Genomic DNA, 138945 nt, shown 5'->3' with positions numbered 1-138945 from the left:
AATGGTTTGGGTTGGAGGGAGCCTAAATCCCATACAATGCCACCCCTGGGACACCTTCCACTGCCCCAGGTGCTCCCAGCCCCAGTGTCCAAGCTGGCCTTGGGCACTGCCAGGGATCCAGGGGCAGCCACAGCTGTGCCAGGGCCTGCCCACCTTCCCAGGAAACAATTCCTGCCCAATATCTCATCCAGCCCAGCCCTCAGGCAGTTTAAAGCCTTCTCCTTGTCCTGGCACTAAGTGCCCTTGTTAAAGGACCCACAGAGACTCGAGAGGTGAGAACAAATTTCTGAAGAATTTCTCCTCACCAACTCACCAAATAAAGGTCTCTATTTATAAAATAAAGCAGTTCAGTGGAACTGTTTGCACAGCAAGAACGAGCACGTTGAACTCTCAGAAGAACAGAGCACACAACCCAAATTTGGTGCTGCAGAACAGCACAATTCAAAATAAAACTCCACGAGCTCTCAACAGCAGAATGTGACCCCACTAATAAGTTTCATTTTCTCTGTTCCCTAAATGTAAGAAATAACAGAAGGTGTAAACTTTGCAGGACACTGGACTGAGATAGTTCCAAGTTAAAACACCGATAGATTTTTTCAGCCTGGTGCAGCCAAAACAAGGATATCTGGGCTCTCCCTTCCACCCTTCTGCAGAACTGCAGCCCGGTCTGTGAATCCCCCAGATTCACAGGACAAACACTGTCCAGAGGTCACGTACACAGAGATGAGCAGAGCAATCAGTTGGTGAGGGCTCTGGCAGGAGGACGTGTGGTTTGCAGCTCCGCTCCGCGTTCGGGGACGTGGCGCCAGTTACCGCAAACAGGCTCAGAAAAACAGAAACGCTGCGAGCAGCAGGGCCCGGCAGGAAACGAGAGCTGCTCCCAGCACAACAGCTGTGAGACACAGCACGGCTCAGAGCCCAGCTCCCTGCCTGCTGAAACTGCTGAGCTTCTCTCTCTGACTCAACCAGTTCCTCCCTGCACCAGCAACAACCTGGCGGCCCCAGGGGCTTCAAAGGGCCCCCGAGGCACCAGAAGCTTTTGTGCTCAGGGCAAGGCAGGCACTGACACTTCTGGTGACACCAAGGCAGCAGCAGATCTTATCTCCTTGTGCACTCGATGGAAGCTGCAGGGGAAGGACTCTCCCACAGATATGCACAGCTTTGGGTGGGGGCCTGAGTGTTTAAACTCCTGCATGAAACCAAACATCACTTAAAGGATAATGGCTTCAAAAGACCATGGAAATCACAGATTTGGTTAAGTTGGAAAAGCTCCCACAGAGTCCAACCATCCCCAGCAGTGCCAAGGCCACCACTGCCCCATGTCCCCAAGTGCCACCTCCCCAGGGCTGTCAAACCCCTCCAGGGATGGGGCTCCACCAGGCAGCCTGTGCCAGGGCTGGGCACCCAACCAAGAGTGTAATTTGGAAGCGCAGGTACTGAAATAGCAACAGCAGAGCTCAGACAGCAGAGCCAATGTGCTCCCATGGAAAGGCACAGCAGGAGGAAAGGCCAGGGAACACTCCCAGGGGATGTTCATCAGCTGCTCCTCCCAGCACAGCAGCGGGAGCACAGCAGGAACCAGCACTGGGCTGTGCCAGGCCCACAGGAACCTCTGCAGCAGGGCAGGAGCACAAACAACCCCTCTGAGCCTGATCTTATCAGGGCCTCTCAGTTCCAGCCCCAGAGAGGGGCACCAGAGCCAGGGCAGCACGTGAGTTTCAGGTTCTGCTGCATCTGCCCTCTCATCGAGTCATGCTGCTCTCTGTGGTGACCCTGGGCCACGTGGGAGGTGACACCTCACCCTGGGGAAAGATGCTGCAGACATTTCCCTCTCTGCTCAAAGGCTCTGTCCTCAGGGGACAAAAGAACCCAAAAGCAGTGACTTTGCTGCTTTTCCTGGGATTATTTTTTCCAAGGCTGGAGAGACTGTTTTCCCCTGCCTTTACAGTTGGTGACTGGGGTGCTTGCAAGAGCAATCTTCTGGAATTTTCACAGCCAGGGGGGCAGCTTGTGAACCTGAAACAACTGCTGACACACTGGCCTGCATATGTGTGTGTGTGTGTACATGGTACAGCTTGGATGAATGCCTGGCAGGGATATAATAATAATAATAATAGTAATAATAATAATAATAATAATAATGTAACCCCCCCAGCTCTGGATCAGGAAGTCCTTGAGGCAGGGCTGCTGGAGGAGAAGAGGCTGTACCAGAAGTTGTTTGTTCTTCCCAGGCACCCACTCCTGGCCACTCCTGAACACAAGATCCTGGGTCAGGGGGGCCTGGGGTGTAGGCACGGGTAAGTTCTCAAACTCCACAGCAATGAGGATGTTGAACACATGCCCCTCTCCCAAGGATTGCACAGGCACCCTGTTTCCTAATTCCAACCCCAGCCTTTTGCAGGGAAGCACAAACAGAGTATCCTGTGCTTGCTGGGCTCCAGGGGCTCTGAGCTGCTCGGGATGGGGATGTGTTTGGGATGGGGATGTGTTTGGGATGGGGATGTGTTTCGGAGGGGTTGCTTTGTTTGTTTCATTGGTAAATTGGTAGAAGATGCTCCAGGCAAGGGTGGGACTCGATGACCTTTAAGGGTCCTTTCTAACCTAAACTATTGGTGTTTTAGAGGAGCACAAGCACAGCTCTGAGTGGCTGCAGAGCTGCTACACACAGGGACCCTGAAGCTCCCCCAGTGCCACAGGCAGGGACACCGGGACACCTCCCACTGTCCCAGCTGCTCCAGCCTGGCCCCGGGCACTGCCAGGGACCCAGGGCCTGCCCACTCTCCCAGGGAGGAATTCCCTTCCAGCATCCCCCCTATCTCTGCCTTCTGGCAGTGGAAATCCATTCCCCTTGTCCTGTCATTCCAGGCTTTTCCTGAAAATGAATGCTCCCCATCACACCTTCCAAAACCAACTTCCCCAAAGAAACCACTCCTGTGTACACATGACTACAGGAATCAGATTCCCAATTATTACTCATCCCTCAGGAAGGAAGCTCCGGATCACTGCTGCTGCTGAGCACAGCATTGTCACAGCCCTTTGTGTCCCTGGGTCCTGGCAGGGCAGGGCTGGGCTGTCACAGCACCGAGCCTGCCGCCTCACCTGGGAGCAGCTCCTGAGAGCAAACCCTGATCTGTGTCAGGAGGAGCTGCTTTATGGCCAGGACAGCCTGACCTGAGCCAGGTGACAGCTGTTCCCCAAAGTGCAATCTGTTTATTGACAGGAAACAAGAGCAGGGATGGCAGTGATTGCTGCCTCCTCGGCTCAGGGCCTCCCTGCCTTTGTACAGCTCCAAGCCAATTAGCTCCATTTCATATGGAAATGGTGCTGCGAACTGCAGCAAAGAGAAACCCACACAGCACAAGGCAAACGCTTCCAAAAGCTCTTCACAGGAGTTTCATTCGGGGCTCTCTGCCTTGCATTCCTGCTGGAAAGGAATGAAAAGCAGCTCCCAGCCACTCAGAGGGTATAGCCAAGAACCTCCCCCAAACCCAGACACAGGGACTCTCAGCTGGTTTCCCATCTCCCCGTTATCACTAACACATGCCTTATCTCACACGCTGTGGCTCTGTGTGAATTACACGGAAAACTTCTGAAATTTAACTGTTTGATGGGCCAGGGACCTGCAGAATCCCCACACAGCTGCTGCCCTCAGGCTGCGGCTCTGCCCCTCTCTGGCAGGGCCCCAGGCCAGGCTGGACAGGGCTGGAACAGCCTGGCACAGTGGGAGGCGTCCCTGCCAGGGCAGGGGTGGCACTGGCTGGGCTTTCGGGTCTTTTCCAAGCCAAAGCACACTGTGATTCCATGATTCCATCCTGAAATGCCTGCCCCGTGCTCTGTATGATTCTAACACGTCAGGCACATTCTGTCAGCACCGGAGGAGCAGCCGTCCCACACACAGAGGAATGAAGGAAAACCAGTTTCCTGTACATTTTGTTGTGTCCGTGCCTCTCCTTCCCCGTCCCTTCACATGCCCCTGATAACTGCGGTGGAACACTCTGTATTTACAGAGCCATGGAAGCACTGGGGTTGGAAAAGCCCTCCAGGAACACCGAGTCCAGCCCGGCCCAGAGCACGGAGTGCCACGTTCATCATTGCGGGGACACCTCCAGGCATGGGCACTCCAAACCGCCCTGCACAGACCCTTCCTGTGCCTGGCCACCCCACCCAGGAGAAATTCCTGCTGGTGCCCGAGCTGAACCTTCCCAGCACAGCTCGAGTTTCCTCCTGTGCTGTCATTTCCTGGCTTCACCCGAGGGCCGGGGTGAGCACAGGGACACAGCTCCCAGCAGGACCCGTCCCCCTGCAGAGCCACCTGCTCTCCCCACTGCAGCCACCCCACTCTGGCCTCCCTCCCAGCTGCAAGGAGCCATCCCATAAACTCACAGAAATTACGGGAAAAATAAAGAAAAAGGATAGAAATCAAAGCAACAGCAAGAAGCTGCTGTGTCAGGCGAGTTGGGAGCCCTTTGTGCCAAGAGGAAAAGTGGAATTTTCAGCCAAAGCAGGGGGAACTGATGGGTCAGGAACTGCAGAGTTGTTTTAAACAAATCCTGCTGTAATCTCTAATGCTGCTGCTTGTTTTGAAAAGCAATGTGTGCATGATGGGACAGGTGTGTGTGTGTGGGGAAACCTGCTCAGCTCCTCAGCCAAGTATTTCCTCTTAGCAAAGAGCATCTTAAAATATCCCAACGTGGGCATCTCCTGCTGGAAAGCAGCACTTGGCACTGCTCTCTCTTTGCTGAAAGCTGGAACTTCTCCCAGGGCCTCTCCTCACATCCATGAAGAAAACTGAGGGCTTCTAATTACTTTAACCTGCTTGAGTTGATGTTCCCCCATTTGTTTAGATAGCTTGGTATGTGGCTCGACATACTTGGCAGACTCAAGAATACAAAAAACACATAAGTAATTTATGATACTGGTTTGAGGCCAAACTGCAAGAAGCAGCTGAAGGAGTTGCATTACAAAGTAACTAAACAAGGTTTGCCACTCCTCTGAGATCACATTCCCTTAGGTGAGAGGCAACAACTTAATGTGTATTTTACATTACTCATCTCAATAACTTATCTCCATCGTTACTCATCCCAATAATGAAGAGGAAGGAAGGTTTATATAAATAGCTCCTTGAAGAACACCCTAATTTAGAGCTCATTCCCTAATTGAGCTGATGGCCAACACTTTGTGGAGGGGCCCATCTCCCTGGGGGCAGCGGCGGTGCCAGGACCATTGCCATCAGCACAGCCCAGAGCTGTGGGACACGGAGCAGCACAAACAGCAGCCTGGCCGGGCAGGCACAGTGCTGAGCAGGCGTTTCCTCGGGCTGCCAGGGAGCAGACAGGCCTGCAAAGCTCGTCTGACCACGATAGCAGATTAATGGCTTTAACAAATAATGCTGGAACCATGGGACGTGGCGCTGGCGGGGCACGGGCACAGGGACACGGGCTGCCACTGCCGGGGGACACGGCACAGGGACACTGGGCTCAGGGACACTGGGCTCAGGGACACTGGCACCAGCCTGAGTGACCACCAGGGACCTGCGGCTCCGCACACCTTGCCAGGTGCTCCCCACAAGGTGATGTTGCATAAGAAGCAGCTGGTGATGCACACTAAACTATTGTTACCTCCCACCTCAAAACCTGGCTTAAAACCTGGCTTAAAACCTTGGCAAGCCAAAGATGCAAGGAGGATCAGACTCAAAGCTTGGAATCAGAAGCTCTGGTCTTAAATAGAGCTTCACTCCAAAGGTCTCACTGACACATATCCAGCCATGCAGCTCTTCTAAGGTTGGAGGGGATGTTAACCATCAGCTGATGCCAGCCCTGCCATGGCAGGGACACCTTCCACTGTCCCAGCTGCTCCAGCCTGGCCTGGGGCACTGCCCACCCTCCAGGGAGGGATTTCTCCCCAGCAGCCAGTGTGAATGTGCAGTATGGCAGAACCCCTCAGCCAGGCCAGGTCAGCACCCCAGGCTCCGAGGGCAGGGTCCCACCCGGCCGTGGCCAGCCCAGGCTGCTCCTGTCCCCTCCCTCCCGCTCAGGGAACGTCCTGTCCCTGGCACACACCTGTCCACACACCTGTCCCCGCTGGATCAGACAGGCAGAGATCCATGTGCCACCGCCCCAGCAGGCTGGGACCTGCAGAGCCAGGGCAGGGAGATGGCACTGCACAGCAGCCTCCCAGCCCGGGGTGACCAAGCCATGACCAAGCACCGTGTCCTTTCCATTCACCATCCCCAAGTCCATCCTTCAGGACACAGAGCTCACGTGCACTGATGGATTCGCTGACACAACTTCTAAAAGAAAACCATTTGCTCATTTACACAGAATTCAAAGTTAAATCATTAATGGGCTTGTCTCTGGCTGTGCTGTTTTGTTTTCAGAAATAATTTCTAACACTTGGAAAACAGAAGTTCCTCTGTTGTAAAATAGAGCAAATTTTATCTGTCATGCACTTAGAAGATTTTTCAATTTTTATTAAAGACTGGCACATTTCTTCAAGACAATTCTATAAAATGTAGTTGTTCCCTACTACATATCCTACTTCATTTTCATTTTCAGTGTGGGATATCCATATTCTGATATTGCCATCACTAAAAGGGCCCTGGCACAGGGTGCCCAGAGCAGCTGTGGCTGCCCCTGCATCCCTGGCAGTGCCCAGGGATGGACACTGGGCCTGGGAGCCCCTGGGACAGTGGAAAGTGCCCATGGCAGGGGTGGCACTGTGTGATCTTTAAGGTCCCTTCCAACCCAAACCAGTCTATGACAAAGGTTGAATTCAGTGTCTAATCCAACATCAAACTCGGTGAAAATAAAGACTCACACTGACTTTAAGCACTAGATTTGGTCTGGTGCCAAATGAGAAATCTCAGCTTAATAAATGAAAATAAAATATTGAGAAAGCAGGGATATACTTTCTTCAGGAACTGAAAGGAAGAAGAAGCAGTGAACAGAACCCCCACGGATTCAGGTGGCAAAGGCAGTGTGAAGTTCTCACTCCAGAAATGTCACTTTGAACTGGAGTTGTGCCAGCCTGGCAAACTTCTCCTCTCTTATCTGCCCTGCCACAACTGCACCACACATTTCCTCCAAAAAAAAAACCAAACCAAGCCAGTCTGCACCCTGCACTAACTGCACCCTGCAAACACCACTGTTCCCCACTGCTCCTCACACTGGAACCTGCAGGGGAGAAGCTGAAGAAGCTTTAGCTCTCGGGGTGCAGGAGCCCACACAGGTCACACAACCACATCAACAGCTGCTGGCTAATTTTAGAAAATGAGTCAATAAACAAGCTCTGAACAGGGAAAACAATAACTTCAATAACTGCTTTAACAGTGATGATCAGCATTTCCGAGCGTGTGGCTCAGGCTGCTCACAGGGAATGAGCTGGAACATCCCCATTTACTGACAGTGATGTGACCCTGCCCAAGGACCCTGCAGAGCTGCCCCGTGCTTTTCTGCTGGGGATGGAAGGATGCAGGCTGTGCTCACAGTGACACACAGCAACTGCTCTGTCATCCCTGTCCCCAGCGCTGCTAAGGCTTTCATGCTGCCACTTTGTCCAACACAGAGGAAACACTAATTAGGAACGGCAAGAACAAGCACAGCATTCCACAACAGTCTCTGGATTCCTACAGAGCTGAAGTTTTCTTATTTCACACACTCCAAGTCCTCCAGCTTCAAAGAACACATTCCAGATGCTAAATAACAATTTTACAAGTGTACAAAAATTTTTTGTCCAGTTAAACTTGTTGGATATTAATCAAGAAACATCGTGCCAGAGTTTATAACATGCTTGGATGTTTATAACATGCATATAAGTACCAGGGAAAAAAAGGCACATCCTGTTATATTTCTGCACCCTTCCCAGCAAGGGAGTAAATCCAGTTACCTACCGATACTTGACTTTGATCTTGTCATTGTCAGGGTTGCAGTAAAGCCTCTCCAGGTGCTCCTGGGAGTCGTTGGTCACACTTTGCCACCTCTGGGTTGCTGTCCTCCTCACCTGCCAGTGATAGGGCAGCACCGTGTGGTGCTTGGGACAATCACTGCCATAAACACAAGTGCCCTGGAGAAAATCCACACAGATTTCAATCCCGTCCTCCTGGTGGGTGTGATACTGCAGCTGGTTCAACAGCTCAAACACCAGGTCAAGGGAAGCCTCTTCGCTTTTGTCCTGGAATATCCCAGCACTGAATTTATTGCTTGGGGTCAAGTTGTATTGCACTGGACAGCTGTTCTCCTGGAGGAAGCCAGATGTGTAGCTTTCCAGAACCTTGTCAGGGAACAAAGGACAAGCTGCACCATCACCAGCACTTGGGTGCAAAGGATGATCCTGGAATGATTCATTACCATTATCAGCAGCAGTTCCAGGAGTTTCTGGGGAGAAACCTTGCTCTCCTGACTGCACGTCCTGCTCAGGATGCCCGGGGGAAGGACGGGCTCCTGGCAGCTGACCCTGCACATCTGGAGCTGCTGGCATCAGCACAGTCACATTATTTTCTGTCTGAGGGCAAGAGGTACCGAGGTCCAGAGTCTTTTTCACAGCAGGTTCACATAAATCCCCGTGGCCACCCCGCTGGCCTCGGGGCACAAAGACCCTGTCCAAGGCCCCAGCTCCCAGCAGGCTGGTGAAGATGGGCCGCAGAGCCCGCAGAGTTTGTGTGTCCAGTCTCTTCTGCACTTGCTGCTTCTTCTTGAAGCAAGGCTTCACCGGGGGGATCTTCTCAGCCAGCCTCACCTGGGGAGGAAAGTCCTCGGAAGGAGAGCACTTCATGGCTGGGCAGGGAGCCTGGGGCACCACGCACGCCGGCTGCGCCTCGGTGTCCATCGGACACACGCTCTGCTCTCTCCAAATCGCTTCCAAACGTCCCAGAGCCTCCCAGGAACCAACCTAGGGCAGAAAGGAAAACAAGACAGTTAATCTCTCTAATTGCTCATGGTTGACACGAACAAGATCACCCCTGGAGAGGATTTTGAGCCAGCAGCAGCAAACTCCTCCCCTCGCTGTGACTGCGGGTAGCCCTTAGGCACGTAAAGCATGAAAACAGCCAAAGTCAGGCTAATTAATCCCAAACCCACACTGCTCCTCTCCCCGCACATGCAGGCTCTGAGACACTCCGGCACGCACACGCATCCCCCGAGGGTGGGCAGGAGAGAAAGGGGGATGGTCCGACGCCTCCTCCCTGTCAGGATGTTCAACAAACGGGAGCGCCTGGCTTCGCTCTATCCCACAAAGAGAACACGACAGCGCTGATTCCTGTGCCTCCCTCACACGCGGACCTGAGCAGCATGAGACACGTCCCCCCCCGCATTTCAGACATTCCTGCACCACTCCCTCTCCCACCGGAGGAGCAAACCTACACGTTCCCGTTCCGCTGCCATGTGTCCTCCCTCGTGTCACCTCCCACGGCCCGGCGGAACCGAACGGCACCGCTGGCAGCGGAGAGCCACGGCCGGCTTCCCAGGGAGGGCAGCGTGCCACCCTGCCGGGGCTCCCGGGACCGCTGCGGAGAGCCACGGCCGGCTTCCCAGGGAGGGCAGCGTGCCACCCTGCCGGGGCTCCCGGGACCGCTCCCAGCCCGGCCCTGCCGGGGCTCCGGGGATCTCTCCCAGCCCAGCCCTGCCCTGTCCCCGCCCTGTGGCACCCGCCGTGACACACCGGCTCCTCTCGCCACGCCGGGCACCAGGAATTAAAACTGGGCAGGGAAGCAAACAGAAAGGTGATGGTTACTCAGGAACCGAGAAAGGCATTGCTTGCACGCTGCAGAATTGTGTTCTTTTAAAGCACAAATAAGCACTGTGTCTCGCACGTCACCAAAAGCAAGTGCTATGCCTTTTAATCAGGAATCCTGTAATATTTGATTACATTTAATTAAGCCTTCTTCAATCTCGCATGCAGGCTCAATGCTCAGAGTGGAGCACATTAAGGATTACTTCCTGGATAAATGCATTCCGAGCAAAGTTACTCCTCACTTCAAAACAAAATCCAAAACATCAGAGAAAATTTGGCAATAATCTCTTACTACTGATGATTTGCCCTGGAAAATTTCTCATTGAGCCTTCGGTATTTTGGAACATTCATTTATAATGCTTTCCCATTTCCCTGGGAAACAGCAGGTTAGTATTGCCAGGAAAAAGAAAAAAAAAAAAGTGCCTCTCCAGTTTTCCCATTTTTAGATTAAATTTAATGCAACTGGTATATCTGTTTGGCAGTTAACCCCAAAGTCATCGGCGTATCTGTTATTCTTCCACAGACACCAGGCAATTCCTCCAAAGCACCAAAGGCACCTTCAGGTAACTCCAAAGGTTTAAAAATCCTCGACTCCGGAGAGAATGAGACGTTCCCGTAGTTGCAGCCCAGGTCTCCCTGCCCTGGCGAGGAGCGAGAGGATCCCTGCAGCGCCAAGGTGCTGAGCAAGTGACTTCTGATCTCCTCCAGCCATACCTTCGCTGCCATTTCAACATTCATATTCCTCGCTCGACCAGCATTTAAGTTTGGCTGCTATTTTTACAGCAGCGCCTCGGTGAGCAGAGCCGGATCCCCCACCGGCTCTAAAAATAAAGCGGCGGAAGGCCGAGGCTCAGCCCCGCCGCAGCAGCAGCAGAGCGGGAGCGCTCCCGCAGCGATGCTCCCGCCGCAGCCGCCGCTCTCCGGCCGGGGCTCGCTCCCCGAGCGCTCGCCATGGCCCGCGAGCCGCCCCTCAGCACACAGAGCCGCTCCGCCGGTCGGACGCGCTGCAACAACCAACAATGGACGCGGGGCCCAGGCACAGACCCCGAGCGCGGCCGAGCTGCCGGGCAGCCTCAGCTGGGACCTACCGGCGCGGCTCCCTCGGCGCTGCTGCCGCCTCCTGACCCAAATCCACGGTAACTCCAGAGCGAGATCACTTTTCAGGCGCGGGGAGCTGCAGCGAACGCGGCGGGCGGTGCCGGCACACCGTGCCCGCGGCCGGTGCGGGTCAGCACCGCCGTGTCCGCACCGAGGGCCGCGTGTGCCCGCACATCCCGCCCTGCCTCGCCCGGCTCCCCCGGCTCGCTGCGCCGCCCGTTTAAATAGCGCTGCCAAGGAGCCGCGAGGGCAGCGGGCCGGGGCGGAGCGCGGGCGGGCAGGGCCGGTTCCCCGCCCCGGGGCCGGTCCCCCCGCGGCGCCGGCCAGGCTGCAGCACGCCCCGCGCCGGTGTCAGCGGCCAGAACCGAAAGCGCCGCCCGAGGCCGTTCCCGAGAGCGATAGGACGAGAGGCCCCTTCGCGTTTCATTTATCACGCACCGAGCGTTTCGTTTCGGGCCGGCGGGAGGGAGCGATGTCCCCGAGCGCGGCGCTGCGTGCGTGGGGCTCGCACGCGAGCCGGGACGGGCCCGGAACGAGCCGTGTCAGCCCGGGCGCTCCAGTCACGCAGCACGCAGGAACACACCGTGCTCCCTCACGGAAGGCGAGCACGGCACCCTGAGCCTCCCGCGCCGCCGAGCTCCCCAGCCGCGCTAATTAATGAGTAAGAGACAAACAGGGAGCCCGTCCCGGAACAAAGTCACCCTGACTCACTCGGTGCACCCACACGCAGCCCCTGGCACGGCGCTGCCCCGATCGAGGCTGTGCTCTGCCGGTGACACACTCCGGAAAAGCGAGCGTGGAGTGGAACAGGTTTCCCGGAGAGGCTGTGCCTGCCCCAGCCCGGAAAGTGCTCAAGGCCAGGCTGGACGCGGCTTGGAGCAAACAGGTCTGCAGAAGGTGTCCCTGCCCATGGCAGGGAGGTGGAACGAGACCGGTTTTAAGGTCCTTTCCCAGCCCAAGCCGCGCTGTGATAACGCACCGGAGGCAGCTCCTGTTTGTTTACAGAGTGTTTTATAGGTGGGATCGGTGAAGAGCAGCCAGCCTGCCGGTGTCCCAGCCGTGGCCGTGCTGTCCCCGCCTGGCTGTACGTGTGCGGGAGCACGGCCGGTTCAGCTGTCCGTGCCGGCCTGGCATGCTTCCCTGCTGAATCACTGCCTGCTCCCGGAGAAACCCCAGCGGGGCACGGCCAGCGCTCACACGGACACCAGCCACAGCCGATGCGCCCACAGCACTAACAACGGCCAGATAAGATAACTCAGAAAGGAGGCAATAACTTCAGAATGTAACGCTGGTGTTGATGACACGTATTGTATCATCAGCCCTGAGAGTCTCTGACCCCATCCCTGGAAACGTCCGAGGCCAGGTTGGATGGGGCTTGGAGCAACCTGACCTTTGGAAGGTGTCCCTGCCCAGGGCAGGGGCTGGATCGAGATGAGCTTTAAGGTCCTTCCGTCCCAAACCACTCTGGGCTCCCTCCCACAACTCGTGTTCTTGTTTTCTTTCTAAAGCCAGTCTTTCATTCCTTGTGCGCAGTGACTTTATGAAATTAGGCACACAGAAAACAAAGGCAGCTGGAAGGAAACTTGTTTTAAGGTGGCACAAACTGTACAGCACAGTTGGAAAATACTGCACAGCTGCATTTAGAGTGCGGGTAGGATATGCCATTTCCCCAACAAATTACAGAAATGGAGCTCCATAGAATCACAGACTTTCTGGGGTTGGGAATGACCTCAAAGCCCATCCAGTCCCACCCTCCACTGTCCCAGGCTGCTCCAAGCCCGGTCCAACCTGGCTTTGGACTTCCAGGGATGGGGCAGCCACAGCTTCTCCATGCCAGGGCCTCCCCACCCTCAGAGGGGAGAATTTTATCCAATCTAAACCTACTCTTTGTCAGTCTGAAGCCATTCCCCCTTGTCCTGTCCTTCCATGTCCTTGTAAATAGTCCCTCTCCAATGCAGCTGGAGAGAGAATGACTCAAGAGAGGCTGAGTAAAGGTGGCATCTATATCTGCAGGAGCTGAAAACAAATTATCATCTATAAATTAATTGAGCTCTTGAGTGTCTGAAGCATCAGACAGAGCCTCCCAGTCTGTCTGGACTGGAGCGTTCCGAGCAGGGTGCCTGGGATGTGTCACATCCTCGTTCAGGGAGAAGGAGCTGCTCACACACACTTGTATTTATGTGCCACCACCAGAACAGAAATTACCACTTTGGAATAGCTCCCTTCACGCATGAGCTATAAATAAGAGGCACATATGGCTGATCTGCACACTGGGATGGGCACAGCTCCCGCTGCACCGGGGCCGGGAGGATGGAACCAGGCAAAGACAGAGGCTGCAATAACCATCTTTCCCCAAACAAATATGTAATTAAAGGAAACACAGCACACCAGACCCTCGGACACCCATTTCTGAGGCCACCTCACACAAATATAGAAAGAAACTCTGACCACCATGAAAGCATGATCTCATCTTTAAATACATGTTTAAATCTTAAGCAAGAGAAAGAAAGCTTTAATTATTTCTTTCAGATGGTAAACGGCCCCAGCTGAATACAGCAATTTACAACTCTGACTTGCAAATACAGGATAATCAGTATGCACACTTGGATTCGCTGATGAAAAGAGGGGAAACATCTGACTTAAATGTTTGTGATAAAACAACAAAGCACTCAGGCTCCAACACATTTTTTTTTAATGACAGAACTCCTTTTCCACCTCAACTCTTGCACAATGAACATTCTTCACTTCCTAGAACACATCCCAGCACAGGAAAGTTCATTGTCCTTTCTAGCGTTTCACACAAGGCAACAAACAGCACCGTGCTGACAACTAACAAAGGGATCATAGAATGGTTTGGGTGGCAAAGACCTCAAATCTCACCTCATTCCCACCCCAGCCACGGCAGGGACACCTCCCACTGCCCCAGGGTGTCCCAATGTCCAGCCTGGCCTTGGGCACTGCCAGGGATGCAGGGGCAGCCCCAGCTGCTCTGGGAATCCCATCCCAGCCAGGAATCCCCAATTCCCAATGTCCCACCCATCCCTACCCTCTGGCACTGGGAGCCATTCCCTGTGTGCTGTCCCTCCATCCCTGTCCCCAGTCCCTCTGCAGCTCTCCTGGAGCCCCTGCAGGCCCTGCCAGGGCTCTGAGCTCTCCTGGAGCTGCTCCTGTCCAGGTGAGCCCCCCCGGGTGTCCCAGCCTGGCTCCAGAGGGGCTGCAGCCCCCGGGGCATCTCCTTGGCCTCCTCTGGCCTCTCTCCAGCAGCTCCTGATGTTGTTCCCCAGATCTGGGGCAGCTCTGCAGGTGGGGTCTCACCTGAGTGGGGCAGAATTTCCCCTCCCCTGCTGCCCACGCTGGGGCTCAGCCCAGGGCATGGGGCAGGGAAGGTTCTGAGCCAGGTCAGGTCATGTGGAGCTCCCAAATACAAATCCTCAGGGCAGCTCCCAACGCCTGGATTTGTGCTTTTCCATCCCAGTGCTTGATGGCAAATGGTAATCCCCTGCAAACACCACCCCAAGCTCCATCCTTTGCCAGCCAGCCAGGGGAGAAGAGCACCCAGGGAAAGGAAAGGTCAAGGATGCAGACATTAATCCAAAATTAACAGGAGGGACAAGGGAACCTGTGATGTGCTGGCTGTGTCTCTGTGAGGGAAATGATGCCAGCCAGGTTTCTCTGATGGGAAGGAAGGGGCAGGAGGGCAGCAGAGTTCATTCACAGCTGCACTCAGCAAGCCTTGGCTGGACTGACACCTACTGGGCTCCCCCTGCTCTGGTCGGTCCTCAAGACAAGGAAAGCAGAGATGTCACAGTCTAAACATGTCAAGATGAAACCCTCTATTTATTAAATTCATTTATGAATGATTTTCTATTCATTATAATTATTTTCTATTCATTCATTTTGTTCTGTTCATTCATTCTTTTAATCTCCAGACCTTATCTGTTTGTACATGATAATCTAAAGCAGGTCAATGGAAGAAGGTGGTGCTAGTCTTTAAAATAAAAATTTTCTTGCTGGTTACATATTCACTATGTGTTGGGGATTTTTTAGTAAACCTCATATTTTCCTTTTTTACACTGCTCAAAAGAAAAGTCCCAAAACTAGAGTGGTTCCAATAAATCAATGAAACCATCTGAATTCAGACCCAACTTTTACATTTGCAGCTGGCAGTAACGAAAATAATTTCTTTGGTCTCAAATTTTCCCCCTTTTAACATCTTGTACTACTAATTAAAAGTTTTGAAAGCACAGCATGCTGTTTCTCCTACTGAATATCAAGTCTGGTAAAAACAGCATTTATCAGTCATGTATTATACATGAGTATCACCACACCTCTGGTTATTTCACTATCCAATAATCTTATCTCAGGAAGTGATTAGGATAAATGAAATTGGACAGGGAGCACATGCTTCCAAGGTGGGTCCTTTTCCTGCAAATTTGTCAGGAGTTAATCATTCCTGCAGAGGTATTTTAGTGCCCCAGGCAGAGGAATGGACCCTGACCCTTGGCCATGAGCAGACAGCACCTCTGTGCTTTCAGGATGTCAGCACAGCAGCACCAGAGAGCTGGGTCACTCCTGACTGTCTCATGGAACAAGAAATCATTTGGCACAGAGCTTGTCTCTCTTTCTGTTCTATCACTCACACTCAGGTCAGCAGTTTCTCCAGAACTCAGCCTCCTAGATGGAGTTTCCTTCTGCAGCTGGATTAGTCTGAGCGCGAAATTAATGATGCTTCCAAACTAAAACAATAATATTTTAAAAAATATCTACACTTTATTTTTAAAATGCATGTAGCAAGCATTTGCAGGGAATCAGGGATAGACTGAGGCCAGGTAACACTGGACACCAGAAAGTACCAGACTGGAGGGACGCTCTGGGACATTGAACTGATTGCCTGAAGCACCAATGCGATTTGGAAGTTAATGTAAATACACAAATTAATACATTAAATGAGTCAAAATACGGCCACAGTGGGGACAGGCTCATCTGGTTTAGATGGGATTTTGTTGAACTGCTGCACCCTCTCGTGGAAGCCTCTTAAATCCTTGTAAACCCTGGAAATTTATTCAAGGCCAAAGCAACACTTACCAATCCTTAACGAACACAAACTGATTCATAAAACACCACAGAACTTTTGAGTCTTTTTAAGGATAATGATGGTTCTGGACACTTCCCAGGTGGATCTTGTCACCACGTGGGCAGTAAGGTGTGGATGGCAGTGTTTAAGTCCTCCTCCTTTAGGCTAACTCCTTTTCAAACTAAACAAAATGGGAATGTTCCTTTACAATGCAGTGTTGGCCAACCGAAAGCAAAATATTTTCTAAACTCACCAGCTAGTTCTACCTAGCACACAGACAGGTCACTATCTACATTCAAATAAATAATGTAATTAACACTTAGCTCCTAACAGGTAATTTACTATCTACATGCAAATAAAGTTCATTCTTCAACCCAAAATTCCATCAAATTAACAAAAGGATGCCTGGAAGGCAACAGCACTGGCCCGTTTTACATGTGAAAACTAGCTAAGAGCTGCTCCTGGAGAAGTTGAAGGTGTGACTGAAGATCTCTGTAGATATCCCTGGAAAAGGTCAATCGCACAAGAGAAAAGGGAGAGGCTTGTAAATTTGAATTCCTCCCAGGCTCTGCAGGACTCAAACAGCAAGGAGGGAAACAGGTGTGAAAACACCTTAAACTGAGAATAATGTTACCAAATGGACAAAATTAATGCTAAATCCAACAACACATTTTTCTTGTAAGATGCAGGAACTGAAGAACCAAAATGTGAGGCTCAGGGAGCAGCTGGGTGGGCCCAGGCTGCAGAACACCTAAATAGAGCCAGCCCTAGGATGATGCACAAACAGCCAAATGCCTGCTCTGCTCAGCAGCTGTTCTTGGAAACAGCCTGAAGCGCTGAGAGTAGGAGATGCTCTGCTCTGCAAATGGGAATCTGGATTTGGACATTTCTTTCCACAAGAATTCTGTGTGGGAGCACACTAGAAATGCTTTATTCCTGGGATTCATCCATCTGTGTGCTGCTGGATCCAGCATTCCTGAAGGGTACAGCATACTGCCTTGCTGTGTTCATTCTGTTCATGACTTTTTGTCTTTCCCATTTCCTAAAGTTTTTAAAATTAGGAAAAGAACTTGGTAAAATATTTTCAACCCAGGTTCAGGTTGTGCCATGACTGGTCAGCTGGATAACACAAATTTTCTGTGGATGCATGAATCCCCAACTGTTCCAGGAGATGAAGCAGTCAGTAACACCCCCTTCTATTCCCTCAGCCAAACATTCCTCACATGGCACCTCAGCTTTAGCTCATCCTTCTTTCTTTAGGTATTAGCATTTTAGAGCACTCAGCACAGGGTGGTCAGCTCCTCTGACAACACACCACAGGCCAAAATGCTCCTGTGGCTCAGGCCAGGTGCTTGCCAAGCTGGAGGCTGCAGGAGTGGGGAGGGCTGGAGAACACACAGGTGGGAAGTGGCAGCAGCACCCCGAGCCCTGCATCCCACGCTGCTGAGGGATGGAGCACAGCCGTGGGCGGGTGCCAGCATGACACATCCTGCCTCAGAAATGCCATCTGCCTGCTCCCTCCCACTGCCAGGGATCCATCCAGCCTGCTGAGCTGCACCAGGAGCACCCCACTGCACCTCACCTCACCTCACACATCCCCAGTGGGACCAGGGACAGCCACTGTGGGGCTGCTGCTCAGCGACACAAGCTCACTGTCCCCCACGGAAACGACTGCTTGACTGCCTTTATGCTGTGGTTATTTTCCAAACACTGCCTCTGATGCTGCTTTTCAAAAGTGGCCAGTTCCAAACTGTTCCCAGAATAAATGCTGAGCAAGGCTGAATCTATTCCTAGACATGATTTCATTCATGTGGTCCACAGGCACAAGAACCTTAAAAATGCTAAAGAAGGAAACTGGAGCAGATGAGACCATTTCAAGACATCAAAAATGGGTCACATATGCCACACGCTGAGCTGCCTTCACTGACAGCAAATGCCACAGAAATCCAGCAATTCCCAGCTTTTAGAAACGATTGGCACCTCTTTTGGGGGCCACTTTCCAGTGGAAAGTGTCCCTGCCCATGGCAGGGCTTGGAAGGAGACGAGCTTTAAGGTCCCCTCCAACACGAATCATTCTGGGATTCTAAACCACATGGAGGGACTGATTTGTCTGGAAAATAACAGAGCCAGATTATGGCTCCAAATTTAAACCTCAGACACCACAGAATGTTTCAGGGAAAGCACAGCACACAGGAGAGCTGGAAAGCCTCTCACTCACCCAGTTCTCACACACAGGGAGAAGCTGCTCAGCTCATCAGTGTCACGCTCATCCAAAGGAGGTTTTCCTTTGTAGTTACACAGTCCCCCATCAGCTGATCCCAAACTCAGCACACTAATCCCTTCCTGCATCATAAATTGCAGTAATCTGACACAAAGGTGCTTTGAGTCTATGCAGATATCAACATATAAGTGCCAACAATAAAATAAACAAAGCAAATCCTGCCAGGAAATGTCACTGCCCTCATTTAAAATTTTCAGCTTAGTCCACTTTATAAATTTGGAGAAAAAGTGAGAGCAGTGAAGACAATCCACGTATTTCAGAATACTTATCACTGCTGCTGTGCTTCACAAGAAATTTGGTAAGAAACCTAATGGCTAAGTTACAAAGACAACAGCAGTCATTTCCCTATTACCAAGAGAACTTTTGCTTCTGGGTCACGGAGCCATTGCCCCTCTGACCTTGATGCCTCACATTTCCAACAGCTTCTCAATGAGGATGTAGCCAAGATGCAAATTTAGGCACTTAAACAAAACCTGGAATTGTTTTATTTATTGTCAAATAAATAAAGTGGTGGCCCTGTTTATTTTTGGGGAAGCATCTGTGACACCCAGGGTATGAGCTCTCACTGTACACAGAGTTCTGCCTGGAGCCACAGTGTGCCAGTGGCAGGGGCTTTAAAAAAGCAAAGAGCTCATTTGTTTTTTCAAGAAAACTTTTCATCATTCCACTGCTTAAATCAATGTCCTGTTTCATCCTAATGGGGAGACAGATGGTCACTGGGCAGATTTCATTCCAAAATGACAGCATCCTTCCCATGTAAGCCAAACCAAGAACAAAAAGACTTAATTGCATCCCACCACAACACAAAACAAATTTACCCAGATAAGAGGAAGGAAGAAATCTGGGCAAGGGCAGAGATATTGACTAATCTAAATCTCGAAACCATCTTAAAGTTAATTTTCCCTACAGTTTCCAACACTTTATACAACTCTAAGCATGCTCTTTAATAACAAAAATCACATGATTGGCAGCATTGATTAATTACTGATGTTTTCTACTGGAATCACAGAGTGGTCTGGGTTGGGAGGGACCTTAAAGCCCATCCAGTTCCACCCCACAGCCATGGGCAGGGACATTGTGGGTTTAACTGTTTTACACAGAAACCAGCCCCGATCTCCACTCTTGCTGAAGAACAATCCTCAGTTTGGGGATGCCACCACTGCCTTTCCCACCTGTGGATGCAGGAACTGCTGAAAGCACTTCAGGAGAGGCTCATCCATCCCTGGCAGTGTCCAAGGCCAGGCTGGGCAGGGATGGTGGCGAGGCTGGAATCAGCTGAGCTCTAAAGCCCCCTCCAGCCCAGGCCATTCCATGACTCCGCGCTGAGAGGAGGGCTGGGTGCCTGCTGTGGCAGCAGGGGAGCTGCACACCTGCTCTCAGTGCACAGCTGTGGCCACAATGGTACTCACAGGTGCTGCTGCTGCTCCTCAGAGCTCCTGAGCTTCATCTGACGGGCTGGTGCCTCCTCAAACCCAGCCTGGGCATCCCTGCAGCAGACAGATTGCCAAGCCTGGAGGAAGGTCTGGCTAGCAGAGGTGTAACTCCCATAGCTGCTGCAGATAACATGACACCAACAGATCCTGTTAGCACACTGCATCAACACACTGAATCTGAAAATCTGCTCTGCTTGGTCCTGGGAATTTATTGTGAGCTCAAAAAGCAAGAGTCCTACTGCACTCCAGTGTTGTATAAAGCTCTATCATAATGCATTCGTTTTGATCATATTTAACCTCATTTAAATTTAATCTCATTTCCATATAACATTTCCTCATGGCATGCACAGAAAGTGTTTTCTTGGAAGCAGAGAACACTAGTAACTGGAGGGGAATAAATGGGGGAAATTACTTGAATTATATTTTAGAGAAATATATGCTTTGCTAAATGAAGTTGACACCAAAACCTTAAATAGATGAAGAGAATTGGCAGTCCAGGGGACAAGGAGTGCTGCAGCCAGCCCAGGCCATCGGGACAATGCCTGTATCCCACTGGCAAGCGCTCCCCACTGATGCTGGACACTGATGTTCATCCCCAAAACCTCTGCGGGCAGTCTGTCACCACAAACTGCAGAGGGAACGTTAGAAACAGTGAAAACCAGGACACTCTGCACTGCCCCCCAAGCTGGGCTGGAGCTGGACAGAGCAGCAGTGGTACCGAAAGCCTACAACAAGACAGAAACACTGCTGCGGGAGCTGCAGGGCGGGGTGTTTCACAGCGGGGGAAACACGAGAGAAAACAGGGCCCGTTTCCACTGCTTCCAGCAGAGCTGGCACAGCCCGGAGGGATCCCGGCCCCGGGGACTCACCTGCCTCAGCCACGCGGGCAGCGGGGCTACATCGGGACGGGAGCGGGGTGAGGGTGGGATCGGGACGGGATCGGGATGGGATTGGCACTGGGATCGGGACGGGACCGGGCCGGGCTCCGAGCCGGGCTGAGGGAGGGGATCGGAACAGGATGGGGATGGAATCGGGATGGGATTGGCACTGGGATCGGGACGGGATCGGGGCCGGGCTGAGGGAGGGATTGGGACAGGATCGGGCCGGGCTGAGAGAGGGATCGGGGCCGGGCTGAGGGAGGGATTGGGACAGGATCGGGCCGGGCTCGGGGCCAAGCTGAGGGAGGGATCGGAACGGGATCGGGATAGGATCGGGACAGGATCGGGGCCGGGCTGAGGGAGGGGATCGGGACAGGATCGGGCCGGGCTCGGGGCCGGGCTGAGGGAGGGATCGCGCCGCGCTCCGGAAGCGCTCCCGGCCCGCCGGGCCCGCCCCGCCCCGTGGCGCCTGACCCGGAGCCGCTCGGCCGCGCTGACGCTGCCTTGTCCCGCCATGGCTCCCAAGGGCGGCCCCGGCGGCCGGCAGCAGTCCGAGGAGGATCTGCTGCTGCAGGACTTCAGCCGCAACCTCTCGGCCAAGTCCTCCGCGCTCTTCTTCGGCAACGCCTTCATCGTCTCCGCCATCCCTATCTGTGAGCGGGCGAGGGCGGGCGGCAGCCGTGAGGGGCGCTGAGGGGAGAGGGGGATCAGCAGCCATGGGGGGAGCAAAATACCGTGGAAGAGGGGGATCAGCAGCCCTGTGGGAAGCAGAATACAGTGGAAGAGCGGGATCAGCAACCCTCTGGGGATCAGGAGGTTGGGGAGAGGGATCAGGGCTCCCCACCGCCCGTCGCGGGCTCTGTCCCGCTGCCCGCGGCGGATCCCGGGGCTGCTGCTCCGAGCCCCGGCGGATCCTGGCTCCGGGCAGTGCCGGGTCCTGGTTCTGAGCGTGTGGGATCCTGGCTTCGGTCCCCATCGGGTCCCGGTTCCCGCCGTATCGAGTCCCGGTTCCGAGCCTAGTGGAGTCCCGGCCGGCAGGGCAGCATCACTGACGTGTCACCGCAGCAGCGCTGCCCGCAGGCTCGGCCGTGCTCTCACACAGCTCCTTCCAAAGTACTTTCAATGCAGTTGAAAGAATCCCGAGTGATTCTGGAGGAGTTGGCTTTGCTCAGGCAGAGGCTGTGGAATTACAGAGCTCAGATCCTCTATGGGTCTCCAGTATGGGGCGTTTTTCTTGGAGTGAAACTGCTTCAAATATCATTCTTCCTTTTTCTTTTCTTTTTTTTCTTTTTTTTTTTAAGGGCTTTATTGGAGAATATGGCATATGGATCTTGTTCAGTCTGCAGTTCTGTACAGCGTGATGACCCTCATCAGTACTTATCTTGTTGCTTTTGCATATAAAAATGTCAAGTTTGTCCTCAAACACAAGTAAGTTTGATGCCTCTTTAAATTAAATCCACCATCATGCTCCCTGGGTATCACCATAAATTATATTTAAATTATAAATTATTTTAGTTATTGGATGTGAATGATATTACTTTTAATAATTGCTGTTATTAATTCTTACCCTTCACCTTGACAAAACTGTTAAGTATCTTAGCTAAGTTGTATTCCTCACTGTGCACAAAACTTCCTGTAACGCCAGGGCTGGGCTGTGGGGTTTTTCATTCTGAAGTGTGACATGAGTGGTGTTACTTACAGAGTAGCCCAGAAAAGAGAAGATGCAGTTTCCAAGGAGGTGACTCGCAAGCTGTCCGAGGCAGACAACAGGAAGATGTCCCGCAAGGAGAAGGATGAAAGGTGATCTCTGTCCTCCTCCTCCTCTCCCTTGTTGTAGGAGTGTCTTAAATCTCTTCGAGGCTCTGGGTGGGGCAGGAGGGACTGTGCTTGCACTGTTTTTCTGTATTTTGGGAAGCAGCAGCTGCAGGGTAGCTCGTGGTTCAGCTTCAAGCCCTTTTGAGGTGAGTTGTTAAGGGGAGGTCTTGGATGCACTCGGTGTTAGAGGGGATCCCCACTGGGACTGTGCAGGAGGGGAGCTTGGGAGCCAAACTCTGTCTACTGGAGAATCTACTGCACACTTCAGCATGTGGCTGTCCAGGACATCCCCATCCCTGGGATATCCCCATCCAGGAGGGGAGCTTGGGAGCCAAATCTGTCTCCTGGAGAAACTACTGCACACTTCAGCATGTGGCTGTCCAGGATATCCCCATCCCTGGGATATCCCCATCCAGGAGGGGAGCTTGGGAGCCAAATCTGTCTCCTGGAGAAACTACTGCACACTTCAGCATGTGGCTGTCCAGGATATCCCCATGCCTGGCAGTGCCCAAGGCCAGGCTGGACAGGCCTGGAGCAGCCTGGGACAGTGGGAGGTGTCCCTGCCATGGCAGGGCTGGGGTGGGATGAGCTTTAAGGCCCTTCCCCACCCAAACCATTCCAGGATTCTCTTACATCCATTAATTTAAATGTATTTTAAGTTCTATCTTTACTTGTTCCTAGGATTCTGTGGAAGAAAAATGAAGTTGCAGACTATGAAGCAACAACTTTTTCCATCTTCTACAACAACACCCTCTTTCTGGTGCTGGTTATCATCGCTTCCTTTTTCGTGCTGAAGAACTTCAACCCCACTGTGTATCCTTTATCCCCACCCTGAAACCCCCACAGCCCCACTCCTGTTAGCTGTCATCCCTGGCCGTGGCTGTCCTGTGGGCTGTGGCATTCCTCTCTTGGTACCTGCAGCTCATGGTGAGTACAGCAGCTTAGAATGTTGAAACAAAAATAAGAAAAAAAAAGTCTCCCAATTGAAGTCCCTCAAAACAGGAGGTGTTTTAAGATATTGCTTGGACAGTATACAGGAATTCTCCTGGCTTTGCCATTTGCATTGTGATTTTGGAGTGAGGACACAGCTCAGTTTCCTGCAGACACTGTGTCAGTGTTGGTTGCCAGGAGCTCTTCCCTGGCAGGACGCTTCAGCTCCAGTAGCTCACAAGTAAAATGTTTTGTTCCTGTAGGATATTAGCATTGACAACAGGGCAGTTAATTCAAGATCAGTATTTATAAAACTTGTAAGAACTTTACAAGTGTCTTAATTCTGAAGGTGAGTTCTAAAGCTGTGTTTCAGCTTGCAATATTCCAGTTTTAAAACTCCAGAGAAAGATCATTTCAATACCTTTCTTTTCATAAAAGTCTTTCCAAATGTTGTGTACCAAAGAAAGATCTTGACAATTCCTTAACCTGCTCCCTACAGAAACTACATCCTTTCTATCAGTGCTTCCTCAGGACTGATTGCTCTGCTGTCCACAGGATCCAAGTAGACACAGAACCCTCAGCAGTTCCTGAGAGAGGCTTCAGCTGCCATGAAAATGCCTAAGGGTGGAATAGGAATATTTTTTTTTTTTTAGCATGAGGAAAACGTGGGGAGGGTTTGAATCCAAAATGGTTGAATTGTATTTACTTTTGGTATCTTTACATGGTATTTGATATTGGAGTTAGTCAGTTTTGTTTTTTTTTTACTTAGCAGGGAGAGGGTGTGTGAGCTCTGAGCAGACATCACCTTTCTGCAGCTCCGCCCTGGGGACAATCCATTTATCATTGTAACTTGAAAAATTGTAATTAAAAAGAGCTTTTTTTGCCACTTGATTCCTTGTATTTTCATTCTTCATTTTTAAAAAAAACGGGGATTTTCATACCTAGGTTTGTCTTTCTGCTTCCAGAAGAGAGGAGACATATACAAGCTAACATATTCCTTGGAAGCACTCCTCATTTCTGAGTAACATGGAGTCAGGACAAAACCTGAATCTCCTAGGAAAACGCTTCTGAAGTGGTTTCAATGCACTATTTTTCATTAATCTTCAAAGTTATAAATAAATAAAAAACCCTGCCAGTCTCCCTGCACAGCTTAAGAAAAATGCTTTAGCTGGCTCTTAATAATGGGTTTATCAGACAATCCTGTGCCTTATTTTCTGCCTCTGGAGCAGCTGTTCACTTAAATGCCAAACTCTACTGATATTAATGGAATTCTATCCTGCCATTACAGACTTGGGATCCTAAAGAGAGAAGAAAGAGAAAGATTTTAATCAGATTTAATGTAACAATTACTCTGCTAATCTTGGCTTCAATAAGATTAAATGGAAAATAGAGCAAAATGGAGAGAATGTGATGAGCAGGAGACAGTAATGGCTCTATTTCTGACAAATTCAAGTACTTTTGGTTGTTAAATACTCCTTAATTAACTGTTTTCTCTCAAAATACATGGGTTTCTCTTTATCCCTTCTGCCTGACTATTCAGCACTGGAAGGACACATTCCCTAATGCTGCTGTGCCTTGGACAGTTTCTCTTTCCTTGGCCTCACGTCTCATAAGGGATATAATTGATGGGTTTTAGCTGAGTATTTAGCTCACATCAAGCAGATTTTTAACAGCCCTCTCCAAAATCCAGCGCCCAGCTCAGAGCCAGGCTGGCTCCTGTGGGAGCAGCAGGACTTTGATGTTGCTGCTTTTGCTCCGTTGCTCTCGGAGCCCCCAGAGCTGAACTCAAGCCCTTGAACAGACAGCATTATACTCACTTTCCTGGCAGGGCTTCAGCAGGTGTATTCCCCGGGAAATGTGCTGTCTGCAAAGAGCTTGGAAGCAGCACTTTCTTCTGCCATTACTGTCGGCTCACTGACTCTTCTATTACCAGCTTTTCATCTTCTCTTAGGGCTTTTTTGGTATTGACAGTTGCTGGGGCCTGGAGCTTAGCGTGTCACAATTTTCCTGGAGAGGGAACATTGAGCACTGACAGCCTGAAACAAAAGCAGGTGGGTGGGTGGGGTGGGATGTGTTCTGCAAAAAAAAACCTAATCTTGAGTTTTCACAGAAAAGTTTGGGGCTTTTTTTGGTTGGCATTTGGATTTTTTGTTCACTTTTTCCGTTTGTTTTTTTTTTAAGAGGCGGTGTTTGTTTTTTCCCTTGCAATCCCCACTACAAGCTTCAATGATAAAAAATTCATTATAAAACACTGGAATTATATTTCTCCAGTCTAATGCTGAGAGTTAATCTGAAGCAGGGCTGCACAATTGCCCTCAGAGCTTGTAAGGGACAATGCCATCTCCCCAATTAAAGTTGGGAATTGATCTAGTTTTAATACATTACTGGATTCCCAAGTACATGAGAAGGGGAAGAGAGAACATTAAATTGTACCTCCAGGGGGAGGAAAAGGAATTAGTCTGTTACTGGCAGGATAATTATATTAGATGAATAAAGCTGTTAACTGTGAAATGGTTGAAGCTCTGTAAAAATTAACAGAAGTTAGTGGTAATGCAGCAGTGGGGATGTTCCCAGGGCAGGGCCAGGTGGGCTCCACCCCAGCTGGCTGGGACTGGCCAGTGTCACTGGGGACAGCTGCACTGGGCTCATTCCAGGCCAGATCACAGAACAGGGCTTAGAAAGGAACATAAAAAATAGAACATGGCTTAGAAAGGAGCTTAAACCCCATCCAGGGCCACCCCTGCCATGGCAGGGACACCTGCCACTGCCCCAGCCCGCTCCAACCCCAATGTCCAACCTGGCCCTGGGCACTGCCAGGGATCCAGGGGCAGCCCACCCTCCCCGAGAGGAATTCCTTCCCAAAATCCCATCTGAGCCAGGAATTCCAAAATCCCATCCATCCCTGCCAGGCCAGGCCAGGCCAGACCTTACCTGGGACTGCTGTGCTCCTTGGGGCCAGCCCAGCTCCCTGCTGTCCCTCCTGGGCACAGCTGGAATGTCCCCTGTGGAACATCACCCCCATCCTCAGCACAAAGCCCTGCTGGCCCAGCTCCAGTGTCAGTAACAGCTCTGCAGCTCTCAGGGTAGATGCACAAAATGCTTTTATTGTGTCCAAGCAGAATTCCAGTCAGACCGCATTTCTCATGTACAGCAGGAGTCATTTACACACACCACAGCTTCAAATACAGGAGGAGAGCACTCGGGTGTGGGGAGCTGCTCACCTGGCCCAGGTGAGTGCAGCAGGGGGAGTACAGGGGTCCTACAAATACTGTACAGAGCTGGGTCCCAGCAGGGACGGGAGAAATACAGACTGCAATCAGAGGAGCATGGTACAGAGCAAATCCTTGGGAAGGTACAATGTGGGCTTGAGCTGGGCAACTCCAGATGTGAATTCTTCCTGTCAACTCCTGTAAATGCTCACAAAAATCTGTTTAAAATGTGTCTGTGCATTTACTGATCCCCGGTTCCAAAGCAAGTGGAAGCAGGTGTAGCCTTTTGGAGTACGTACCTGATTGTTCCTGCAGCTCTCAGCAGCTATATATTGTATATATTTATAGTATCTAGATCCTTAAAAGCTCCTGAATATTGAAATTTGCAGTAGCTCTGTCTACAAGCAGGCAGAAGTAGAGGCAGGTTTCTATAGATGCAAAACCCAATATTTAATCATGGCTTTCTTGGCTTAAGGTTTATGGAGAGTAGAACTTTGCAGAGCTGTCGTGCTCAGTAACCTGACATGCGTGTTTGGGCTTCCTAGCACTGCTCCAGGAGCACTCCACAGCTGGAACAGCTGTAACATTAGGAGCTGAACTAATTGCTAACTAGTTCTCTGTCTCACAGCCTTTTATTCAACTACAAAGAAATCCTAGAGCTTATATTCAGCATAGAAAAGCAAAGTTTGAGCTTGCCCCTTCCATCTGTTAACCTGAAGAAACTTTATAGTTGAGATTTCCCAAACATGGTTTTATTAAAACCTGAAGTTGTATCTGGCTTTTCTTCATTGAAAAAATAGATCTGTACATCCTTCTTTAATTACCAAGTACCTGAAGGTTATAAATTATTTCTTTTTTTTTTTTTTTTTTGCTTTACAAGTGTTTGTCACAGCACAAGCATGAGGTGCAAAGAGTAAAGTAAAAATTAATGAACTCGGTCAAGAAGGTAAGAAAATACAAGGTTATTCCTGGTTAGAAGAGAGATCAACTGTGCTTTTAAATTCACTGCAGAGTAGTAGCAAGAGCACACATCTCGAAGGATCCAGTGACAGTAGACACCGAGCAGCAAGTGCTGAATGATTCTCATGAGAGTAATTCAGGGCTGTACTGGAGTACAGAGCACTTCTAAACCATGCAGTCCAGGAAATTCATGCATTGCATTAGGATCTGTAGTCCTTCTTGCTGTAGGGCTTGTTGCCCAGGATATTATCTATTTCATTTACAATATGGGATGTCATCTTTGGAAGGACCTGGGGTGGAAGAAAGCGATGCTTAATCCAGATAGTTCCAAAATGAAACCTAGATTTTATCAAAGTACATTTCCTCTGGGCTTTTTGTGTGACAGATATTAAGCATTCATCTAATAACTTTCTCCCTTAAAGGAAAAACCTCTGGAGGATCTTTATTCAGTGAGAGAATCACAGCAAAGCCTCTCAGCTTTGTGTGTGTAATATTGCACTGGGACACGAGCTGGTGGCAAGGACTGCAGAGGCAGAGGAAGCTCTGGCTGGGGAAAAACAACAGGGAATAACTGAGGTGGGTGCAGGTGACATGTGACAGCACAGGATCTGTCACAACATGCCCTGGACTTGCTTGCATTTTCAGGTGCATGAAAGCTGCTGGTGCCACCCTCGTGTCACTGGACATGTCTACAATGCCCCAAAAGGTGCTAAGCCACGGTGACACCTGGATGGGCCTGATGAGGGTGCATGAATGGAGCTGAGAGACAGAATCCCAAGTAGCCCTGTGCTAAGAGAAGGGGGTGCTGAGGTCTGGGGGTGTCCCCCTGCACAGAGGTGCCACCCCCTGCACTCACCTGGATGGCTCCGAGGTTCTCGATCAGCTGCTCGGGGTTGGAGGATCCCAGGAGCACAGAGCTCACCCCCTCATTCCTCAGGCACCATGCTGGGAACAAAGGCACAGGGTGGTCAGGACACAGGGGGGCTGACAGGGCCTTGCTCCAGTCCCTGGTGTTTGACAGAGCCTCTGTCTCTGCTCAATAATCTCATTTCTTTGTCTCTACCCGGGGGAAGATGCACTGATCAAACATCAAACCCCACAGATCTTCCAGGATCCTGAGCTTGCTCCCTGCCCCAGCACTTCTCTGGCTGTGGGGTTTGGATTCTCCCCATCACAAGGATTCACTGCAGGATGTTGAACCAGGGATCACCTTTCTGACAAATGTGGTATTTTCCAGCCTCAGCTCTCAGCAGCATAGAGATAACTATTAGGAAAAAACCCCAGAACTCACTCTGAACAGCATTCTCTTGTCTGCCAGCCCAGCACCACAAAGGTGATGGCTTCATGAGGAGAGGGATGTCCAGGGGAACAGGGAGGTGGGGATGGCCATCCTGGGGATGCCCACAACACTGACCCTGTCAGCCACAGCCTGGTGCCGCTGCTGGAAACAACCCTGTTTTAATTAATTGCTGCCCAGAGAAGCTGTGGGTCCCCCTGCATCCCTGGGAGTGTCCCAGGCCAAGCTGGATGGGTTTGGAGCAACTGGGATAGTGGAACCCCATGGCAGGGGCTGGAACAAAATGGGCTTTAAATTCCTTTCTACCCCAAACCCCTGCAGGATCAGTAATTTTTCACAGATTTTAAACAACAAACTCATCTCCAGCTGCAGGCCCAGCCCAAACCACAGTGCAAAGAGAGCACATTTTGTGTGTTAGCCCCTGGCAGCTGTGAGGCACCCACCAACAGCCAGCTGTGGCAGCGTGCAGCCCAGGCGCTCGGCGATGGGGGACAGGTCCTTCAGCTTCCCCTGCTGCTTCCTGCCCTCCTCGCTGATGATCTTCTCCTTCAGCCACTGGTAGCACTGCAGGGCAATCACAGACATCAGGCTGTCAGCTTGCAGCCTCCAAAGTGGGGAGTTTAAGGCGATTTGTAATTATAATCTATAAATATCTATAAATAGCAGCACTTGAAAAGCCACGTCCAGCCCAGAAGGTCGTGCAGGCCGAGAACACAAAGCTGGGCTGCCCAAAGCAATTAGAGCAGGACCAGAATGTCTCCTGTTGTCCTCAGCTCTCTGACTTTATTCTCACTCCAGAACCTGCAATCTCCCCAGTTTTCTTTCTGGACCCCATAACCCCCAATAAGAATAAAATCAGGATAATTGTGGGGAAACCACAATTAGTGGTGGTGAAACCAGAATGCCAAAACCTGTTAGAGAGGGCAGCCCCCAGCAGCCCATAGGTGTTCAGGGGGTCTCTGGGGGGATACTGGGGGCTGAGCACCCCCATGGCCCAGGCTGGTACCCAGGGACACGATGTCCAAGCCTGTTGGACCTGCGTGGTTCAGGGGCTGCAAGTGGCAGCAGCTGCATCCATTCAGGGTTGGACTCCATGACCTTGGAGGTCCTTTCCAACCTTAAAATCCCAGGGTTAGCATCAGTGAGGAGCCCCACAGAGCCCCTGGCTCGTGGTGATGTCCCTCAGTGCAGGGTGGGGACAGCAGCCCCAGCAGCCCCAGACCTGCCCAAGCCCCCCGAGCTCCCTGCATGGGGCGCCTGGGCTGGTTCTAACCCAGATTCTGCTGCTCTTTGGAGTGTGGTTGCCAGAGAAACCGAGCTGATCCATGCAAGCAGGGCCCTCCTTCTCACGAGGGAGCCCTTTCTTTCCCCTTTGTTGTTTTCCTGCCCTGACAAAAGCAGCACCACTCAAAGGTGCCCCAGAAATACCTTGAGTGAAGCCCTTGAGCTTTCAGGGACCCCGTTGCCGTATTTCCCTGAGATGATCCCACAGGCCAGGGGAGACCACGTCATTGCTCCCACCCCTGCAGAGGGAACACAAAAAGGGGGTTTGAGGGGAGTGGGACAGGTCAGAGCTGCAGCAAAAATACAGATTTCACTCAGAAACTAAACCAAGAGCAAACTGATTGCTTGTTTCTGTTGCCACAGGCAGCAATGCTCAGCTGGTCCTGCAGGAATGTGCTGCTGGTGCCCTGGAGGATTTATTTCACTTAATGGGCCACATGAATCTCAGAGGGCAAGGAGCAGCCAAGCCAATTAATACTTAATATGTTCATTAATGTACTTTAGTTATTAACAGATAAAATTAAGCAATCCTTCATCAGAGGCACAGCAAGCTGGTTTTTCTTTAGGGTCACTATGACACAGAGGCTTGGCTTTGTCACTGGTCCCACCTGGAGCCTCAGGTGATCCTGCCCTCCATTTCTCCCTGGGAATGCCCAGCACGCCCAGCAGGCTCAGCCTCACCGATTTTGTGGTACAGCTCTGGCAGCTGCACCTCCACCTTCTCCCTCTGGAACAGATGGTACTCGGCCTGCTCACACACGGGGGGGATCATGTTGAACTGCCTGGCCACGGAGTAGGCTTCCTGCAGGGGGAACCAGGGAGAACACACCTCAGGAAATGGAAATGTCTGCAGGACACACCAGGCCACGTTCTCTGTGGGCACAGGAGATGGCCAAGGCAAGGGGGACCAGCAGGATGCTGCAATCTATCTAATGTCCCTGGTTTGGGACATCAGAGCCCATCTCATTCCACCCCTGCCATGGCTGATGTCAAACTGAAGGACTTGCCTTCAGTCAAACCAAAATGACACAAACCCAAACAAACCACCCAAACTCCCACACATCAGCCCATCTTTTCCTAATTAGCACTGGGCTCATTCTGGGACAGCCTTTTAAATGGTTTCAGGTGGAAAGCCTGGATAGAGTGGAACCCAGCGTGCCCAGGGCTGCCGTGCCATGACCTCTGTGGCCTTCACCATCATCTCCACGCTCCTCACCATGACCCCAGGCCCCTCACCATGATCTCCATGGCCCCCAGGCCCATCATGATGATCCCCAGGCCCCTCACCATGATCTCCATGGCCCCCTGGCCCCTCACCATGATCTCCATGGCCCCCAGGCCAATCACCATGATCTCCACGGCCCCCAGGCCCATCACCATGGCCCCCAGGCCCCTCACCATGATCTCCATGGCCCCCAGGCCCATCACCATGATCTCCATGGCCCCCAGGCCCCTCACCATGATCTCCACGGCCCCCAGGCCCCTCACCATGGCCCCCAGGCCCCTCACCATGATCTCCATGGCCCCCAGGCCCATCACCATGATCTCTATGGCCCCACCATGGCCCCCCGGCACCTCACCATGATCTCCATGGCCCCCTGGCCCCTCACCATGATCTCCATGGCCCCACCATGGCCCCCCGGCCCCTCACCATGATCTCCATGGCGCTCCAGCGGGACGTGCCCCAGTACATGGCCATGCCCTGGTTGATCACGTGTGTCATGGCCCGCACGATTTCTGAAAAACAGCAAAAAAAGGAGAGTGAGAAGGGCCCAGAGGCCACATTTCCACCAATCCCACTCCCAAACACCCCACACTGACAGGCCTGAGCACGCTCCTGCCGTGCTCTCCTGCCCAGTTGTGGCTGGAAAAGCATTTTCAGTGCAAACACCGAGACACCGACCCTGCAACTGGGTAAAAACTGCTTTTCCCACCTGGCTCCTGCCTTCCACGGCCTTAGGAGGACATTTCCTTCAAAACAGAACACAAGAGGGCAGCACAGTGGAAAAATAAACTTCAAAATAAATTCCTTTTTTTTTTTAAATTTGCTTCCTGAAAGCACGTATCTGGGTCTGCCTCTTTTTACCAGAGACAAAGCTGCACGAATGGCTGATTGAACCCGACTGCACCAAGGGCCCTGTCACCCTCAGGTGTCCCCTCTGCACCACAGCAGTGTCCTGGTGCCCGTTGATGTGCCCTGGTGCCCATGGCTGTGCCACCACCCCCATTGCTGTGCCGTGGGCCCCACTGCTGTTCTCTGGGACATGGAAGCTTCCAAGGCCACACACACCTGCACAGGATCCTGGATTTCACCCCTCAGACCTCCCTGCCTGCCTGGGGGTGAAAAAACCCTCATGAACTTCAGTTTAAAGGAATCCCAGACTGGTTTGGGTTGGAAGGGATGTTAAAACTAAAGGACCTTAAAGATCTTTTTCTTCCAAGCCCTGCTGTGGGCAGGGACACCTTCCACCTGACCAGGGCTCCAGAATTCAATTATGAGCAACTTCAAGCTGCTCTATCTGAATATTTAATCTAAAATTGTATTTCATTTCCTACCACCATCAGGCTAAGCCTGCTGGTGATCCTTCCCTTCCTCCCTCCCTCCTCAGCAGCTTCTCCCTGGGTTTAGTTTGCTATTTTTGCCCCACCACCATTTCAGAGTTTTGGAAAACATTTCGTCACACGCCTCTTACACATCTCAGCCCGGGGTTGTTTGCACTTCTCCAGCCTCTACTCCTTTCAAAAAAAAAAAAACCCAAAGTCAACTCAGAAAATGTATATAAATAGATATGTATCTCCTTGTTGAGAGAGCCAGAGGACAGCAATAGGATTTGGGAAGGGCATGGGCCCACAGCTTTTGTCCTGCCAGCTGGATCCCAAATGGCAGCACTTAAGAGCAGGAGTTGTTTTTTTTTTTTTTTTTTTTTTTTTTTTTTTTTAACATAAATCAATGCTTCAAATCGCAAATAACAGCCCCTGGCATGATAACAATAATAGCTCTGGGGCAGGTTTAAGTTCCCTGGCAGGAATGCTGTCACCTTCCCTCCATGTGTGTGGCTGCGGGCACTTGGCTCTGTGACACTGGGGACACCCCAGGGACCACAGGGACCCTCCTGTCCAGCTGCCCTGCTGGAAGAGCCCCTTGGGATGAAGAACAAGCCCTGCCTGCCCAGCTGGGGGATGAGATCTTCATCCCAAGGGAATTGTGGAGAGGACGGATCCATCCCACCAGCCGTACCCAGGGCGTCTGATCCAGGGGCTGGGCTGGCAGAGGGTGGCAGGGGATGGCAGGGACACTCACACTGAGCTGAGCCAGCCCCAGGGAGGGTGGGCAGCCCTCAGCCCTCGCCCCCAGCCTGGCTCTGGGGCACAGGGGGCACAGCCAGACCCACGTGCCACGAGCTGCCCGAGGTGCTCCTCTCCAGCTGCTCCCTGCCTCCAACACTCACTGCTTTTACTATTTTAATTTGCTCAGAGACCTTTAAGAACATGAAATACTTTTGGGGGGTTTAGGTTAAGCAGCTTTGCCAGGTGCCCCGAGGCCCAGTGACTGGCAGCACAGAAATCCCCATGGATGCTCATGTGCTCCTTGCCCAGGGGAGCAGCAGAGCCTGGGCAGCCTGGGGAGAGGGATCTGCTCTGGCTGGGGTCACAGGAGGATCTGTGGAAGCAGCAGGCAGGGAAAACAAACAGCACATTCAGGTTTGGTTGGGTTGTGCCCCCCTGCTCGGGCTGCTCCAGCCTGACCCACAGGTGCTGCCACGAGTAGGGAACACTTCAAGGTCACCTTCTCCTTCAGGAGGGGCTGCCCCACCCCTGGCAGTGCCCAGGGCGGGCTGGACAGGGCTTGGAGCAGCCTGGGACAGTGGCAGGGAGCGGGATGAGCTCCAAGGGGCCTTCCTTGGCTCCCTGTGGGAGAAGCTGAGGCGTGTGTGGTGCTGAGCAGGATGGAGTGGCTTGGCAAGCAGCGCTGACAGATGGCCCAGCAGATGCTCTGGGATGGAAGTGCCTTAGTGGGTGAGCCATAAAGGCAGGAAGAAGATGGGAAGTGTCTCCAGCATGCCATTCATAAGAGGAATGTCCCTTTTTTCACCCTGCTGCAGCCTCAGCCAGCACCACAGCCTGTGCCTGGTGCCAGGGCTGGCACTGGGGTGTGGGATCAGCTGTGCCCTGGGCAGGGCAGCCCCTCCACACTGCTCAGTGACAGCAGGGCGGGCACAGAGGGCACAGCTCCCTGCCCGACACAGCACAGAGCCTGCCCTGAGCTCAGCAGCTCCTGGGATCCCAGGCTGGGCCCTGACCCTCATTGGGGGGCACCCATGGGTCACCCATGGTGGCACAGCCCACGCCCAGCAAGGTGCCAGCACTCCTGACACGGAGCTCCAGCTCTGTTTGACTGCCATGGACCATCCAGCACAGCTCCTGAGCCACCTGCCATGGACCATGCCTTGAATCCAGCCACAAACCCTCTTTGTCTGAAGGAACAGGGAAAGGAAATGCTCCAAACACTGAAGTCACTCCCAGGACAGAAAGGAAACTTCCATTTCCTTCCAAACCACACAAATTCATGTTGTGACAGGGTAAACATAGAAACCCTAAATAGTTTGGGAGGGACCTTAAAGGACACCTAATTCCAACCCTCTGCTGTGGGCAGGGACACCTTCCATGGACCTGCCTACCAAACTGAGATGTTTCCCATTTAAGCTGCCCAACCTGAACAACTGATTGCCTTTCCTGCCCTCCTCAGTGTCAGCCCTCAGGCCAGGACCAGGCACTGAGGGTTAACCCCTTCCAGAGCAGCCCCACCAACCTTCCATGGGGGTGTTGTTGTCCGGCCGGTTGGCAAAGACCACGTCCACATACTCCAGCTGCAGCCTCTGGAGAGAAGCCTTCAGCCCTGGGCACGGGAGAGCAGAGACAAGGACAGGCAGGGTCAGAGGGAGGCAGGGAACAGGGCCAGAATGGGAGCAGACAGCTGGCTGTACTTAAATACGTGTATTTTTATATAGACACACATGCTTAGGATGTGAGAGTGGGGCTGAATGATGCTGTCCCACCTCCCTGCAGCCATCTGAGGAGGAAAGCACCACTCTGGCCACACACTGAGCCCCTCCTTCTCCACAATGTGCTTTATTCAGAGCTCCAGGATTGTGCTGACCAGCCCTGGTTACAGAGCTGTCCCTGTCAGCCTGGCAGAGGCACTGCCAGGGAATTCAGTGCCCTGCAGGGAATTCAGTCTGCATTGAGTCACAGAGCCTCTCCTGCTCCAGCCCCAGCTCCTGAGGCCATGGGGGGCACTCCAGGGGTGCAGGGGGTGGCACTGGGGTGGGCTGGTGCCATGGGAGCAGGGAGAGCAGCAGGGCACAGGTGAAGCATCACCTGCCAGGTGAGCTGTGCCCTCCCACACTGCCCAGGGGCTTGGGCACAGCAAACCCCAGCCCTCTGCAGCTCAGCCCATAAATGTGCAGGTTTTCAGAGCCTTCCTGTGAGGATCTGATGGGAGATGGCATCAAACCCCTGCAGATATATTTATATATCCATGCATGAGTGTATGAGAGAGGGCGAGCAGAGGATGGGCATTTTATCCAGCTCAAAATTCAGCAAACATTTCCAGCCTGCTCTATTTTGACTCATTCTTCATGAACATTCATAAAAACATTTTGTTCTTGGGAAGATTTGTAGAAAATAACTGTTCAAAATCCTCTTCTCTCTCTCACGCAAACAGATATATTTAAATATATATAAAAATATAAAATATCTCTCATTGACCTTAACGTTGTTTGCTGGGTGTTCTGTGAAATTATTCCAACTCTTGCCAGTGCTTTTCTGTCATTTCATGAAGCAGCTCCTCAAGAAATGGAAAATGGCTGGGTCTGGAGTGCCTGTGACACATCTGCCACCTCCCTGAGCTCCTTCAGTGCCATCCCCTCACTGAAGCTTATTTAGATGAAAATCCAACAAAATGTTGCTACAAGAAAAGCTTTCTGCAGCATTACCTTACTGGGACAGTCCCAGGATCCTGCAAACACTCCAAGATCCAATTCTGCAGGGAATCCTGGATAAAACTTACCAGGAGCAGGAAGGAGGAGGATGGAAGGAGCCAAAGCTGCACCCAGGGAGGGGCTGCTGACCCCCATTCATCCCACCTGAGCTGGGCACTGCCCTGGGGCTCCCATTTCCCAGGTGTGCAGCACTGAGAGGGGGAGCTGTGCCCAGAGGATGCCATCCCTGAGCCCCAGCAGCAGGATCTGCACGTCCCATGGGGGCAGCAGGCACAAACAGGGGCACAAATCCTCCCCTAGGCTGGCACTGCCCTGCAATGCCCCTCCACAGGACAAGGTCCCAGGGGACACTGCTGCTCCAGGATGTGCCCCTCAGTGCCCAGGCACGGTTCTGTTCCTGGCACTGCTCTCCCTGTGCTGGGAGCTGAGCCTGGCTGAGCTGAGCCTGCAGAGCCAGCTCTGGGTCCAGCCCAGGCACACACGGCCAAGGCTTTGCTGTGGGCAAACAGAACACAGAGCTCCTGCTGTCCCCTCTCCTGCAGGGACATGGCCACAGGGACAAGGCAGAGCAGCAGGGAAGGGGAGGGGAGCAGGGACTGGGGTCAGGAGCCCCAGGATAGGATGGGGAGCAGGGATTGGGGTCAGGAGCCCCAGGGATGGGATAGAGAGCAGGGACTGGGATCAGGAGCCCCAGGGATGGGATAGAGAGCAGGGACTGGGATCAGGAACCCCAGAGGGGAGCAGGGACTGGGGTCAGGAGCCCCAGGATGGGATGAGGAGCAGGGATTGGGGTCAGGAGCCCAAGGATGGGATGAGGAGCAGGGATTGGGGTCAGGAACCCCAGAGGGGAGCAGGGATTGGGGTCGGGAACCCCAGAGGGGAGCAGGGATTGGGGTCAGGAGCCCCAGGATGGGATGGGGAGCAGGGATTGGGGTCAGGAACCCCAGGGATGGGATGGAGAGCAGGGACTGGGATCAGGAACCCAGGATAGGATGGGGAGCAGGGATTGGGGTCAGGAACCACAGGGATGGGATGGGGAGCAGGGATTGGGGTCAGGAGCCCCAGGATGGGATGGGGAGCAGGGATTGGGGTCAGGAGCCCCAGGATGGGATGAGGAGCAGGGATTGGGGTCAGGAACCCCAGGGATGGGATGCAGCCAGGTGAGGGAATGGGCAGCAGAACTGAGCCCTTGGGGAGCAGCAGCACCAGGAGCAGAGCTCAGCCATGCCAGTGGAGCCTGGCAGTCCTCCAGAGACTATTTCTGCAGGCTGACATCATGCCACATCCTCATCCTCATCCCTCCAGCTCCACAGACAGCCCAGGCACCCCTGGCCACATCTGGCCCCACAGGGAAGGGCTGGGGTGTGCAGAGAGCTACCCAAACCCAGCAGCCCCCATGGAGTGAGGGGCCTGCCAGTGCAATCCATTCACTGACATTTTTGAGGGGAGCCAAAACAATCCTTGGGGGCATTTTGGGCATTTCAGGATGAGTTTGGGAACTGCTCTGCATGGGACTGGCACAGGGGCAGTGGGATCAAACAGCCCCAGGCAACAGGACAGAGCCCACCAGGGCAGACCCCAGCCCCTGGCAGACCCCAGCCCATGGAGAGCACTGGGATCAGCTGCACAGAGCCCACCAGGGCAGCCCCATCCCAGGTACCTTCAATGATGTGTTTCCTGGAAAGGCCTCGCTCTGTCTCTGCCCTGCAAGGGAAAAACAGCAACAGCTGGCAGAGGTGCCAACAGCCCGGGAGCAATGAGCTGTGTTCTGATTTAAACACCCCAAAAATTACAGAATCCCAGACTGCTTGGGCTGGGAGGGACCTTAAATCCCCCCAGTGCCACCCCTGCCATGGCAGGGACGTCTCCCACTGTCCAGGGTCCAGCCTGGCCTTGGGCACTGCCAGGGATGCAGGGGCAGCCCCAGCTGCTCCGGGAATCCCATCCCAGCCAGGAATTCCCAATTCCCAATGTCCCACCCATCCCTGCCCTCTGGCACTGGGAGCCATTCCCTGTGTGCTGTCCCTCCATCCCTGTCCCCAGTCCCTCTGCAGCTCTCCTGGAGCCCCTGCAGGCTCTGAGCTCTCCCTGGAGTTCCTCCTCTCCAGGTGAGAAACTCCAACTCCTTAAAACACTTGGCAAAATAAACAGAAATGCAATGACAGCAGCAAAGCACCCCCAGGCGCCATTAACCTCCCCTGGCTGCAGGGCTGGGCCAGCAAACCCCAGGACAAGTGGCTGTCACACTTACTTGCCGCCCCAGTACAGCTTTGTGGTTATCACCAAACTGGACCTCCTGCAAAAAGAACAGGAACACTAATATAATTTTTAAAATAATAATAATAACAACAACCAAGCAGATGCTGCCCATCAGCAACTTGTAAAACCTGGGAGCATTGTTTCTGCTGGGGATGCTCAAACAGCCAAATCAGCTGTGAAATGTTGAGGACACTGACTCCAGTGTTGGTCTGGGGGGATTCCCTGCAAATGGAACTCTGGCAGGCAGGGAGAGCCCAGGAATTGCCAGGTGCCCAGGGAACAGCACCTCTGTGCCCAGGGCATTGCCCCTCTCCAGTGGGGTGAGCAGCACAGGGGACACGAGCTCAGCTCCTTCAGAAGATGGAAAGTGAAATACCCTGAGGTGTTTTGGTAAAGCATGCCCATAAATAGTCAGGGCACGAGGAAATGGAATGAAGTCAGGGGAAGTTTGGATTGGACACTGTGATAGAAAGCAAAGGCGATCCAAATGAGATGACCAAACCCCCAGACATTGTAAATCACTAAATAAGCAGCACCCAGCCCTCTCTCCAGGGCCTGCAGTGCTGTTCCCTCCTGCCATCCTGCCCGTGCCTCTCACTGCCAGGCAGCACTCCCAGAGTTGTTAAACTCCAGTGTGAGACATCTGAATTAATCTGTAAACTCTACACGATATTAAATCAAAGATTTATCATCCTCCAGCTGCCTTGCTGCATAACCAGACATGTACAACACAATTTCCCCAGCTTTTATTACACTTCATTTTATTTCCTCCACATTCCAGAGTATTTCTTACCAGGTAATCACTCACCCCCCTAATCCCCTCGGCTGGGTTTGGAGAGAGCCCTGCCAGACCCCCTCCAGCTGAACCCGCCTAGGACACACACACACACAGAGGAGGACTTTGAAGATTATGCAAATCCCTTAAAACCCACAACATATGCTAATGTGCATCCTTTAACGAGGTGTCAGCTCCTCCCGGGCTGGCACAGCTCTGCCTCCTTACCCCAGCAGGGATGAGGTGCCACAGCCAGCCTCCCACCCGGGAGGGCATCACAGCCCCGAGGGTGGGGGACACCCCCAATCCCAGGGGAGCTGTGGCTGCTCCTGTGGGACCAGGGCACCACCAAGGGAAACCCCCCAGATCAGAGGGAGTGCCATACTGTACCTCCAGCCCTTCTTCTTCAGGATGTTGCCCAGGATCACCTCGGCCCTGTGCAGGAAGAGCCCGGTGTGAGGGGGGCAGGGGGTGCTCAGTGCTCCCAGCCAGCCTGGCTGCAGCTGCCCCTGCCCTCCCTGGTGACAGTGTCTCAAATTGGGACAGGTCCACCTGCCCTCCCTGGTGACAGTGACCCCCAAACTGGGACTGATCCACCTGCCCTCCCTGGTGACAGTGTCCCAAATTGGGACAGGTCCACCTGCCCTCCCTGGTGACAGTGACCCCAAACTGGGACTGATCCACCTGCCCTTCCTGGTGACAGTGACCCCAAATTGGGACAGGTCCACCTGCCCTCCCTGGTGACAGTGACCCCCAGGTGGGACAGGTCCATCCAGCACAGAGCCTCTTGTCCCCCCCTGCCCCTGCCCAGGTCCCCTGTGCCTGAGCCTTGGCTGGTCCCTCTGCAGGACACGATGTCCCAGCCCAGCTGGGAGCCCTGTCGGTCACCCCAGCCCCATTTAGCACGGGTGGTGTCCCCCATCCCATGGGTGATGTCCCCCCCCATCCCACAGTGTCTCTGAGAGCAGCCAGAGTGGCTCCCCCCGGGATTCCTGCCTGGATCTGTCACAGCCCCAGGCACCCAGCACCACTGAGATCCACACTCCCTTCCCATTTGTTCAGGGTATTGGTATCCCTGTGCCAGCACCAGTGGTGCTCTCCAGCCTTTGCTGGGTACAAGAGCCTTTGGGTTAATTGTTTGGGTTTATTTGATGGGTATCCCAAATACAAAGGCTCTCCTGTCCCATTCGGGGACAAAGAGGCTTTCCAAGGACATCCAGAGCCCAGCACATCAGAGGGGGAGCAGAGAGCCCAGGGACGGCAGGTGCAGCTCTGCCAGCCCTTCTGGGCACACCTGCCCAGGTGCAGCTCTGTCCCAGCCCCTCCCGGGCACACCCTGCCCAGCCCTGCCCAGGTGTGGCTGTGCCCAGGTGCAGCCCTGTCCCAGCCCCCTGGGCACACCCTGCCCAGGTGTGGCTGTGCCCAGGTGCAGCCCTGTCCCAGCCCCCCGGCCACACCCTGCCCAGCCCTGCCCAGGTGTGGCTGTGCCCAGGTGCAGCCCTGTCGCAGCCCCCCGGGCACACCCTGCCCCGGGCACTCACTTGCCGGCCGCGTACACCTCGGCCGTGTCGAAGAGGTTCACGCCGCTCTCGTAGGCGATGGTCATCAGCTGCTCGGCCACCTGGGGAGCACGGGGACAGCAGGTGACACCACGCCCAGCAGGGAAAGCCCCACAGCGGGACAAGCCGGGCTCAGCACAGCAGGGCACCCGGGAGGGAGGGATTGAGGGACCACAAAACACGGATTTACATCAATGCCCCCGGAGCCAGCCCGGCAGGAACTCATCTCCCCTCACAGGAGCTTCCTATCGGGAAGGCAGCAGGAATTTAGCAGGGTTACAGAGATGCTCTGCAGATCTGCAGGGTTTAGCACAGAATTGGGGGGGTTAATGTTCCTCTGGCTGCCTGCCTGCCCGTCCTGCAGCTCTCCAGAGATGCCGTGGGGTGGGGAAATGCCTGAAGGGCATTTGTGGAGCACAGGGGAGTCCTGGGGCTCCTGCTGCTCCCGGGGACATGAAGGTTCAGGCTCAGCATCCCAAGCATCCAAGGCTGTGCTTCTGTCCTGCTTTTCCATGGAATTTGTCCTGCTTTGCATGGAATTACAGTGAGCAAGGGGCGCAGGAGGACCAGAGAGCAAAGTGGACATCAAAACTGGCCTTGACTGAGCATCACTGACCAGCCATCATCCCACAGGGCCATGAGATGGGACCAAAACTGGGGAGCCATTGGGATCAAAACTGGGGGAATCCACGGGACCAAAGCCAGGGAATCCATGGGACCAAAGCTGGGGGAATCCACGGGACCAAAGCTGGGGGATCTACAGGGATCAAAACTGGGGGATCCATGGGACCAAAGCTGGGGATCCAGGGGATCAGCAATAGGGAATCCACCAGGACCAAAGCTCGGGGAATCCATGGGACCAAAGCTGAGCATCTACAGGGATCAAAGCTGGGGATATCCATGGGACCAAAGCCAGGGATCCACTGGGACCAAACTGGGGCTCCATGGGATCAAAACTGGGGATCCACTGGGACCAAAGCTGGGAGATCCACAAGATCAAAGACAGGGATCCACGGGATCAAAGCCAGGAGATCCAGAAGAAGCAGCAATACCATGACAGGTGGAGTGAATCTAAAGGAAAAGCCCTTGGAATGGAGGCCCCTGGGCTCTCTCCCTCACGCCAGAGCTGTTTTGGGGCTGTTCCACACCCGGGCAGGCAGCTGCTGTCCCTGGGGCACTCACATCTGGGACACCTGGGCTGCAGAGAAGCCCACGTGCAGCCAGTGCTCCAGGGGTGATTCCCTGCATCAGGAGCCATCTGCTCCAGGGAAAAGCACGGAGCAAACCCAAGCTCATTTTCAGTTGTTTCAGCTTGTTATGTCAAAAATAAATCACCTTTGTAAGGCCAGCCATGACTGTATTTAGGATTGCTGCCCGTTATGTCCACACACAGAAATAGTTCCCAATCCCAGTGCAGGAGCCCAGGGGAAGGAGGGGACATTGCTGGGGACAGCACAGGACAGGAGATGGCCCTGAGGGGTGGATGGGGCAGCTGAGAGTCCATCTCTGGAAATGTCAGGCTCATCAGGGGGTTGTGGCAGAGCTCTGGGTAGTGACTCCCTGCTGTCTCTCTGTGCAGGAAAGCTCCAGGAGCCACAATTTCTTTTAAAAATGAAATTAAAAACACCCCCAGAGTGTGGTTTGTTCCATGCACTCACCTCATCCGAGATCTGACCTCCAAAAGTGACCCAGGTCCCTGGAAAAAGCAAAATAATCTGTTACTACAAGAGGGTTTCCACATCAAAAATGAGACTTCATCAGAATTCCCTTTAGGATTGAATGAGTTTTAGATGGGGTGGGCTGGCTCAGGGGGTGGTGCAGCCCCAAGAGAGATCCTGCAGCCAGGCAGGACAGGGCACCTGCTCCCAGCACAGGCAGCTGCCCAGGGCAGCACCCAGGGGATGCTGTGGTGCCAAAATACAGAGCTGGATTCAAATCATGGGATGGTTTGGGTTGGAAGGACCTTAAATCCCATCCAGAACCACCCCAGCCATGGCAGGGACACCTCCCACTGTCCCAGGCTGCTCCAGCCCTGTCCAGCCTGGCCTGGGATCCTTCCAGGCCCTGGAATCTGAAGCTCTTTCCAAACCAGAAATCATTTTCCAAAGCTTCAATTTGACAAATTGGAAAAAATCTGCAATGCTGCCACAATGCATCATTTGGGGAATGAAACTCTCCTTAAATATGTACTTCAGCATTTAGCATCCTGAAAGGCAAAATCAGAATTAAAAAAAAAAAAAAAAAAAAAGAGACATAAAGAGAAATATTTCTTCTGACAGGACAGATTTCCAACCCACAGTGACTTTTCCCTGGGAGCTTTTCCATGAAGCCAATGTCCAGTGCCAGCCCTGCCCAAGGGCACTGCCTTCCCTAGGCTGGCTCCTAAAGCTGCTGCAGTTTAGGCTCAGTTGCTGGCTCTGGTCTATTATTAGGAAAACTTGGGGCATTATGTCTTTATGATCATCACTTAATAAAAAAAATAATTAAAAAAAAAATCCTGTGGTGGAAGCAGCGTGTGGATTTAACCAGATCATAAATCAGTTTGGGTTGGAAGGGACCTTTAAAGGTCAGCTGGTCCAACCCCAAGGAATTCCCATAGGAACACGATTCCTGTATCTAGATTTTAAATGTATGATTTATTTTAGGAATACAGATCTCCTCAGGCAGTGGGGAAGAGGCAGCAGAGGGCTGGGCAGGCAGCAGGTCAGACACTTCTGATTCCCTGGGCGCAGCAGGGCTGTGCCACCCTGGGCCTCCTGCCAGCCTGTGCCAATGTCCCCCTGAGCCCAGCACTGCCCCTCCCCAGCCCTGCAGAGCTGCACAGAAACCCAGGTGCCAAATTCAGCCACTCCTGGGATGGAGGGACGCATGGATGGATGCATGGGGCAGAGCACGCGGGGCTCTCCCAGCTCCCCAGAGCTGAAAGCTCTCGCTGACAGAGGGGCTCAGCTCCCAGCTGGGAACCCCAGTGAGGTTTCCCCAGCCCCGGAGGTGTCCCAGGCCAGGCTGGGAGCAGCGTGGGGCAGAGGGAGGTGTCCCTGCCAGGGCAGGGGGGCACCGGGCACCCCCTCCCACCCCATCCGTAAGGCAAGGATGGGACGGGACAGGGACTGCAGGGCCAGGGCTGAGCTCTGATGCTGCTGAGGGACAGGAATTGCAGCTTCCCTGCCTGCCTGCGCTTGGAAAGATGCAGAAGCTGCTCCCAGACCCTCATCAAAGAGGGATGGGGTCCCTGGGCGCCGGGACATGGACCCTGAGCAGGGTGGAAGGGCTGGGGCAGCTTTGATCAGCCCTGCTCAGAACACAGCCCCCCATCATCCCTGGCAGCAGCAGCTCGCTCCCTTTCCCTCAGAAAAAGGCCAGTCTGAATTTTTTAATACGTCGGGTTTCTCTCAGTGCAAATAAAGCTATTTAAAGATGCACAAAGTGTGAGCTCAAACTGCAACTCCTGACTTCCTGCAGAACAACCCTAGCTGGAAAAGCCAAGTTTGCCACAGATCAGAGATGAAATGGAAACTAAACAAATGAGCAAAGAGAACACATTTTCTGGCTAATTTTGTATTTTCTCTAGCTCTGTAAGGACAACAATAATGGGACAGGAGTACCCCTGCTGCACCTTGCTGGCTACAGAGCTCAGGAGAGGTATTTTCTCTGATTATTGGAGTTTAAATGCTCTGGTCCTGCACAACAAAGATAAAACTGAAACCTGTTTTCATTTCATCTTTAAGCTTCTTCATGCAGATAAAAAAAAAATAACCAAATGAAGCCTGATTTCCATGTTAAAGCTTCAGAGGTGTTATTTTTACAGGAATACATTAAAATGTGTTTGTACCAAAAAAATGGGTTGAGACTGTTTATCTCAAAGTGATTTTTTTTCCCTTTTGCATAAGCAGCACACAGGTGCACAGGTGAGAGGGAAGAGGATTATTCATCCTCCCCACAGAGTGCACATCCTCTCAAAATTCACCTTGTGACACAAGGCACATCCCACTGAGTGACAATGTGCTCGGGGCCTGGGGCACAGGGAGAGCTCAAATCAGAATAACAGCTCCTGAAATGCAGGGAATAAATATCTGTGCTGCTGGGCAGCCCTGCCCGAGCCCCCAGCCCCAGCTGGGCACAGCGGCACCAGCAGGAGCACACGGGGGGATTCCAAGGGGGTTTTTCCCCATCATTATCACAAAACCAGGCAGGGATGTGAGTTTGGGCTCAGCGGGGTGAGCTGAAAGCACCAGGCGTGGCTGGGAAGGGAAGGGCTCTGCTCCAGGAGCAGGGAGGGCACCCCCATCCAGGCACAGGCTGCTCCCCTCCCTCTGCACATTGAAAAAGGCAAAAAAAAGCACAAGGAGCATTTGGCATTTCAAACAACAGCCAAGGATGATTCACAACCTCAGCCAACACACTCATTTGGGAAGAAAAATATTCTGGAGAAAGGCATGTATTTTTTTAAATTGCTGCTTTCCCCTGTCCAAGTGACTGTCTCTCTCTCACCAGCCCAGCTCATGGCTTGGAAAGGCATCCCCTGCCCCAGGACAGACAGACTTCCACCGCTGCCCTTGCCCATCACCTTCCTCCCTCCTGCCCTGAAAGGTTTCCCAAATGGATATGTTCACCTGCAAGGGGAATTCCTGCACAATTCCAGCTCTGGCTCCCAGTGCAGCCCGGCAGGGGTTGGTGCCAGAGCAGACCCACCTGAGCAGTGTCACAGAACCAGTGTCACCTGTGTCACCTGTGCAGGGGCAGGGCTGAGCCCCCACAGCCCCTGCTTCTGCTGGCAGGAATGGTGCCTGCGCCCAACCTCACCCCAGAGCCAGGACCAAGGGCACAGCAAAAAACCTGCCTGCCTCCAAAAAACCAAAACCTGCCCCTCTAGGCTCACCAAACACCATTTCTGCAGCCAGCTATCACCTCCTGTCCATGGATCGGGACTAGGATGGCAGCTTTGTGCTGCTCCTTTCCCTGCTCATCACCTCTCTGCAGGTCAAGGTTTTCTCAAAACCTGAAGGAGCCCACAGGCAGGGTCTGAGCTGCACAGGTGAAAACCATGACCTGCCTTTCCCTGGAATCACAAGAACACTTTGGATCCAGCACCAAGCAGAGCCTGGCAGCAGCCCAGGGCCAGCCTGGCAGGTCCCTGGAAGGCTCACCTGGAACAAACTGAGCCAGGCAGGAGGGCAAAGCTGAGCCCAAACTGAGCCAGGCAGGAGGGCAAAGCTCAGCCCAGGCAGGAGCAGGACCCAGCTCTGGGATGCTCCCAGGGAAGCTCAGCCTGGCTGAGCAATCCCAGCCCCACGGGAGCTCAGTGCCCCAGGGATGATGCTCAGCTCTGCTCTCAGGGCCCTCCCTGACAGCCCTGTGTAGCCATGATATTTTCTGAAAAATCCTTTCCTTAGGATTTTTCCTCCTGAGAAGCTCAGAGGCCTCAGGAACAAAATGTAAACATTGATTATCTGCTGCTGTGGAATGCAGCAGGTTCATCTGGGATTGGTCTCATGTGGTTGTTTCTGATTAATGGCCAATCACAGCTGGCTTGGACTCTCTGTCTGAGCCACGAGCTTTTGTTATCATTCTTTTTTTTCTATTCTTAGCCAGCCTTCTGATGAAATCCTTTCTTCTATTCTTTTAGCGTAGTTTCAATACAATATATATCATAAAATAATAAATCAGCCTTCTGAAACATGGAGTCAGGTCCTAGTCTCTCCCCTCACCCTCAGCCCCCTGAGAACACAGCCCTGCCAGCAGAGGAGCTCGTTCCCCCAGCCAGGAGGAGCAGGGTGCCACCAAAGGGTCCCTGCTCCCAGCCCTGCCCACCTCGGATCTCTGCCCCCCTTCCCCTTCTCCTCCACTTGCCATCCCGCAGGATGAAGCACTCTCCCACCTCGCTGAGATTTTGCAAGGCTTTTGAGGAAGACTGCTGAGCCTTCAGAAACTTCAGTGAGCCCTAAATTGGATTTTCATGCTGCAGAGAACACAGGGAAACACATTTATCTTTTGGGGAGCTGCAAGAGAGAAGGCATTTAGGAAAGTCAGATAAAGCAGAGCTGGGAGCAGACACCTGGAGGATGTGCAGAGGGACAAGTGGGAGGGTTTTAAACTGAAAGAGAGATTTGGATGGGATATTGGGGCGAAATCCTTCCCTGGGAGGGTGAGCAGGCCTGGCACAGCTGTGGCTGCCCCTGCATCCCGGGCAGTGCCCAAGGCCAGGCTGGACATTGGGGCTGGAGCACCTGGGGCAGTGGGAGGTGTCCCTGCGGTGGCAGGGACAGACCAGGATGAGCTTTAAGGTCCCTCCAACCCAACCCAAGCACCCAAAAGAAAAGGTGCTGTGCAGCAGGAGGAACACCTGCCCACCCCAGGGAATGTGCATTTCTGCATTCTGGGGTTCAGGCTCCCAGCTCCCCTTCTCTCCCTGCACACAGGGCTCAGGGCTCCCTGTGCTGCAGCAGGAGGAGGGCCCAGCAGCCCCCCCAGCCCCTGCACAGCTGCACTCACAAAGGCTCAGTATATTTAGATGCTGCTGCAGTTCCACTTGAAATCAAAGAAAAGCTCTGCAAAATTTTCTTTTTTTTTTTCTTTTCCTGCTGCTACTTCCTTCCCGTGGCTTTCTCCTCCACCACAGCAGCAGCACTTGGGGAAGCTGTGAGGCTGATAAATGAAACTGATAAATAAAGCCTCTGCACAGAGCAGACGAGTCCTTCCCAAGGCTGGGGCTATTTTAACCAGAAGAGCTCTTGGCAGAACAGGCCCTGCTTCTCCCACTTGTGCTACAGGGTGACTTTGACACTTCCCTCCAGTTTGAACCCAGATTCCAAAGGGCTGAGAGCTGCCCTGGGAGGATCCCTGGCAGGGATAATCAGGCAGAGCCCCCAGGACAGCAGCACCCCTCACCCTGGCAATGCTCACCCAGGCAGGAGACCCCCGGAATTTATCCCAAACACCCTCTGCTCTCACAGCTTGTGCTCACCAAGCTCCTGGTTTCCAACAAACAGCCCCAAAGCCTTACTTTTCTGTCTGAACAGCCTGAGCAGAATAATCTCAGAATCATGGAATGGGTTTGGTTTTTCGTTTTAAGGTTTTAAGAACCTTAAAGCTCATCCATTCCACCCCTCTGCTGGGCAGGGACACTGCCCAGTAGACCAGGTTGCTCTGACCGAATAATAATAACAACACAATTGTTAAATAACAATATTGTTATTATAACTGGACTCCTCAAAGAAAATTTCAGTAAGTAGCAAGCCAAATTGCACCCAGGATGGAAATTTCCTGATGACTAAAGACAAGCATGCCATAGGTTGTGAATCTACAGACAGCAGTGTTTCCCTGAAGTGTTTCACAGGTTTAAAGCCTGCTGCAGACTCCTTGGATCTGTGGGTACATCAATTGATTTAAATACTCTGAGTAAGTGTAGAATGAACCTTGCCATCTTAGATTCATAATTAGCTTAGATTCATAATTAAGTGCCTGTTGTGCTTACAGCAAATCCTATTGAGTCACTTTATAAATGTTAAATTAGTCAACTGATTAAGCCCTGCTATTGTGGTGCTGATGGAGCATTGTTAAACCCCCCAGACCTGAGGCACTGCTCAGTCTGAGGCTGAGCCTGGCCCTGGGGCTGCTCTCAACCCCAGGGCTCAGGGCAGGGTCTCCTCCTGCTCTGCACCCACCCTCCTGGCCAGAACCCACTCCAACCACTGCACACTGATTTTAACCTGATTTTCTGCCACCTGCTCTGTCTACAGAGCAACAAACCAAAGTGTGCCATCCAACTCCACAATTTGATAAATTCACACTCAGCCGCCGGCACTGCGGCAGGAGCTCACAGCACAGCTCACCCTCCTCCTCCTCCTCCTGCTCCCTGCAGGGCTGGGTGTCCATCCCACAGCTCAGTCTGTGTCCAGGGGCTGCACTTCAGAGCATTGCTCTGAGTAAAGGCAGCAGGAGCTGAGCAGAGCCCTTCCCCAGGAAACAGCACACAAAGATAAAGCATTGGTGTGGAACTGGGGGCTTTGGAGCCAGGGGAAAACTGGGCACACAGGGGATGGGATGGCATCCATGGCATAGGATGGGGTCCATGGGATGGGATCCAGCTCTGCCCCAGCCCAGGCTGGCCCTGGCCCTGGGGGCTCCTGGGACACTCCCTGGGATCCCTGCAGGCTGCTCCTCCCCAGGACTGGGCACACCAGAGGGTTTTCCAGCACAAACCCTCCCACAGTTGCCCCAGAGGGCTGGGCACAGAGGCCAGAGGTACTCACCCAACCCCAGGCACGACACTCTCAGCCCGGACTTGCCAAGGTTTCTGGAAGGAAAAGAAAATAATTAGAGACTGCAGTTCAGCCCTTGAGGCACACACAGCATCACCCCAGGGGGAGGCAGCAGCTGGGGGGGGACCAGCCACAGCTTTTGCCCAAATGCTAGGTTTTCATCCAAAAGGGGCAGAGCTCCCATGGTGGGCACCCAGCTGGGGAGGGGTGGATGTGCTGCCATCCCCCTCCTCCTCCTCCCTGAGTGCTCAGGGCTGGCAATAAACCCAAACACCTCCAGCCCTTGGACAGCACACCCAGGCTGGTGTGCCTGACCTGTGCTCCCAGCCCATCCCATTTTCCACACTGGATTTCCTGGCTGTTTCAGGTTGTCACTCCTACAGCACTATTTCCCTGAAGGGCATCCCGGGGGGACAGGATGCCAGACCCTGGGCCAGGACTGCCCACCCTCCCAGCCCTCAGGACCCCTTAATGCACTGCTGCACCCAAAATTGAGTGCTGCTAATGGGGATTTCGGCTGCTGGGAGACACAGGAACCTGACCTGCAGGTCTGTTTGCAAAGCTGCAGCTGCATCTCCAGCCCCACGAGCCCCCAGGCTCACAGCACAGTTAGGGCAGGCACTGACCTCTTTTTTTTGTCTGTGTGTTCTATTTTTTCTTCTTTATTCCTTTTCTAGTTTTCCTTCCTTTTTTCCCTCTTTCTTTTTTTTTCCCCCATCTTTTGAGTGCAAACACAGCTGGAGCCTGCCCAGCAGCAGCACAAATCCTCCCCATCCTGACTGGAACCCTTGGGAGGTTCAAAGGCAAAGCCCCAGAGCTGCACTGAGGGCAGGAATCCCAGACTCCCACACCCATGGGATGGGGATTTCTACATTCCTTGTGACACAGCCTACCCACCCCAAAACACCCTTTGGAGCCAAGTGCTGCTGCTCATTCCCTCACAGCTTGCAATTATTTTGCAGGTTTTATAGGTTTTTAATCCTATTTCTCACCAACCTGATATTTGCTGTTCAAAGTCTGTGGGCACAGCTCAGCCATGAGCTCCTCTCTCCACATAAATATAAATACACATCTACACATGCACCCTTTATATATATTTGCACATATATATATATTTTATTACCCCCTTTGCACATATGCCCTTTATCTCTATGCACATACATATCCTTTATGGGAAACCTTTTATGGAAATGCGCACAAATACCCTTTAAATCTATGTATCCATGGGCACACTCTTTATACACAACCCTTTTATGTCTACACACAGAGATATTCTCAGTATCTATGTGCAAATATAGATCCTCTCCATACATCCTTTTATATATCCCTATATTATATGTGTATTTGGATGGACACACAGTGTGAGTGCATCTCTGGGGTGTTTCCCTGCATTTATAGGATTCACCACCCCAGCAGTGGGATCTCAGCCCAGACCCCAGTGATGGCCCGTCCTTCCCCACAGCTCCCTGTGCCACCACTCCAGGGCTGCTCCCTCCCCACTCCAGGCAGCTTTTGGGGTAAAACACACCAGGTTTGCTCCAGGGAGCAACACCCAGCTCTGTGAGGAGCCTGCTCAGCCAACAAATCCAGGCAGAAATGCTGTGTTTGGATTTCCAGAGTGCTGCCATTTGCTCAGCACACACCTGACCCGGATATTTGGGAAATTGATGCTGGAAATGCCAAATCCCTGCAGGGCCTGATCCCTCTGCAAAGGGAGTGGGAGGCGCTGGGCAGGGGGATTGCTGAGCCCATGGGGCAGCCTGGAGACACCCCCAGGTGTGCAGAGAGGCCCCACTGGTGGGAACTGGTCACACTGGGGGGAACCGGCCCCAGCACAGCCCTGGGGCTGTGTTAGAGCTCACTGAGCCCAACCCTGGCTCCTCCTGCAGGGCAGGAATCTGCCATTCAAGCCCTGCTTCTCCTCTGCCTCCCAAACCAGAAAAAACAAACCCACACAAACCCACCAAGCAAACACTCACATATATCTCCATTTACACCCGTTCTGCAGCAGCCAGGAGGGTGCAGATGGAGATGGAGCAGACAGACAGACAGACACGTGCCTGAAGCTGCACAGTTGCCAAGTACAATCAATGGGCTGTCTCCAAGTAACAGGGCAGTAAAAGCTCTTTGTGCTTGCCTTGCACTAATGCTGGGCTCGGGGACAATGAGGCAGCTCCGTGCCTGCAGCTGAACCGGCAGCAGCACCACAGCTCCCCGAGGGTGCTGCGCTGGGAGCAGGGTTGGGAATGGGGATGGGAACAAATCCCAGCCCATCAGGAGCATCTGCTGTGGCTGTGCACAGCTGAGCATCCTCCTGGGAAACTCTGGGTGCTGTGCCAGCCAGCTCAGGGTGCTCACCTGGAGCTGCTGGGCTACAGGGGCTCCAGGAGAGCTGGAGAAGGGGAATGGCTTCCACTGCCAGGGGGTCAGTGGGATATTGGGAAGGAATTCCTCTCTGTGAGAGAGCAGCTATTAGAGAGGACAAAGCAGGAGCCTCTGCTCTCTGGGGATCAGCTTGTCTGGCCAAAGCAGCTGATTGAAAGTCAGCTCTGATCCATCCTCTCCTGCTTTCCATTAGCACAGCCATCGTGCTGCTGCTGCCGAGAGCCCCCAGTGCTTTGTGATGGCTCTGCTGCCACACATCACTGCCCAGCACACAGAGAACACAATGGGGTTTATCTGTGCTGGGCCCGGCCCTGCAGCCACCCTGGTTCCCTGCACACAGCTCCCACCTCCCAGGCTGGAACTGCCTCCTTTTCCTTGCCTTAACCCCAAACCTGCACCACGAGCCAGGCCTGGAGGTGCTCAGCACCTCAGCTTGGAGTTCTTTTAAAGCCAGAGCCCAAAGCCAAGCAGCATCCCACTGCTGTGTGCCCAAAGCTGGGCTCCACCTGAGCCAGGCCTGGCCCCGCAGAGGCCTCACAGCGGGATGGGGCAGGGAAAGGGCAGCAAGGAGAGGGTTTGGGGCAGAGCATGGCACAGCCCCTCTCCGTGCCCACAGCTGTACAAAGCTCCTGAGGCCACCAAAACCTCCAGGGCAGGACAGCTGCAGCCACCTCAGTCCACAGAGCCACAGGCACTGGTTTAGCCTGGGGAGAGAAGGGACACCCATGTCCTTCTGCTGTTTGTAGCTCTGTGATGCATTTTAACTTCACTTCAAACCATTCCAGCCTCCTTCTCCAGGGAGCAGCCTTGGGACAGGTGAGCGCAGTGTCTGTGCTGTGCTGGTGCCTGGCACTGACCAGGGGACAGCCAAGGACGAGGGGACCTCAGCCAGCCAAGAGCCCTGCTCTGCAGGTCGGGTCTAACCGGGCCCCATTCCACAGGCCGGGTCTAACCGGGCCCCATTCCACAGGCCAGGTTTAACTGGGCCCCCTTTGCAGGCCGGGTCTAACAGGATCCCGCTCCGCAGGCAGGGTTTAGCTGGGCCCCACTCCACAGGCCGGGTCTAGCTGTGCCTCGCTGTGCTGGCAGCACCCAAGGGTGCCATTTCCCTGCCCAGCAGCAGCCCGGGCTGGCAGCAGGTCCCCACAGCACAGCCTGGCGAGCAGAGCCAGCTCTGAGTCACAGCAAACACAGCCTGCAGCCTGGCACACGCTGAAAACGCCCCGGGGCACCCAGCAGGGCTGGCATATCCCTGCATTAGGCTTTTCCTCACCCTGAGGGATCCCAGCAGCCTGGGCAGGAGCCCTGCAGGGAGCTGGGGCAGCATCCCCACAGGGAGCTGTGCCAAGCCCAGCAGAGGCAGGTGCCAGGCAGGGAAAAGGCTGGTGAGGAGCTGTGAGCCAGCCCAGGGTGGCACCTCCCTGCTGACAGGATCCCCAGGATGGCACAGCCACAGGGTCACCCCCCTGCCCGTGACAATGCCAGCCCTGTTGCTCCTTCCTCGTCCTCACCCACACCAGGCCCTCCATGCCCACTGCCTGCTGGGGTTTGTTTTCCCCAGGAGGAGCTCGGGGGTTTGCCCAAGGTGTGTAGCCATGATACTTTATGAAAAATCCTTTCCTTAGGATTTTGCCTCCTGAGAAGCTCAGAGGCCTCAGGAACAAAATGCAAACATTGATTATCTGCTGCTGTGGAATGCAGCAGGTGCATCTGGGATTGGTGTCGTGTGGTTGTTTCTAATTAATGGCCAATCACAGTCAGCTGGCTCAGACTCTCTGTCTGAGCCAAAAGCTTTTGTTATCATTCTTTTTTTTCTATTCTTAGCAGCCTTCTGATGAAATCCTTTCTTCTATTCTTTTAGTACAGTTTTAATATAATATGTATATAATAAAATAATAAATCAGCCTTCTGAACCATGGAGGCAGATCCTCGTCTCTTCCCTCATTCTCAGACCCCTGTGAACACAGTCACACCTGGCTCCCACAGAAACACCACAGCCCAAACCCACCCCAAGCCCTTCACACAGGGCAGAAATGCTGCTCAGAACAGACACTTTGGCTCTGCTGCAGAGATTAATAAGCCTGAGTAAATTGTTTTGTTAAATGTAGGGGGCTCAGGGGCTGGCACCAGCCTGTGCAGGACACAGAGGCACCAGATCCAGCCCTGAGCTGCAAAATCCTCCAGCTCCTCAAATCTCAGGGAAAACCCATCATTTTGCTTGTGAGCCACCTAACTGCGAGGAGATGGTGGGTAAAACCAGGGAGAATCCTACAGAGATGCACCCAGGTGGGAGTGCTGGGTGAGGAGGGCTCATTCTGTGGCCAAAGAAAGCACCAGGGTCCAACGTGCACACCAAAGGGCAAGGTGACCATTTTGGCTTCAGGAGCCCTGTGGTTCAACATCAGAAAGTCAAAAGTGGCACAAAAGGAAAGGGAGGACTAACACATCCTGCAGCAGCATAGAGGTATCTGGGATAAAACCTGACAGCAAAAAGACAGGGGGAAATATCACAGGTTTCCAAGAGTCTGTTAACTAAAGTCAACGTTACACACATAATCCAGTCTTCAACCAGGGCCACATTACAAGGAAAAATCCCCTGGGATTTGGTTTCACCTTCCCTTGCTCCTGGGGAGTGGATGCTGCACAGAACCCTGCCTTAAACCAGCAGTGCCCAGCCCAAACCTCCACCAGCACAGGGCAGCATGACATGGAAAATCCCCAGCCCTCCTTGTGCCTTTCCCTCACCCCATGCCTCCCTCATGCTTTTCATGGGAGTTTGGAGTTGAATTATTCCCTGGGAAGGGCAAATGCTGAGCGTGCAGGCAGAGCTGAAGGAGAACGAAAGGAATTGTAATTTATAAATGTACATAGAGATGTGGGATGAGCCCGGAGCAGGGAGCTCCCAGGGGAGCAGGCACAGGATCCTGGGGAGCCAGGAGAACTGCAGAGCAGGGCTGGGGGAGGACGAGGCTCAGCTCTGGCTGACAAATCGAGGCTTTAGGAGAAAAGCCCAGCGTGGTGACATCTGTGTGACCAGCCACTGCTCAGGCCACAGGGACAGCAAAGCCCTGCAGGGGACACAGGCACTGCCAGAGGGGACACAGCCAAGAGGCTCTTCAGCCAAAGGAAAGAGAAAATGCAGGGGTGGAACATCCCTGCAAAGCACCCCGTGCCACAGAAAACAACTGTAATTGTGGGGCTGTAATTAATGCTGGAGCAGGGGAATGGTGAGAGCCCAGCAGTGGCACCGAGTGCTCTGCAATGGCTGAGGGACCCAGGAGCAGCCCCTGTCCCTGCAGGGCCACCTCCATCCTCCCAAACACAGCCCAGCCCCAGGCAAACCCCTCAGCCAGCAGCGGGGAAGGGCAATTCCCCTCCTTGGGGAACCCTCACCACTCATATCCCATTTCCCCTCCTTGGAAAACCTTCACCATCCATCTCCAATTCCCCTCCTTGGGAAAGCCTCACCATCCATCTCCAATTCCCCTCCTTGGGAAACCCTCACCACCCATATCCCATTTCCCCTCCTTGGAAAACCTTCACCATCCATCTCCAATTCCCCTCCTTGGCAAACCTTCACCATCCATCTCCAATTCCCCTCCTCGGAAAACCTTCACCATCCATCTCCAATTTCCCTCCTCAGGAAATCCTCCCCATCCATGTCCCACACCCACCATGCACCAGCCCGGATCCTGCAGGGCACACGGAGCTGGAGGAGCAGCACAAACCCCACACAGGCACAAAACCAACACACACCCCCTTCCCTGGCAGAGATTTATGGTCTGAGACACTTGTGCTGCTTAATTACCTCGTTAACCTACAACATTCCTGTGTCCTTCAGGGACAGAGAAATTACAGCACAGCGCATTCCCAGGTGGGGATTTGCTTCCCTTCACTGTTTGGAGCAGGGACAGTTTGGGTTTGGCCTCTCCAATTAACACCCCCCAAATCAGCCCAAACCTTCCCTTGCCCTGCAGCATTCCCAGCTGGAAGGGATCAGGATAACCATCCTATCTGTTTGTTTATCTGTGTATCCATCCATCCATCCATCCATCCATCCATCCATCCATCCATCCATCCATCCATCCATCCATCCATCCTTCTATCTATTAATCCATCTCCCATCTTCCATTTATTCACCCATCCATCCATCTACCAGAAATGAGACAGAAAAGGAGAGGTTTTTCCCCCAATGCAAAACCAGAAGTTTTAAATAAAATCTCTGCAATAACACATACAATGACTAAAACATTTCTGAGTCCACACCCACAGAAGAACCTCCAGGCTTGGGAGAGCTCCACAGAATTCAGATAAAGCTGCTTTTGGCTCCTTCCAAGGCTGGTTTCACTGCCCTGTGTCTGTGCTTGTGCCCACAGCAGCCAAACTCTACCAAAATAAAACCTGAGGGGTTTGATGGTCCCAGCGCAGGAACCCGGGGGCAGGTGACCCCCAGGGGACCCCTCACACGCCCCCTCACAGGTGGGGGATACAGCCAAACTGGGGAAATCGTGGCACAGCTTTCCTGATATAAACTGCACAGAGTTTGTCTTATTGCTACAAAAATATGGGAAAAAAAAAGAAGTAAAAAAGTCACTGCTCCTGACGCTGGTGGTGGGAAAACAACGTTGCTTAGAAACATCCCCATCAGGGCTCCAGAACCGCTCCTTTCTGTGCAGAAAATGAATAAAATATGTAATTTATTCCCTGAAAAAAGAGACTGTTTCAAGAGACACCAAATCCTGATGAAAGCGGGGACCCTCCCCACTCCCTCTCCTGCTGCAGCTCCTGTGATGTCCCTCACCTGTCACCTGTGGAGTGGGGACAGTGACACATGGCTTGGCATGACCCCAGCTCCATCCCTGCCTCCTGCAGGGGAAAATAACAGAACCCCAGAATCCCAGGATGGTTTGGGTTGGAGGGACATTAAAGCCCCTCCAGTGCCACCCTTGCCATGCATGGACACCTCCCACTGTCCCAGGTGCTCCCAGCCCCATCCAGCCTGGCCGTGGGCACTGCCAGTTTCTCTGGGCAGCCTGTGCCAGAGCTTCCCCTCCCTCTGAGCAAAGAATTTCTCCCCAACATCTAATTTCAATCTCTCCTCTTTTCGTTCAACTGTTCCCCGTGTCCCATCACTGCCTGTGTCTATAATCGCTCTCACTGTTTTACCCTGCACGTCCTGGAAGATGCTCAGCAGGTGCTGACACCTCGGGTACATCCATTTGTCACCATCCACGGGGCTCAGGCTCGCAGGGAGCCGAGGCTGGACCCCACGGAGGTGCTAATTGTCGCCGTTAATTAACTTGGGTGCTTTCCTGCTCTCAGCACCGGGTGGGTTCCTCCGCTCCCTTGGCTCCCAACGCCCTGCGGCTCTCGGGCATCAGCAGATGTCCCCGGGCCAGGCTCCCGGGCAGGAGCTTGTCTCTGCATGCCGTGGGTGGCAGGAGAGGTAAACAAAGCTCTCTGTGTCACGTCGGGAATAAAACACTTCCCAAGGCTCACAGCAGCTCGCCTGGACCGCCGCCCGTGCCGGGGGATGGCAGTGACGGAGCTGCAGCTTTGGGCTGCTCCGGGATTGCAAATCCCGAGTTTTGCCCCGGGATTGCAAACCCCTCTGCTGCACGGATGGGGATGATGAGCACCCCGGGACAAAGCACAGCGTTGCCGCTGCTCTGGGGTGCTGCAGAAAGTGCTCCGTGCTGGGGAGAAACGGTTCGGCGAGGATGGGGTTAAAGCCATCAATAATGCACAATAAAAAGGGTGGGATGCAGCAAACCCTGCTGGGCAGCTTCCCTTGCTCTGGCACAGCCCACCTGCCTGCTTGTGCCTCGGAAATACTCCCTGCTCCTAAACAGAACCTGTTTCACCCCAATACGACCCAAACTGCTCCATCCCATCCACAGGAGACAGCCCAGCTGAGAGAGGCCCTCCTGTCCCCACACTGCCACCTGTCCCCACACTGCCACCTGTGCCCACAGTGCCATCTGTATCCACAGCATCACCTCATCCCCACAGTGCCACTTTGATCCCCACAGTGCCACCTGTCCCCAGAGTGCCACCTCATCCCCACAGCAGCCTGCAGCCCTGGCACCTTTGTGTGCCCAGACCAAGGCACCACATCCCGGCCCAAGTTCCCTGTGTGGACAGAGGTCAGGACAGCTCCAGGCCACAGAGCTGCAGCACAGACAGAGAATCAGAATCACAGAATGTCCTGAGCTGGAAGGGACCCACAGGGATCACCCAGTCCTGCCCTGCCCTGCCCTGCCCAGCCACCCCAGCAATCCCACCTGTGCATCCCTGGGAGCATTGCCCTGGCTTGATGAAGTTTGGGTGTTTATGCAAAACATCAAATCTCAGGGATTTTTTACCTCTGTTCCCAACTGATGAGCAGCACAGATAAACACACAAAGCTGCAGCAGCTGGACCAGCGTAGGTGGCCCAGGTTGTGCAAGCCGAAAGCACAGATTTCTGGATTTCTGCTCTTGCCTGAGCACGTGCATCCTTCACTTTGCTCTGGCATTCAATGTGACACCTGCACTGTGTGACTGCGCGCGTGTTTGCTGCTCTGCACACTGCTGTGTGATCTCCTACCTGTTACAGGAATGAAAGGAGTTGGATGTGGGTCACGTGCAGCAGTGCAGCGCAGGGAGGGAGCTCCTGGAGCAGCTCTGCCTTCCTGCTGGCAGGGCAGCATCACACACAAGCCCACAATGGTCTGGGTCAGGAGGGACCCTAAAGATTAGCCCACACCACCCCTGCCGTGGCAGGGACCCCTTGCAGTATCCCAGGCTGCTCCCAGCCCTGTCCAGCCTGGCCTGGACACTGCCAGCCCGTTCCCAGTCCCAGGCGTCCCTCTGTGCATCCTCCTTAGCATGCAGGCCCTGCTGTGGGCAGGACAGGGATGCTCAGGGCTGGGCCAGTGGTACAAACCAGGGAAATGCTCCTCGTGCAATAGCTGCAGGGCCGTGCTGGTGGCCTGGGAAGGCACTGGGGGCGGCAGGAGGAGGCTCCTGGGCAGTGGGCACCCAGCTGGGCACCCAGCCCAGGCGTGGATGGCACAGGGGATGAGCAGTGCCTGAAGGGCATCCAGCCCCCGTTCCCTGGTCCCTCCCCACTTCCCAGCTCCCCTCCACGCTCGCAGGGCCACGGGCTGTGTGGGTGGGCGCCTCAGCTGCAATTCCCCAGCGCTCTCCTGGGCTCAGTGCTCGCAGATGACGCATTAAATGTAGATAAGGCAGAGGAGATGGCCCCGAGCCCACCCGAGGCTGTGCACAGCTGCCCAGGGATCCCCAGAGTTGTGGGGTCACTGAGGGGTGCCGGGCTGGGGGTTTCATGGGAACAGCTCCTGCCCAGGGCCCGTCCCAGCCCATCCCAGCCCATCCCAGCTCAGCCCACGGCGCTGCCCCCGCCGTGTTTCATCACCGGCCGACCCCGGCTACGAGGGAATAAAACCCTCTCTGTCATTCTGCAGTGAGGCTTTTAAAGTGCAGGATTTCAGATGGCTGAGGGGATTACGTGATCCATGCAAAAACCCCTGATGGAATCAAGTTACAGCCAGAAATAAGGGGAGCAGGGAGAGTTCCATCCCATCCCATGCCATCCCATGCCATCCCATCCCATGCCATCCCATGCCATGCCATCCCATGCCATCCCATGCCATCCCATGCCATCCCATCCCATCCCATCCCATGCCATCCCATCCATCTGTGCAAGGGGTGATCGCTGTCCCCACTGTCCCCTCTGTCCCCATTGTCCCCTGGGGTCCCCAGCCCTGCTGGGGACGGACACAGAGCCCTGGGACACGCCTTGCCCTGCCCTGCCCACTGACCACATCCCAGTTTTTGGGAATCAGTGTCTGAGCCATGCCTGCGTGCAGGGGTCACAGCCACCAAACCCACCGGGCTGGAAGCAGAAATGCCACCTGCCCTGCTGTCCGTGCCACCTCACACCAGAGAGGCAAACCAAAACCAGCAAAAGCCTCTCAGGGGTTGCCTTCCCCATCCCCTGGCCCACCTTGGGAAGCATCAGTCACCCAGCTGAAGTGGGTGATCAGCTGGAAATGAGAACCAGGAACTTTCTCCACAGGCAATAGGGGCTCATTCTGACACAATCCTGGCGCTGGGAAGGGATCTGAGCAGCCCCACGGTAACTCTGGGCTCTCAGCACAGCTCCATCCCAGCAGCACCCTCAGGGATGGCCCAGGAAGGGGACACTCCCCTTTGGAGGGACAATTTATCCTTGCAACAATATTTGGGTAAAGGTGATTTGCAGGAGTTGTTATAAAAACAAGCAGCCTGAGGTAAGGGAACCACTGGGAAACATAATGGAATTTATGCTTTAACTACTGCACGGGACTTTTGCTTTTTAACAGAGAAAATAAATTTTTTGAAAGATTTGAAGAATTGCTGAACAAGGGCCTGGAGGGACAGGGTAAGAGGGAATGGCTTCCCAAGGCCAGAGAGCAGGGATGGATGGAATATTGGGAAAAAATAACCACGTTGCACAGGGCTTGGAGCAAGCTGGGAGGGTGGGAGGTGTCCCTGGCCACGGCATCCCTTCCAAGCCAGCCCACCGTGGGCTGCTCTGATGGCTCTGAGAAGCAGCTGCAGCACTTTCCAGCCAGCACAGCTGAAGCTGTTTTTCTGTGTCAGTTTTTATGGTGAATTCAATGCCAAAAGGAAAATATAGGTACGCCATAGAATTTTTATGACTTCATCCTCAAAAATATCTCCAGAGCAGCTTGTTTACATGAAGGGCACGTTTCCCTGGTGGCTCAGGAGCTCTGAGGGGGGATGCAGGAGCCCAGCCCAGCCCTCCTGCCCTGCACCCTGTGTGCACAGACACCATCCCCATTGCAGCTCCACGTGCTGCACCCAGCTGCTGTCGGACCTGACCAAAATCCTGAATTTTGTAACCAAAACCAGGAATAAACCTGCTCCAGCTTCCCTCTTGAGGAGCTGCCAGGGACAGGGCACCAGGACTTCAATGGGGGCACCCAGGAGGTTCAGCACCTTATTTTCCATAAGCTTCCTGCTTCTCCTGCTCCTCAAACCCCAGGTCCCAGTGATTATTTCTGCTCTGGGCAGAGCTTTGCCAATAAACAGCTCCCAAAACTCGTTTGCAGAGCCCTGAGGGAGCACAGGGCCAGCCCAGAGAGGGATCAGACACCCGGCCCTGCTCCCCTCCTGCCTGAGCGGTTTACGGTGCTACAAAAGTAGTTTGAGAAACAATTCAAACTCATTTGGATGCCTCGAGGAGCAAGTCCCGCCCAGGGCATTTTCCTTTCCTCAAAGACAATTAATTCCTTAACAAACACATTCTACAGGAGGCGTTCTGTAGCGTTAGTCTGAAATAAAAATAAGCACGCTCAAAGTTCCAATTGGATTTTGCCGAAGCAGCCAGGCTAAAATAATACATTTGAAATGTCTTAAACTGTGCGCTTCCCAAGTCATTAAATTACAGCCTTCCTGCACGACGGCTCCTCTCCCAGCCATTTAAGCATCAGATTAAAGCTGTCAGGCAGCCTTGAGGTGGAAAATAGCAGGCTGCAGGGATGGAGGGTGGAGCAGCTGTGGGGCAGGACCTGCACCAGCTTTGGAGGGTGGGACAGCCACCCACTGCCACTGCCCAGAGAGGGGACAGGGGGCTGAGGACACACGAGTGGCACTGCTGGGACAACCACTCAGGGGGGTCGGGGACAGAGAGCTGCAGGTGATGGGGACAGCACCCGTGGGTGACAGGGAGACTCATCCACGGGTGACAGGGACATCCAACCGTGTGTGACAGTGACACCCGCCCACGGGTGACAGTGACACCCACTCCTGAGTGACAGGGACACCCACTCACAGGCGACAATGACACCCACCTACAGGTGACAGTGACACCCACGGGTGACAGTGACACCCACCCACGGGTGACAAGGGGTGGCAGGGACACCCAGGGGTGGCAGGGACACCCAGCCGTGCCCTTGTCCCTCCCGTGCCCCCTGGCCGTGGGCGGCTCCGTGGCGCAGCCCCCGCAGCTCCAGCTCATTATTTAAAACCTTCCTTCAATGCCATAGTTTTCCTCACGCAGAGCCGAGCCGTGGGAGCCGTGCCCTGGAACCCAGCCCTGCTCTCCCGAGCTCCCCTCGGGATCACAGCGGTGCACGGTGCCCCCAGTGCCACCCGCACGGAGGGCAGGGCTGTCCCCACAGGGCAGGGCAGGGACAGCCGGGCAGGGCCAGCACCGCCCAGCAGTGCCAGCTTTGCTTCGCCTGGCACCTGGAACAGGAGCTCCACCTGCAGCGCTCACACCGGCCCCGGCACCGGCAAAGGCCCCATTTGCCGTGGAACTGTGGAATTGCTCAGGTTGGGCAGAGCTGGGGGATGGCAGAACCAGCCCCAGGGCAGCAGTGCCAGTCCCAGGGCAGCAGCGCCAGCCTCAAGGCAGCAGTGCCAGGTAGAGGGGCCCTGCCCAGCCCCGGGCACTGCCCTGGGTTTGGAGGGGAGCTGGTGGATAAATGCGTGTCCAAACCTCACCCTGCAGTATGAGGAGAGCGGAGAAATCCACTCCCCACCAAACCCAGCCTCATCTGGGAGCTGCAAACTCCCGGGAGCCCCTGGGAAGGTGAGAGCAGCACAAATCAGCAGATTTTGTTTACTCAATGGTTCCTTCTCCTTCCCCTCTGAGTTATTCCTGCCTCCTTTGTAGCCATTATAAGCTACAGTCCTGGGGGGAAAAGCGTTGTGAATTCAGCGTAAATCCATTCTGTTCACTGGATTAATCTTAATTTGCAGCAGGAAAATGAAGATCAGACGATGAGCCATAAAAGTCAGCCTGATGTGGAGAGTACTGAAACAATATGGAACTCGATACCAAAATAATTGTGCCATTTGCATGCGAGAGTTTAAAACTGCTCGTAATTGCAGCAAGACTTAAATAAACCACAATTTCCTAAATATGTGAGGTAGTTATTATGGTTAATGCTTGGAAAATTAAACGCAGGGAAAAAGAAGACACACTGCTAAGAAATACCTGCTTCACTGACACCCCTTGGCGAGCACAGGACTTGGCCAGAATTCCCAAAGGAATTCCGCAGCCCAAGGTGACCCGTGTGCTGTCCCAGCCCATCTGGGCTGCTCTGGGCTCCCCCAGCCCGGTCCGTGGGCTCCCACCCACCCCGGGTGCTCTGCAGGTCCCCTCCAGCTCCAGCCGCTCCGCGATGCCACAGCGGGAATTCACATTTAACAAAAGCCCTTCAGCTCCAGCCCAAGGTGACCCGTGCGTGTCCCAGCCCATCTGGGCTGCTCTGGGCTCCCCCAGCCCGGTCCGTGGTAGGGATTGGGGACCCGAGTGCTCTGCAGGTCCCCTCCAGCTCCAGCGGCTCCGCGATGCACAGGGGGAATTCACAATTAACAAAAGCCCTTCAGCTCCAGCCCCGGGAGAGCCGGGCGTGCTCACAGCGCTGGAGGCCGGTGGTGCTCGCACCCAGACCCGCCCGGGGCTCCGCAGGGCTCCTCCCGAGCTGCGATCCCTCCTCCTGTGCCAGCGCTCGGCAGCCGCGCCAGGAACCCCTCCAGGAAGGGTCGGGGATGTTCCCTGCAATCACAGAATCACCACAGCTTTGGAAGGGACTCCAAAGCCCTCCCAATGCCATCCACCCCAACCTTGCACGGCCCCAGGCTGCTCCAGCCTGGCCTTGGGCACTGCAGGGATCCAGGGCAGCCCCCTGTGCCAGGGAGGCCCTCCCTTCTCAGAAAACAATTCCTTCATAAAACCTTCTCTCAATCTCTCCTCTTCCCCAGGGGACGAGGAAGAAAGCAAACTTTACTTCTCAAGGTTTATCTGCCCAGATCACCTTTACGTAATTCCAATGTCAGCAGCTTTTGTTCCGCAGATTCCTGCCTGCGCCTTCACCGTCCCCACACGCTCAGCTGCCCTCAGATTTGCAAACAACGCTGGGGAGGGACACAACCCTTTTCTGCCCTCCCTTCTGCTTTATTCCCTTGTTTCTCAGCTCTTATCTTACAAACGTTAGTAACACCTCTCCAATGAGGGGAGATTCTCACCCCTTGGGTGGGAAGGATGGGTTTCACCTCGGGGGATGCTGCTCGGCCTCTCCCCGGAATGTGAACTCCGCCACTTCGCCTTTGCAGATAAAATTTTCTGTTTAGGCTCGCGCCGCAGTTAATGGTCAAAGCTGCCTCCATCAATTATGGATGAGCACAAATAGATACTTGTGCTCCGTAAATTGGGCCCCTCGTGCCCATGCGCGGCTAGGGCTGGGCAAAAAGGGTTATTTGTGAACGGCTGACGGCCTCAAACCGGCCCCGCAGCGCCGGGGCCCGGCACAGCCCAGCTCCGGGCACATCCCAGCTCCGGACACATCCCAGCTCCGAGCACATCCCAGCTCCGGACACATCCCAGCTCCGGGCACATCCCAGCTCCTATCACAGCCCAGCTCCGAGCACATCCCAGCTCCGAGCACATCCCAGCTCCCAGCACAGCCCAGCTCCGGGCACATCCCAGCTCCGGGCACATCCCAGCTCCCATCACATCCCAGCTCCGAGCACATCCCAGCTCCCATCACATCCCAGCTCCCATCACATCCCAGCTCCGAGCACATCCCAGCTCCCAGCACATCTCAGCACATCCCAGCTCGGGGCACATCCCAGCTCCCAGCACATCCCAGCTCCGAGCACATCCCAGCTCCGAGCACATCTCAGCACAGCCCAGCTCCCAGCACATCCCAAATCCCATCACATCTCAGCACATCCCAGCTCCGAGCACAGCCCAGCTCCCAGCACATCCCATCACATCCCAGCTCGGGGTACACCCTGTGCACGGAGCGGCTCCTGGGTACATGGGGTGTTCTGGGCAAGGCTTGCAGTGCTGCAGCTGCAATTGATACTGGTAGTATCAAAGAATCTGGGAATTCTAGAGTGGTTTGGACCGCACGGGACCTTAAAGACCCAATTGCCAAGGCATCCGCAGCCTCATTTTAAGAACTTTTCGCTGAGGTGTAATTTAAAGTCTGAGAACAGGCAGGCCGGTGCCAGTCTCACTTTGAGAAGTTGTTCCTGCGGTAGCAGCGCCACGTCTCAAACAGCCCCCAGCACCAGCAGCGGGGCTGGATCCATTTTGCTGAGAAGAATTTTAAGGAAGATACGGCAAATCAGCAGAGAGGAGAGCCGGGGCTGTGCCCTCTGGCTGGCCCAAAGCAGGGGAGAGCCGGGCTGCCGTCCCTGCTGCCTGCCCTGCATCAGAGCAAAGGCTCACGCTTTGTTCCCAGCGGCGGTGCGGCACATTGCGATTGCCCTGTGCCCGCTCGCCCGGCGCAGGAGGCGGCAGCGCGGCTGTGCCCGGCGGGGACAGCAGGGGCCATGGCCGGGAGCCCCTGTCCGGGGAGGATGCCAAGCGCAAAGCTCGTTTTGCGAAGGTAGAGCCCAGGTTTGCTCAGGTGAGCGCCGCGGGGACGCACCTGAGCCCACCTGAGTACTTGCAGCTGTTTCCCGGCGAACGATCGCATTTATTCCCGTAAACTTTTGCCTTTCATATTCCAGTTCGCTCCCCGAGCTGGAGCGGGGCCAGAAACATGTCACTCGGTGAAAAGCCCCCGAGCTGGCTCCTCTCCCGCCCCCAGCCCTGTCACAGGCGCTGTCTCACCCTTTTACATAATGGGAGCGCTGGCACCGGGGGAGGCGGCGGGGCCCGGAGCATCCCGGAGCGGAGCGGGGCTCGGGGCAGCCCTGCCCGGGGGCGGCTCTCGGTATTTTTAGCGTCCATCGAGGGCCAGCCTGGCTGGGGTGGCTTTTGGAGCAGCCCGCGCTGCAGAGCTCAGCATCAAGGACATAATTCAGGCAGAAAATGAATTGGGAAGGACTTCAGCTTCAAAATGTGAGGGAGGTGAGGAGTTCGCAGCATTATCGTTGCAGCCGCCGGGAAAAGCCTTTGGCTCTGAATTCCCCTCGGGCTGAGGAACGGGTCCCAAGGTGAGCACGGAATTCCGGCTCTACTGGCACCTCCCCACCCAAAGGTTACCGAGACTGGCAGGGCACAGCTCAGCCCGAGTGTTACTCAGCCATTCCTCCAAACTCCCCTGCGCTGGGAAGAAATCAGCTCTGCACACGGAGATTCGCGAGCAGAAACAGAGATTAGTCATAAAGATAAAACCTCAGCCTTGTCGCCAACGAGCTGCTATTCCTGGTGCAGTTCCCGGGTCTGGGGCAGACGGAGCCGGGGCTGTGAGAACTCCGGTGGGACAAGCCACCCTCACTCCCAACCCTCATCCAGGAATGAGGCAGAAAGCGTTCCCAAAGGCCCCACTCCGGAGGCTGCAGGGGCAAGGAACTGCGATTCTCCGGGGTGTTGGTACCCTGGGAGAGAGCTGGGAGCCCGGGGAAATCAGGAGATAAGTGCTGGCAATTAGCACAAAGTGTCCCTGCAGCCAGCGAGCGTGGCTTGGGAGCAGGTGCTGTCTCTGAGGGACACCATCACAGACTCGTCTCCCACAGATGGGGAAACTGAGGCATGATGGCTTGGATGGGGCTGCCAGAGGGGTCAGGGGTCACAGGAGCTCTGCTCCACTGGGAAGGTGATTAAAGGACAAGTTACACTGATTTTGTGTATCCTGTCTTTGGACAAGACCCTCTGCCGTGCCCCAAGCACTGCCTTCCCCATGGCCTGGGAGCTGGGATCCTCCTGAACACTGCCCCTGCCAAGATTGCTGTGGATGGACACTGTCCGTGCCAGGATCCCCCTGGATGTGCACTGTCCCTGCCAGGATCCTCCTGCATGGGCACTGTCCGTGCCAGGATCCCCCTGGATGTGCACAGACCCTGCCAGGATCCCCCTGAACACAGTCCCTGCCAAGATTGCTCTGGATGGACATTGCTCCTGCCAGGATCCCCCTGGATGTGCACAGACCCTGCCAGGATCCCCCTGAACACAGTCCCTGCCAAGATTGCTCTGGATGGACATTGCCCCTGCCAGGATCCCCCTGGATGTGCACTGTCCCTGCCCTGCCACTCCAGCCCCCCATCCAGGAACATTTATTAACCAGCAGCTCTGCCCCGTACACGGGTTCACTGAGGATTTCTGCTGCCCACACCAGGGCAGGAGGGTGCTGCCGCAAATGGAAGTTGGTCATGGCTGAAGGACAGGGAGCAGCAGCTGGAAAGGCCGGGCTTCCACTTGGGCAAAGCCTCCTTGTCATTGATCCACCCTCCAGAAAAACCACAGAAAATGACATCTGAGCACCCCATCCACGCTGTTCCAAGCCCTGCAGCGCTGGCATTTCCCGAGCTGCAGGATCCCCCTGCCCTGGCTGCACCACGCCTGGAGCCAGCAGTGGCTGCTGAGCCCAGAGCGCCTTTGCAGCCGTCCCAGGACCCCAAAGGCAGCATTGACACAAAACTGCGCCTGCAGCTCCCGTGGGCAGCTCTGGGGGCACGGAGCCCTGGCTGGTGTCCCATGGGCTGGGGGCAAGCAGGACAAAGCTGCCCGGAGCCCCACACCTTCAGCCTGCCCATGGACCCTCCTGTGCCAGCTGCCTCCCCAGCAGCAGCTCCAGCTCGGGGTGCAGAGATGCCAGGCTGTCCCCTTGTTCCCCCACTGGTGGCTGGAAGGGACACAGTGAACGGGCAGAAGCCAGCCCCAAAGGCACACAAATCCTTCTCACTCACAGCCAAAGGCAGGGCAGAGGAGCTGATCAGCTGCCACACTCTGCACTCAGACCCAACTCACAGCCATTCCTCATTTTTGCTGCCTAGGCTAGGAGGAATAAAAACCTGTGAGAGGCAGGAGGCATTCCATAAGAACGGCCGAGATTTGGTTTTCTGCATTTGCCCAAAATGGGCTTTGATCTCATCTTGCCCGAGTGCACCAGGTGAGAAGCCGGTGAGCCGCCCCCGCGGTGGGCTGATACCCGCGGCACACGCCTCTGCTCCACGCAGCCCCGCAAACCAACTTTCCGTGCCCGGCCCCAGGCATGCCTGCCTAATTGATTCTCCTGCTCATTAGCACCAGGATTAGTTACACTGAACACTTAATAGGAACCATCTTAGCACCGCTGTCACAAATTCACGGCGTTGCACACAATCTCCCCGAGCAAGCGGGTTTTGGGTACAAAACCGCAAATGCATATGCCTGCAAAAACACAAACGCCCCAAAGCTTCCCAGTTACGCCCGAGTTCAAAAATCTATTAATAACCTGAGGAGAGAGCTCCTCTGCAAAACCAGGTGCATCCAGGCAGGCAAAGTAAAGAGCTATCGCACTGCAAGGGAACAAAGACCGAGACCGTGCCCATACCTATATTTCATGCCCGTTTGCTTTGCGGTGGATTCTTTTAATGAAATGTGGTGCTGCGGGGTAAATGTCCCCAAACTGCGAGCGATAATAGCCACTGTCCGGAATTTCGCCCGGGCTGCATTCACTACGTTCGGGGTCGTGGTGTTCTGCTTGCTGATGAGCCTGTCTTCACCATTTCTCTTCAAGTTGTGGTCCGTGCAGGCGATGGACACTTGCATCGCGCCCGCGGCGCCCCGGCCGGGTGGCGGGCGGACCCCCGGCCCCCCGCGGGCTGCAGCTGCCCGGCAAGCGCGGCGCCCCCCGAGCTCCGGGAGAGCCGCGCCGGGTGTCCCCGCTGCCGCCGGCCCCGGAACGCGCGCTCGCGGCTCGGAGCGGCTCGGGGCTCGCTCCGCGCTCTGGGCGGCTCGGGCGCTGCCGCTCAGCCAGAAGCATCCATGCAGTCGGGGCTCCCGGCGCGCCGCTCCCTCATGCCGATCGCTCCGCGGCCGCTCTGCCTCGCTGCGGGCTCCCGGCCGCCGCTCCTAAATCACCGCCGGCATCTGCGAGCGCCGAGTGCTGAGCAGGCACGGCCGAGCCCCGGACCTCGCCGCGCGTCCCTAAGGAGCGGCAGCATCCATCGGTGTCCGTCCTTCCTTCCCTCGCCCAGGCGCAGCGGCGCTACCTCCCACCCATGGCAGCCCGCCGAGCGCTGGCAGCGGCTCCGCAGCGGCGCCGGGATCCCCCGCCAGAGCCTGCGGGGAGGATGGCGAGGATGGCAGCGAGGGGAGGGTGCGAGCCACGGGCCTCCTTTGTGCTCGCAGCGAAGGCAGGCGTTCAGGCAGATCCGCCCGGAAAAACCGCTGCCGGCATCGCTCGGCGAGGTTTTGAGAGCGGGCGGCGATCCGCTGTTAAAATGGGTTAATTATGGGGGAAAGGAAGGGAAAAAACGGGGGGAGGGAAATCGCTGTGTTCCGGAGCGTGAGGCAGTTAACACGTTAATGCCGAGCTCCCCGAGCCGCCGCCCGCAGCACGGCCGGGGTTAATCCCGCTCCCCCAGCAGCGCCAGCGGAATGAGCCGCAGCACAAAGGCTTGGAGGCAAAACCATCCCCGTCGCTCAGCAGATCAAACCGTCCCCAGCCCCATTCCAACCCCATTCCAACCCCATCCCATCCCCGTCCCCGGCCGAGGCTGCCCTGCCAGCCTGACACTGCCCTGTGCCACCTCTCTCCTTTGGGCACCGAGGGGACCCCCAGGCAGTGGGGAGTGGGTAGGTTTGGAGACCCCCGAGGACCCCTGTCCGTTACTGTCACTGTCACTGTCACCAGCAGAGTGCCCTGGGCAGGACGGGCAGTGGGTGCCCCTGGTGCAGCCCCACAGCAGAGGGTGCCCGTGGGTGGCAGGGCAGGGTCACCCTGGTCCCCTTCCCACCCAGCCAGGCCACGGGAAATGGTCCAGAGGGGCTCCCCAGGCCCCACCCTGCCCCAGGCTGCCCGGGGAATGGAGCTGGGGGCACCTCCTGGTGCCCACCCCGCTCACTGCCAGGCCCCTGCCCTGCCCTTGGGGTGGGAGCAGCTCTCAGGCAGAGCGAGCTGGGGGCGCTGGGGGTGCTCACAACCCGGTTTGGGCTCAGGGGGACAGGGTTTTACCCCGCCCTGCAGCGGGGCACAGCACGGTGTGTGTCCCCTCTGCCCTGCTGAGGAGGGGCCTGTGACAGGGCAGGGGGCGGCTGGCAGCCAGCCACGGCCACCCACCAGCCCTGACAGGCCCAGCTCCTCTGCATGGCTCATTAACAGGTACCGAGCACATCCCTTTGGGGACGGAAAGCATTAAATCCCAACAAAGACAGCCACCGTGTGATATTTCCCCAAAGAGGATTAACAGTTAATCATGCAGCAGAGCCACCAACTCCCCGCTCGGAGGGGTCTCCTTGGAGTCACCCTCAGGCAGCGTTTGGGGGCAGCAGGACCCCGGGAGAGTCCCCAGAGCCCTCATCAGTGCATCAGCAAACCCAGCAGAGCGGGGCACGGGGGGCACAAGCCTTGGGTCACTGACCCCTGGGTGCCTCTCACAGCCAGGACGCCCTGAGGGTCCCCCTGGCACTGAGGGCACTGTTGGCAGCACCCAGTGGGTTTTGGAGCCCAGCTGTGTTTCAGAGCCCAGAGCAGCACTGACAGACCTGGAACATTCCCCTCCCTGTTGGCCTCACACCCCCTGGGCTCAGGCGTTCCAAGGTGTGTTCTGCCTCTGTCCTGCACATCTCTGGGGAGCTCCCACTGCCCCAGAGCTGCCAAATGCTGTGACTCAGTGCTGGGGATGAGCCCAGGTCACTGCCACCCTGATCGCCACTGCCAGGGCTGCCCATGGCCCGAGGTGCCAGGGAGGGGACAGAAAGGGACAGCCACATCAGCACCGGCACATCCCGCACAGCACCTTACCTCAAGCTGCTTAGCTGTGGAGGGGTTACAGTCTCTCCACAGAAGATGTATTTAAATATGGGATTTATTTCATTTCCTGAGCAAGATAATCAGACTCTAGAGTAAAACGTTGGAGTCACATAATTCGGCATGATGAAAACCCTGAGCTTATGGAAGAGGAGGTACGTGACAACCCTGGCAGAGGACAGCCACGAGCTGAGCCTGGGCTCCCTGTGACACCTCAGTGCCACCAAATCACTGTGACAACGTGCCCATGCAATTCCCCCTGAGCAAGACAGCAAGTACTCATTAAATTACTTGCTCAAAATGCTTCATCAAGCAAATGTGGTTTAACACAGCTGCCTGTGACCACCCTGTGACCCCCCAGCCCAGCCCTGGGGCCACTGCAGCCACCCCGGGGCCAAATCCAGAGCCAGCAGGGCCAGGGCAGAAGGGCAGGACAACAGGACCAGGGTAAGAGGAGCTGCCTGGGTCTCTGCACAATCCCTTCCATGGCCCCAGGGCTGTACCCTGCAGGGGCAGGGCGATACACACCCCACGGTGAGCAGGATGGAAACCCCCAGTAATGGAATAAATGCTTTGTGCAGCCACAGTGGGGTCCGTGCAGAGCTGGAAGGGGCCATGGGGCTGGGCTCAGAGCAGGGCTGAGGAAGGAGCCCTTCCCTTCCCTTCCCTTCCCTTCCCTTCCCTTCCCTTCCCTTCCCTTCCCTTCCCTTCCCTTCCCTTCCCTTCCCTTCCCTTCCCTTCCCTTCCCTTCCCTTCCCTTCCCTTCCCTTCCCTTCCCTTCCCTTCCCTTCCCTTCCCTTCCCTTCCCTTCCCTTCCCGAGCTCCAGGGGCAGTCAGCAGCTCGGCTCTGGCTGCATCCAGAGGCAGGAGGATGCTTCTGCAGCCCAAAATATGAACATGAATCAAGGTCCTGCAGTCTGGGCTGGGTGAGACCTCGTGAGCTGCTGCAGCCCCGGCCCAGCAGGGCTGGAGCTGAGCACGCTGATTGCTCCTTCCTTTTTTAAACGTTACCTTATAGCGGAGTTCCTTTGAAACAGGATGCCAAGTCTGGCTGCAGATTCTGCTTCTCCTGGCTGCAGTCACAGGCTAAATTATTTACCCTCCTGCCATGGCAGGGTGTTGGGATGGGTGGGCTGTAGGGCCCCTCCAGCCACAGCAGCCTGTGATTCCAGCAATCCAGGTCACAGTAACGATGCCAACCCAGCCTGCCTGAGCTCTTTAACTGAAATTCTTCTATATTGAGGAAGTGCAACAACTGAATTTAGCAGCAAACCTGCAGCAGTGCCCATGACAGAGGTGGTGGCTGCCCCTGGATCCCTGGAAGTGTCCAAGGCCAGGTTGGAGTAACCTGGGATAAGGGAAGGTGTCCCTGCCCATGGCAGGGGGTGGCACAAGGAGCAAAACAAGGTCTCCTCCAGCCCAGACCATTGTGGGACTCTGTGATCAGTGTTGGAGACATTCCCTGTGCTCCCAGTGCCGGAGGGTCCTGCCCTCCCCACGGCCAGAGCAGCCCCAGGGCCAGGCAGATGCAGCAGGATGGAACAGGCAGTGCTCCCGGGCTGGGGACATATCAAAATTGTGGTTTCAGCCTTCATGAGGAGAGCTTTAACCATGCTGGACACTTAGACAGCTGCTCAGTGAGGGTTTGCATGCAATGCCCTTGGATGGACCAGACCCAGGGGGATGGCATGGCAGCGCTGAAACACTGCTGGCAGTGCCGTGGGGGCAGATCCTACTCCAAAATCTGAGTCCTTGGAGCTTCTCCACCCAAAAAAAGGCCTTTCTCTTTTTTATCCAACAGCACAGAGCTGGCCAGAGCCCCACATTCTGTCCAGGGCCCCAGAGCCACATTCCCCAAAGCCAGCACAGACACTGCGGGCATCAGTCTCTCTCCAGGAGCCTGAATGATCCCAAATTCCCGATTTCCAGACACCAGGAGCAGGAGAACGATCCCACATCCCTGATTTTCAGACACCAGGAGTGGGTTCCCAATCTCAAATTCCCGATTTCCAGACACTAGAAGCAGGAGAACAATCCCAAACCCCTGTTTTTCAGACACCAGGAGTGGGGGAATGATCCCAAATGCCTGATTTCCTGACACCAGGAGCGGGAGAACAATCCCAAATGCCTGATTTCCAGACACCAGGAGCAGGAGAACAATCCCAAATGCCTGATTTCCAGACATGAGGAGCAGGGGAATGATCCCAAATCCCTGATTTACAGACACAGGAGCGGGAGAACAATCCCAAACGCCTGATTTCCAGACACCAGGAGCAGAACAATCCCAAACCCCTGATTTCCAGCCTGCCCCCATCACTGCCGCAGGACAGCTCAGGGCAGTCCCAGTCCCAGTCCCAGTCCCAGTCCCAGTCCCAGTCCCAGTCCCAGTGGAAGCTCCCTGGGGCCCCAAGGACAGCGGGGGCAGCCCCATCCCGTGCCCGCCTCCCCTCCCCGGATCCCTCGGGCTGGGTGTCCCGCAGGAGAGCTCCGGGATGCGGCAGCTCCATCCCTGATGGCACAGCACGGGCAGGCTGAGCGAGGAGCGCTGCCCCGGAGCAGGGCACGCAGCTCCAGGATTTCCCGGGATTAACCCGGTTCCGCGGCAGGCCGAGCCGCTCCAGCCCCGGGCGGTTCGGAGCCCTCGGGTGCAGCCGAAGCCGCTGGGAACGCTCTTGTGGCCGTGCTTGATAACGCTGCTGGAAGCCGCGCGGGGAAACGAGCTGCACAACAAAGGCCCGGCGCTTATCGAGCCCGCAGCCATCACATTTCCGCTGCTTTCACATCAAAAACCCCATTTGCATTCGTAATTGCACTTGAGGAAAACTGATCCAAATTCCCATTAAACGGTTTTTAGTTAAAAGGCGTCGCTCTGGCAGGGTTTGAGCTGGGCTGGGGACGCTGCCCCAGCGGGTTCCTCCGGTGGCACAGGAGATTGTCACCCGGGGGACAGCGGCAGCTCCCAGGGCTCCCGGGATGGACCGAACCGGGGAGTGACAGCTCCGAGGACTGGGATCAACCCAGCAGCAGAGCAGCTGTGGCTGCCCCTGCATCCCTGGCAGTGCCCAGGCCAGGCCGGATGGGATTTGGAGCGCCTGGGACAGTGGGAAGTGTCTCTGCCATGGCAGGGCTGGCACTGGGTGGGTCCCTCCCGGGTGGGTCCCTCCCAACCCAAACCATTCCCATCCCATCCATCCCATCCCATCCCATCCCATCCCATCCCATCCCATCCCATCCCATCCCACCCATCCCATCCCATCCCATCCCATCCCACCCATCCCATCCCATCCCATCCCATCCCATCCCATCCCATCCCATCCCATCCCATCCCATCCCATCCCATCCCATCCCATCCCATCCCATCCCGTCCCACCCATCCCATCCCATCCCATCCCATCCCATCCCATCCCATCCCATCCCACCCCATCCCATCCCACCCCAAGGCCCCCAGGGCCCAAGGCCAGCCCCACCCTGGGTGTGGGGGCACCCCCAGCCCCAAGGGAGCCCCGAGGAGCTCTGACAACACGAAATAAAGAATCTCTTGACGCACAGGGAGGAATCAGCGCTGGGAGGGAGCCTGGAGCTCTCGGTGTCTGACACGGAGGGTGGAACTCATCAGAGCCCAATCCAATTAATCAGCTGCTCGTCCCCGTGGAGACAACGCTCCCCCCGGTGCCTGCTGCCCATTAGCTGCTGGGTCCCTGCACCTAAGCAGGTAATTTAATTTTTCCATGCTATCTATTCCATTTCTCAGCTGACTGCAAGGCAGTGCCTCACATGAAGGGCTCCAGAAGTCACCATTATATTAATGTACCGTGCTACACTGAGCACTTAATGGTCTTTAGGGTCCCTTCCAGCTCAAGCCACTCTGTGATTCTGCGGTATCAGAACACACAGAGCTGCACAAAGCTCCAGGGCACAGCACAAGAGGGTTTTGTGTTTTGTTCCCCCTGGGAGCCCTGGCATGGCATCCAGGCTCTGAGCATCCATGCCAGGCCTGGAGCAGAGCAGCAGAGCAGCAGCAGCACCCTGGGGCACTCCAGGCTGCTGTGCCAGCTCGAGGCCAAGAAATGCTTTTCCCTTCTGCCATCCTCGTGTTCCACCCTGGGCAGACACAAAATGCACAATTTCCCCGCGTGCTCCGCTTCACCTGATGGGTAAATGTATTCCAAATAAAGCTCAGCCCAAGCTGTGTTCCTCCAGCTTGGCTGTGCCCGTTGAATAGCAGATTTCAGGCAATTATGAGCATTGCTGTGTTATCCACACACGTCAAATCTCACCCGAGCGTTGCTTGTAACAGCTTAGAGCTTCAAATTGACTTGTTTGGAGAGAGGCTGCTGAGGAGGGGGGTTTGGATGTGGGAAACAAACACACACACAGCTCCAGCTGCACGCTCTGGGACGCGCTGGAGCACACAGAGAGCAATTATGGAGCAGGAATTCCTGATTCTGTCATGTTAACTGGCAGAGGGGCAGCACAAAGATCAGCTACAGCACGCTGTGCTCCTTGGGAAACTCCTTTCCAATGAAAACCCCATCAAAAAACTTCCCCCTCTTCTGGAATCCCTCAGTTTTCACCTCCTCCTACAGCCCAAGGAGGGACTTGGCCCCTGTGAGCAGCTCAGAGAAAGCCAAGTGCCTCCATCAGTCATTATCTTATATAAGTCACCCCTGCATAATAAGCACTATTAAAAACACCACCTTCCCAAATTGCGTTTTTCAAAGAAGAATTTTAAGTCTCCTCCTGAGAGCCTCCCTTTCAGCTGCAGCAGCATTTCTAATTACCAACGTGAGTGACACAGGGTGTGCATCCCCTCAGCTGCACCAAGCCCTTGCTCCTGTTCTTCTCCCCACCCGCATCCCCCAGAACCAGGCTCTGCTGGAATTAACCACGGAGGAGAATCAGCAGCCACCCAGGACAATGGTGTGTGCTGCTGGAGCCAGCAGATTACCAGGGAGCCGTCCTCAGCCCCATTTATTTTAATGGATCCTTTTCCAGGCTCCTCTTCGGGGGAGGGATTGGCAAACCTGCTGTGTCAGCACTTCCCTGCCTCCCAGCCACCAGCCCACGCCGCTGGTTGAAAATCAGCATTTCAGGGGCTCTGGACCTGCTTTTCACCTGGGCAGGTGCAGGCACAGCACTGCTGCCAGCCCGGAGCCTGGGCCGACTCTTCAGCTCCCGAATTCTCCTTTGCTCTTTCACTTCCACAATTCTCTGCAAAGAGAAATTTCTTTTCATTTTTTTTAAGCTGTTTTTGGCCCACCAGGCAGGAGCACGATGTACCTCAGAGCAGCACAATGTCATGGGATGGTTTGGGCTGGAAGGGACCTCAAATCCCCTGCAGTGCCACCCTGCCATGGCAGGGACACCTTTCCCTGTCCCAGATGCTCCAAACACCAGTGTCCATCCCTGGGCACTGCCAGGGATGCAGGGGCAATGCCACTTTAGCAAATCAAGTGCATCACTTCAGGTGACCTCCAGCCACTGTCCAAGCCAAGGATTTCTGCATTTCCCAGGCCAGCGCTGGCCGGGCAAGCAGCCCCCGATCTCTGGGCACATCCCAAACATCGAACAGCCACTTTTGCACTGGAAAGGCGCCCATTTAATTAACAAAAAGATTTGCAAGAGGATCATTACTTACTGCCAAATGCATAACCGCTCATTAGGCCCTCGGGGGAAATGAATAATTGCTCCTGCAATCTACAGATTGTGTCTTTTTCTGCAGTGGAAATCGGTTTCTCTCCCCAGCTGGGGTGGGACACCGAGGCCTGGGGAGGACCCCCAGACCAGCAGCAGCCTCAGCCCCCCTGGACCCTCCAAAAATCCCCTTGTTCTCCGCAAACACCTCTGGAGAAAGCAGCAGCCGTGCCCTTGGAATGATGGAAACACCGTGCTGGCTTCTGGAGCCTTTCTGGCACTGGGGTGAAGCCAGCAACTGTGAAAAGACGCTGAAAACAAGGGGGAGAAGGCTTATCAGGCAGGGACAGCTCTGCACAGGAGGTTTGTCCATGGCAAAGCTGCTTTTCACACAGGCTCCCCATCCCCAGCTGCCCTCGGCCCTCCCCACACCAGGGAGAGGCAGAAACAGAGGTGGGGAAAACCAGGGAGCAGGGCAAACACATCTCAGCTGGGAGCTCTGACTGGCTCGGACTGCAAAAAGCCAAGTTCTGGCTGAAAGAGGGGTGCAAAGAGCAGCCCCACCCGAGCCGTGCCCACCCGAGCCGTGCCAGGCACAGCTGGCACCAAGGCTGGTGACACAGCTGCCCTCCCCTGGCACTGAGCCCTGCCAGCCCTGGATTTATCACCATTCCTAAAGGAGGCAGCCTCGAGATAAGCCTGCAAGCCACGGGAGGAGCTTTTGCTCCCAGATTTGCTCAGCGCTTTGTGCCGGCGCAGCATCCGGCAGCATCCCTTCCTCAGCACATCCCAAAGTCAGCCCAAAGACTCCAGACAGAGCCTCTCATAACCAGGGCCTCGTGGCTGGGCTCCATCCCAGAGTGCGGCCTCAAACCCGTCTATAAATACACAGGAACGTCCCAAAATCCAGAGTCAGCCCCGAGCAGCAGCAGCAGGAGGAGGCTCAGCAGGAGCTCCTGCTCAGCATCAGGGATGGAGCAGCTCCTGCCAGCCCAGCCCGGCCAGCCAGACCCCACGGGAGCAGCAGGGATGGGGAAAGCAGCAAAGGTGGGGAAAAGCAGCAGAAGTGGAGAAAAGCAGCAAAAAAAGCGCAAATTCCTGCTGGGCAGCGGCCGGAGCAGCCGAGGGTCAGCTGGGATCCACTGAGGCAGTGGGGAATGGGGAGGGCAAAATGGCAAAATCCGCTTCATTTTCCCCAAAAACAGAGCACATACAGCATGGGAACTCCCACAGGAAGGTGTGAATGGCCCTGGAAGCAGCAGCACACTGAGCCTCAGCATGGCTCTGTGAGTATTTTAGGGAATCATCATGGGATGGTTTGGGTCAAAAGGGACCTTAAAGCTCATCCCTGGGCAGGGAGAGAACCCCACAAAAATAACACAAACCCCAGGGAACTGAGATCATCAGGAAGAAGGCCAGACATGGGAAGTGCTCTGTCACCACTGCACCAGGAGGCTGCTGTGTGCTTTGAACAGGCTAAAAAAGACTAAAATACCACCTAGGATGCCTGACAGGGACTATTAACAAAGGGCACAGCTGGATGCAGCTCCATGGATCAATCTGCACAGGAAGTAGGGAAACATTAAGGCTGGGAGATATATCCCAATAAATATAATGCAGCAGCACTCAGAGCAGATGAGGGCAGGATTACAGGGCAGGATTACAGGACCCCATCAGGAGCCCTCCTATATTTTGCCATCTAAAGATTAGATATTTTAAAGCTTCAATGCACAAAATGGGCCTCGCTGGGGGAAGGCTGGGAGAGCAGCTATGGCAAAGGGATTAATCCCAAATTCCCCTTTTCTGGGGTAACTCGGCAGGGCTGTAAGCTCAGGGTTAAATCTGCCCTTGGTGCTCAGCACCTGGGATGGAGAATCAGCCTTGGCTGATCCCTGGTAACATCCTCAGCGTGCTGGGGTTCCAGCACCACAGCACATCCCATGTCAGGGAGCTCCCAGTTCCATTACAGGGGCTGGGACAGGATTTTCCTGTGCTCAAACCTGCTGTACAAATGTCCTTTGCTCCCCCTGCCCCAGTTCTGTGCTGTGGGAACGGTGAGTGACGGGCTGCAGGCTGTTCCTGATTTAAACACATCTGTAATCCCTGTCCATCATCTTTCCCTAAGCCAAAGCCTGTTTAATCTGCTGCAGGGACAATCCCATCCCTCAGACCCCTCTGTTTGCCAGAGCCCAGGTGGCTGAATCCCCCTGGCATGGCATGGCATGGCATGGCATGGCATGGCATGGCATGGGCAGCCCTGGCCAAGGGTTGGTGACAGCTCCTCACTGCTCCCACTGCAGGAAAGGGAGAAGGAAATGGAAAATGGGGAAGGAGAAAAGGAGGAAGGAAAGGGAACATGCCACAAGGGGCTGCCTGCTGGCCAGTCTGCACCAGAGTTCCACACTCCTCAATTGCCAGGTTTTAATTCACTGCCTAACCAACAAAAGCAACAGAAGGAGTGTCACAGACATCTTTCATGGAAAATCCTTTCCTTAGGATTTTCCCTCCTGAGAAGCTGAGAGGCCTCAGGAACAGAATGCAAACAATGGTTATCTGCTGCTGTGGAATGCAACAGGTGCATCTGGGATTGGGCTCATGTGGCTGTTTCTGATTAATGGCCAATCACAGTCAGCTGGCTCAGACTCTCTGAGACACAAGCTTTGTTATCATTCTTTCCTTTGCTATTCTTAGCCAGCCTTCTGATGAAATCCTTTCTTCTATTCTTTTAGTACAGTTTTAATGTAATATATATAATAAAATAATCAATCAGCCTTCTGAAACACGGAGTCAGATTTACATGTCTTCCGTCACCCTCAGACCCCTGAGAACAGTCACAAAGGAGGACAGTGCTCCCTGGGATGGGCTGCAGGAGCTCAGGATGTCCCTGCTTTCACCCAAGGAGGGTGTGGGTGTGCCAGGGGTGTCTGTGCTCTCTCCCTGCTGCAGCAGAGCCTCACCCAACCATACAGACAGAGCAGGAGTGCAGCCCCAGCCCAGCTGCAGCAGGGTTAACCAGCACTGCCTGGGGCCCCGTGGCCCCCATAGATCCCTTCCAGCCCAGCATTTGCCAGCAGCGCGCTCTGCAAGGCTGCTGGCTGCTCTCACAGACACATCCTCTGCTCTAAGGTTTCCCCCCAGGCCCTGAGCAGCTGCCCGGGCTCACAAACCCTGCTGGAATCAGGAGGGAGCAGAACCTTGGGAGGCTCCACAGCCAGCAAAGGGCACGGGGAGGAGCTGTGCAGTGAGCAAACACCTCCCTGGGTAACAAAACACCAGATTTGCTCTGTAAATGCTGCTTCATCTGAGATAAACTCTGTTGTAAATGGTGCTCCGTCTGAGAGAAATTCTGCTGTCACCATAAATGAGCCAAGCTCAGGCACTGCTGCACTTTGGGCTCCTCTGTGACAGCAGAACTGGGCTGCACTGGCTGAAGCAGTGAAAGGGAAAAGAGCTGATCAGCCTGCAAATGAACCAGCTTACAAGTGTTCAGCAAGTGTTTCTTGTTCACAATTCATTACTTCCCACGTGTAATTGAATAAATCCTAGTAAAAACGGAGCTGCTGCTGTGCTGGCTTCAGACTGGACCCATGGAGAGCTAAAGCACATCCAGGAGGCAGAAGAGGAAAACGCCCAAGCTCACAGTGAGACAGAAGAGTCCCTGTAGCTCTGTAAGAGAAATTCCCTGTGGGAGCAGCTGGTGGGAGCTGCTGGAGCACCCCTGCCCCGAGCAGAGCCCTGTGCCCAGCCCATCCCAAGGATAAATCTCCTCAGTGAGTTACAGCTGCTCCTGTCAGCCGTGAGCAATGTGCACACTTAGAGTGGAGCAGGGGCTCCAATCCATCAGCTTCAGCACAAATTAAGCACATGCTTTATTTGCCCATGACCGATGGCTCTGCTGAACGAGGGAAACTCCCCTGCCCGAGCCAAGAAACAGAGAGAGGGGCCTGAAGGAGTGTGCAGGGCTCCTGCAGCCCCAGCTACCCCACACCAGCCCCACAGCCTCCCATTAATTATGTTTTTCTGTGGCTTCAAAACCCCCTCTCCATCCAAATCCAACCCTGCAGAAATTTCCTCCCCAAGCTCTTTGCAGGTTCTCCCCCGGGCTGGGCACGTTTTGGTGCGGCAGAACGCAGAGATAGAGAACACAGAGAACACATTTCAGGCAGGGGATCGCAGCCCTGCGTGGCAGCACTCTGAGCCCACACCTCTGCTCCTCAGTGAGGGGAAAGCTTTAAATCGTGTCTGTGTGGGCTGACACGTGGGAAGTGCAGAATCAGAGAGAAACCGGGTAAATGGGGATTTTCCTGTCCTGGAAAGGACACCAGCCTGTTCAAACACAGCTGCAAGGTGGGACTAAGATCACCAGAAGGGGCAAAGGAATTTCTCATTAAAGGGGGTGGAGTTTCCAGGCCAGAAGCCCCAGTGAATGAGGGATCTCTCTGGGGACAGCAGTGAGATTTTTTGTTCTGGGGACAGACAGGAAATTTTTTGTCACCAAATTTCCCCATCCAGCAGCGAAAGCTGGGACATAATTGAGCTGGATCCACAAGAACACCAGGCACGGTGCCTTATTTCAGTTTTAAGCTCAGACTAGCCACAGGCAGAGATCAACCCCTTGGGAAAGCAAATGCTTCAAAGAAAATTTGCTTTTCTTAGAAGGAGACAGAACTTGTAGACTTTCCATGCAGGACATCATCCTTTCAAAGGGAACCTCTTTGGAAGCAAGGCACGATGACAATTGCTGCACTGAGCACACCAGTGTCTCTTCACCCACCCTCCCCAGCCAACACCCCTGTCCCCAGGCCGCTCCAGCTCCTGCAGGGATGGCACCTTTGCCTTGGACACCCTTTCTAACCCAAAAGCCACGCATTTCCATCCTGAACCAGCCAGGGGTTTGTGCTCTCAGTCCATTTGCTCCATGAGGACAAAGAGGGGCTCAGGACCTGAGCTGGAAGATTCAGAGTGATTTTCCTGATCCTGGAAGTGCTCAGGGCAGGGATGGACAGGGCTTGGAGCAGCCTGTCCTCGTGGAAGGTGTCTCTGCCATGGCAGGGGTGGGTGAGATGGACTGTCACCCTTCCACCCCAAACCATTCCAAGATGTAGCAGCACAGAACAGAAAGATCAAATTCAGCGTTTTAAGAGAACAGCTCACAGGCATTCAGCTCTGCTCAAAGCCACCCTAATTCCCACAGCACCACAGAAATCACAGAAGCCCCCGAGGCAGGCAAGGACGCTGCCAGCCCCCCGAGGCATGCCCAGCTTTCCGTGGCACAGCCCTGTCCCCATACCTGTAGCCCATGGTGCCACAGTGTCCCCATACCTGTAGCCCGTGGTGCCCCCGTTCCTGTAGCTCACGGTGCCGCGGTGGCACAGCCCCAGTGCCTGTCCCTGTGGCCCACGGTGCCATGGTGGCGGGCGCTGTGGCTCGGGGCCAGCCCCAGCCCGTGCAGCTGCAGGAACCTCTCCAGCCGTGTCCCCTTGGTGCGGGGGCTCCGTGCCCCGGCCCAGCCGGCAGCTCTCCGTGCCTGTGGGGCCTCGCCCGCCCGCCGGGCACAACCCGGGGCAGGGGCATGTCAGTGCACGCCGCCTTGTACAGGTGTATGGGGACGCGGGGACACCGGGGACACTGCCAGCCTGGCACTGGGCACCTCCTGCAGGGACAGAGCAGGGAGCCCTCCCTGTGCTGGGTCCCAGAGCTGTCCCTGTGCTGGGTCCCAGAGCCCTCCCTGTGCTGGGTCCCAATCCCAGGGCTGTCCCTGTGCTGGGTTCTGAGCCCAGAGCTGTCCCTGTGCTGGGTCCCAGAGCTGTCCCTGTGCTGGGTCCCAATCCCAAAGCTGTCCCTGTGCTGGGTTCTGAGCCCAGAGCTGTCCCTGTGCTGGGTCCCAGAGCCTTCCCTGTGCTGGGTCCCAATCCCAGGGCTGTCCCTGTGCTGGGTTCTGAGCCCAGAGCTGTCCCTGTGCTGGGTCCCAGAGCCTTCCCTGTGCTGGGTCCCAATCCCAGGGCTGTCCCTGTGCTGGGTCCCAGAGCTGTCCCTGTGCTGGGTGCCAGAGCCCTCCCTGTGCTGGGTCCCAATCCCAGGGCTGTCCCTGTGCTGGGTCCCAGAGCTGTCCCTGTGCTGGGTCCCAATCCCAGGGCTGTCCCTGTGCTGGGTCCCAGAGCTGTCCCTGTGCTGGGTCCCAATCCCAGGGCTGTCCCTGTGCTGGGTGCCAGAGCTGTCCCTGTGCTGGGTCCCAGGGCTGTCCCTGTGCTGGGTCCCAGGGCTGTCCCTGTGCTGGGTCCCAGAGCCCAATGCCATCCCTGTGCCCGGTCCCAAGCTGGGCAGAGCTGCTCTCCCAGACCTTCCTCAGCCCCCTGCACCCAGCCCCCTTGGGGAGATGCCCAGGGTGGATTTCGGCCAAGATCAGCAATCTTGCTCATCTGCTGAGACCTCTCCTGGCCCGGCTCTCCGAGGGGTGAGGGCTGCTGTGGGAATAGAGCACTGACCCCATTCCCCAGGCCTTATATTTAGATAATGAGAAATGTTTGCCTGGGATTCCACCCAAGGCCAATAAACACAGAGCAAATACTCTCCCAGGGTGCATTTCGGGCCCTGGCTGGCCAGATGAACTCTGCAGGCATCTCCTCTGAGCTCAAGGGAACATCTTGTTCTGTCTCAGGGCACTGCCAGCTCTCACAGCTGGGGTTACCTGCTCTGGGAACTCCTCCAGCAGCTGCAGCCTCCCGGGGTGAGACAGCTCACACGGACAAAATGACGATGTTAACAATGATTTCACCACTGCTGAACAGCAAACAAAATGTTCTGGTTCACAGACCCACACAATGGTTTGGGCTGGAAAAGTCCTTAAAGACTGCCCCATTCTGAACTCCCCTGCCATGGCAGGGACGCTTCCACTGCCCCAGGCTGCTCCAAGCACCAATGTCCAACCTGGCACCCCATAAAAACAATCCAGGGACGGTTTTTATGCTCTTCATCCCAGAAGGGACACGGTGACCTTTTCTGGTCACAGCAGACAGTCCTGCCAAGGTCTGGTTCATGCCACTGAGGCAGATGTTGAGACTCTTCTATTTTAAAAACTCACCCCATTTCAGCCCCAAATACATTAGAAAAATAAGTTAAATAATCAAGTGATGGATGTATCATGAACTCAACTAATCCTTAAATCTTTCAAAGCAGATAAAGAAAGACTGATCCCAGCCCCAGAATATATTTGAAAAGCTCATAATTCAATGTCACAGAGGGGAGTTTGGCAGGAGCAGTGGCATTACCCCGTTATTCTTGTGTCACTGTCACACCAGGGCGTGGGTGGCCCTGGGTGTCCCCAGGAGGGTCCTGCCCAAGGGTGGGGGTCCTGTTCTCACAGCGCTGATCCCACAGGGGTGCAGGGGGATCTCAACCCAGCTCTTTGCAGCCCAAGGACATTTAAGGGTGTCCCAGGCAGTCCCTGCCCTGCGCCCAGGCTGTCCCTGCCCTGTCCCCAGGCTGTCCCTGCCCTGTCCCTGCCCTGTCCCCAGGGCTGTCCCTGCTCTGTCCCCATGGCTGTCCCTGCCCTGTCCCTGCCTGTCCCCAAGCTGTCCCTGCCTGTCCCCAAGCTGTCCCTGCCCTGTCCCCAGGCTGTCCCTGCCCTGTCCCTGCCCTGTCCCCAAGCTGTCCCTCCTAGTGCTCCGTGTTTCCTCCCCACAGTGTAACCCCAGGGCTGTACCTGCGATCTCTGCTGCAGCTGCCTTTGGTTTTACCTCCTGCCAGCCCCAGCTCATCTATAATGCAAGGTGAACCAGGGCTGAGAAATATCCCTGCAAGCTCCTCTGAGCTCTCTGGACATGAGGATTTTGCTGTTTGGAGGATCAGGGTTTGTGTGGATCTTTAGAAACTCAGCTCTCCCTCAAGTTATTCCCCAGCCCTTTGTTTTTTGGTGCTGTTGGAGCCCCTGTGTGCCAACCACAGGCTGGAGGGGCTGGGGGGCACGGGGCCCAGAATCTGCTCCCTCCAGCCCCCAGACCCCTCGTGCTCCCCTCAGTGCCTGTGAACACTCCTGCATCAATACCCACTCGCTCCTTCTCCCAGTTTTACTTCCTTTTTCTTCCACTTATCCCATTCCTAATTGTTACTGTCCTGACATTCTAATTAATCTCTTGCCCAAGCACATCTGTGAGAGCTCGGTTTGTGCCGGGCGCTGCGGGCACCCCCATCCTGCCTGGGGCTGGGGAGGGTCTCGGCCGGTTCTCAGCCGGAGCCCGGCTGCCACCGAAGGGAGGGGAAGGAGAGCCCAGGGGAGGAAAAGGAGAGCCCAGGAGAAGCGAAGGAGAGCCCAGGGGAGCTGAAGAAGAGCCGAGGGAAGGAGAAGGAGCCCTCCCGTCCCCGCGGTCCCGGAGCTGCTCCCGGTTCTGGGGCAGCCGCGCCCGGGCCGTTCCTGCTGCGGTTCCGATTTCAGCGAGGGTCTGACCCCGCACAGGAGATTAGAGACTCGCACGTCTAATTTCCACTAATACCAAGATCCCCTTATATTTTTTTAAAGGAGCAGATCAGATTCTGGAGGCTGCGACATTTAAGACCGATGGGACGAGAGATGCAGACAGTGCAGGTTCCCCTTGCCTGGGGCTCCTTCCCAGGCAGGGAGGGGGGACAGGGACCCTCCTGCCACCCACACGGTCCCTGCTCGACAGCAGCGACTTTTCTACTCTATTCAAAGAAAACCACAGTCACTTGGGCAAGTTAGAAACAAGGCTCAACAACTACACACAGCTTGTGCTGGAGAAGTTCTGGGAACTAACAGAGAAGTTTGCAGGATATACATCTCTGTACAGAATAACCAGAAAAATCAGACTCACAAAGCCAAGGACCTTTCTATGACTATCACCATCTCTGTGATTATCATTGTTGCTGCCGTTCCTGTGATTACTGTCACGGTTACCCCGGCCAGCAGCACGCAGGACAGCGGCAGGACGTACCTGTGCGGCATGCCGGTGGTGTAGGCGATGGTGAACTCGTGGGACAGCTCGCACACCCGCAGGTACCAGTTCATCTCCAGCTCCCGCAGCAGCGCCAGGCGCCGCGCCCGCTGCTGGGGCTGCCCGGGCCGGGCCCGGGCCTGGCCCTGGCCGTCCTTGCTGCCGTCGGCCGAGCCGCGCAGGGCTCGCTCCCGGCTGCCCGCGGACAGCACCGACTGCTTGCGCAGCTTCAGCGCCTCGTCGGCGCCCTTGCCGCCCACGGTGCCGGTGCGCGCCGCCAGCATCGCGGAGGGCAGCGCTCAGCCTCGCCTCATGCCGAGTGACCGCGCCGCTCCGCTCGCTCCCAGCTGTAATTAGAGACGCGGCTGCGGGGCTCAGCCGGCGAGGAGAGCGGCGACCTTCTCATGGAGCCGTGTGCGGCGTGCGGGCTGCTCCGGGGCGCGGCCCCCAGAGGCATCACCCGCGCACGGCCCCGCGCCCCTGCCGGCCTCGGAGCAGCGAGGGCTTCCTCTGGAGCCTTCTGGAAAAGCCGTGCGGCTGCCGTGACCGTCGGGGGTGAAGCCACACGTGTCACCTTGAGGGCGAGCCCTGCCCCTCGTGGGCCGGCCCGGGCGAGCTGCGGCGCGGTTCGAGCCCCGCAGCATCCCCGTGCCCGGCGCTCCCCTCCTCCTCCTCCTCCTCCTCCTCCTCATGCAGCTCCTCGGGGGCCCCAGCCAGCAGGAACCTCCATTCTCCACGGGATCCGCAGGAATCTGGGGATTTGAACAGAGGATGAGAACACAGTTCCGGCCGCTCCCGAGCCAGCGGTGTTTGCTAAATGCACCGAAGGGAGGACACGGGAATCGCATTAATTCCCCTCTCCGGTCGGAAATGTAAAAGCTGGCACGGAGATTACAGCTCTAATCACAGCAGCCACTTCGGGAGCACGGGCAGAGCCGTGTGCGAGAGAGCCCGAGCAAAACCCCTCTAGGGCAGCGGGACCTGAAAGCCGCTGCCCCAAAAGCGCTGGAATCACCCCAAAAGCGCTGTGATCACCCCAAAAGCGCTGTAATCACCCCAAAGCAGGACCGTCACCCCGTGCCCCGCAGGGTGACCCCCGGGTGGGTTCCTGGGATGGGGCAAAGGGAGCTCGGGGTCCCTGGCACTATCCAACCTGTTCAGTAGACGTGGCACTAAACCATTCACTGGAAACTTTGCACAACTCTGGAAAAACGACTCAAACTTTGAGCTGTAAAACATTCTAGTTCTGTGTCTGATCCATCCTGTTTATCCTTAAAATTTAAAGTGCTTCACAGCAAGGAAAAGGAGGTTTTTTTCTGGAGTTTCCAGCAGCCTTTACACCAACCCTGAGCAGTGAAGCAACACATATTTCCATTGCACATACACGACCCTGCAGGTCCTTCCATGTGGAAGTTGGTTATCCAAAGCCAAATAAAGCTCCCAGAGAGCTGCATCAAGGCACTTTGTGCTTCCCCAGCCTCCCGTGTTTATCATTCTGCTAACCTCAGGAGCTCCCTGCCGCTCCTGAGGCTCCTCTCAGGTGGATAAAGGAGAGCAGCTCCCAGAGGCCTCAATCTCAGGTGAATAAAGAAGAGCAGCTCCCAGAGCCATCAGTCTCTCTCAGGTGAATAAAGAAGAGCAGCTCCCAGAGCCATCAGTCTCTCTCAGGTGAATAAAGAAGAGCAGCTCCCAGAGCCATCAGTCTCTCTCAGGTGAATAAAGCAGAGCGGCTGCCGGCCATTTGTCACTCTGGGGTGGCACTGTCGCGGTGTCGCGGCCATTGTGCCCCGCGTGTTCCCTGGGGCGATGCTCAGGCCATTCTATAGCCCGGCAGAAAGGAGAGCCCGGCTCGCCTTATAAAACTTGCAGCACGGTTGATTTCCTGAGAGCAAAGCTGCCGTGGAATGTTGGTACGGAGCCCTCGGTCCCAGGGCCGGGGCCTCTCCTGGGGCACAAACCGCCCCAGAGCCCTCCTGCTGCCCCAGGACCGGGCTCCAGGGATGCTCCAGGGATGCTCCAGGGATGCTCCAGGGAGCAGCGCTGCAAACGGGTCCCTGCTCGGGGCTGGGGCTCCTCCTGCCTGCTCCATTCCTTCTACATTCCTTCTGAATTCCTTTCATATTCCTTCTCTATTCCTTCTTCTAGGCAATCATCTGTTAAATTATTATATATTAAACCCATGCATTTCTAACTTGCCTGCATGTTGTATAAATGTACAGAATCGTGTTTAGGAGCTCTCTACCTGTAGTTCATTATGAATTATAAGTGATTATTATATTACTTATATTACAGAACTTCTATTTATTAATAAATTATGCCAGGGTTTGAAAATTTCTCTGTCTCTTCCTAAAACGCTTTCTAAACCTGATTTTCATTCCAGCTGCAGTCCCCAGAGCTGGACAGAGGAAAGGTGAACCATCTCCTGCCCAGGGCTCTCCCCTCCCTGTGCCCTGCATTTTCAGGGAATCAAACACAATCCCCAGCTCCTGGAGCCGAGGGAGGCCCCGGAGCACTGAGCGGTGCAGAGGGACAGAGCAGCCCTAAAAGAGCTTTGAACCCCCAGGGCTGTTTGTGCCACTGGCTCTAAAGCAGAACATTTCAGTAACTGCCAGCCTGCAGCCCCCAGGATCAGAGCTCAGCTTTAATCCATTTTCCTCTGGCTCAGGAGCCCTTTTAGCCAAACCTCCTGTTTCCAGATGTAAATAAGAGCAGCTTCTGAACGCCCTGCAGCAGCTGTTTTCCGCTCGGGGGAGCAGGAGGGATGAGTGAATGCACCGCACACGGGGCCCCTTAAACCTGGTTTGGAAATCTCCTGAGCAGTTTTCAGCTGGATGTGCCATTCCAGTGACACCTCTGTGCTGGCCAGTTGTGACCCCCAATGTCACACACAGGACGCCCATCTTGAATTTCTGCACCACAAACATAACTTGATAGAATGAAGGAATGGTTTGGGTGGAAAGGGAGCTCAGAGCCCACCCAGAGCCACCCCTGCTATGGCAGGGACACCTCCCACTGCCCCAGGGTGTCCCAATGTCCAGCCTGGCCTTGGGCACTGCCAGGGATGCAGGGGCAGCCCCAGCTGCTCTGGGAATCCCATCCCAGCCAGGAATTCCCAATTCCCAATGTCCCACCCATCCCTACCCTCTGGCACTGGGAGCCATTCCCTGTGTGCTGTCCCTCCATCCCTGTCCCCAGTCCCTCTGCAGCTCTCCTGGAGCCCCTGCAGGCCCTGCCAGGGCTCTGAGCTCTCCTGGAGCTGCTCCTGTCCAGGTGAGCCCCCCCGGGTGTCCCAGCCTGGCTCCAGAGGGGCTGCAGAGTAAAGGAGTTCCAGAGTAAAGGAATGCAGGACACACAGTCTGACCCTGCAATTCTCCAGTAATCCCACTAAAACACACTCACAGTAATTCCACTAAAGCACTCCCTTAAAATGCTCTCAGAACCCCCCTTGCCCTGCAGGTCCCCCAGCAGCCCCCAGGATCTGCTGCTCACAATTCCCAGCCCAGCACAGATGGATGTGGGATGTGCCTGGCAGGGATCCCTCAGCAAACCGAGGGTCTGGTCCCACGGGAGCAGAGCCATTCCCACCTCCTGATCCAACTGGCCAAGGAGCTCCGGCTCTGCCCAGCCCTCCTCTGCTCCAGGTGAGTGAAACCCCAGCAGGAAAGGTTCATTAAGGGCTTTAATTGGGTTTGAGTGGCTCACCCTGCTCTAGTAGCACTCAGGGTATGAACCTCTGCTCAGGCAGCAGCAACAAACCTGTCCCACAGAGGGAACTGTGCAGGCAGCCAGCTCCTAAAGCACCTCTGGGATCACTGAGTGCACCTGCAGCTCTGGCCACAGAGAGCATCACAAATTGCCCAGGCCTTTCTGGGAAGGGCTGTGAGACATCAGAGAAGAGAGTGAGAAACAATTCTCGTCTTAACTTACTACGCCTGTTACTGTGAACGTGTGCAATGTGCTATGGAGATTTGTGTACCAAAGAGTAGTTTCTTAATTAGCCAAGGGCAATAATTAATGGCAATATTAATTAATAGCAATAATGGTGTTGTAATTGAAGGACCAGTTAGGTCCAGCTGTATCATAACTGTCTATAAAAGCAATGAGTTCCTTAATAATGATCTATATAATAAAGAGATTGATCAGCCTTCTGTAAATCCCAGACCAATGCTAATCATTACTCACTTAGGGATGGCCTGCTGGGACAATTGCAAAGTTGTGTATTGCTCTCTGTGCCAGAGAGCCACCAGCACACCCCTGTCCCCCCAAACCCCAGAGCAGCCCCAGAGCTCCCAGCTGCCTCCTGAAGGGCAGCAGGGCACAGCAGCCTCGTGAGCCCATCTGCTGAAATTAAATCTGCACTGGAAGTGGCTCTCTCCAGCCTTTTATCTTCTCCAGTAATTTCTGGATGTGATGGCGGGGCCAAAGGGCAGCCCCAGCACACCCAAGCGGGAGGAGAATGCCTGGCTGTGTTAATTAACTTGCTTTCCCCTCTTTGCTGAGTTCAGGGGGTCGCTCATGAGCAGCTCCTCGGGGCTGCACCCAGCAGTGACCCAGCAGCCCGTGATGAGAGAGGGGAAAGTTTCCCAAGGCCACGGAGAGCCCAGGCACCCAGAGCTGTCTGGAGGAACGTGGGCAGGGGCTGGGGGAGCTGATGGTCCCTGGCCAGCTCAGCCAACACCACAAGCTGCAGAAGCACCCGCAGGCTCTTTAATTTCTGCATGAATTTCACACCAGGGGCTGAGCTGCTGGAGCTGGGCAGGTGAGGGCTCCAGGATGGATTCAGAATGGTGGATTCAGAATGAATGATGGATTCAGGACAGCCCTGGCCATGCTCTGGGCAGTGCGTTCCCTGCTGGGCAGGTGAGGGCTCCAGGATGGATTCAGAATGGTGGATTCAGAATGAATGATGGATTCAGAGCAGGTCTGGCCATGCTCTGAGCAGTGCGTTCCCTGCTCCAGGATGGATTCAGAATGCTCACTCAGGATGGATGCTTGTCACAGACATCTTTTATGGAAAATCCTTTCCTTAGGATTTCTCCTCCTGAGAAGCTGAGAGGCCTCAGGAACAAAATGCAAACAATGGTTATCTGCTGCTGTGGAATGCAACAGGTGCATCTGGGATTGGTCTCATGTGGTTGTTTCTAATTAATGGCCAATCACAGTCAGCTGGCTCAGACTCTCTGTCCGAGCCACAAGCCTTTGTTATCATTCATTCCTATTCTATTCTAAGCCAGCCTTCTGATGAAACCTTTTCTTCTATTCTTTTAGTATAGTTTTAATATAATATATATCATAAAATAATACATCAAGCCTTCTGAACCATGGAGGCAGATCCTCATCTCTTCCCCAATCCCAAAGCCCTGTGCACACGGTCCCAGGTGCTGTCCCTGGCCCTGCTCCTGTGCTGGGGGATTGTTTGGGGCTGGCAGAGCCCCAGCTCTGTCTGGAGCTGTCCCCCCACCCCAAAGGCACAGCCCTGCAGCCCGGGGTGCCCCTGCCACGGCAATCAGCACAACTCAGACCCTCTCCAAAGCTTCATTCACCCCACAATGTTTTTTCCACCCTAACATTTAAAAAAGGGAAGAAATCCTGCAAGCAGCTTTATATTAATCTCTGTATTCCCAACCACTTAGGAAAAGAGAAATATCCTCTAAAGAGCTCTAATGGGGCTCTTGAGCACACATTTAAATCAATTACATCCATAAAACCAGCTTTCTCAACCCAAAATACACTCATAATATAGTTTTACACATCAGCCTTTAAAAAATAAAAAAAGTCACGCCAAGGTTCAAACATAATATTTTTATTTGTGGATAAAAATTAAGGCTCACAGTACTTTATCATTTCACAAGCAGAAAAATGTTAAAAATTGAGACTGATGGGGAGTGCCCCCGATACAAATTCCTCTAATTGCTGACATGTTTTACTGAGGACTCGAGGTGAACAATTGCACAGGGCAGCTACAGGTATCAGTTTGTAAACTAGGTGCTAGATAGAACTGGTTCTTGAGAAATGTGAGCAGAGTGTGATGGTTCTCTCCACTCTGGCTGTCCAGTACACAGGGCTTGCACAGAAACACCCAGCAGGGCTGGGGTGAGCACACCAACCTCCCAAACCAGCCCAGCAGAGCTGCTGGGGTGAGCACACCAACCTCCCAAAACACCCAGAGCTGCTGGGATGGATGGGCACACCAACCTCCCAAACCAGCCCAGCAGGGCTGCAAGGCATGGCACAGCTGCAGGCAGGGCTGAGGGGCACAGACTCCACTCCCATGAGACATTCTGATTCATAGTGCAATAGTTTATGCCTAGAATGTCCAATATCCGACTTCCTGAGCTGAGGAAGGGCAGGGGGGCTGCCCAGCTCCAGGAACACAGAGGGCAGCAGCCCAGGGGCTCAGGGATGGTGACAGTGCCCAGGGATGGCAGCCGGGGTGCCCAGGGTCGGGAGGCAGCTCCAGGGACTTTTCCAGGGCTGCAGCCTGCGGGGCACTAAAGGCTCCTGCCAGGAGAGCTGCAGGGCTGTCCCAGCAGCTCCTGCAGCCCCAGCCCTCACTGGGAGCACGTTTCACTCCTCACACACCAGCTGCAGCTGCAGCTGCACAGGGGCAGCCTGGCAGAATGCAGCAGGGGCTGGGCTGCAGAGCTCTCTGGATTATTTGCATTATTTTTAGCGATTCCCTCAGCCTTGCTTGTTTGCTGCTGTCAAGGCAACACAGCAGCCACGAGGGCGAGCGCGTCGCTGTGAGAACTGAGGGGGTTCTGCCTCTCACAGGGATTCAGCCGCTGGCTCTGCACCCTCTGCAGCGAGACAGCAGCCAGAGAACGGCAGCAGCTGCCCCACCCCTGCTGACCAAAGGGGCACAGAACCGCTCGGGGCAGCTCCCTGTGGGGCCAGCCTCACCTGCAGGCCAGGTGCTGCCCAGCAAACAGCCCCTTGTCAGGGCACAGAGCCACGCTAAGCACAGCAATCAACAATCCCTGCCATCCCTGCAGCTCTCGGGGCCGTGCCAGCTGTGGGTGCACAGCACCACCCCCTTGGGAAGGAGGGCACCGACTGAGCAGCTCAGGCTGCTGGAGCAGGGCTGGGGCAGGCAGAGCCCCCCACCCCAATTCCTGCCCCCGTGTCCCCAGCAGCCCTGGAGCACTGCCCGGGACGTGCCACCTCCTCCCCCTCGTGCAGAACACCCCCAGTGACAAAATAACACACTGACACCAGCTGGGCATTTCCTGGGAGCAGAAATTGCCAAAGCCCATTTCCATAACGTGTGGTCAGGGAATGTAAGAGCAGGAAAATGCGTGCCACCAAAAATATGGAACAAACACTTTCAGTATGATTCTAGTTCACAAACCCAGGCAAGGGCAGAGAGGAGGCACAGCCATGAAATTCTCCATGTTACTGAACAGCTCAAAGCAAGTATTTCACCCCATAATACTGCAGTGATGTCACAGCTGAACAGAACGCAACTGCCTGAACTGAAAACCAGGGGAAAGAGGGGTGGGTGCACATCCCAGCTGCCCCAGTGGGGCACCAGCAGGCTCCTGGAACCTGCCCAGGGCAGAATCCAGCTGGGACAGGGGGCTCAGGGGGATGGAAATGGCTTTGCCTCACAACACAGAGAGCTCCTGCCCAGCAACAGCTCCAATTACTGCTTCAGCACCAGCAGCAGGACAGGAGTGACAGGAGGGGCTGCAGGGCTGGGAGCTCACCCTGAGCAGGGCTCCACAAACACCCAGGATGATCTCAGACTGAGCTGAGCACAGCACACCCCAAATCCCTGCCGGAGCAAAGGTGCAGGACACAAACCATCCCCAAAACTCTGTCAGAGCCAACCTGCAGGACACAAACCATCCCAAACCCTGCCAGAGCACAGCTGCAGGACCATCAGCAGGTCCAAGGGAAGCCCTGCTGGGACACAGGAGGCACAGCCCAGCAGCTCTGCCTTGCCAGCTGCACGCCCAGGTCTGCCACGGGCAGGAGGAGCTGGGAGCTCTGCTGCGGCCCAGCAGGGACAGACACACGGACAGCAGTGCCAGGAGAGGCCAGCACTGCTCCCCCTGCTGCCGTGCCCAGGAGCACAGAGCAGGGCCACAGCACACGGCACACACAGCCACTCAACAGCACCCACCACTCCGTTTGGCAAAATATTTATTTATAATAAATCCGTCCCAAAGCGGTTGGTCACAAAGAATCGACTCCTCTTACGCGGCCGGGCTGTAACAATGCTTTTGGTAGAAGTAAATAAACTGCTTCTTTTTCCACAGTGTACAAAAACAAAGAGACACCGAAATGACAGGTAACAGGACACGGGGGGCACTGGAGAGGCAAAGGCAAAGCAGAGGGGCCTGGCTGGCAGCGCTGGCACCGTCATTTACCCGTACAGTCTGAGCCCTGGGCTGCTCCTCTGCCCCGGCAGGGCAGGCTGGTGCCCTGCAGCAGCGCCAGCCACGCTTTCACAGTACTGCATGTCAACACTGGGAATGGTTTCTGATATGGTTTAGACTGCACACAGTACTTGGAGAGGGAAAAGGGAGCTACTCCCACTCCGTGGTTCCCGGCGGCTTCGATGTCAGGTCGTACATCACCCGAGAGATGCCAGGGATCTTCTTGATCTCTGCCACCATCTTCAGCACCACCTGTGGGGCAGGGCAAACACAGCATCAGGAAAACGTGTGTGTGTGAAACAGACCCAAAGAAAATCTGTCACCCTGATTGTTTAAGATTTTCTGAGCCTTCTGATGTTTGCATTCATGTAACGAGCTTTCTCACACACTTTCTGTAAATAACTCATTGTTTTGCATTCTTTTATAAAAGAAGAGAAATTTGATGGAGTGTTGGTTTGTCCAGTGTCATTGGAGAGGTGGCACTCCAATCCACTGTCACTTCTGGAAATCTATAAATGTTAGGGCCAGAAAATAAAATTCCCTCTTTTCCACCCTGAGAACAGTGGTGTGTGCACTCGTGTTACTTCCTGTCCTATAAATGACAAAAATCACCCTGGAAAGGCTGGAGGGCAAACTGCTGACACCAGCTCTGCTGGACACCAGAGCCTGTTAGGACCAGCACTTTGCCACCAGACATGGAATAAAATCAGCTGGAAGGAAACCTCTGCTTGCCAGTGAGAGTCATCTTCCAGAGCTCACAATTAATCCATGTCAGCAGCAACATTCCAGGGGAGAATTTGATGATCCTGAGAAGTTCAGACTCCTTAAAAATCCCCCAGCTCCCAACACCACTTACATGACATGCTGTTCTGTTTATAGTGAAAGCACAAATTAACACTGCATTGCTCTGCATAGAAAAACTTGATTATTTCCCCCATAAATATGATTACTCTCTATAACCTCTATTACTTAGCCATCACGCTACCACCTATCCTTAAAACGACCATTTTTCATTTTGAAGAATGCAGGGTTTTTGTTTGGGGGTGGGTTTTGTGGTGTTTGGTTGTTTGTAAAGACAAATGAATCCTCATTTTATACAGTGGGATAGTAGCTCACATGGCAATCTGAGCTGTTCTTTTCATGGACAGGCTGCCTCAAAGTAGAGGACTTCAATTATATACAATTACTAAACAATGCTCAGATGCTCCTCAAGTGTGTTTAAAATAAAAAGTCAATCCTACTCCTACAGTGCATTCCCAGAGGGACAAAGTACTTGACTGGACATGGATAAAGTTAGGAAAAAAAGAAAAGCTTGAACCTCACTCTTAAGCACTCTTAATGACCTACAGAGCACACAGGGCACTGAGATGTTAAACTGCGAGTTTCAGTAAAAGCAAAAGTGCCAAAGAAAAGTAATTCCTAAATTCCTAATGTCAGGAAGTTTCCAATTATGATGCAAAAATTAACTCCAAATCCCAGGAATGGCTGGGGTATTCTTTCCTCTTTATCTGGTTGTATTTTAGCTCAGCTCTGCTGCAAAGCCTTTGCGTTGCCATACCCACCTGCCAGCCCCTCACTCTGTTAGTTTTGCTTCCCAGAACACCACAAGTTTTTAATGATTATTTATAACAGAGAAAAACAGCAAGAAACTCGAGGTCAAGGCAGTGGGGTGAGAGGAGATGCAGTGAGAGGAGAGATGAGTTGGGAGCAGGGGCTCAGGAGGGACAGCAGGAGGGGAACAGGAGCTGGAACACCAAGGAGCAATGAGTGCTCCAGGGACGAGCTCCCTGAATTTGGAATATGCATCCATCCAGAAGAGGCCAGCACACAAAAAGTTGTATTTCTGTGTTACTTCCACCAGAATCACCTTTTGTGCTCTGTCCAAGATCATCAAGCACCAAAACCAAAATACAAAATACACTGCTGTATTGATATGCAAATATCTCACGGATAGACATGAAATAAGTTATGGTCAGAGTAAAGTATCCACACTGAAACCCACATGGGGTTTTTCCAATAGTTCCCAAACGTAGGACAGGTCAGTATTTAGAAAACCATCAATTGCTATTTCTCAGCAGTGCAGCGGGAGAGAAGCCCAGGCACATTGTGTGCGCTGTGCTGGGTGCACGCAGGACCCCTCCTGCGGGATGCCCTCACCTCCTCGGGCACCTCGGCGCCCGGCGTGGCGGCGATGCCCGTCATGAAGTCGCTGGTGATGAAGGGCCTGATGACCACTGACCTCTGGCACGAGGGCTGCTTCTGCAGGGGGTCCCGGTCGAAGTGCAGCGGGGTCAGGATGATTGGCATCTGGCTGATCTTCCCAGCATAGCCTGCAGCACACACGGGGGGCACACGGGCACGGTGAGCGCTGCACTGCTCCCACCTGCGCTTCCCGCTCTGAGCCAGGAGCGCTGCTCACCCTGTGGGATCTGCTCCCCTCACATCCTGTGGGATCTGCTCCCTCATCCTACAGGATCTGCTCCTTCACCTCCTGTAGGATCTGCTCCCCTCACCCTGTGGGATCTGCTCCCCTCACCCTGTGGGATTCTGTGCTCCATCCTGTGGGATCTGCTCCCCATCTCATGGGAGCTGTTCCTTCACCTCCTGTAGGATCTGCTCCTTCACCCTGTGGGATTCTGTGCTCCATCCTGTGGGATCTGCTCCCCACCTCATGGGAGCTGTTCCTTCACCTCCTGTAGGATCTGCTCCCTCACCCTATGGGAGCTGCTCCCTTGCTCTCTTCAGCCCGTGGGATCTGCTCCCCATCCCACGGAAGCTGTTCCTGCGGGATCTGCTCCCCCTGGTCCCACAGCAGTGCTGCAGCTCTGCAGCTGCAAACCAGCACTGGGAGGGCCCTTGGCACAGGCTCCCAGAGCAGCTGTGGCTGCCCCATCCCTGGAAGGGTCCAAGGCCAGGCTGGACAGGGCTTGGAGCAGCCTGGGATAAGTGGAAGGTGTCCCCAGGGCCTGGAGCAGATGATCCCTGATGTCCTTTCCAACCCAAACCGTTCTGAGATTCTATAAATTGCCACTTGAGATGATCCTCAGCCTTTGCAGGCACGCAGAAAAAATCCCAGCTAATCTGTGTTATCCCTGTAATTCACTGTGAATCAATGGAAGAGCCACTTTCCTTCCCACATCACATAAAACCAGGGGGCTTTATCAGTCCCCATATCAAGTCCAATAAAGAGATATTCCCAACAAAATCTTTGAAATATTCTTTGAACTATTCTTTGTCTTTGAAATACTATTCTTTGAACAGTCTTTGAAACACTCAGGAGACAGCTCTCCAGTACCCCTGGCTGGTGCTGGGCAGGTAACTGCAGACATTTCCCTCATTTTCCAACATCTGCTCCAGAAAGGCAATGCACAGCTCCCCAGTTTCCCTGTTCCAAGGAGCTGAAGGTCCAAAATCCAGGTGTGAGGAGCTCCTGGTACTCAGCTCCCTCCCTGTGCCAGCCCTGGCCTGAGCTGCTGCACTGGGAGGTTTTCTCACTGAGCCACAACTCCAGGCTTATTTTTAGGAGCAATTCATTCACACAGAGCCAAGTGTCACCAAAAGTTAGCGAGACACAGCTACAGCTTTACCAACACAGCCAACAGTGTTATCTCAGCCTTTTGAGGTTAATTCTGTACAAATTCTGCTCACACAGCTCTGCAAACTGAGCATGGATCCTCAGAGAGAGGGATCTGCTGCAACTTGATTTATAGCAAATACAGGCAGGGCTGATGCAGTGCTTCCCACACAGATCACATCTCCAAAGGTAATTAAGTAAAGACCTGAGGAGGCTGAACCTCAGAACTGTTTATTCCCAGGCTCTGCCTGTGCAGCACATCCAGGGGACCCCACACTCCCTGGCTGTGCAGGGTTGGGGCTGCAGCTTTGATTTCAAGTTAAGAAATCTGAAACCACCACAGGCTGTGAGCATCATCCCCATGAGAAACCTGGTATCTGGGCTTTGCCCAGAACCAACACCATTTAAAAACTGTGTCAAGTTCCTTCACCTCAGGTAAACACTGAGCTCAGCAAAGAGAAGGGATCTGGGTGACTGGGTTGCCTGCACAAGTCTGCAGTGAAGCACCACAGCTTTGAGCTTCATGATGTGTAAGAAGCAAGTCAGTCCCCAAAATCCCCTAAAATAAACTCCTGGCCTTTGGCTATCAGCTTCCACAAATTTTCACTGTCATTCCACTAACTGATCATATTTTTGGTCTGTCAATCCACTAACTGATCACTTCTTTGGAAATATCTGTCGCAGACATCTTTTATGAAAAACCCTTTCCTTAGGATTTTTCCTCCTGAGAAGCTCAGAGGCCTCAGGAACAAAATGTGAACAATGGTTATCTGCTGCTGTGGAATGCAACAGGTGCATCTGGGATTGGTCTCATGTGGTTGTTTTTAATTAATGGCCAATCACAGTCAGCTGGCTCAGACTCTCTGTCCGAGCCACAAGCCTTTGTTATCATTCTTTCTTTTCTATTCTTAGCAGCCTTCTGATGAAACCTTTTCTTCTATTCTTTTAGTATAGTTTTAATATAATATATATCACAAAATAATAAATCATGCCTTCTGAAACACGGAGTCAGATCCTCATCTCTTCCCTCATCCTGGGACCCCTGTGAACACCATCACAAATACCCGCCTGCAGATTTGACAGCGCCACTCTGTGACCCCCAGTGTGTTTGCAGGGACCTGGGAACACGGGTGTGACCCTGGGACGAGGTGGAGCACCTACCAGACTCCCTGAGAATGTTGTGAGCCTCGAAGTCAGCTTGCCGTAAAGTGCTGAGGACTCCCGTGGTCAGGAAGGTGGGGGTGACATCCGTGGGGGGCTCTTTGACAGGGGGCCCAAACACATACACCACCCTGCAAGGCACAGAACAGACACAGGGCAGGGCAGCACAGAGCTGGGGAACAGCACCAGGCTCCATCCTGCTCACAGCCCTGAACAGCAAAGCACCAACCCCCAGTAAATGCTGCGCCTCATTGTTCATGAGGGCTTCAGCACAGGGCACTAACTGCAATTTATGCATCTGCAGAAGCACGTCCGCAACAAAACACCTCCTAAATTCAGAGCAGTCACATCAGCTTCGTGTGTTTAATGTCATTCCTCGTGTCTCAGAAGCTGCAGAGCTGGAGTGGCCTCGTGCATGGGCTCACCACGAGGTGCTCCCAGCACGGTGTGGGCCTGCAGACACAGACCAGGAGTACCAAAACACACAGATGTGCCAGTGTGTGCTGTGGATTTCTGTGTGGAATGCAAAGCCAGCTGGGCAGGAGCCTCCTCAGTGTGCCTGGAACAGCAGAGGAGCCTGCAAAGAGCCTGGGGACATCAAAGAGCTCCCAGAGCTGTGGGATGCTCAGGAGGGCACTGCCAAACCCAGCAGAGCTTAAAGCAATCAGCAGTGCTCTGAAGCCACAAACTGGCTTTTATTTTCATTTTCTGACACACTCTGGAACTGCACAGGCAATCCTGATTTACAACTTCTTTTGTCCCCTCTGCACTTAATTTAAACAGGTGCCTTGCAATTCCTGCTCTCACCTTTCAGAGTAAAAGCTCTGTCAGTAGGTGTCACTTATGTGAGAAAATGAAGTTTTGCTATAAGCAATTCTAAGCAGTTCTGGCAGAAATCCCACAGCCAAGCAAGGAGGGTATAATTCCCCAGAGCTGATTTTTATGTCTCAGCACCTTCAGCTGCTGGAGAAGTCACGGACTGGAGTGGGCAGGAAATGTATCCTCAGAGAGCTCAGCTGACATCAAACTGGCCAGCTTTGGAGCCTCCCTGTGCATCAGAGCTGACAGCCCCTCACAAATCCCTTCCTGACACAAAGGCAAAGCAAAGTGCAGCACATCACAGCTCAGCCCCAGCCCGGAGCCTTGCAGAAGGGATCTGCATAAATTATAGTGGGGCTGCCTAATCCAAGGATATAGGCCAGCAATTTCTTTTCAAGCTGAGAATAAATCCATATTTTGATTTATTGTGTATTTGTGACCTCTGTATGAGACACCTGTCCAACATATAAAAATATCACACCCCAGATTAAACAGAGAAATGTCTGCACATGGTGAAGTTCCACATATGAATTAGACAATTAAAAATAAAGACAGATCAATACTCACCTGTTGATGTTGTGGCACATGCGTGGGATGAGCCTGGCAAGGAACATGAGGGATTCCCAGTGTGGGGCATCCTTGCTGGAGATGCCACAGACGTAGCTGTAGGAGCGACAGTCACCCTGGGGACGGACAGACAGACACTCTGAGTGCCAGCTCTGCTGCCACAGCCACCCACAGCCCCTCCTGCCCATGCAGGTGACAGCAGCACAGCTGGGGACAACATTCAGCACACGCTGAATGCCCAGGACAGGCTGGCACAGCCCCTGCAGCCACCAGGACAGGCTGGCACAGCTTTCCCTGCATTGCCAGCCCTGCAGCTGCACAGGGGCTCCCCAGGCCTGCCCAGCTCCCTGCACTCCTGGGACCAGCCCTGTACCTGCACTCCCACAGTTTTGATGGGCAGCAAGAAGGCATTCAGTGAATGTAGGCTGGTGATCTGCATCAGCTTCTCCTGGTCCTCCTCACTCGTGCACGCCTTCACCCTCTGCAGCAGCGTGTGGGGCTGCCAAGGATGCAACAAAAACTTAAATACATTAAATTAAACACAGCTCCCAGCCCCTCAAACACACCCTGCACGGCACAAATAAAATTGTAATTTAGATAACTGTTTGCTTGGTCTACATTCACCCCTTGGAGCTATTCAAAGCACACCTCTCATCTGACAATTAAACATCAGCTGAAGCACTTCTCTGTGATTACACTGAGTTTGAAGCTGAAGCTCTCCAAGGCCATAGGGAAAGCTCTTTTCCTGTGCTCATTTTCTCCCTCACAAAGCTGCACTTCCCAGTTTGATGGCACCACAATTCCATCTTTTAAAGGAAAGGCAGATGGAAATCCCTGCCCTTCAGGATTTACCAAAAAGGCGCTGGAAGTTGTTTTGAACTCACACCTCAGAGCAGACCCCAATAATGCCTGACAGCCACCACAAAGGCCAGCACAGGTAGGAGATGTGGAAATCACACATCAGCCACTGGAAATTCCAGGTTTTGCATCAGGGCCAGCTCCTGGCTCCCGCACTTGCATTTACACACCCAGGGATTTTGAGGTGTGCAAACCCAGAATGTCACAGCTCCTCCGGGAGGGAAGAGCTTTTCCTGTCACTGCATGATCTCATCTGCACAGAGTTTAACTACAACAGCATTTGTTTATTATTTGAAAGGTAAATAAAAGTTCTTGTTTCCAGGAATGGTTCAAAACACTTGTAGCAGTCTGAACAGCTTCAGTTGAGCTGCACTTGGAGGCAGCATTCCTCACAAACACAAACCAGTCCTTTTAACCTTTTAGCAGACTAAACCTCCTTTTAACCTTTCAGCAGGCTAGGCCTCCCTGCATTTCACTTCAGAACCATCACTCAAAATTAAAATTTAGGATTTCCTTACCTTCTTCACACTGGCAGAAAAATCTGCCACTATTTTCAAGATGTTGTTTGTCTCTGGGAAGTCTTTGCACACGTAAGGTTCCTCAGCACAGATCACTCTGATTGCTAGGCCAGGCCCTGCAAAGCAACATTGAAGAGATATTATACCAAATAACAGAAGCTGGTTTTCAGCTGAAAGGGTGGAACACTGAGTCAGTCACTGAATCCTGTGCATTCTGACATTCTGTCTAAGCTTCAGCTGTCTAAATATCCTCAAGGACAGAAAGAAACCAACCCACAATTGCCAACTTCGCTGTTTTCTAGTGTTGGAAATGTTGAGTATTTACTTTCAAGACAGCAAATGCCCCTTGGAAAGGCAGGGCCAGAGCATTATTCCAGCTCAGATCCACGTGGCAGCTCAGGCAGAGCTCACTGCACTTACTGAGAACTCCCACCAAAGCTCAATCATTAAACATGATGTATATTTATCAAGCAGCTCTCAAGCCATCTTTCCTGAAAGACTGTGCTTATATGATAATTGAAATAGATTTTTTTCTGTGTTTGAAGATCAGTTTTACACTGCAGTGACTCTGGAGTGCTGAAGAGCACTGCTGTGACCCCCCGGCCCCACACCTGGGAAGGGATGCCTGGACACCAGCTCCTCGGGCAGACCGAGCTCTCTGCCCAGCACTCGCACCTCATCTTTGTGGAAGTCTTTCAGCGGCTCTATTACTTTACCCTAAAAAAAGAAAAAGAAATTAAATAAAAGGCAATTTACACTCCAGCTCACATATCCAAACAAAAAGCCTCAAATGTTCAGGTTCTGGCACCTAAACCGGCCTGAGCTCACAGCACCAGTGCCAACGATTCCACAAACACTGGAAAGAAATCCCAAGTGAACGTGGGCTTTGTAGAACAGCTGAGGACAGAGGGTGAGACCAGGCAGCCCCAGGTTGTGCCAGAGCCTGAGGCTCCAGCAGAGCAGACAGAGCTGTAAGGCCAAGCTGGCTCTGCCTGCAGGAATTCAGACCTTTCGTGTCCCTGCTGGGTGCTCAGACCAACCCCAAAGCCCTGAAAGCACTTTGTGCAGAGATCAGTATTAGAAATGGGATTATTAGTTGTCTCCTGTGGGGAGTTGGTAACTGAGCACCTTCCACCTTCCAGATTGCTGGGTGGGTGAGGTCTCTCTGCTGCGCTGGATCTGAGTTTAACACAGTTAGAGAACTCACCATTCCAGAGCCAGAAAACCAAACCAGGCAGCCTCTCACCTCTGCTTGACATGCTAACACTAATGGGCTGTGCACAGAAAGGTGTTTAAAGGGCTTTTTGGACTGCACATGAACAGACCCTCAGTTGGTTTCTCTGATAAACAGAAGCAATGCAATGAATTACAAATGACAATGGACTCTCAGGGGCCTTGTCAGAGCCATCAGTGGCAGTGGCAGCAGCAGCCCCTGCTTTGGGTGCTGGGTGTGTGGCAGTGCCAGCACACTCCCTGGTTTTGGTGCTGGCACTGCCACACACCCAGCAGAGGTGTGCCACACACTGTGGCAGAGGCAGTGCCAGCAGCAGCACAGTCCCTGTTTTGGTGCTGGCTGTGCAGAGGCAGCAGCACAGCCCCTGTTTTGGTGCTGGCTGTGCAGAGGCAGCAGCAGCAGCAGCACAGCCCCTGTTTTGGTGCTGGCCCTGGCAGAGGCAGCAGCACAGCCCCTGTTTTGGTGCTGGCCCTGCAGAGGCAGCACAGCCCCTGTTTTGGTGCTGGCTGTGCAGAGGCAGCGGCAGCAGCAGCACAGTCCCTGTTTTGGTGCTGGCCCTGGCAGAGGCAGCAGCACAGTCCCTGTTTTGGTGCTGGCTGTGCAGAGGCAGCAGCAGCAGCAGCACAGCCCCTGTTTTGGTGCTGGCTGTGCAGAGGCAGCAGCACAGCCCCTGTTTTGGTGCTGGCTGTGCAGAGGCAGCACAGCCCGGGCTCACCTCCTCGCGCAGCTTGCGGATCAGCTCGGTGTCGTTGTGGTGGGTTTTGATCACCTCCGCCTTGCCGCTGGCCACCAGGGAAGCGCTCTCGATCAGGTCAGGCCTCAGGGTGCCCTGAGCAAGGAACACCTCCTCGGGCTTCAGGTTCATCTCCCCGATGACCTCGTTGGCAATCTGCAGCAGGGGCACGAAGAGTCAGAGCTCCGTCATTTTGGGGCTCTCAAAGGTCTCAAGAATGAATGAATTTTACAGCGGGGAGCTGGAAAAGCACAACCAACCAGCAAGCTCATGATGCCCCTGTCCCACTGCTGAAACACTCCTGTAACCCCACCTCGTGTTGAGCAGAAAATGGAGAAAACACTCCCAGAGCACAGGAACATCAGTGCCCATTAAATATTCTCCTGTCTTTCCCAAAGGCTTCTGGAGTCATCCACAGCTCACACAAGCACCCACTAATTAAACACCACCACTGATTAAACACTCAAAGATGTACCCAGGAATCACAGTATTTAGAACTTCAACCAAACAACAAGTAAGCATTACCTTAACAAAGGTGTCACCGATAATTTTCCTCTTTTCTTCAGGACTTGTAGTCATATTTAAGGTCTTGCTAATTCTTTTACGTGGAGTTCTGTCCTCATCTGAGATGGGCAGAGTCGTTGTGCCATTATAGAATGAATGGGCTGCATTCACCACTGCAGGAAATCACAGGGAGTTTTTGGGGCTTTTACAAAATCAATAAAGATTTTTGTGCAGGTTACAAAATAGAAGTTTCACTTTATTGCTTTAAAAAAAATCCCCAACAAATAAAAATAATTTCCTTTGACTATTAACTGCATTGAAAAGGGCTGCTCAATACCTCAAAAACTAATTTTAACAAGAGCCTTTTATTTCTCTTATTAACCTATTACTTTTTCCATACTGTGAGATTAGGCAGCCACAAAACTGGATGCAAGTCCAGTTCTTGCTTCCCTCTCAGATTATAATTTACTTGCTTTAAACAGTTTACAGACAGTGTTTCCCCAAGGCCTTTCTGCAACCAAAATTAAATGATGCACTATTTACTCATGCTACATTATGCCACTTAATTCAGAGAGGCTCCCAACCCAGAGATCAGCTGGGAGGCTCTCTGGCATCCTTCACCAGCACTGAACTCCCTGACCTACACAAGGAGCACTTGCAGCAAGGGGATTCCCTCAATTTGCTCCTCTGGCTGCCTGCCAGAGCCCAGGTTTATTGCTTCACAGACTGCAAGAATAAGACATGGATTTTCCACTAAAAAAAAAGAAAAAGATAAATGTAGAAAAATGTGTTTAGAATGCAGCTGAGGACACTGCAGCCCAGGCTGCACTGTGCCAGTGGGAAACACTGCACAGTGCCAGGACACAGGAGAGCCCCTGGGCAAGGCAGGGAGCCCCAGGAGAGGCAGCTCTGGCTCAGGAGTTCACCACGCAGCACAAACTTGGTCTTCTCTGACCTCCTCACACCTGAGGTACCAAAAACCTCTGAGCCTTCTCATCAGCCATGTCTGGGCACTGTCTGCTCTCTCAGGAACTCCCTCACAGAAGCAAAAAGGCTGGAAAAGACCTCCCAGGTCATTGAGTGCAGCCTTTGACCAATCAACACCTTGTTCTCAAAAGTAACCCCAAAAACAATTAAAATGCACCTCTTTCAAAGCAAGAAAAAATGCTCTGAAAGTAATTTTGCCTACAGTAGCATTCAGTCACCCAAATGAGCTCACAGCTGACAAAGAAAGAGACTCAGGATAAGGAATGAAGCCCAAAGTGTTAATCGGGATACTGGAAAAGGTGGAAATGCAGTGAGGTCTGTGGCAGCTGAACAGGATCAGAGAAGTGACCAAGGCACAAATTCACTGCTCTGCTGTGCCCCACCTGCACACACACCAACATCTAAGGAGATGGGGCAGCTCACTGTGTGCTCCCATCACGGAAACAAGGCCTAACACTCCAGGTTTAAGCTCTGTGCTCAGGTTCAGGTGGCTCCACATCACCGACCCTGCCTTGGTACCAGAGTCTGGAACAGCAGCCCAACAAACCCAACCCCCGGGGCAGGTTCTGGGGAAAGCAGCACAGGTGGCAGTGCGGGAAGGAGCAGGGAGCAGGAGGAGGTACCTTTGACGTGGATGCCCAGCTTCCTGAGGGCCTCCTCCACGGCCTGGCTCTCCCTCTTGCGCATGAAGCCGTTGTCGATGTGCACGGCGATGACCTGCTCGCGGTTCAGCGCGCGGTTCAGCAGCGCCGTGCACACCGTGGAGTCCACGCCGCCGCTGAGCAGCACCTGAGGGACACAAACAGCCTGTCACACCCTGTCACAGCCGGCCTGGGGGCAGGGGGTCAGCACAGCACCCGGGAGGGTGAACACAGCAGCCAGGAGGGTGAGCACGGCACCCACCTGCAGCGAACACACACTGCCCCAGCCGCGCCATGTCACAGACATCTTTTATGAAAAACCCTTTCCTTAGGATTTTGACTCCTGAGAAGCTCAGAGGCCTCAGGAACAAAATGGTTATCTGCTGCTGTGGAATGCAACAGGTGCATCTGGGATTGGTCTCATGTGGTTGTTTCTAATTAATGGCCAATCACAGTCAGCTGGCTCAGACTCTCTGTCCGAGCCACAAGCCTTTGTTATCATTCTTTCTTTTCTATTCTTAGCTAGCCTTCTGATGAAATCCTTTCTTCTATTCTTTTAGTACAGTTTTAATGTAATATATACAGTAAAATAATAAATCAAGCCTTGTGAAACATGGAGTCAGATCCTCATCTCTTCCCTCACCCTCAGACCCCTGAGAACAGTCACAGCGCGACTCCCCCAAAACCTGGGTGTGCAGCACCCAAACCACCACAGCTCCCCACACCAACCCCAGCCAGTGCAAACCAGCCCCCAGCTGTGCCCCCACTCACCAGGACCTTCGAGGAGCCCACTTTGTCCTTGATGTCCTGGATGCACTGGAGCTCCCTGTTCTCCACGGTGAAGGTGCCGCTGCAGCCCGCGATGTCGTAGAGGAAATTCTTCAGGATCATCTTCCCATTCACTGTCAGGCTCACCTCGGGGTGGAACTGTGCTCCATACAGCTTTTTAGACTCGTTTGCTATGCCTGGTACACATGACAAAACAAAAATAGGCATAGCCAAGTCAAGCAGGAGACTCAAAGTGGCTCTTTGGGACTGGGTAACTGCAGCGGCTTTCAAACCCCAAATTCTAATGTCCCACAATTTCCTGTGACAATCTCTGTGTGATGTTAAAGCCCTGCTTTCAGTACCTACATTATTCCTGCTCAGTTGAACATTCATGCAATATTAAATACAGTAACAAGTTAATAAAGCTTTAATAATTAAACAGTGCCTGACTTGTACTGTGACAGTGCACAGCCCAAACCCCACTGGCACTGCACACCACAGTGCAGGTCCCCTCTCCCCTGCCTTAAGGGCACAGGAGATTTTATTTCTAAGACAATCAACACATGCATGCTTTAAAACAATATAAACTGTATAAATAATGTTAACTTTAACCACATTTAAATCAGGACCATTGCTTTTAAAGTCTATTTCTTTATAATCGTGACAGCTTGACATACAAACACACTCCAGAAATTGTTAAAACCAATCCATTTATTTGGCAATCAAATAACAAGGGCTATTACTCTGTTCCCATTTGGTTCTAACTCCTGTCTGCCATAATTCCTTACCAAACATTATCAGAAGACAAATTCAGGATAAAATAAATACCTGCTATGATGTTCCCAGACTGTGCCACCACTTTGAATCCATCAGCCACTTTATCCACGCTATCTCCATGAGTGAGGAGCACAAGCTCTTCCTTCTGAAGGCCTCTAAACCAGGATTAAAAACCAGAATCAATTCAAGGAAGAACAAAGCCCTAACTCTGTGCCTTTCCAAGAGATGCCCTGAGGGATTCCAACAAAAGCACATCTCCACAGACAGAGCAGGACATCTGAAATGTCTGCAGCATTTCCTCCCAGGAACAGCCATCTGCAGCTCTGAGATGCCTCCTGGGAAGCTGCCCAAGTCTCTGTCCAACACACCCCTCCTGCAGGAGGGAACTGACATTGATTCTGAAGGGTTTGTGGCTTTCTCCTTACACACACCCCAGGACTGAGGTCCCCTCTGGGACAAGGGGAGCCACCTGGAGTCAGTCAGGATACTGGGAGTCTTGCTTTTCATTTCAACAAAGTGAACCTTTCTTGTTCAAAACTAGGTGTTTTCAGGGCAATTTGGGCACATCAGACAGCTCTGCAGGAGCCCTACAGAGGGAAGGTGATAAAACTGGAGCAGCAGGGATGAGTAAACTGTCAGACTTTTCACAAGGAACTTCAAAGCCATCCACAGAATTATCAAGAAATCGAATTCTGGTTTATAAAACATCACAAAGCAGTTTTAAAGGAAGGTGGAAGAGGAATAGGTTTGGATTTTCTGTGCCCTTTCCAAAAGTGGGTGGGCACCAAACAACAAATACAAGAGCAGTGCACAGCAGCAGACAAGAGCTTAACTCAAATATTCTCAGATCATGGTGCACTTACAGTGTCTCAGTGAAGACTCTGAAATAAGGAGTTTATACAATACTCCCAGCAAATACACCTGCTTTTTTAGAGCCAACTGGAAAGTTATTCCAAAGTATTTATTGCAGTGAGTAACCTGCTTATTTGTGACCACACTTGTAAAAGTTTTATTAGAAATTATCAGCTAATTTCTCAGTTAAAAAAAAAAAAAAAACAAAAAACCTTCCTCTAATGCAGACAGCCCTTCCCAGGCTGATAGTGTTTTGATAAGTGGAAATGTGTGTGCACCTGAACAGTGAGCAGGTGTTGTCCAGGGTGATGCTGAACACTCCGTCCTCCCGAACGCTCTTCTTGTGCACCGTCCCTCCAAACACCTTGTTCATCATCTGAGAGCAAAGGGAGCCATGAGAAAACACCCCACCCTCACCTCCAAACACCTTGTTCATCATCTGAGAGCAAAGGGATCCATCAGAAAGCACCCCACCCTCACCTCCAAACACCTTGTTCATCATCTGAGAGCAAAGGGAGCCATCAGAAAGCACCTCCCCACCTGCTCCATCCCTCACCTCATCCCAAAGCTATAAGGATTTCCTTCAGAATTAATCCTGGCTCTGTACTGGGCTCATTCCCCTCTGCCAGCACAGCTGGGGGCACTGCCACACACAGGGAGCAGAATCCCACAGGCAGAGATTTGCAAAATTATGTATATTCCATAGTGTGCAGCCCCTTCCCTCAGAAATGGCTGCTCTGCAAACCAGCTGAGTACCTGAGGCCACATCAAAAACCTAACTTTATTCCCTTGGTTTTATTTTTGGAGTAACCCTGGAGAAGCCAAGATGCAGGATCAGAAGTCATGCACCTAAAGCAGCCCTTGTCTCCCTGGAAGTTGGTTTTGCTCAGCTGGGATCTACCAGATCCCTGCAGGCCCACCAGAGAGTCTTCCAAAGGGAAGTAAGGGTTATTTCTTTTTTTTGTGAGCCCCAGGTGGATCCCAGCCCTGTCCAGCCTGGCCTTGGGCACTGCCAGGGATCCAGGGGATCCCTGTGCCAGGGATTTCCCACCCTCCCAGGGAAGAGCTTCTCCCTAATCACTAACTCACATCCTTCAGTTTAGGGCCATTCCAAGGTAAGGCAGAGCCAGGAGAGGAGCACACAGCAAGCTCAGCTCATCCATGGACGCTGCTGTGGCTCCCCCAGCACTGCCCCTGCAGCCCACGCAGAAATGAGCCTGAGGGAGGCTGTGGACAGGCACATCTCATGGCTGCACGGGCTCCTGGAGGTGTGCCCCAGCCCCAAGGACCCTGTGCTGTCCCCAAGAGCACCTGCATGCCATAGCAGATGCCAAGCACTGGTTTTCCTATTGTGAATATGGCTGGGTCGAACCATGGTGCATCTTCTGCATACACAGAGTTTGGTCCTCCAGATATGATGATGGCTCTGCAGACAGAACAGGAAGAAATCATTAATCCAAACACACTGGTTACCTTAATCTATTTACTGTAAGCACTGGCACTGTCTCATACCACTCTTAGAACTGACACTTTCTAACAGACTTCATTTTAACACAGATATCATTACATGTAACTTGATTTTTGCTGTCAGACCCAGCAGGTTTTCAGGCAAGGATTTCCCCAGTTTAAACAAAGTCAAATATAAACCATCATAAAAAGTGTGTATTTTAAATTTCTCATAGCCAACCAGCAGCTATGATAAGTGAAGCAGGATGGTTGGGACAAATGTAGAGTATTAGCACCAAGATATATATTTTTATATATGTGTGTATATATATACACATAATTTATGAAGTCTGTGACATCTAGAGGAGACCTGCAGTCAAAAAATACACTCCCTAACTCCTAAATCTGCTGGAAAAAAAGTCCCTTCATCCACTCTGGTTATGCAGAAATGGCATTAGCAGCAAGCTGAGAATTACAAGCACAATACACGTGATCATGTAGGGTTTGGAGTTAATACTTCACCCTAGAAAAGAAAATTATATTATCTCAAAGGGGAAGAGAGAGTTTTTGCAAACCACAGTGATCTCCAGGACCATGAACTGCAGAAGCATCAGTTGGGCAACACTTCTGGCCTCGTGCTGGGATGGAGCAGGGCTGTACCAGACCTTGGACTCAGAACTGTTTGTTTCACAGAGAACATCAAACTTGTTCTGAGCAAGGAGTGCAAAACCAAACCAGACAGGACGTGCACAAATGGGATTAACAGAGCAGAGTTGTTCTGGCTCTGAGCAGCAGGAGCAGGAGCTGTGCTGCCCACTGCTGCCTGTGCCACCAACAGGAACAGCCCTGCGGGACCAGCCTGGCACCAAGGCCACCTGCAGCCCCTCCAGCCAGGGGAATGGAGCTGGAAGGGGCAGCATTTGTTCCCCTGCCTGCTGGCATCTCCAGGCCAGCTCTGGAACCAGCACAGCTGATGTGGGTGCAGTTTTACCATCCTGAAACCACCCTGAAAGCTTGTCCCTGCAGCTCCTGCACAGGCACTCCTGGTCAGCCTGGAGACACAGTGCATCTCCTGACCCTGGAGTGCCATGAAGAGCCTGAACTCCCCTCTGTGGCTGCTGGTGCTCCTGCTCCAAATAACTCCATGCACAGAAGCAGTTAGCACAACAACCTAGTCTAGTAAGAAAAATAGGTTGCACCTGTAATAACAAGATCTGTCCCATAAAAATCCACAATGAAAAATGTAAACACCTGGGTGAAGAGAGAATCTTAGAAAAATGTAAACACCTGGGTGAAGAGAGAATCTTACCACGCACACACAAAAATACCTTTGAACCAATGAATTGGGCAAGAAAACTACCAGCCACTTGGAGCTGGACACAAGGTCCGTGAAAACTACATAAAACGAGTTACGTGAATAAAGAATTGGCTTTCCCTATGTGAAGAAACGGAGTTCTGTGTGCTTTATTGCAACATTAGAGCTGCTGCTCAGGTGGTGAGCATGGAACAGACGGCAGGGAATGACCCAGGCGGTGAGCAGGGAACAGAGAGCAGGGAAGGGGCAGGAGGGTGAGCAGGGAACAGGAGGATGGCAGGGAAGGGCAGACGTACCTGAAGCCCTGCTCGCGGATGGCGAAGGCCGGCGTCTCCAGCGGGAAGATCTCGGACTGCACGAAGAGCTCGCGCACGCGGCGGTCGATGACCTTGCCGTACTGCGCGCCCGCGTCCAGGATCACCACGGCGCCCTCGTAGTGGTGCTGCCCATCCTTGAGCTCTGCCCCGGCGTTCTCGGGCTGCCAACGGCAATCCCATGGGGTCACCCACGTCAGAAACCCCATGGAACTGCTCACACCCACGTCAGAAGCCCCATGGAACCGCTGACACCCATGTCAGAAACCCCATGGAACCACCAACGTCCACTCAGCAATCCCACAGAATCACCCACACTCACTCAGCAATCCCATGGGGTCACCCACACCCGCGGCAGAAACCCCATGGAACTGCTGACATCCATGTCAGAAATCCCATGGACTGCTGACACCCATGTCAGAAACCCCATGGAACCGCTGACACCCACATCAGAAACCCCATGGAACTGCTGACATCCATGTCAGAAATCCCATGGACTGCTGACATCCATGTCAGAAATCCCATGGAACTGCTGACACCCACGTCAGAAACCCCATGGAACTGCTGACACCCACGTCAGAAACCCCATGGAACTGCTGACACCCACGTCAGAAACCCCATGGAATTGCTGACATCCATGTCAGAAATCCCATGGACTGCTGACACCCATGTCAGAAACCCCATGGAACTGCTGACACCCACGTCAGAAACTCCATGAAACTGCTGACACCCACGTCAGAAACCCCATGGAACTGCTGACATCCATGTCAGAAATCCCATGGACTGCTGACACCCATGTCAGAAACCCCATGGAACTGCTGACACCCACATCAGAAACCCCATGGAATTGCTGACACCCACTCAGCAATCCCACAGAGCCACACACTAGCAATCCCACAGAATCACCCACACCCACTCAGCAATCCCATGGGGTCACTAATACCCATGTCCCACCAAGTCACCCACACCCCTCAGCAATCCCACAGAATCACCAACACCCAGGTCAGAAATCCCACGGAACCACTGACACCCATGTCAGAAATCCCACAGAGCCATGCACACCAGCAATCCCACAGGAATACCAACACCCACGTTAGAAATCCCATGGAACCACCAATATCCAGGTCAACAATCCTGTAGGGTCACCCACACCCACCCAGCAATCTCATGGGGTCACCCACACCCATGTCCCACCAAGTCATCCACACCCACCCAGCAATCCCGCAGGGTCACTGACATATGAGGCTGGCAAAGGCCCCTGTGAGTGGCCAGAGTCCAGCTGTCCACCCAGCTCCATCACTCTGGTCACCACTGAACTGTGCCCTCACGTGCTGCTTGCACACATTTTCAGAACCTCTCAGGGATGGTGGCCCCATCACTACCCTGGGCAGCCCCTCAAACGCTTTACAAACGTTTCTGTCAGGAAATGCCTCTTGATATCCAGTCTAAACCTTCTCTGGCTTTACACTGACAGCCCATTGACTAAGCCAGATCTCTTTAACAACTAACATGTGCAAGGCTTTGCTGATTAGCTATGCTAATTTATGATAAAAATGACAAAGACCGGCCAAGAAACTTCAAAATGCATAAAAACCAAACAAAATCTTGACGATTATAAGGAGCAGTTGAGGCACTTGCGAGATAAAGGTACTGGACACCAGCACAGATCATGCACCCCAAGCAGACACACAGGCATGACATCCCCCAAACCAAACAGGGCACAAATTAGGGAAGAAAAATGCTAATGATCTAATGAAGGCAGAGCTTTCCACAAGCAAGAGCTCATATGCCCTGATCACCATCTGCAGCCTCTCCATCTCTTTCCATTTTCCAGTTCCACACAAACCCCAGCACAGCCCATGAGAACTGAGAGCACCAGCCTTTTTCTCAGGCAAAACAGCACAAAACCAAACAAAAAATGTTTTCCCCCCATCACGTTGGCTCGTATGCTGAACTTTACTTGACATTACCTCCTGGAGAGAATAAAAAGGGGAAATTGAGAACAAATGTCCCTGCTAAAAGATTAAAAAAAAGAAAAAAACCCACACATTTTGAGTGCAGCATCTGAGCAGACTGCATGTCAGAACAAAGCAGTGGTTCCCTCTGAGCCCCTCATGCCTGAACTGCCTGGCCAACTTCAGCCAAACATGAAGGAATGCTAAAATACACAAGGCCCAGTTTCCTCATTTAAAGAAACTTGTGGGGAGAGCAGCTATTCCAGTGGAAGCATCTCCAGGGAAGAATCAACAGCCATGCTGCAACACCAAAAATCTGCTGCCTAAAGAACTGAATTCTGTCAAGGTGTTCTTCCCCTAACCTAAAGCTTACCCTGTCCGTGCCAATGTAGCTTGGTGAAGGACAAACTGGGAAGGGTTTTGCTTTGGCAAATGCTGCCTCCAAACACCTTGGAGCTCCATTTCAAGTTTTCCTGATGGCAGGCTGGAGTGGCTCTGCTGCCTGCTCCAAACCATCAGAACCTCCAACCCAGGACTGGCCTGTGTTCCCATCACTGCTGCTCAGCCATGCTCACCTGGGGCAGGAACCCAGCCACAGGTGATTCTGGAGAGCATCACCCTGCTGGGACACAGCCTCCCAACAAACACACTGGAAATGTCCAAAGTTCACACCAGCTGCAAGAGGTTTTATCTTAATTAAAGGACATAAGTGGGGGGAAAAAATAGTGCTAAATCCCTCAAAAGCCTAAATCCAGGTTAAACTCAGATGTTTAATTTTTGCCCTTCAGCTGGCAGCCAAGTTGCCTGATGGGGAGCTCTTAATGACATTTAGTCCTGGGTTACACAACAAAAAGTGCACATGCTGGAAGGGAGCAGACTTCAGCAGCCTCAGCCCCAGCGAGGCAGAGTCACTAGAGCTGTCCTCCCTTCCAGGGCAGGGAGGGAAATACTGTTACAGTGATTCTGGGCATTTTCACCTGGCAATTTCTAAATTAGCAGCTCCTGCAAGACAGACCAATATCCTCGTGCTTTCCTGAGCCCATCTTGGGGAAAACACTATTCCTGGCAGTGCTATGTTTTTATTTCAAGCCTTTAAGTGTTTCAGAGCAGTAGGCTGTGTCATTTAGGGCAAGAGCTCTGCAGCCTCCTCACCAAAAAAGACTAAACAGAAGGTACTGTTGGTGTCAGCTCAGCTGAACTGATAGCCAAGCATCCACACCTGTAGCTGATAAATAAATAAATAAATCTGGTTTTCAGTGCCCTGCCCCGAGATGCTTTGGGCAGGCAGGTGTGGTTAATGGGGGCATGAGTTAACAGGTGGGAGGGAGACAGGAGTGTGAAAACAGACAGAGGCTGAAGTTACATCAGGAGTAGCTTGAGGAGCACTGTTAAAGCAGCATGGTTTGGTCTCTGTCCTGAACCTGCACCTCCCTCAGAGGCAGGACAGCAATCCAGACTCCTCTGAACTCACCAGACAAGTAGAATATTAAGGGGGTGCAGGACTAAGAGAGCCCAACACACACCACCACAAATCACAGGCAAAAAGAGGAAAGGAAAAAGGGCAGAAAAGTCATCACAGGATCTGGCTTCACTTATTTAAGGGCACAGTTCCAAGGCTAGGGGTTTTAAACCCCAATTTACCATGGCAAACGCCACTTGATGAAATCCAAAAGGAACAGATGCTGTTCCTGTGCAGCCAGCACGGCAGCTGAGCCCTGCACACCAGGGTGTGCCAGCAGATTTAGAGGACACCAGACAGCCCAGCTCCTGCAGGGACAGACGGGGCTTATGGGGCCAGCACCTCCTCCTGCTGGGGCTGACAGCCTCCAATGAAAGCTCCTTTCCCCTCAGTGCAGCTACAACTAGAGCTCCTCGTCCTCTGGTCTATCACACAAAAGTCAGGAGAACACGCTGGTTTGAGACCGGCTGTGGGAGCTGCTCTGACACCTGTCCCAGGTGGCACAGGGCAGAGGCACCACGCTGCTGTCCCAGAGTGGGACTGAAAACAGGGCTAAAAGCGTGGGCACGCTGAGAGAAGAAAGTCTCTATTCAGCTAACTCAACTCACAAGTCACCCTGAACACCACAGACCTGGGACATGGCACCAAGGTGGCACCTGAGCTGTGTGTCACCCCAGCTGTGCTGCCAGCCTCATCACCACCTCAGCTCCACCACGCTAACACTGGAGAGCAAAATCTTCCATCACTGCCGTTCTTCTGTGCCAAAACCAAATAATTCCAAGTTCTCCAGTGAGCTGAGGTAGAACTGGAATCAGGCTTGAGTTACCAGCCACAGACACCACAAATCCTGTTCCTCACATACCTACCTAGTGCCTTAAACTCAGTGTGCAAGCTCCTAGCAGCCCACTTGTGCAGAATCAGGGGATTTTAAACATTTCACACACCCACATGCTTGGTCATTAATGCAATTTATAAACCACATTTCCATACAGACCAGTCCCATGCTGGAGTACTGGAAAGCAGCAGCAGCTCCTCTGCCCGAGCCCCCGGCCCTGAGCTGTCACCCACACTGGTAACTCAGAACAAACCAAAACCAGGACCTTGATTTTGCACTTTCAGGCTAGCACAGGTTTTACAAGAGTTTAACTGTTTCCCTGTGGTATTGAAATTAAGCAGGTCTAAGAATACTCACTCATATTTCACAGCATAACAGGAAAGCAGCTCCCTCAAACTCAGGCCATCCCCAGGAGCAGGACAAGAGCCCCCAAATCTTTCTATCAGGGAAGCTTTAGCAGACAGGTGTGTCCTGCAGGTGTAGGTGGGCTGCAGGAGGAGCAGGAGCCTTTCCCTGCACAATCTGCTCTCACTCTGCAGGATGAGCCGGAGCTGCACATCCCATAGCCAGGGGAACCAGAGCTGCATATCCCATGGCCAGGGAGAACCGGAGCTGCACATCCCATGGCCAGGGAGAACCGGAGCTGCATATCCCATGGCCAGGGAGAACCGGAGCTGCACATCCCGTGGCCAGGGAGAACCGGAGCTGCACACCCCATGGCCAGGGACAACCGGAGCCGCACATCCCATGGCCAGGGACAACCGGAGCCGCACATCCCATGGCCAGGGACAACCGGAGCCGCACATCCCATGGCCAGGGACAACCGGAGCCCCAGGAGCAGCCCCGGCCAGGAAAGGAGGCTCTGACCACGGCCGGGGAAAAACGGGCCAGAACACTCACACAGGGACAAAGCGAGCACTCAAAACCCCTCCAGAGGCACAGCTTCTTGCAAACGAGATATGGAGCCGAGGAGGGAGGAGAGGAGCAGCCCCGGCCAGGAGGGGAGGTTGCGAGCACGGCCAAGGGAAAGCGCGTCAGAAACTTACAGGGGACCAAGCGGGCTCCCAGAGCCGAGCGCCCGAACCCCGAGACACGGATTTTCCCAAACTCGATAAAGAAACCAGAACAAGTCCTTTATCCCGCCACAGCAGCGGCTGGAGGCAGCTCGGTGGGAAGTTGCATTATCAGAAAGCGCTAGAAGTTCCCGCGGCGCACGGCTCGCTCCGTGCCCCGCTGTGCCCGGCCCACACGGACACGCGGCCGCCCCGTCCCCGCAGCGGGACACGGGCGGTGTGGGACACCCGGGCCGGGGCTGGGGCGGGGAGCCCTGCCCGTGCCGCTGGACGAACCGAGCCCCCGGCCCCGCTGCGAGCGGGGACACGGCCGGGCGGGGTTAGGGTTAGAACAGCCCCGCTCGGGGGGTTAATCAGTTAATTAATGAATTAGCGCTCCGCGAGCAGCCGGGGCTGCGGCTGCAGCGCGGGCGGTCCCGCTCCCCTCCCGGGCCGCGGGCCCCGCCATGTGCCCGGCCGGGCCGGGCCGGGCCGGGCCGGGCCGCAGCCCCGCGCCCCGCGGCCGCAGCACTGACCTTGGTGTCCCCGTTGCACAGGGCCATGGGGGCGGCGGGCAGCGCGAAGAAAGGGCCGCGAGGAGCCGCGGCCGATGAGCTAATGCCGCCCGCGGGAGGAGGAGCCGCCTGGCACGGCCGCTCCGGCGGAAGGGGAGGAGCGGCGGCGGGGTCAGGGGCGGGCCGGGGACACGGCGGGGACGCGGCCCGAGAGCCACGCACCCCGCGGGCTTTGGGGTGTGACAGCGCATTTTGCTCTGTTATCAGGGTAAAGACAATCAGAGCCCTGCAGTGAGTGGGGTTTGTGCGTGAGCATCCTGTGGTACCATGGGATCGCTGCCTGCTTTGCGCTGGGAGCTTAAAGCCCATCCCGTCCCACCCCTGCCATGGGCAGGGACACCTTCCATCGACCAGGTCCATCCCGGCCTTGGACACTGAACCTGCTGTGCGCCTGCTGGGTGAATTCCCCAGCGGACACCGGAGAACGTGACTGCGTCCGTGGAACCCTCCTGGAGCGGTCCCGGGGCCGTTTTGATGCCTATCCCTGAGCATCGGTGTAAATAAAAGGAATGACGGAAGGGGTGAATGAAGGAATTCTGGTTAAGGAATTCTAATTTTGCTGTCAGATTCCAAACAGTTCTGACATGAGGTTGATAGAAATGTACAAGTTTTGTTCAAAGTCGGGGTTTCTGGTCTGTTGTTTTTTGGGATGTGTCATTCTTTTACAGTTCTATTTACATTGGCATTCAAGCAGGGCTATCTAAGAGCACATGGCACAGGATTGTGTCCAGACAGGTCTGCAATATCCCCAGTGAAGAGACTCCACACGCTCTGTGGTCTCTGTTACAGTGCTCGCAGCAAAGATCTTCCTCCTGTCGAGGTGGAACTCCCTGGGCTCATTCCCGGTGCCGTTGCTGGGTCTCCGGAGCAGAGCCTGGGCAGAGCAGAGCTCTGACCCTCCCTGCACCCAGGGACAGATTGGGACAGCGAGGGCTGAGGGTTCCTCTCGAGGCTGAACAGTCTCAGCTCCCTCAGCCTTTCCTGGGCACGGAGGCTCCAATGATCCCGACCCGCATGCGACCCCCGATGCTGGTTCCCGTTCCCGGTTCCGCTCCTGCTGCCCCTGACTCGTCAATCACGGTCAGGGGGCGTTGCCATGCATGACGTCACTCCCATTGCACCAATGGGACGCAGCCACGCCTGGCCCGCGCGGGGCGGGGTCGTTCCCTCAGCGCGGCGGCGGCGCCGGGGCCGCTCCGGGCCGTTCCCGCGCGTGCCGGGGCCGCTGCCGGGCCGTGCCGGACATGGCGCCCGCCATCGCCGCCGAGGAGGGCGGCCGGCAGCGCCGCGCCGCCACCCGCCAGCACAGCCTGGACCTGACGGGCGACCCGCCCCCCGACGGGCTGCCCGGCGACACCGAGGCGCTGCTGCCGGGGCCGGGGCGGGCGCGGGGGTACCGCGCGGAGCTGGGCAGCATCCTGCTGCTGCTGGTGCTGTACGTGCTGCAGGGCATCCCGCTGGGGCTGGCGGGCAGCGTGCCGCTCATCCTGCAGAGCAAGAGCGCCAGCTACACCGACCAGGCCTTCTTCAGCTTCGTCTTCTGGCCCTTCAGCCTGAAGCTGCTGTGGGCGCCCTTGGTGGACGCCGTGTACCTGCGCGGCTTCGGCCGCCGCAAGTCGTGGCTGGTGCCCACGCAGTACGTGCTGGGGCTCTTCATGATCTACATGTCCACGCAGGTGGACGCGCTACTGGGCGACGGCCACGGCCGCGGCCCCGACGTGGCGGCCCTCACCGTCACCTTCTTCCTCTTCGAGTTCCTGGCGGCCACGCAGGACATCGCGGTGGACGGCTGGGCGCTCACCATGCTGTCCCGGGAGAACGTGGGCTACGCCTCCACCTGCAACTCGGTGGGGCAGACGGCCGGCTACTTCCTGGGAAACGTGCTGTTCCTGGCCCTGGAGTCCGCCTCCTTCTGCAACAAGTACCTGCGCTTCGAGCCGCAGCCGCGGGGCATCGTCACCCTCTCAGGTACGGCCGGGTGTGCGCCCGGTGTGCCGGGACAGAGCCAGAGTGCGCTGCTTTGGAGGGGACCAAAGGGATTCCCATGGCAGGGACACCTCCCACTGCCCCAGGTGCTCCCAGCCTCAATATCCGGCCTGGCCTTGGGCACTGCCAGGGATCCAGGGGCAGCCCCAGCTGCTCTGGGCACCTGTGCCAGGGCCTGCCCACCCTGCCAGGAAAGCATTTTTTCCTAATAATAATGGTTATATCTTCCTCAGGATGCTTCTGCCCTGTGCCTGGAGCCCTCTGTGGTTTGATGCTGGGAACCAAACAGGTTTGGTGTGTCCCTTGCCCCGTGGGAAAGCACAGCCTGCTTGGAGGCTGGCAGAGTCCTCTGCTAAATGCACTGGAGTTCAGATTTTGCTGGGCTTTAACCTGCCTTGTCATTATCTTGGCTGACCTAAGCACTTTGGAGGAACTCTTATTTTTTTCCTCCTGGTTTAATGGCCATGGACTAGATTACTCTTTAAGAAAAGCAAGCCAAAGTCTCCATGTGGGAAGAAGAAAGAATCAAACAAGCAAACAAAGATTCTTCCAATATGATATTTTTCACAGAATAAAAGTGAAAGTGTTCAGGGTTGGGCGTATGGCCAGTTTCTAAAGGAAGGCCTTTTTTTAGGGGGGGATTTGCTTTTTCTCTTTAGTGAATTAAATGGAGCGTGGTTATCCAAGCATAACTGGCTGTCAGTGGAGGGATGTTTCTCTTTGCTGGGGTTAGGGATTTTTCTCAGAAAGGTTCTGTGTGATGGCTGATATTAGGGGCATTACCCTGGAGATGCTTGAGGTGCAGCTGGTTTGGTTGCAAGGTTGAGTGAGGACAGGAAATGCTGGCACCATTCTGGCTGCAGCCTCAGGGTGACCCTGCAGTGAAGAGCAGCTCCCCATGGTCTCAGTCTCTGCTCCGCTCACACTGATTGCCTTGCCTGAGCCATCTCAGATCAGGGATGCCGGAACAGGCTGGAATTGTGTGAAGGGGAGCTTTGCTTTCCGTCCTGCCTTTCCTCAGGGCTGAACCAGGACAGCAGTGTCCCCATTGCTGTGCTTGCCTGGTCTCTGCAGCTCTCACCCTGCTCAGCAGTCCTCCCCTGTGCTCCCTGCTGCCAGCCTGGGCCTGGCCCGTGCCAAGGAGCACAGAGTGGCCCTGCAAGTGTCCCAGCTGGTTCCTGGCTTTCCCCGGGGCTGTGCAGCTCCTGGGCTGCCGTGTCCATCCTCTCACTGCAGTGCACACTGACGTCTTTGCTGCTGATGCAACTTGCAGCCACTGCTGTTCAGGCAGCCTGGCTTGGCTCTACTTCCCTCACTGCCCAGGGTTTTGGTTGGTTGGGGTTTTTTCCCCTCAGGGCTGTTTGTATAAATGGGTTTGTTAGTATTACCAAAGTGCTGTTTTTAAAAGATATTGTCCCCTAACCCAAACAGCACCAATGCCACCTCCTTAAACTGCCCTGGAGTATTGATGTGGGTGGAGTAAGAACAGCAAATAACTGACACTGTAGTTGCAGGATATGGTTTTTCAGGTGGTAAAACTGTAAGAAATTTCTGTTTCTCAGTGGTGTGAGTGGCACAGTTTGGTGTTTCCCTGGAGCAGCTGAGAGCAGCAGGAGGAGCCAGCTCACCAAGGAGCACAGGGGCTCGCTGTCCTTGCCCTGGCTGTAATGGGCTCGTGATGAGCAGGTTTGGGCAGGTAAAGCAGCAGAAAACTTCACTGCTGGAAAAGGTGAATGTTCTCTGCCAGCTCAGATCTCTGAGCACTTTTGTTGTAGGCTGAGCCCAGTGCCAGGGAAAGAACAAGTCACCACTCCATGATCCAGAGGGCAGCACCCCGAGGGAGCTGGGTTAGTTTGGGTAGCAGGGAAGGTTCTTCCCCTGAGGGTGCTGGCTCTGCCCAGGCTGCCCAGGGAATGGGCACGGCCCTGAGGCTGCCAGAGCTCCAGGAGCCTTTGGGCAGCACTGCCAGGGATGTCTTGTGCCAGGCCAGGAGCTGGGATGATCCTTGTGGGTCCATCCCAGCTGAAGATATTCTGTGATCCTGAGTCAGCTTGGAGTTGTTGAGAAGCAGCAGCAGCATTCATTGTTCTCATTAACCTCAGGAAATAATATGGACAAATGTAAACCCATCATCAAACTCGCCAAACCACAGGCTGTGCTGGGCTGTGTCAGGCTGAAGTGCCAGAGAAGGAAACGGGAAAAACCCTTCTGTAGGCTGATTGTCCTGGTGCATCCAGGGCTTTATTTTGCACTTGCTGTTCAGGTGACTTCAGTTTTTTTAAGAGCAGGGGAAGCTCCCTGGCTGGGTTTGTGATTCCTGCCTGGTTTGCCCATTCCAGGGAAAGAGAGGGAAAGGGAAAGAGTGAACACTGGACAAAGGTGCTCCTTAAAGGCCTGTGGAACACCCCTCCTCCTGGGATCCTGGGTACCTGCACCACCTGGGTACCTTCTTCAGGCTGTTTTCCAGCCTGGTCCATCCCTGATGTAGTTCAAAACCTTGTCTTGCCCCATCTCAGTGGTTTGTTTTGTTACTAGCAGTGTAGCTGCAGAAACAAAATAGACATGGGGGAAGCAGCAGTGGTGGCACCAGAGAGTTTGTCCTTGAAATCCCTTATGTAAACTCTCGTTCAAAGTTCTTCTGCTTGTAGCCTGTTAGTGAGGTTCCTTGCATTTGAAAGGAAATGTACCTTATTTTTGTGTAAACTGCCTACAGCTTCAAAAACCCCAGTTTTTCTTGTCTGAACTACTATATATATATATATAGTGGGTTTTTTTCTTTTTTCTTGCTTTGCTGTGTTGCTGATGCAGCCCCTGCAGTGCTGTGCTGCAGCTGACAGGGCTGGCCTGATCAGGAGCACTCATGTGATGATGCTCAGAGCTATTTCTATCCCCATCCTTGCACTGTGTGTCTCTCACTGCAGTGATAATGCTCAGGGTTATTATTAGAGAACTGCTCCTCTACATCCTTTGTAGCCAGCAGCTGTGATTTGTGAGACTCTCAGGAAATGCATCTTTCCTTGAGAACGTCTGCTCAGGGCACCTTGTGTTTTTAAGAGAGGGCAATCTGACAGTGTTGCTTGTGAGGCCATGTTTGTTTTAGGAAAGGGAAAAGTAGCAGAAATGGCATGAGGAGCCTTTTTTCTGTTACCCTGGGAATGGTGGGGCACGCCTGGAGCAGTCCTTGCACGTTTTCTTCCCTGCTGTGCAGGAGAAGCAGGCAGTGATCACCAAACCTTTGTCTCTGCCCTTTCACCAGCCCTGGCTGCTCCTGCTGGGTTTCCTGGAGGCTGCTGGGGCTGCTCCTGACCAGAAGAATAAAGGCTGCTTCTTGCACAGGCTGAGTTCTTTATGCTGCTTCTGTCCTAGCCCTGCACAGGCCGAGTTCTTTCCTGCCCCTATCCTAGAGGCACAGGATAGGATGATCTTGACTTGGCCATTCACTCAGTCAGAAAGTACTCTCTTGGTGGTTTTTTGCTGCCCCACATCCATGATTTAGGAGATACTGATCTGCTTAAAGCAGAGCACTGGAATGCTGCCGCGGATCCACTTCAGCCAGATAAATCTGAGGACTCCTTACCACTCTGTAAAAACTTTCCTGGGGCCATCTTCACCCTCCTAAATGCCCGTTTCCTGCAGGTGGGAGATGGATGTTAGATAGGGCTGTAGGGCTGAGGCACAGAGTGCTTCCCTGGCTGCAGGGTAAGGGAGGAGCTGGGAAGGAGTTCTGCCTCTGGAGGTTCTTCCCTGTTGTCTAACGATTACATGTGGTTTTCCTCCTTTATCATCCTGCAGTGGCTGTGTGTGTGATCCTTCAACACGTTCATTTTTGCCTCTGTTCCTCCTCCAGCATGCTCGCTGTGGTAATAACCCAGCAAGCAGCAGGGAGGTGACCTGGTTTGCTGCTGCTCCTCTGCCTCAGCTCCAGCATCACCTCCTTTCAGAGGAGGGCACAGCTGTGTCACTCACTGGATGTAGCTCTGTGCTTGTGGTTTGCTTTTGCTGCTTGCTTTTATTCCACTTTGATTATTAGGTTTACGTTCTACAACTGTCAATCACGGCTGCTACAAAGAAATTTTTATTTTATTTTATTTTCCCCTCCAGATTTCCTGTTTTTCTGGGGAGCTGTCTTCTTAGTTACCACTACATTGGTTGCCTTCTTGAAAAAGGAAAACGAGGAGCTAATACCAGCAAAGGAAGAAACAAAAGGCATCACTGACACATACAGGCTGCTATTCTCAATAATCAAGATGCCAGCAGTTCTTACTTTCTGTCTCTTGATCCTCACTTCAAAAGTAAGTAAATACATTTAAGAATTGTTAAATGCTGGCATCAGAGTCTGAAAGGCTGCTGAGTCCCCGGGATGTAACTAAGTTTTGCTGTTGGGTGTCACAAGAGTTGTGAATTTTCACATGAAATTCAAGCAGAATGGGTTATCTCATTGTGCTGAGCAGGGCTGTGCAGCAGAAAAGCTTTCTGAGAGCTTTTGTGTTTGACACAAGCATTGAAGAGAAGTTTGGTGGCAGTGTGGCATTAAAGTCCATTTTTAAACAGGCTGTGTAGCCTGTAGTTGAAAGGGCAGAAAGTGTTTGTTTTTAGCTCAGAATCCCCAGCTCTGTCCAAGCTGGGTTTCCATGGCTCCTGCTTGGACACTGAGGATGCCAGCAGCAGGGAAGGCACAGGAGTGAATGGCAGTGCTGCTTAATGTTCCTGGAATAGTTTTGGCTGTGATGACAGTAAGAGTGGTCAAGTGTAGAACATGCAGAACTAATCTGGAAATCAAATCAGGGGCAGAAGTGACTTCAGTGACAGTGTGTTCTGTATCCCATTTCTCAATTTACGTGATAGGGAGTAAATTGAATTTCTAGCCAAACTCCCTGTTCTCCTCAGCTTATTTTGTCTCCCTGACATTGCAGATTGGGTTTTCAGCAGCAGATGCTGTAACAGGACTCAAACTGGTGGAGGAGGGAGTCCCCAAAGAGCACCTGGCTCTGCTGGCAGTTCCAATGGTTCCTCTGCAGATCATCTTGCCTCTGGTTATCAGCAAATACACAGCGGGCCCCCAGCCCCTGAACACCTTCTACAAAGCAATGCCTTACAGGTAAAGCCTCATTTTAGTGGAACACAGTGTGCTCAGTTTGTGTGTTCAGATCACCTGTAGGGTTTTGTGTGTAACTCTCTCACTTCCAGGTCCAGAGAAGTGTGTCAGGATTGTCACAGTGAGTTGAACTGTCTGGTTCATGCAGTGTCACTGTGTAGAAGCATGGGATGTGCATGTACAGCACCATTAGAGCAGTGCTCTCCTGCTCCTAACTAACAATGTCACTGCTTGTCAAATATTTGGTATCTAGCTCTGAGATAGAAATAGGTGTAACTATTTGAATCTAAACTAATTTAATGTAGTCTCTGTAGTTTTTCAGTGGTTGCTTTGTGTTGAGGAACCACATGGGAAGGATTACTTGGAATAACAAATCATCTTTCTCATCCCTCCAGGTTGCTGCTTGGCCTGGAATTCGCTTTCCTGGTGTGGTGGGCTCCTAAAGTAAAGCATGAAGGAGGATTTCCTGTTTATTACTACGCTGCAGTGGTGCTGAGCTATGCTCTACACCAGGTAACAGTCTCAGTGTGGGGAGGGGAAATGCTCTTCCCTGTCCCGTCCTGGGTCAACTGGAATCCCCCCAAGCCTGACCTGTGCTGTGTGGCAGGACTGACTTCTAATACTCTTGCCAGTGGTATTCCTCCCTATTCCCTGTGCTCCATTGGACATCATCTGGCAGCTACTTTGAGTTCTCTGTGACTGGTGTAGTTCCCCAGATTCCTTTTTCCCCAGACCCAGAAGCTCAAAAGCACAGAGGAGCTGGAGAAACCCCAGAACTGTGCCTGAGCTTGGTAGGCATGCTGATGGTTGTGCAAAGAAAGTTATGTGATCCTGGTCCTAGGAAAAAAACTCATTTGTTGGAGGAACATCATAATGGATCTGATCCAAAGACTTGGAAACAAGCACCTGATACAGCATGGTCTTTGGATCAGAACTGGAATGCAGGGCCTTGAGAGGTGATTTTTAAATGCAGAAGGGTTGTGTTAGGTGCTGTTTTAGCTGGCTGATTGTCTTTCAGTTTGCTAACCCAAGTCATGCCAGTGCATGTGAGGCTGGGTCTGTTGCAGCATGACTTGAGACCAGCAGCGAGGCCACTCCCCGAGTTAGCACAGGGACAGGCTGCAGGAGGAACTGCTGCTGCTGGGATCGCTTCCAGTCAGTGCTGCTGAGCTCAGGGGAGCTCTCAGCAGGGTTGTGCTGGGGGTTTCAGCCCTGTCTGTCTGTCTGTGTGTGTCTGTCCCCAGATCACGCTGTACAGCATGTACGTGGCCATCATGGCCTTCAACGCCAAGGTCAGCGACCCGCTCATCGGGGGCACCTACATGACCCTGCTCAACACCGTCTCCAACCTGGGGGGGAACTGGCCCTCCACGGTGGCCCTGTGGCTGGTGGACCCCCTGACAGTGAAGGAGTGTGCTGGGGCCCAGGGCCACACCTGTGCCACCGCAGGGGCCTCAGAGGTGAGCCTGGGGCTGGGGGGGCTCTGCTCGATGTCTGTTAAATGGCTTCCTTTGGGAAGCTTCACAGTGTATAGCTTGTGTTCAAAATTCCCACTGATGGAGCTCATTCTCCTGTCTGATAAAATCCAGGCTGTCAGCAGCTGGGCACTCAGAATAAGCACCCCTTACCCAGGGTTTGCAGCTGCAGAGTTGTGAGCCCTTTGCTCCCATGCTGACCTGGAGGAGAAGCACCAGACTGGTGCCACATTCTGTGCAGTGTGAGGAGCCTGTAGCTGTGATTTGAGTCAAGGGCTCTGTCCTTGGCAGGCTCTCTGTCCCTCCCTCAGGGCCTCTGTTTCTCTGGCAGGTTTTTCTTCCTCCTGTCTCCCTGGAGGCTTCTTATCTGCCTGCCTTGATACCTTCTCCAAGATGCTGCTCTGCTCTCTGATTTTGGTGTCCACTTTCCCCATGAAATCAAGTGGGACTGGCTGCCTGCCCAGTTCTGGGAGCCCCGTGGAAGAGAACAAAGAACTTGCTGTACATAGATCAAACAACAGGACACAAAACTGCTGGGAAAGCAACATTTCAAATTCACCTCCTCACAGCAAATGAGACATTTGACATGGCTGAAGAGCAGAAATGTTTGGGGTTTCTTTTTTTCTGTGCTCATGGCTGAGATTTATTTCAGTCCTGAATGCCAGGATGCTCTAGGACGTGGAGGTTCTCTAAATGATCAAAGTGTTCTGGAGTCCATCATTACTAGTCTGAACTGGAGTTGCAGTTTTTGTTGGTGGAAACTGCTTCTGCAGCAGATGCTTTCCCAGCCTCTCACTCATTAGCCTGTCACTAATTAGGTTCCTTGTGTCTCAGCCTCTATTGAGCTTGAGTCCTTCCTCCTCCTTCACCTCACTCCTCTGATCCTCCTGGTTGGTGACATTCCACCACCACCACCACTCCCTTCTTATTCCTAATCTGATCTTGACATGTCTCAGAATAATGACCATGCTGGCAGAGCCTCAGCTCAGAGAGTTGATTAATCCTGGGATTAGAGCAGTGTTGAAAGCCCAACAATAGCAGAAACAATCCTGGGCTGTACAATCACCCTGTAAATGCTGGGTGTTTGTCTTCCAGTTCAAAACCATCCTGGGTGTGTTTCTCCCAGACACAGAACCATGGCATGGCTTGGATTGGAAGGACCTAAAAGCCCATCGAATGCCACACCTTCCACTATCCCAGCTTGCTCCCAGCCCTGTCCAACCCGGCCTTGGACATTTCCAGGTCTGGGGAGCCCACAACATGGATGGCTAGAGAAAAAAATCATCTTTTTCTGTGAGGCTGGGAGCAATGGTTGCACCTACAGGCCAGCACGGACAGCGGGGCTGTGTCTGTTTGCTGGAGTTTGCCCTTTGGGCTGATGTGCTCCATTTCCCACATGTTTAGGGCAGGTTTGGTACTTTGTTACTTTTCATGCTGCTGATAAGCTCAAAAGCCTCTCTGACCAACTGCATAGGAAACAAAGAGTAAAGAACTCTATTTAGTCCTGCCCAGGAGCAGGGAGACAGCTCTGGAGTGCTGTGTGCTCAGCGCATTCCCTGTGCTCTGTTTCAGCTGTGCACAGCAGCTGGGGGCTCCTGTGTCACCACCCTGGACGGGTACTACGTGGAGTCCATCGTCTGCGTCATCCTGGGCTTTGCCTGGTGGTTCTTCCTTGGACCAAAATTCAAAAAGCTGCAGGACGAAGGACAGTCTTCGTGGAAGTGCAAGAGGAGCAATTGATGCACTCGGGTGTTGGATGGACCAGCAAGGTGGTTTTAGTTTTATTACAAAGACGTTCCCCATAATCAGCCCCCCGGAATCTCGGTGTCCTGTGCCATGCCAGGGAGATCTGCGTGGCCGAGGCAGGGCTGTGCGTGGCACCACTGCCCTCCCCACAGCACAGCAGTTCAGAAAGGAGTGGCCAAAGCAGCACCTCCGTGCCCCATGCTTACCCCTGCCTCCAGAGCTGCTGCTTCCATAGGGCACCTCTGGGAAAGCTCCTGGTGCCGTGGCTGTAGAGGCAGCAGCATTGCCAGCTGAGTGCCAGCTTTTATTTTCACACAGAAATGATCTGACAGGGCAGCTGAGCCGGGGAAGGATGCCCAAGGCATTCTGACTGGAGGTTAAGCATGGTACTGTGGAATTCCTTGTGGGAAGATCAGTGTGAGATGTCTGTGGGCTTTGCTTCTTCTCACTTTCTGAACTGTAACCGCGCCTCAAAGGATGAAATGTTCCGGAGATTCTTTTAAATGTATTTTCTGGCTTTTATAAGCTTTAAAGATTTATAAGAAACTATTTTTATAAGCAAATTACATTTGTTTAATTTATTTCCGCTATTTCAAGGCAGTTTGATTTACGTTCAAGGTAATTTCTTGACGGCAGAAGGCTGTAAGGTAGGGCTGGAACAACGCACAATCCTCTGAGCCTTGAGTCCTGCAGCTGCAGCTGGAGGTGCTTCCCAAGGGAGGGCACCTGGGCCTTTGGAAGGGGTGAGTTGATAGGGGAAGACCAATCCATTGGTTTTCCAAAGTGTATTACTAAAATTTGAATGTTCATTCTCAAAAGCAGTGGGAGCACCGAGAGTTCCCCCAGGCAGGGTGAGAAGAGTGAGATGGTGATGACAAAGGTGCCAAACTCCAGGGAGCTGGTGCAGGACTCGCCCTCACACCAATCCAATCCAACAGGCACAGTCCTGTGGCAGAGCTGCTGCAGAATTCACTGCTGGTGCCACGTGGTGGAAACAACCCTGCTGGATTGCTCCCACTGAGCTCCCTCCTGAGTGCCTTAGGGACCCACAGGGGCTGGAGAGGCACTCAGACCCTGCTGGCTGTATGTGGAACAGTGGTATTGAAAAGGAAAACTATTAAACATCCCTTGCAAAGGTGCACGAGGTCACCTGCCACGTTTCTTGTCAATATTTGAGGGACTGGGCTGGGAGGGGGTTTGGGATCTTCTGCTACCGTGTGTTTTGGGGGAAAAGTGACCCAGTACCACCTCTGGGGGGTGGGTGGGTGGGTGTACAAAGGGTCTCCTTGGCATCGGGGTAAGGAGGGGACTGGCAGAAGACACTGTGACCTCGTGCTTCACTGGGCACTGCCTCCTGTCCTGTGTCCCCTCCCTCGAGGGACACACCTCACAGTGTGCTTCAGGCACAGCCAAACCACTCGTGCTAAGTGAAATCACATGGGTCTTACTGCCCGAGCACAATGTCTTCCAGTTTCCCCTCTGCTTAAGAACAAAACATAAAAATATATCCGATTTATGTCTGCCCCTTTTCTGGGTCCCCTCTGGAACCATGGGCTGCTTATTGAAGTACATCTTGCACACCTAGAGGGGTTGTTTTAACTTTTCTGACTGGGAGGAAAAACATCAAGTGCAGAAGTCAATAAATTAAATTTGCTGTGTATTATTTGGGTTTTACTTTGCAATTTTTTTTCACTATTTCTAAGGGTGCCAATGAAACTTGTCACTAATAAAGATGGGTTAAGGATTAACTCAATCAATAATTAGATAATCAACAATATCAAAATTGCACATAAACTCCAGATAGGTAGGAGTAGATATGTTACCTGAAATAAATAACTGTGTTCTTTTTCAAACTGGTGAAACAAGTTATGGATTAGTGATTTTAATTTAAGTACTTATTTTGTAAGTTGGAAATGTTGCTGCTGTACCAGCCCCTCAGCAGGCTGCTGAAGAGCACCCACTTGCTACTTTTTTTCTACCAACTCTGTTCAAAAGTGGGTTTTCTTTTTAACATTAGAATTCGTACAGACTTAAACATCTTTAACATTAAAAACACTAACAAACAAAAAGCAAACCCCAAAACAACAAGAATAATAAATCAAACAAAATTGAAATACCAAGAAGAAAGGAGCATCTGAAATGTCAGAGGTGGTGTGGTACAGGTTTGAGGAGCTCAATGCAGAATTCAGGAGCTCAGAGCCCTGGCAGGGCCTGCAGGGGCTCCAGGAGAGCTGCAGAGGGACTGGGGACAGGGATGGAGGGACAGCACACAGGGAATGGCTCCCAGTGCCAGAGGGCAGCGATGGGTGGGACATTGGGAATTGGGAATTCCTGGCTGGGATGGGATTCCCAGAGCAGCTGGGGCTGCCCCTGCATCCCTGGCAGTGCCCCGGCCGGCGCTGCTCGGGGTCGGTGTCGCTCCGTGGCACGGCGGCGCCGGGCGCTGTTCGTTCCCGGTTCCGTGGCACGGCGGCACCGGGCGCTGTTCGTTCCCCGGTTCCGTGGCAGGGGTGGCACCGGGCGCTGTTCGTTCCCGGTTCCGTGGCACGGCGGCGCCGGGCGCTGTTCGTTTCCCGTTCCCGCGGGGGCGCTCGGCACGCCGCGATGTCGGAGCGGGGCGGCGGCGGCTCCGAGCGCGCCGCGCTGGCCCTGGCCCGGCTCTCCGAGTGGGTGGACGCGCACCTGGGGCTGCTGCGGGTACCGGGGCTGGGCGGGCACCGGGGCTGGGCGGGTACCGGGCGGGGGGGGCCCGCTGGGCCCGGCTGAGCCCCGTTCTCTCCTCAGGGCCTGATCACCGGCGCGGCCGTGGCCGGGGTGCTGCTGCTGGCGCGGAGCCTCCGCGTGGTGAGTGCGGGCCCGGGGCATGCGGGAGAGCCAGGCAGGGGCCCGGGGAATGCGGGAGAGCCAGGCACGGGCCCGGGGGATGCGGGGGAAGCACGGCACGGCCGCTCAGAACCAGCAGGTGCGGGGAGAGCCTGTCACGGGCCGGAGGGTCGGGGGAGAGCCTGGCACAGCCTCTCGGAACCGGGGGCAGCCCGGCACGGGCCCGGGGAATGCGGGAGAACCCGGCGCGGCCGATCAGAATCGGGGGGATCCCGGCCCGGCCCCTCAGAACCAGGGGCAGCCCGGCGCGGCCGCTCGGGCCCGCGGCGGAGGGGCCGGGCCTGCCCTGCCCTGCCCGGCCCTGCCGTGCCCGGCCCTGCCTCCCGGCCCTGGCTGTCCCGCCCGGGGCTGTTCCCGCGGCATTCCCGTGTTTTGTTCGGGTTTGCGCAAAGCGGGAGCTGGAGGCTCCCGAGAAAGGCTGCCCACTCCTCAGTACTATACATTATTTATATAGTTTAACAAACCATCAACATTCACTGCTTACAAATTCCGTAACTTTTCTGTCAATTCTATCAACTCAGCCCTTTCTATGTCAGCTGTGTTTGTCGTTTCTCGTGCTGATCAGCCCCAGCCTTTCCCTCCGCCGGAGCGCGGGGTCCCTCTGGCCCGGGTGGTCAGTGCTCAGTGCTCAGCGGTCAGTGGCTGATGCTCAGTGCTCAGTAGTCAGTGGTCAGTGGTCAGTGGTCAGTGGTCAGTGGTCAGTGGTCAGCAGTCGCGCTGTCCCCCTGCTGGAATTGCCTTTTTGCCGGCACGGCTCAGCCACGGCTGGTGGCTCCCGCCCAGACAGCCCATTCATCTTGGCATTGTCTTCCCTTTTCCTTAAAACTAAAGATTAGCCAAGCGTGCAAGGTTCACAATGCGGTTGCTTAATCATAACGGTCCTGCTACAGCTACTGATTAACAAGTGAAAAAAAGCCAGCAGTGTTTGATTCAGGTCCTGAGGGACGCGATATCGCTGTCCTGTGGCATCTCCACGGTTCCCTTCTTCTCGCCTGTTCCTGAGGCCCCTGGGAGGGGTAATGACCCCTTTGCCTGTCCCACTGCAGCTCGAGCACCCTCCCTTGTCCAAACACAGCTGAAACAGCCGCTTGCCTCGAGTATTATCTGTCCTTCACATGCAGAACTGCTTCTGAATTGTTTAAAACAGCACCCAAATGTTCCCTCACTCCCAAGATGGTCAGGGCACGCTGGGCTAACACCACGCTGCTCACTCCTGGAGAAGCTGAACCTCCACGGACAGGAGCCACCGTGCTCCCACAGGGTTCCAGCTGCTCAAAAAATCACACTTACCTTCATATTCCCCCTGAATAATTCCAAACAGTACAGGAGAACATTTGTGTGGTGTTTTTACTTAAAAATCCTACCAGAAAACCTGGACTACAAATGTTGCCAGAATGCTTTTTCTCTGTCTTTTTTTTTGGTTGGTTTTGACCCAAGGGCCTGTAAATGCATTAACCTGACTGGTGGAGCAAATGAGATCAGCTTTGAACAACTTTTGTTCCTAAAAACCTCCAGGTTTCTTGCCTGTGACGTCCCAAATTCCCGTGTTCTCTGTGGGCCGCAGAGGGGGAGCTTTGCTGAATAAATGACACACAGGAGGCACAGCTTTAGTTGTGGTGTTTTGGGGGTTTATTTCCCACAGTTGTACAGCAGTTCTCAGTGGGTTTCATAGCTCTGCAGGTCAGTGCTCTGATAAGGCCTCTTACAGTGTCTTAAATTTTGGGGGTCTTAATTTTTTGGGGTCTCACGTGTCCTTCTGCCTCACCCCAGATCTGTGGCTGCTCCAGTCCTGTGCCACGGCCCAAGTTTTTGCTGCTGCTCAGCTTGGTTTTCCCGTGTGATCACATAACCATCCCCTTTGGATCCTCCCAGGCTATAGTATCAAATTTAATCTTCTTGTGATCTTCTCAGGGCTGTTCACCTGCCTTTGTCCCTCTCCTGGTTTCAAAGGCGGGGTTGTTTCTGCCCTGCCTGCTCCGCCTTTGTTTGCAGTGTGTCTGTCCTCTGGCTTCCTTTCACCCCTCTCCCAGCCCCATTCAGGCTGCTTCTAAAACACTCTTTTCTCGGGGAATCAAATGAACTTCAATAGGCATTGCTCTAAAAATGGCAGTTTCTGTTCTTTCTCTAAACCTGGTTTTTATGTCTGTGCTGACGTTGCAAGCCCTGTAAAACAGGAAATATGGTAAGTGTGGAGAGGCTGGCACAGCTTCTGCAGCTGATTAAATATATATTTATATTTACTTGCCCATGGTGTGTAATAATAAAGGTGGAATTTCCCAAACTGTTTTGAGACATTGCATTTAGTGTGGCTGTAACTGCTCTGTATTTTTTCTTAAAATTTTGTCTTTCTCTTCCTTCCATTAATAGACAACGAAATTCACAAATCCTTTGGAAATACCTGTGGAGTTTGTAGAAAAGAATGTGAAACTGAGAGGGAAATTACATCACATCACAGAGAAGGGGCTGGAAGTTGAGCACATTCCCATCAGCATTCCTTTCATCTCAGCCATCCTGAGAAAATGTGAGTAATGAGGAAAAGAGTGTGAAGAGCAAGGGCAGAAATGAAATGTGCTGCTCTTAGAGTGGCTGCAAGCTTGAGAGGAAGGGCTGAGGCACATTTCCAGCTCTGCCTTTTGGTCTTTCTGTGCTTTGCAGGTGGGAAACTGGGAAATAAAAGACATGAAGAGACAGAGAGTTTATCACTACAGTGTTTGTGTTAATCCTTACAGTTACTGTGATATTTTCCAGCAGCAGAAGTAAGCACTCAGGCTGTGCTTCTGCTTGCACAGCTCATCTCGTTCCTGGCAAAAAGCCTCTGTTGGGATTGTGCTTTTATTTGCAGACACTGATTTTTGGGGACAGTTTTCTGTCAGAAACAAACTGTCCGTCAAGTCCGTGACTCACACTGGCTGTGCAAACACCAGCAGGTGCTGATGCTTCTGCCCCTGTGGGTGAAAGATAGGGACTGAGAGTGGGAACAGATCTTTTTCTTTGCATGCACAATAATCCAAATTATGAATTAGGCAACGTTGAATTGATATTTTTTTTCCCCTGAAGAAGAGATGAGGCTAAATTGCTGTTTGCCTTGAGGAACTAAAGGGGATTGTTTTAGCGCACAGGAATCAATTCATTGCCGGCAGCGGAGGGTGTGTGCAAGGCTGAGCTGTGCCCCAGCAGCAGACGTGTCCTCTCCCTTGCAGGGCAGCCAGAGGGGCTCCTGCTGATCCGCCTGGCCGGGGTGGAGCTGGCTGCAGGTGGCACGGCCTGGCTGCAGCGGGAGCTGCTCCCCAAACAGCCCCTGTGGTTCCAGCTCCTGGGCAGGGACAGCTCGGCCCTGGACTGCCTCGTCCTGGTCCATAAGGTAAGAGACAAACACTGGCTCTTAGCTGCGCTTTTAGATGTGACTGCAGTCACACAGTTCTCTCAGTGTGTTTAACAAATGCCATTGTTTGTGATTTATCATCCTTGGTGTGAATTTTAAATGTTGCATTTGCAAATCTGATTGTAGGAGCAGTAGTTCTTCAGACTGATTCATGGCAGGAATGTGTTTCTCTGCCAGTGCCAAAAAGGCATCTGTAGTTCTAATTAGCCTAATGTTTGTTAGCCAATGTTCCCTCACAAATGCCTTGCATTATAGAATCACAGCGTGGTTTGGGATTGGGACTTACAGACCATCCAGTCCCAGCCCGTGGGACACCTCCCATTGTCCCAGGTGCTCCAGTCCCAGTGTCCAGCCTGGCCTTGGGCACTGCCAGGGATCCATGGCAGCCACAGCTGCTCTGGGCACCCTGTGCCAGGCCTGCCCACCCTCACATGGAGTTGGGTTTGAAGTCACCTGAATTTGGGTTTGAATTCACTTCTAACTTCTCCTGCCACAGTGTAGGTACAGCCTTGAGTAAAGCTTGTACCTCTGAGGGAATTCACCCTGTCGTGGGTTGACAGCCCACATGTTGAATGTTGTCAACCCACGACACACCCCAAACCCCAAATAACCCTGTTTCAATGGTGAATATCTGTTTATTGTGGTTTTTCCAGGGTGGGTTTTTCAGCATGTGCTTGAATGAAGAGCTGCTGAGACAAGGGCTGGCCAGAGCAGCCCGGATTGAGGGGCTGCCTCACCACTCCCGCCTCTACTGGAAACTGCACAAAAGGCTCCTCCGGGCTGAGTTAAAGGCTGTGAAGAAAAATAAAGGCATATGGAAGGAGCAGAGCTACTCTGAAAGAATCCAGGAGCGCATAAGCAGCAACAAATTCCTGCAGAGGCTGAAACAGTTTGTGAGCAGGTTTAGAAGCTCCACTGAGAGGTGAAAAGGTGGGGAATGCAGCTCCCCAAGTTGTGGGGAATGTGTATGTTTGTGATCACAAACAGTGCTGTGATGGTGAGGGTCCCTGTCTCAAACACAAACCCCACAGTTTGTGGTTACACAGAATGGAAACCCCCAGTTCATGGTTACACAGAATATAAGCCCCAGTTCATGGTTATTTAGAATACGTCCCATGTCATACCCACACAGGATTGAAGTGTAGTAGCAGTGTGCAGGCCACCAGTGAAAATGTTCTGATGCCAGACTTCTCCACAGTGATGCCCTGAATTACTTGTCCAGTTCCCACCTGCTGAACTCCTCCAGGCTGTGCTGCCCAGTGCAGGTTTGAGGGGCAGGGTCCCTTCCCACCCCTGCAATGTGCCACTGCTGCCAAGCCCACACCAGACACAAACCCCAAGTCAGGCCTTTACAAAGCTCGTGGGATGCCTTTAAACACAACCTTTTTGTTTGAATTCTGTTCTTATGCTACTTTTTGGTGTAATTTGTGGTTTAAAACTCATTCATCTTGAATGATGGGTTGCATTGTTAGTGATATAAAAGGTGATTTGTTATGGTTGATCTTAAAAAGCTGATAAGGTTGTAATAACTAAAGTTCCTCAGACGAAAAACATCATTTGGTGTATCAAAGAATATAATGTCAGGAATCCAAATATTTCAAAGACAACTTTCATTTGAAGAGGAAAAACCTGTGGGGGTTTTTTTTCTGATGGTTCTGTATCTAAAATTAGACGAACACAAAACTTTAACATGAAATTTGACAAGGTTGATCAGATTGTGCTAAGAACTTGAATTCTTACTTTATTTTTGATACACACGTGAAGTATATGAGTGTATTATTATTTATGTTGTAAATATTCTCAGAATAAAGATTGAATTTCTCAAGTTCATTGTTACATGTTTTATACAACCAGCCCTTGACTTTTGTTTAACCTCCCACAGTCCAAATATTTAAAGTGAAGTGTTTTACAAATTTTCTTTCTTTCTGTGTGATTGCTTTCCAATGAAACACTGGGTAGAAGCGTGTGGTACATAAAACCTTAATAATTGAGCACTGCTTATCTGGCAATTAGTTGCTACATCAGCATTTTCTCTGCTGACTTCAGGGCGAAGTTGTGACTCTTGAGATCCCTAAAAAAATCCAGTTTCCTTGGGTAAGAATAGATGTTAGTGGTTCTTTAGTCCTTTTGTTCCTGGTCCTCCCAGGGTGGGGCTGTGCTAGGGAGCAGCGAGCCATGAAATAAATACCTGCAGTGTTGGAACCCAGTGTGGGAGAGGGGAGGCAGCTCCGGGGCAGCAAACCAGGTGTCTGTGCCCGTTTGAAAGCGGAAAATGACAAAAGTGACATCCTGGGTTTATGCATAAGACAGCAGAGGGCTGAGCCAGCCACCACCGTGGTTCCTGGATCTGAAACTCATCACACCCAAGGGATTTGGGATTGAATGTGGCACCCTCCGGAGCAAAGCTCTTGATTTTTAACCCCAAAATACGCATTCAGGCTCAGCAACAATCCACTTCTGGGGGTTTATGGTGTTCCTACGTCTGGGAAGTAAGAGGAGCTTTTCCAAGCTGGGCATAATTGTACACTGATGATTTATTTTCTGTAATAATTAAATATAATTCTGGACTTTGCACTTCTCTTCTGTAGATGAGTCACAGGAGGATTTATCACAAAAATCCACTGTAAAGCTGAGAGAAAAGTCTCAGGAAGCCACATGCTACATTTCTAGCAAGCAGAGGTGAGGTGTGGGCGAATGTGAACAGAGTGTGTTGTTCTCTCACATGGATTTGGGGTTGCAGTGGCAAATGATTTCTTGAGGGTCAGGTCCTGTAATTGTTTGTTAGTGCTGTTTTCCTTATCACGCAGGGCTTATCTTTAAGAAAAACCCCAACCCACCAGCACACCCTCCCCCTTCAGAAAGAGCCCAATTCGGTTCAAAGCTGTGCTTCCCATCTGTGCAGGGCTTGAGAGGTTGCAGATCCTGTCTCAGTGGGAGGCCAGGCTATTGGAAAAGCAGTAATAGCAGCAGAGACAAATATCTCTGTAGCTGGCTGGGGGAGAAGCAGCGCTTTCTCCCCTACATAACCCCCTCAGCAGCTCCATCCCTCCCTTCACCCGCAGCAGTGCCCAGCAGAGGGTTTCCAACAGAGGAGGCAGTTCTGTGGCTGGGAATAGGGACAAGAATTAAACCGTTCAACATTTAGCACTCGTGCCTTTGCCCTCGTGCCGTGAGCGATGCAGTATCTTCAAAAGACCACAGGCAGTGAAAGGAGAGACTCGGCCTCCAAATGGCCCAAGAAAAATAGCTCCGACACTGCACGGACTTTTTATTGCTGGTGTGGCATGTCAGGCAAATGGCAATAAACATCCCCGGCCCCTCGGAGCCCACCGGCAGCGCGGGCACCGGGCTGCTCTTTGCTTCCTTTGGGAACAAACTTCTGAGCAGGGCTGTTGTCATAGGACAACGGGGAAGGGCTTTGAACGAAGGGAGATCGGTTTAGATCGGATTTAAGAATTGTTTTACTCAGAGGGTGGTGAAGCCCTTACACAGGGTGCCCAGAGAAGCTGCGGCTGACCCATCCCTGGAAGTACCTGCGGCAAGGCTGGACATGGTTTGGAGCAGCCTGGGGCCGAGGAAGGTGTCCCTGCCATGGCAGGGTGGGGTGGGAGGGCCGGGGGTCTCCATGGCACCCGCTGGGCGAGGGGCCGCCCCGAGGGGCCGCTTCTCGCTCCGATCGCATCGCGTCCCACCGGCACCGCTCCCCGCGGGGAGCTCGGTGAGGCCCGCGGGAGGAGACTCTGCCGGGCGGGCGGGGGGCAGCGCTACGGGAGCGGACCGGGGGCTCAGTCCCGGTGGTGCTGAGGGGAGCGGACCGGGGGGCTCAGTCCCGGTGGTGCTGAGGGGAGCGGCTCGGGGGGCTCAGTCCCGGTGGTGCTGAGGGGAGCGGACCGGGGGGCTCAGTCCCGGTGGTGCTGAGGGGAGCGGCTCGGGGGGCTCAGTCCCGGTGGTGCGGAGGGGAGCGGACCGGGGGCTCAGTCCCGGTGGTGCGGAGGGGAGCGGACCGGGGGGCTCAGTCCCGGTGGTGCTGAGGTGGGGGGCTCGGGGGGCTCAGTCCCGGTGGTGCTGAGGGGAGCGGACCGGGGGGCTCAGTCCCGGTGGTGCTGAGGGGAGCGGCTCGGGGGGCTCAGTCCCGGTGGTGCTGAGGGGAGCGGGAACCGCTGCCCCGCCGCTCGCAGCGCACACACAATGGAGCAATGGAGCAGGTTGAACGGGCTCGGGGCCGCGGCAACACCGGGGCTGGATCTCGGCTCGGGCCGCCGCAGCCGCTCCCGGGCGGACGGGACAAGACGGGACGCTCCGCTCCGCTCGAGGCCCGCTCCGGGTTTCGGCAGGGCCCGCGGCGGGGGCGGGCCGCGCCGGGCCGGGCCGGGCGGGGCGGGCGGCAGCGCTGGGGTTTGAACGGAGCAGGTTGAGCACCCGCACCGGGCTGGGGCTGTGCGTGCGGCGGGGCCGGCGAGGCACACCAGCGAACCGGACCGGACCGAGCCCACCCCGGCGGCCGCGGTGAGTGAGCGAGGGCGGACGGGACCCCCGACCCCCGTGCCCGTGCGCGGCCCCGCGGGCGCTCCTGGCGGGACGGGACTGTGTCCCTGCGAGCCTCCGCTGGGCTTTCCCATGCGGTTGGTGCTGGTTTCTCCCTGCGTTCGCGGCCGGGGCTGAGGTGAGGGTTTGCGAGCTGGAGTTTCTTTTCAGCCCGTTTCACAGACGGCTCTGCGTGCCCGAAGCCGCTCCGTGGCTTTCCCGGGGGCCGCTCGCTGCCGCCGCCGTGCCTCGGCCGTGTTTGTGCTGCTGGACACGGGGAGATCGCCGGGCTGGGCTCCAGCCGCTCTCTGCCCCGCTCGCCATGTGCCGGGCGGCGCTGCCCCGCGGCCGTGCCAGGGCAGCACCTGGGCCGCGGGCAGCACCTGGGCCGCGGGCACTGAAACCCGAGCGAGCCGCGGCCGCTCGGATCGCCCCAGGCCAGCCCAGCCCTGCCCGTGTGCAGCGAGGCTCGGTGGAAAATCCCGACCCCCCTGAGCAGCGCAGGACAGCAGTGGGAGCGCCTGTCCCCGCCTGGATGGGGCTGGGACAGTGCTTGTAATCAAACCTCTTGCTGGATTGAGTCCTCCCTGAAAATACCTTATTTCTAATTGCCTGCTCCATAAACCATTTTCTTTTTAAATGAAGTACAAATTAAACTCCGTGCACGTTTTGTTGCGATTCAGCCACTCTGTGCAATTCTGGGAACTCCAACTCCAGCTGGCCAGAAAGTGTTTTAGAAGAAGTGTTATTAAATTCCAGGGAGAAAGATATAAGCCTTATCTGATGGACCAGTCATAGGCTCTTTGTTTAGAGTGTGCTTTAACTCCTGAGTTATAAAACACAATGTTTGCCTGTTTTCAGGGGGCCCTCCTGCTTTACTTGGCCTTGGGACTTCTGGCCCTCATGTTGCAAAACTTAGGAAATGAAAGAAAAGTTAAGGTGTTTGCTCTGAAATGTGAAAGAATAATTGCAGGTAACAGTACTGAAAAGAGAGGCAGGGTTTAACCCTTCAGTGAGGCACCTGAGTTAAGATAATGTGCGATATGGAAAGAAAATCCAGGCTTTTTGGGAGGTGAGAGGCAGCAGAGCGCATGCATGCTGCTAAAAAGTCTTCCTGGTTCTTTAAGCATCAGCTCCCTGCAATAAGTTTGAGAGTGTTACTTTTGTAAAATCTGTTTTTAACCCTGAAGGATGCTCTTTTCCTATATTTAAAAATGCCCGTAGGCTGTTACAGAAAGAAATGTTGAGTTTTATCAGCTGAAGATGCACGATTTGTGGGAAATGATCCATTCACGGGTGCTTTCTGGTTCTGTGCTACCTATTGTCTATAAAAACGGGGATCAGCTGGTGGGTTGGGATCAAGTGGCGCACAGCTCATTATTTTAACAATAGGGGCTCGGCTTGGGAGGTTGCCTAGGGAATTGATTTAATGCTGCTGTCCTTTCAGCCGTTGAGGCGGGTGTCCCGCCATGACTTTGATCAAAATCACCGGTATTTGAGAAGGAGAATAAAATTTTCACTCCGTAAAAGCAAAGGAGAGGTCACCCGCTATTAACAGCTCCCAGCTTTGCATGAGCTGATCTGTAATTTAAAACACTGTCAAGAAATACCCGCGACACTAAAACAGTTTAATGAGCATCAAAATGTAGAACAAAAATTAGTCCTCTGTTCAAGATTTGGCTTACCCTTATTTCTGGGAAAGGCTTTAAGCTGTTTCTGTTGGGTCTATAAAATAATCTTTCTATAAACGGAACAGTTTTCCTTTAATGAAATCTGAATAGGCTGCATTTTTTTCTAAGGTGTCACCCAAGATCCAGTTCAATTTAAATTGATAACGTTGGTGGCACAGTCAGGGCACAGCCGCGTGGGGTAGTGTGGTGGTGTGCAGATTCGTTTTGTTTGTTTGCTCTGGCCTCTTTAATAACTTCAAACAAGCCTGAATGTTAAAAAAAAAAAAAAAAAAAAAAGCAAACTCTCCAAATTTGGAAAGCAAATGTCTATTTCCAGGT

At 53.7% G+C, this 138945-nt stretch overlaps 6 protein-coding genes across 8 annotated transcripts in view; 3 read left to right on the top strand and 3 right to left on the bottom strand.

Annotated features, from left to right (window-relative positions):
- Positions 1-11006, bottom strand: part of TIPARP (TCDD inducible poly(ADP-ribose) polymerase) — a 15981-nt gene extending 4975 nt beyond the window's left edge. The window contains exons 1-2 of the mRNA XM_059479322.1: positions 10815-11006; positions 7889-8886 (exon numbers count right to left, since the gene is read on the bottom strand). Of these exons, the coding sequence (XP_059335305.1) occupies positions 7889-8823 (935 nt within the window). The 5' untranslated portion in view covers positions 8824-8886; positions 10815-11006. The remainder of the gene's footprint in view (positions 1-7888; positions 8887-10814) is intronic.
- Positions 11007-20950: 9944 nt separating this feature from the next.
- SSR3 (signal sequence receptor subunit 3) lies at positions 20951-24126 on the top strand. Its single transcript, XM_059479290.1, has 5 exons — positions 20951-21143; positions 21792-21918; positions 22192-22290; positions 22987-23118; positions 23735-24126. The coding sequence occupies exons 1-5, from the start codon at positions 21005-21007 to the stop codon at positions 23799-23801; spliced, it is 564 nt and encodes a 187-aa protein (XP_059335273.1). The 5' UTR covers positions 20951-21004; the 3' UTR covers positions 23802-24126.
- A 3034-nt stretch (positions 24127-27160) lies between these two features.
- On the bottom strand, positions 27161-84801 carry KCNAB1 (potassium voltage-gated channel subfamily A regulatory beta subunit 1). 2 transcript variants are annotated; one of them, XM_059479554.1, is made up of 14 exons: positions 84518-84801; positions 48833-48876; positions 42239-42276; positions 40563-40642; positions 39412-39456; positions 38239-38283; positions 37648-37691; positions 34796-34882; positions 31637-31722; positions 30667-30787; positions 30130-30224; positions 29145-29265; positions 28261-28349; positions 27161-27694 (listed from the first exon to the last, which is right to left on the bottom strand). In XM_059479554.1, the coding sequence occupies exons 1-14, from the start codon at positions 84799-84801 to the stop codon at positions 27605-27607; spliced, it is 1269 nt and encodes a 422-aa protein (XP_059335537.1). In that variant the 3' UTR covers positions 27161-27604. The 2 variants fall into 2 exon arrangements, with proteins under 2 accessions (XP_059335537.1, XP_059335538.1); XM_059479555.1 differs by lacking the exon at positions 84518-84801 and adding an exon at positions 67515-68395.
- A 7834-nt stretch (positions 84802-92635) lies between these two features.
- GMPS (guanine monophosphate synthase) lies at positions 92636-115920 on the bottom strand. Its single transcript, XM_059479154.1, has 16 exons — positions 115807-115920; positions 109952-110133; positions 108206-108320; positions 107173-107270; positions 106094-106197; positions 105269-105462; positions 104480-104645; positions 102891-103042; positions 102348-102521; positions 101010-101115; positions 100399-100514; positions 99396-99521; positions 99023-99138; positions 97637-97767; positions 95059-95231; positions 92636-93153 (listed from the first exon to the last, which is right to left on the bottom strand). Exons 1-16 carry the CDS (start codon positions 115831-115833, stop codon positions 93052-93054), a joined length of 2082 nt encoding a protein of 693 aa, XP_059335137.1. The 5' UTR covers positions 115834-115920; the 3' UTR covers positions 92636-93051.
- Positions 115921-117088: 1168 nt separating this feature from the next.
- On the top strand, positions 117089-127286 carry SLC33A1 (solute carrier family 33 member 1). 2 transcript variants are annotated; one of them, XM_059479669.1, is made up of 6 exons: positions 117089-117813; positions 121933-122123; positions 122745-122929; positions 123322-123439; positions 124171-124386; positions 125974-127286. In XM_059479669.1, exons 1-6 carry the CDS (start codon positions 117090-117092, stop codon positions 126139-126141), a joined length of 1602 nt encoding a protein of 533 aa, XP_059335652.1. In that variant the 5' UTR covers position 117089; the 3' UTR covers positions 126142-127286. The 2 variants fall into 2 exon arrangements, with proteins under 2 accessions (XP_059335652.1, XP_059335653.1); XM_059479670.1 differs by lacking the exons at positions 121933-122123; positions 123322-123439.
- Positions 127287-128751: 1465 nt separating this feature from the next.
- C10H3orf33 (chromosome 10 C3orf33 homolog) lies at positions 128752-134237 on the top strand. The gene is made up of 5 exons (XM_059479457.1): positions 128752-128844; positions 128932-128991; positions 131398-131551; positions 132231-132391; positions 133066-134237. The coding sequence occupies exons 1-5, from the start codon at positions 128752-128754 to the stop codon at positions 133336-133338; spliced, it is 741 nt and encodes a 246-aa protein (XP_059335440.1). The 3' UTR covers positions 133339-134237.
- The last annotated feature ends 4708 nt before the right edge of the window (positions 134238-138945 follow it).

Source organism: Ammospiza nelsoni, chromosome 10 (assembly GCF_027579445.1).
Source record: "Ammospiza nelsoni isolate bAmmNel1 chromosome 10, bAmmNel1.pri, whole genome shotgun sequence".
Classification (NCBI taxonomy): Eukaryota; Metazoa; Chordata; class Aves; order Passeriformes; family Passerellidae; genus Ammospiza; species Ammospiza nelsoni.
Note: the sequence above shows the minus strand (reverse complement) of the source record. Positions and strands in the feature narration are given on the sequence as shown.

Bases quoted from the DNA above. Each gene is read 5' to 3' on its own strand.
- SSR3 (XM_059479290.1), top strand. From the start codon at position 21,005: ATGGCTCCCAAGGGCGGCCCCGGCGGCCGGCAGCAGTCCGAGGAGGAT. The intron at 21,144-21,791 runs GTGAGCGGGCGA...TTTTTTTTTAAG, and splicing joins CGTCTCCGCCATCCCTATCT to GGCTTTATTGGAGAATATGG. The intron at 21,919-22,191 runs GTAAGTTTGATG...TGTTACTTACAG, and splicing joins AAGTTTGTCCTCAAACACAA to AGTAGCCCAGAAAAGAGAAG.
- KCNAB1 (XM_059479554.1), bottom strand. From the start codon at position 84,801: ATGCTGGCGGCGCGCACCGGCACCGTGGGCGGCAAGGGCGCCGACGAG. The intron at 34,883-37,647 runs GTACCTGGGATG...TCCCGTGCCCAG, and splicing joins CAGGAAACACATCATTGAAG to GGCTGAAGGCTTCTCTCCAG. The intron at 30,788-31,636 runs GTGAGGGGCCGG...TTCCCCCTGCAG, and splicing joins GGAGCGCCATGGAGATCATG to GAAGCCTACTCCGTGGCCAG.
- GMPS (XM_059479154.1), bottom strand. From the start codon at position 115,833: ATGGCCCTGTGCAACGGGGACACCAAG. The intron at 102,522-102,890 runs GTAATGCTTACT...CCCCTGCTGCAG, and splicing joins TCGGTGACACCTTTGTTAAG to ATTGCCAACGAGGTCATCGG. The intron at 101,116-102,347 runs GTGAGCCCGGGC...TTCTTTTTTTAG, and splicing joins TCCGCAAGCTGCGCGAGGAG to GGTAAAGTAATAGAGCCGCT.
- SLC33A1 (XM_059479669.1), top strand. From the start codon at position 117,090: ATGGCGCCCGCCATCGCCGCCGAGGAGGGCGGCCGGCAGCGCCGCGCC. The intron at 122,930-123,321 runs GTAAAGCCTCAT...TCATCCCTCCAG, and splicing joins TACAAAGCAATGCCTTACAG to GTTGCTGCTTGGCCTGGAAT. The intron at 123,440-124,170 runs GTAACAGTCTCA...GTCTGTCCCCAG, and splicing joins TGAGCTATGCTCTACACCAG to ATCACGCTGTACAGCATGTA.
- C10H3orf33 (XM_059479457.1), top strand. From the start codon at position 128,752: ATGTCGGAGCGGGGCGGCGGCGGCTCCGAGCGCGCCGCGCTGGCCCTG. The intron at 131,552-132,230 runs GTGAGTAATGAG...TCTCCCTTGCAG, and splicing joins CTCAGCCATCCTGAGAAAAT to GGCAGCCAGAGGGGCTCCTG. The intron at 132,392-133,065 runs GTAAGAGACAAA...TGGTTTTTCCAG, and splicing joins GCCTCGTCCTGGTCCATAAG to GGTGGGTTTTTCAGCATGTG.